The 126,627-nt window shown below is 56.5% G+C and overlaps 2 protein-coding genes across 9 annotated transcripts; one reads left to right on the top strand and one right to left on the bottom strand.

Moving 5' to 3' along the window:
• Positions 1–27,669: 27,669 nt before the first annotated feature.
• PKNOX1 (PBX/knotted 1 homeobox 1) lies at positions 27,670–86,877 on the top strand. 5 transcript variants are annotated; one of them, XM_078452727.2, is made up of 12 exons: positions 27,672–27,798; positions 51,768–51,835; positions 53,458–53,565; positions 56,706–56,833; positions 59,579–59,750; positions 61,516–61,686; positions 65,920–66,016; positions 66,963–67,060; positions 73,666–73,794; positions 77,526–77,602; positions 80,285–80,457; positions 82,672–86,877. In XM_078452727.2, exons 3-12 carry the CDS (start codon positions 53,515–53,517, stop codon positions 82,881–82,883), a joined length of 1,308 nt encoding a protein of 435 aa, XP_078308853.1. In that variant the 5' UTR covers positions 27,672–27,798; positions 51,768–51,835; positions 53,458–53,514; the 3' UTR covers positions 82,884–86,877. The 5 variants fall into 5 exon arrangements, with proteins under 5 accessions (XP_078308852.1, XP_078308853.1, XP_078308849.1 ...); XM_078452723.2 differs by having other exon boundaries at positions 65,917–66,016; XM_078452725.2 differs by lacking the exon at positions 27,672–27,798 and adding an exon at positions 28,308–28,645 and having other exon boundaries at positions 65,917–66,016.
• Positions 86,878–96,865: 9,988 nt separating this feature from the next.
• Positions 96,866–122,996, bottom strand: CBS (cystathionine beta-synthase). Of its 4 annotated transcripts, XM_078452720.2 has the most exons (18): positions 119,140–119,401; positions 117,488–117,626; positions 114,540–114,756; positions 111,909–112,015; positions 110,828–110,962; positions 110,399–110,478; positions 110,182–110,316; positions 109,578–109,647; positions 108,283–108,374; positions 107,391–107,516; positions 106,679–106,763; positions 105,450–105,555; positions 103,834–103,911; positions 103,536–103,670; positions 102,860–102,968; positions 98,970–99,054; positions 98,532–98,573; positions 96,866–97,242 (listed from the first exon to the last, which is right to left on the bottom strand). In XM_078452720.2, the coding sequence occupies exons 2-18, from the start codon at positions 117,555–117,557 to the stop codon at positions 97,085–97,087; spliced, it is 1,830 nt and encodes a 609-aa protein (XP_078308846.1). In that variant the 5' UTR covers positions 117,558–117,626; positions 119,140–119,401; the 3' UTR covers positions 96,866–97,084. The 4 variants fall into 4 exon arrangements, with proteins under 4 accessions (XP_078308846.1, XP_078308848.1, XP_078308847.1 ...); XM_078452722.2 differs by lacking the exons at positions 117,488–117,626; positions 119,140–119,401 and adding an exon at positions 122,973–122,996; XM_078452721.2 differs by lacking the exon at positions 117,488–117,626.
• Positions 122,997–126,627: the final 3,631 nt, after the last annotated feature.

The following is a 126,627-nucleotide window of genomic DNA, read 5'->3' as shown; positions in this document are numbered from 1 at the left end:
GTATGTGCTTTGAGTTTTAACAGTCGGAGTCCTCCCACCCATCTCAACTGGCATCTGAGACCCAAGAAAGTGCCCATCGGCTCAGGACTCGCACCCAGTGCCTTCTGGGAGCATCTCGTACCTTGCACGTAGGAAGCAATGGAAGGTTTATAAAATGAGTTCACCAGCACCACAGAACTTCCTTTGCCCTAGGGGATGAAGTGTGACATATAAACAGTACAAAGCCATTTCTTCCATTAAAGCAGCATTAACACACTCCCTGCGAAGGGCCAGATAGGAAATACTTCAGGGTTTGCCACATGCAGCGTTGAACAGTCTTTTTCTGTCTTTTACATCCCTTTAAAAAATGTTAAACCTGGGGGTCTCTGGGTGGCTCAGTCAGTTAAGCGTGTGACTTCGGCTCAGGTCACAATCCCGTGGTTTGTGGGTTTGAGCCCCACGTCGGGCTCTGTGCTGACAGCTTAGAGCCGAGAGCCTGCTTTGGAGTCTAGGTCTCCCTCTCTCTACCCCTCCCCCACTCATGCTCTGTCTCTCAAAAATAAATAGACATTAAGAAAAAATGTTTAACCTATTCTTGGCTGTGGGCCTTATGCAATGGCAGAGAGCAGGGTTTCCTGAGGGGCCCCAGATTGAAGGGGTTGCCATGGGTCATTTAATAAAAAGGCTGATGGAGCGCCTGGGTGGCTCAGTCAGTTAAGCGTCCGACTTCGGCTCAGGTCATGATCTCACGGTCCGTGGGTTCGAGCCCCGCGTCGGGCTTTGTGCTGACCGCTCAGAGCCTGGAGCCTGTTTCAGATTCTGTGTCTCCCTCTCTTCTCTGACCCTCCCCCGTTCATGCTCTGTCTCTATCTCAAAAATAAATAAACGTTAAAAAAAAAATTGAAAAAAAAAAATAAAAAGGCTGACTAGGGGCACCTGGGTGGCTCAGTGAGTTGAGTGTCCAACTCTTTGATTTTGGCTCGGATCATGATCCATGGTCATGGGATCGAGCCCTGTGTCCAGATCTGCCCTGAGTGTGGAATTTGCTGAAGATTCCCTCTCTCTCTGTCTCTGTCCCTCTCCCTGCTGCTCGCACACTCTCTGTCTCTCAAATAACAAAAGTAACAAGGGCTGTTTCAGGTGCTCACCACCCTTGGTTCTACCTCCTCCCGCCCTCGTCTCCTACCTTTATTCCAGCAAGGAGTTGGAACAAAGACTAAGGTATAAAAGTTAACAGTTAAAATGGTGCTCCTTTCAGAGCAATGTCACTCTCGCGGGCCTATAATCAACACGGGTCTAGATGCCCACCATATGCCAGGCCTGCCTCTGGGCCGTGGGGTCAGAGACAGTAGGGACGGACGAGCTCTCCCAAGTTTCCAGCCTTGGGAACGAGGCACGTGGAAGGCCTGGCAAGGTGATGTGCCGAGTCTGGTAGCAGAGGGGCTGTTTGGGGCTGGGTGTTGACCAGAGAGAGCTCCGTGGGGCAAGATGTTTAACCCAGAGATCGCCAGGTGACCAGCAAGTCCCCAGGTGCACAGGGCAATGGTGGGGAGACCCTCGGCTTGGTCTTCGAGGTGTCAGGGTGGGTGGGTCCACGCAAAGGCCCGGACAAGGACCTTGCTGGAGGTCACGGTTTGAGAGGGGACGCGTAACGAGGATGGGGGCTGAATCCTGAAGCTTGGGCTCTGTGTTAGGCAGCTCGGCCACCATAACAAAACACCACAGCTGGGGGGGCTTAAACAACAGAAGTGTCCCATCTCTCGGTTCCGGAGGCGGACGTCCAAGATCAAGGTACTGGCTGATGCAGCGGGTAAGGTTCTTCCTGGCTTGCCGATGGCCACCTTCTCGCTGTGTCCTCACACTGCAGAGAGGGGGCGAGCGAGTTCTCTGGAGTCTCTTAATAGGACCCTAACCCCAGCTTGAGGGTTCCTCCCCCGCTCATGCTCTGTCTCTCTGTCAAAAATAAACATTAAAAAAAAAATGAAGAAGTTTTAAAGTTTATTTAGAGAGAGAGCATGAGTAGGAGAAGAGCAGAGAGAGGGAGAGCAAGAATCTGAAGAAGGTTCCACGCTGTGAGCTTAGAGCCCAATTTGGGGCTTGATCTCACAAACCTGTGAGATCACGACCTCAGCCAAAATCAGGAGTCCCACACTTAACCATCTGAGGCATCTAGGCACCCCTTAATGAACGCTTCTAAACTTAAAAAGTAAATTTTATTGGACATGCATTTCTAAGTTTTTTTAATGCTTATTTCTGAGAGACAGAGTGTGAGCAGGGAAAGGGCACACAGAGAGAGGGAGACACAGAATGCAAAGTAGGCTCCAGGCTCTGAGTTGTCAGCACAGAGCCCGACGCGGGGCTCGAACTCACAAACCGAGAGATCATGACCTGAGCTGAAGTCGGACACTTTGAGCCACCCAGGGGCCCCTGGACATGAATTTCTTAGTGAAGTGTAGTGAAACTATTTTTTTTTTTTTTTCAGTTCCTAAATCCGTGAATGAATATTATTTAAGTCTAGGAGGGGTTCAATGAAAATTAACAGAAAAAAAAAAAGGAAAGAAAGTATAAACCAATTTTTGAGGACGGATTCAGGTTTCGTGGGGCCTGAAGCTATGAAATTTGGCAAGCTCTTTTAATAAAAATAATGTAGACTTAATTCAAAATCAAGGGGCACCTGGGTGGCTCAGTTAAAGCGTTTGACTTTGGCTCAGGTTGTGATCTCACCGTCCATGAGTTTGAGCCCTGTGTCAGGCTCTGTGCTGACAGCTCAGAGCCTGGAGCCTGCTTCGGGTTCTGTGTCCCCCTCTTTCTGCCCCTCCCCCCCCCTCAAAAATAAACATTAAAAAAACTTTTTTTTAAAGAATTCAAAATCAAACGTGAAAGTGGATATTATAGAGAATGAAAAAAATTGCTTACAAATTTTAAAAGTTGGTGGGTACTATAAACCTCACAAAATCCAGAAAGATAACATGTTTTAATTAACCACTTGACACGCCTCTATGTGTCAGGCAGCTAATAAAAAAATAACCTTGGGCTGCTACTTTTGACTGCTTCTTCTCATGACAATTTCATAGCACTATTTTGCTGGCTATGAAGATAATGCCATCTTTCCTCCTGCGCGGTTGGTTGAAATTTGGTTTTTTGGTGGTTTGGATGCATAGACGTGTGACCACACACAGATGTCTCTGCTGTTTGTAGTGAATGCTGATGAACTTTATTTCACATGCTCCTATCAAAAAGGGGAAAGTAAGGCCCGTGTTTAGCTGCTTCTGCTACGCGAGGAGGACGCTCTCGACAGAATTCCATCTGTCCCGTTACGGATGGAAACTGAATCCTCTGATGGGAGTTTTCCTGATTGAAAGGATTTTCTAGGGCACCGGGTGGCTCAGTCGGTTAAGCGTCCGACTCCGGTCTCAGCACAGGTCACGATCTCCCAGCTCGTGGGATCGAGCCGCGCATCGGGACCTGCGCTGACAGCAGAGAATCCCAAGTGGATTCTCATTCTCTCTCTCTCTCTCTCTCTCTCTCTCTCTCTCTCTCTCTGCCTCTCCCCAGCTCGCTCTCTCTGTCGCTGTCTCAAAATAAATAAAGAAAGGATTAAAGAAAGAAAGGATTTCCCCCCGAGTAGCTTCTGTTCCACGCACTTCAAAACCCGCCCTCACCCGCAGCTACTCAGTGCCAAACCCCTCCGGACCTGGCCCCGTCACGTGTTTGTGGCCACACCGCACGTTCACAGCTAGGCCACGCGTCCCTGGCCACGTGACATCAGCACAGCAATGTCCGCAATCTCATGGTGTCCGTACCACGGGATCCCCTCTGTCGCCACCTGCACATCAGAGTGCCTGGCGATTCCGCTCGGTGGAAAGCAGGAGTGTGCCCGGAAGCCGGTCCACACCAGACGGCACCGACCAGGGAAGTCACTGTGAACCCCCAACTACATCCCACCAAACCGAAACTAAGCGTACCCCTGGGGCGGGTCCCGACCTGCTCCCAGCCACTCCAGCACCTGTGAGAGACGAGCTGGGGTGGAAAGAGGCTGTGGTCTGAAGCTATTGTATTCAAATGTCTCACTTTTGCAAATTTGACACCTTGTGACCACAAGTGGGGATCCCTAGCTGGATCCCCACCTGGCCCTGGGTCCCCAGGGAGGGGCCTGAAGCTTGTCCCTGTGGCCCCATCGGAGCTCCCCCCCACTGGGCAGGAGTTAAGTGTCCCCACTTAGTGATTGGCCTTCGCGGTGGCCAAGTGCATCGACACACTAAAAGGCACCGCACTCCCCATGACGTTGATCTAAGTCTAACCGGGACCTGCAGGCAGGAGCGAGCGACACCACTGACAAGTGACAGCAGGCAAGATCGCCCACCCAAAAAGCGAGTGTGGGTTGGTGGCATCCAGTCCTCGGTTGGCAAAAATCGCTGCCCGTGTTTTCCCCCCAAGTCCGGAGAACCCACAAAACGGTCAGTCGTCTCCAGCATGTTTCTTTACTTGAGGATGTTCCCTCGACCCGTCAGAAGTCAGCGTGGACTTCAGCCCGTCTCTCCGAAACCCCAGAGAACGTGCAGCTGACACCCGGCCGGCGCGTGCGCTCGTCACATGCTTCCTCGTGGTGAAACTTGCAGAAGAGGCCGGCGTTCCCAGCCCACTTGCTGCACATGTCGAGTACTGGTCGAGTTCTGTGATAGCCGCACAGCACCGCGAGGGCACCGCGGCCTCGGGGGTTCTTCCTTGTCTGCTCTGCTGTCTGAGGACCCCCTCCTTCTCCCTAACGCGAGGTGCCAGAGCCCCAGCCGCCTCTGACCGCTCCTCTCACTGCCCCGGCCCCAGATGCGCGGCACCCCGACGCAGGGGTGTAACACCACATCCTATTCTTAACAGAAATGCGTACCTAAGACCAGGGAGGACAGAGCTCCCCCCGCGGGGTCACGGTGCCTTCATGACAGACGCTTCCTCCAACATCGTGAGCTGCCTCTTTGCATGGTGCCCTGGAAATTCGTGCGTCTCTGGGCCAACACAGCCAGGTAGGCTTCCGGATGGGTGAGAAGTCAAGGCCGCCTCCCACGGCGGGAGTAGGCTGCTGGGGAGAGAGCGGCGGGCCCTCGGGAACATCACTGGGCAGGAGGGGCACAGACTCGTCCCCTGCGAACCACCTGTGCTGTGTGCCTCGTGCAGCCTCTCAAATCGCTTACACGGGATTTGGCACTTACAAATCAAGTATTCACTGAAGTCAGGCCGGGAACGAAACCGGAATGTTGGCAATGGACCGCCGTCCTTGGCCACTGTGGGTGGAATGGGCAGCCCAGAACTGGGCTCTTGGGCTCCACAAAGAAGCCGCTCTTCCTACCCAAAGAGGTTGAAATGTCTCTTCTGTTGTCCCCACCCGCTAGATCCCCAGTCCAGCGGGGACGTAGCCGATGGGACAAATTGGGGACAGAACATAACCAGGGACAGCCATGCCAGTCTTACGTCTAAAACAGGCAACCAGCGGGGACTCCTGGGTGGCTCAGTCGGCTAAGCGTCCGACTCCTGATCTCAGCTCAGGTCTTGATCTTGGGGTCTTGAGTTTGAGCCCCGATTGGGCTCTGTGCTGGACCTGGAGCTTACTTAAAAAAAAAAAAAAAAAAAAAGTTTAAAACAGGCAACCAGCGGATTGCAAATGCATCGAAGGGGCAAGCTTCTCTGCACTGTCCTCGGCAGTCGAGGCCTGACGGCACCTGGATCCCCTTGGCAAGGGCACCAAGTGGCTGAGGGCCATGCTCTGTCCCGGGACACCAGCCCTGCCCCCCAGGAGCAGGACCAATCCCTCCACGCTGGCACCCGCTAGCCTTTCTTTCTTTCTTCTAAGCACTGGTTTTGAAATCTTACGAAATCTAAACTAATCGGGGCCCAAGTTACAAGTATATCTTGATGTTTTTAGTTCATCAGAAGCCTTGCCAAGCCTTTTATTTTTAAGTGTGGGGCTTAAAATATATCCTCCTCAGCTCTGAGCCAGCCAGGGGAAGCCAAAATAAAACACCATCTTCTTTGGAACATATGGCAAGTCACTGCCGCCGGAATGAGGGAGAAAGCAGAAAAGAAAAGGATGTTCTGGTATAGAATAAAAATGTAGGTTTAATGCATGGAAGTAGGCAAAGCTTTGTACCACCAAAAGCTGTTTTCCGAGGGAGACAATGTTAACTACAGAGTTTATGAGAAAAAGAAATGGGGGAAAAGGTATTCCTGAAAACTGACCCAGACACAGGGGTGAGGGGGGTGGAGACCCGCACACCGGAAGGGCCCGCGAGCAGGTCCCATGGCTGAGGGATCTCTCCGCGAGATCCCCCCACCGCCCCACACACAATGAGCCCCTGCCTGCCCTGAGTGGTACTTAAAGGGGCTCCTTTTCTTTCCCGCGGCTTCCGGTTTCCACCCTCCGTCCTTTCACTGTGCTGCTGGGTCCTCTAAAGCATCCTGATGATATCACCAGACACACAGTCCCAAACCAAGGTCACCTACACTCAGGGGGCAGTTTACGGGGCTCCTGGCGGTTCAACTATCTTCAAGGCTTATTTTTCAGCATCTTTCGATGTTCTCTGGGGTTTTTTTATTTTTTATTTTTTTAATTTTTCAGCCTCCTGGTTATCTAACCTAAAACCATAATTCTCTTTCTATGCTCGTAGCATTCTGGGGGGTCTCCATGTCTCCCTTCTCTGTTCAGTGACTGCCGTATTTATTCTTATTATTGTTCTTGGAGTGTTGACAATGCAGAGTGGGAAATTTTATGTCGTGTTACTGGAGAGCAACGTTCTAGATATTTGAATTTATTATTGGAGCTAGAGTGTCGTTAGAAAACAACGTGCGTGCCAGAGGAGACCGCTGATAGGGCAGTCGTGGAGGTATCGGGTTAATATATAATGCATAAGTCTCTGTAATGGATAGTTTTTATTATTCATAAAATTTTCAAATGACTCACAGATGTGCGGCCCGCAGCTGTCCCTTTCTCACTAATGGCCTCGGGCTCTGACTCACAGAGGAATTTTGTGCCAAAGGATTCTGGCAGCGACTACAGTCCTTGTGATATTCCCAGGGAGGGAATCATTCACTGTCAGCAGGGGCGACGATGACAAACCAAGAAAACGCCGAGCGGGGAGTTGCTGGTTAAGAAAGGACACTGGACCCCGGCCCGTGAGCTGCTTTCAAAAACCAACTATTGACTTCAAGATTCTTCCCATCGACTTAACTTTGGTCTGTTTCCATTTACAAAGTCCCGCTCTTCCCCCCCCCCCCCCCCCCACACCGGGGCAAATCAAAGTGGCCCCTGGATGCAGACTGGAGAACCGCCAGCAGTGTGGACAGCTGATTCCCTCGGGGTGGTGCCCGCGGCACCCTCACCTGCCGATGCAGAGAGTGTGGGCCTGGCCACACCGCCCTCACGGTGCTCCCTGGGTGCCCAGGGCTCCAGAGCCCAGCTGCTCAAGCGTGATGCTGTAGGAAGCACCCAAAGGTGCACGTGGAAATGCTGATTCCTGGGCCCGGGGAGCGCACTGCCAGCACGAAACATACAAGGGAGCAGGCTGATGTTCTGCGGCCGCTGCCACAAGGAGGGGGCCCGGTGCAGGAACGGAGAGTCTGGGCAGGGTGGTCTCACTAGTTACAGGCGTGGGACTCGTGGGTCTGAGGTCCAGGACCCACGCAGTGCGCGGGGTGGAAATGTGTCCGTGTCCAGCTGTAACTGGTTTGGGGGGCGGGGCTAATCTCAGCCAACCACTGATGAGACACAGGACAGGAAATAGCAGAGTCTGTGTATAAACGGGCATCTTCGTGGGTCACGTGGGAGGGAGGGAAAGGCCCGACAGAGAGTCTTACCTGAGGCAGAGGCAGGGGAAGTGGGGGTTCTCAAGGTCGCGGCTTTCTGGGGGATCAGCTGAAGCTCACTGTCGTCAGCATCGATAATCTGCGTTTCGGGGGGCACCTGGGTGGCTCAGTCGGTTAAGCGTCAGACTCGATCTCAGCCTAGGTCTCGATACCTGGGTGCTGAGTTCAAGCCCCACGCTGGTCTCTGCGCGGAGCATGAAGCCTCCTTGGGGGAAAAAAAAAAATGTGCATTGTGACAAATGCCCAGACTTTGGGAAGGTCTGGGATCTGGGATCTTTGAGAAACTCTGCTCTGGGGTGTTGGAGGGACGCAGGCACCATGCTACCCCACACCTTTGCGTGTCGTGTGGTGACCGAGCTGCTGAGATGTGGCCAGCCGCCCAAGCCCTCTGCAGCATTTGCTATTATGTGTGTTCATGGATGCTGATTTTCCACGTCTCAAACTTCAGAGGCCTGAGGCCCATACGTTCCCCACGACGAATGAGGGGCACCCATCGCATGGAGAGTCTGTCCAAGGATGGCCCGGCCTGCCCAGCCGAGGGTCTGGCCCCTGCCTTCTCTCCTCCGTGGCCTTCGCCAACCTGTCCTCTCACCTGGCCTGTCGTCTGACCAGAACCGCCCCGGGCCTCTCTGTGACAGCCCTGAGTGCTGGGCAGGTGGCCGCTGCTCCCGAAGGGCCCCAGCCGCCTCTCCCCCCTCTCCCGTGGCGGCTTTCTGCCACCCCCTCCCCATTCCCTGTGCTGGCTGGGCCCGCGGGACACAGAGGGGACTCGAGCTGAGGGATCTGAAGACACTTCATCCAGGCGCTGGCTCCGAGCTGCGGGCACAAGTTGCCGCGGAGTTCGACCCTAGCACCCTAACGTGGGGTTGTCGAGAGCTGGGAGCCCATGGAGAGAGGGCAGAGGGAGGGAGCGGTTCCCAGAAGCGGAGGAGGCAGGTGAATACTGCAAGTGTGGCAGTGAAGCAGGAGACCCCCCCCCCCCCCCCCACACACACACACCGGGACCCAGCCTGAGCCCTGCCCCACTCTCCTCCTCCTCCTCTCTCATTGGCCAACCCACTGGGAGGCCAGAGGAGGCGTGCAGGTGGCCCCCAGGGCACAGAGCAGGAGGGAGAAGGGGGAACAGAGGGCCAGTGCCTTCCCCCTTCAAACCGCTGGAGAGCTGCGAAGAGTCCGGAAGGGAGCCTCTTCCAGGGCGTAGTGGGCGTCTGCAGGGACACCGAGTGTCTTCGCGTCTCGGCTTCCATGTTTTTATTTATCTGCATCTGTATTTGATCTTCTAACAATGTGTGTGTTATTCGAGAATAAAATCTAACACAGCTGTTTGAAAACAGAAAGCAGTAGCACAGGGAGAAAGGCTATCACAGGTGGCCCATCCCCAATCCACCCTGCAGCCCTGGCCGGGCCCCTCAGGCTCTGAGGTCAGGGGCTCAGGCTCTGAGGTCAGGGGCCGGGTGCGGGCCTGGTCGCTGACCAGCCCGAGGTGCACACTCGGGGTGATCGCACTGGGACAGGCGGTACGAGTCTGCCACCAGCTCCCAGGGCTAGTGCTGACCCCGCAGGCCCCACAAGACTGCCCTCACTCCAGCTGCCAGCAGCACTTTGGGGGTTCCAGGCCACTCGTGCTTGTTTTTTATATTTTTATTTTTTTAACATTTATTTATTTTTGGGAGACAGAGAGAGACAGAGCATGAGCGGGGGAGGGGCAGAGAGAGCCGGAGACACAGAATCCGAAACAGGCTCCAGGCTCTGAGCTGTCAGCAGAGAGCCCGACACGGGGCTCGAACCCACAAACAGCAAGATCACGACCTGAGCCAAAGTTGACTGCTTAACCGACTGAGCCACCCAGGCGCCCATAGGCCACTCCTGCTTCTGACCAACTGTTTGCAAACTCGGGAACTCCTACCACCTGCTCTGGTTCAATCATGTGCTGGGACGACTCACAGAGCTCAGGAAAGCACTAGAATAATGGTTCCAGGTTTCCCATAAAGGGTACAGATCATGATCTGCCTCAAGAGGCCTCAAGGTGAAGTCCGGGCGGGACTTGCACCGTTGGGTGCGCTGTCTTCTCAGCACATCCCTGTGTCCCCAGCCAGGAGGCTCACCTGAGCGTCTGGGTCTGGAGTTCCTGTGACGGGCTGTGACACAGGCACGCCGAGCCCCTGCACAGGAGCTCCGTCTCCAGCCCCCTCTCCTCCCTGGAGATCCAAAGTTCAGCCTGATATCACTTGACCCAAAGTCCCAACCCTCTAACCCATGTTGGTCTTTGTGGCACGAAGGGCGCCCGTCCTGAAGCTGCGTAGGGGCCATCAGCCACCCCACTGGCCTACACCTGGATGCGGTCTGACGGTTGAGAGGCCCTCTCCCAGGAACCAGCCACAAAAACCTGCCAAATTCTTCAGGCTTCCCAGTGGCACAACAGGGGACCCACGGAGCCACCTGGAAGCCGCTCTCCTGTGGCGGAAACCAGAGGGTGCCGAAGCGTCTGGCAAGGCTCCCCTGATGGCCCCAGGTGCCCAGGAGAGAAGCCAGACATCTAAGATGTCCTCGCGGGAGATGGCGTTGGCCGTGAACTCTCCTGGCGGGCACGTCGGCCTCGCCAACGCAACAGCACGAGACACATGCAATATGTTCCGAGCTGCGAGTGACCAAGAGGTCACACGTTTATTCCTTATGACTCCATATGTCCGGGTTTTCAAATGGCTCTCTGACTAAATGTATGAACTTGGGGGGATTTAGCTTGTCGTTAATTCTTTACAGGGGCTCTGATAGTTTCAGGAAGTAAACTCTTCCAACGTATTTAAATATTTATGGACTGAGATAAATCCGTCTGTGTTCTTAATCTGCTCAAACATCTTTGCCACAGCTGACACCGTGTAGTAGAAGGCATGCTTCATATGTAACCAAGCACATCACTGTGAGGCACAGCCCGCTTCTGTTCTGAGGAACGCGGTGTCGGGATGCAGGGAGACCTGCTTCTGTTGTTAGTTTGTTTGTTTAATTAAAAAAAACTTCTGTGTTAACGTGTATTTGTTTTTGAGAGAGACAGAGACAGAGTGCAAGCTGGGGAGGGGCAGAGAGAGGGAGACACCGAATCCGAAGCAGCTCCGCGGGGCTCGAACCCTGAACCGCGAGATCATGACCCGAGCCGAAGTCAGACGCTTAACCGACTGAGCGGCCCAGGTGCCCCTGTTAAATATTTTGAATACACAATCTGATATGCTGACTTTTTTTTTTTCCAATATATGAAATTTATTGTCAAATTGGTTTCCATACAACACCCAGTGCTCATCCCAAAAGGTGCCCTCCTCAATACCCATCACCCACCTTCCCCTCCCTCCCGCCCCCCTGACTTTTTTTTTTTTTTTTAATGTTTAATGTTTATTTATTTTGAGGGAGAGAGTGGAGGAGGGGCAGAGAGAGAGGGAGACACCGAATCCGAAGCAGGCTCCATCCAGGCTCCGAACTGTCAGCACAGAGCCCGACGCGGGGCTCGAACCCACAAACCGCGAGATCGTGACCTGAGCCGAATCTAGAGTCAGACGCGGAACCCACTGAGCCCCCCAGGCACCCCGAGACCTACTTCTGGTGCCTGTCTTCCCCGTAGACTCGGCGTAAGGCTTCCGGTGAGATCCTTAAGTTCATGGTGCCCCTGCTTCGCCATAAAATGGGATTGATGACACTTTCTCCTGCACCAGTGGCACAGCATATCTGGGATTTGTTTTAAGCTACTCAAGGGGGAAAAGAGAACGAGACGGAGAGGAAGTGAGATGTGGGAAACGTTAATGATTTGACAGCTGAACGATGGGCACACAGAGGTTTGTTACACTTTTCTCCCCGCTTTTGTGCATGTGAAAATCTCCAAAATAATAAGTCAGAGAAGCCCACAACAATAACACCTGCCCCTGTCTGCCACGCAGGAATGCCTTAACGTTCAGCACTGTCCTCGGAGTACCTTTGCGTCTCGGAGAAGGATGCCACATAAACACGTTGAGTTATTACTCTGTGGCCCTCAAATTATCGTATCACCCCTGGAGGTATCGTTGACAGGGAGCCAGAAAATAGATTGGGGCCCATGGGAAGACCGGCTATGAAACACAAAGATAAAACTTTCAAAGTGTCGGAGGCTGCACGGCGGATTTCATGTGAGTATGACAAACCGAAAGCCCATCTGGGCAGATCGGTGATGTAGGAAATAAATTCGCAATATATCAAAAATATGTTGCCCAGTAGCTGACAATTTATTTCCGGAGCTCCATATGTGTCACATTTCCAGGCTCATAAATGATAAATAATAAAATTTTATTTATAAATCACCGGTTCCCAGAGGCAGACGCACACACCGAATGGAGAGAAGCTGGTCAATTTCCAGCAACGCGACTCCCGTCGCCAGGTGGTGGTTTACCCAGTTTGGGGAATTAGCGGGCCGATGAGAAAGGCCGTGGCCCCCGTAACGCGAGGTGGAGATTGGGAGGAGAGCATCTGAGGTGCGGGGTGGCAGACAGAGCCACGAAAAGCGGGCTGCTGAGGTTTGCACGTTAGTACACATGAACACACGTGTCCCTCCATGGAAGGAGCAGACTTGCAAAGACATTGCTGTTGGCCTCTGGCAACCCCCTGAGCTTTCTAGAATAGTGTAGAGAGAGTTATCTGGCGTGAAACCCCCTGGAAGGAAGAGAGGGCTTCCTCAAAGACCTGCGGGGGGGGGGGGGGGGGGGAGGAGGGGGGGCAGCACACATGTGCTCAGCAGGGGTCTAGAACTGCTTCCAGAAAGGACAGCCACCAAGAAAGGCCATATGGGTCTTGCTAATACTAGCTGGCAAATGTATGCACAACTATTCTGCAGCTCAAGACCTCAACTTAAAAAAAACTTTTAGTTAAAAAGATGTCTTAAGTTTATTTATTTTGAGAAAGAGAGCGTGTGGGGGAGGGGCAGAGAGGGAGAAAGAATCCCGAGCAGGGTCCACACGGTCAGCACGGAGACTGAGATCATGACCTGAGCTGAAACCAAGAGTCGGACGCTTAACCAACGTGAGCCACCCAGGCTCCCCCTTAATTTTTTTTTTTTTTTTTAACGTTTATTTATTTTTGAGAGACAGAGTGTGAGCGGGGGAGGGGCAGAGAGAGAGAAAAAGACACAGAACGTGAAGCAGGCTCCAGGCTCCAAGCTGTCAGCACGGGGCTCGAACTCATGAGCCGCGAGATCATGACCTGAGCCAAAGTCAGACGCTCAACCGACTGAGCCACCCAGGCGCCCCTCCATCCCGTTGTTAAACAACTTTCCAAAGACCCGTATTAGGCACATTCCGTTTTCCAGAAACAAGTCTGTTCTCTAATCTCTCCGTGCATCGCGGCTAGGATTTGCGCAGAACCCAAGTACATTTGTTTGCAGACCTGTAATGTCGTGGAGGCCACGAAAGAAGAGTGTGTGTCTCGTGTGACCGGTGGCAAGCAAGACAGACACACAGCCGCCACGGAAGGCATGCTGTTGACCGGCGCACGAGGTCCGGCCCAGGCTTTGTTCTCTTTTTCCCCTCATTGAGAAGATGTTGCAGAAACAGCAGCTCTGCTCCCTGATGTCTCGAGAGATGGTAATCATTTTGGCAAGATTAGGAAAACAGCCAGGAAGGAGGGGCAAGAAGAAAAAGAAACATTTTTTGGCATGACGTGTCTTTTTTGCTAACTCTGTGCCGCCCCGAGCACAGGAGGGCGGAGGGCCAGCTCCACCCCCCGGACACCCATCTGTAGCCGCCCCCACCCAGACGAGCGAGAGCAGAGCTGGGTCCCTGCAGGGGCCAGTGGGCCAGCTGGTGGGCAGGGAGGCTGGAGACGGCTGCAGCCACCCCCTCTGCCCCGCACTCCCCTCCAGACAGGAGCGTCTAAGTCCTGGGGACTTCCACAAGCGGGAGGGCAACCTTCCCGCTGTGGGCAGACAGGAAGCAGGAGGTAGGATTTGAAGACCTATTTCCTTTCTTTCTTTCTTTCTTTCTTTCTTTCTTTCTTTCTTTTTCTTTCTTTCCTTCAAGATTTTATTTGTAAGTAATCTCTACACCCTATGTGGGGCTTGAACTCACGACCCTGAGATCGAGTCACATGCTCTACTGACTCAGGCCAGCCAGGGGCCCCTGAAGGCACATTTTCTGAAGCTGAGTCTCAACCACATAATCCCTCCAGGAAGAACCGGGGGTGAATGGCTAACAGGCCTTCCAGGCCCATCTCCCAGCAGCTTTGGTGGCCATGGGGCAATAAATAAATGCAGGGAGGCTGCTCTCCCGATGGCCTCAAGGTGCCATTGTTAAGACCTAAATAGAAATGAAAAGGGGCACTGTTAGTTAGGGCTTTCCAGAGAAACAGAGCTGATAAGACGGAGATTTTAGATGATAGAGAGATAGATAGATAGATAGATAGATAGATAGATAGATAGATAGACAGACAGATAGAGTAGACAGGTTTTAAGCAGTTGGCTCATGGCATCGCAAGGGCTGGCAAGTCTGAAACTCGCAGGGCAGGCCAGCAGGCTAGAAACTCTGGTAAGAGTTGGTGCAGCTTGAGTCCGAGACCAATGTCCGTCTGCTGGTACAATTCCTTCCTCCTGGGGGACCTGTCTTTGCTCTCAAGACCTTCACCTGATGAGATGAGGCCCACCCACACCTTGCAGGGTAATCTACTCCACTCAAAGTCTACTGACTTAAATGTTAATCCCATCTAAAAGATACCTTCACAGCCACCTCCGGACTGGTGTTGGGCCACACCTCCGGACACCACGGCCCAGCCGAGCTGACATATAAAACCGACCATCCCGGGTGCCAAAGCTCAGGACTCAGCATCCTGCCTGGGTTTAGAGCCCACGCCCACAGCCAGCTGCACACACTGGGGACGTTTCACGGTTCCTGCTCGTTGTGCTTCCTTCAACCTGTCGGAGCACGCTAGCAGCCTCCCTGAAGGTGGGGGCACACCATCTGGCCCCCGCACGGTCTCCTGTGTGTCTGTGACCCCAGCCTGCTTCTGTTCTGTTCTGTAGTGTGGCCTCATCCCCTGCTGGCCCGCTTTTGCCTGCTGCTGGTGATTACGTTTTGACGGATCATGGACCTGGTCGAGAAATTCTCTTTCTCCCCACTTCTCTCTTTCCAAACATACAGTAGAATATTATTCAGCCTTAAAGGGGAAGGAAGTTCTGAGCTGTGCCACAACCCGGATGAACCCGGAGGACACCACATCGACTGAAATAAGCCGGTCACACCAGCACAAAGGCTGTGATTCCTCTCGTGGGAGGAGCCTGGAAGGTGTCAGAGACAGCAAGGAGAGCTGTGGGCACCAGGGGCCCGGGGCCCGGGGGCTACTGCTCAGGGGTCACCGGGCCCCTGCTTCCCCAGACGGAAGCACCTTGCGGACAGCGGTGGGACCGGAGCTCGGCAGTGAGCGCCCGAGGTCACCGCTCACTTACAAGTAGTCAAAACGGCAAACTTTCTGTTACGCGTGTTTTATCACAAGCGTGTTACGCAGTTCCCCCAAACGTGGGGATTTTTAGTCATGTTTCTCTTACCGGTACGTTAGTTCCATTGCAGGGCGAGGACACGCTTCGCAGGACTTCAGATCCTCTTGAATCCCTCGAGACCTGAGCGCACGCGCCGGCCTCGTCTGTCCTCACGTCGATCGCGTTTCGACTGTTCACTGATTCCATCAAGAAATGCTCTCTTGGAAGAACCGGCTTCTATCAGATTATAGACTCGAAATCGAACAGCCCCGAGATGCCACCTGCCTTTCCCCCGTCACATGCGCCTCGTCAGCGCGGAGCATCCAGGCATGGCACCAAAACCCACTGCTGGTCACCGCGCTCTGTACCCGGGCCCACTCGCTGTCAAAACAGGACAGGTGTCCTTGATGGGGCAGAACGTATTGATTAATTTTATTAAGTCTTGACCACTGAATAAGCAGCTTTTAATATCCGTGTGAGAGGGGCGCCTGGGTGGCTCGGTTAACCGTCAGACTTCAGCTCAGGTCACGATCTCGCAGTCCGTGAGTTCGAGCCCCGCGTTGGGCTCTGTGCTGACCGCTCAGAGCCTGGAGCCCGTTTCAGATTCTGTGTCTCCCTCTTTCTGACCCTCCCCCGTTCATGCTCTGTCTCTCTCTGTCTCAAAAATAAATAAACGTTAAAAAAAAATTATTTAATATCCATGTGAGGAAGGGGGGGTGCCCTCCAAGTCCCTTTGGAGGCAGGGTCCCCCGCCCCAATGCAGTGATCACCTGGGGGAAAACTTTGATGGTTTGAGCTGACTTCCCCGCTGTGATCACCTGTGATCCCGTCCCAGTCCTTGGGGACTTTTCCGTGAGGCGGGTGGGGACGTTCACAGCTGTGGGTTTCTTACGCTGCCTTATGAGGTGTATCAACACTTGTATGTGTATGTCAGCGGATGAATACTTTTCAGATGACCCAGTGGCCGCGTGACAAGATCACGTGTGGGCAACACATCCATTGGAAGCGCCAGAGAGAGCAATGGATTTCAGGCCAATGGCACAAAACGTTCGTCGATGTGGCATCAGGCTCCCCTTGGTCACAGACCTCTCAGAAATGTCTACTTGTGGTTTTAGTGGAGTATCCGTATAAATACTCCTCCCATGTCCAACTTCAGGCCCCTGCCTCCGAGGCCAAAGTTTCTTGGCTGGGGTCAACTGAAACAATGTATCACGACTGACTGAGCACAGAAACAGACATGACAGTCCAGCCCACTTCTCTTAAGCTACACACGAAGGGGATTTGCAAAAGTGTGAAACAATTTCACTCTTCTGACTAATTTTGAGAATTATTTTTCATAAAATACACTTTGTGTGATCGTAGAATAATATGCAATAGGTTTCTTTTTTTTTTTAACGTTTATTTATTTTGGGGACACAAAGAGCATGAGTTGGGGAGCAGCAGAGAGACAGAATGTGAAGCAGGCTCCAGGCTCCCAGCTGTCAGCACGGAGCCCCACGCGGGGCTCGAACCCATAAACCACCAGATCATGGCCTGAGCCGAAATCAGACGCTTAACCAACTGAGCCACCCAGGGCCCCTGGAATAGGTTTCTTAATGCAAATTTTATGACGTTCTTTTTAATTTATTTTTTATTTTAGTTTCTGTTTTCGAGAGAAAGAGTGTGAGTGGGAGAGCGGGGCAGAGGAAGAGAGAATCTCAAGCAGGCTCCACCCGCAGCGCTGAGCTGAATGTGGGGCTCGATCCCACAACTCTGGGATCATGACCTGAGCTGAAATCAAGAGTCAGATGCTCAACTGACTGAGCCACCCAGGCACCCCTCTTAATGCAATTTTATTTTATTCTATTTATTTAGTTAGTTAATTTCTTTTGAGAGAGAAAGTGTGCACGCGAGTGAGTCAGGGAGCGGCAGAGAGAGAGAGAGAGAGAGAGAGAGAGGGGGAATCCCAAGCAGGCTCCACACTGTCAGTGCAGAGCCCAGTCGAGGCTCAGATGCATGAACTGTGAGATCACAACCTGAGCCAAAACCCAGAGCCGGATGCTTGACTGACTGAGCCACCCAGGTGTCCCTGCAATTTTAAATAAATAAACAACCTTTTAAAAGCAAATTTTTGGTTTTACTCTCTAATACCATAGGCTTTCACGAACTGAAAACCAGCTGGGAAGCGAGACAGGGCAGACTGGCACAGGGCGGGACTCGTTCCAACTGCTCTGGGGAAACGCAAGTCTAAATTTCCCAATTCCTCATATTTAGGACATTTCTTACATTATAAACTTAACCTCCTGGCGTGCCTGGGTGGCTCAGTCGGCTGGGCACCAGACTCTTGGTTTCGGTTCAGGTCATGATCTCACCGTTTGTGAGATCCAGCCCTGCGTCGGGCTCTGTGCTGACAGCACGGAGCCTGCTTGGGATTCTTTCTCTCTCCCTCTCTCTCTGCCCCTCCCCTGCTCTCGAGTGCATGCACTCTCTCTCTGTTTCAAAATAAAACAAATAAAACTTAAAATTAAAAGCAAATTTTTTTTGTACACCCGTGTTCGTGGCAACATTATGCACAATAGTCAGGGGTGAAGATAACCCGAGTGTCCATGGAATAAGGAAAATATAGAATATCCAGACGATGGAATACGATTCAGCCGAAGAAAGGAAGGAAATCCATACTGAAAACTATAGGGCAGGGATGAGAGAAATTGTAGAAGCCACAAAGATATAGAAAGACACACTGTGCTCGTGGATTGGAAGTTAGTATTGTTAAAGTGTCCACACTACCCAAAGCAATCTACACATTCGTGCCCCATCAGGTGCAAGCCCCTCCATATCCCAATAATATTTTTCATGGAAGAGAACAATCTTTTTTGTTGAACAAATTATTTTATTTTATGTTTTTAATTTTTATCCATTTTTTTTTGAGAGACAGAGACAGAGCACAAGCAGGGGAGAGGGGGAGAGAGAGAGAGAGAGAGAGGGAGGGAGACACAAAATCGAAGCAGGCTCCAGGCTCTGAGCTGTCAGCACAGAGCCCGACCTGGGACTTGAACCCACGAACCGTGAGATCATGACCTGAGCCAAAGTCGTACCCTTAGCCGACTGAGCCACCCAGGCGCCTGGAGAACAAACAATCTTAAAATGTGTATGGAACCACGATGCTCTTGAATAGCCAAAGAAATCTTGAGAAAGAGCAAACTGAAAGATATTATCCTGTCTGATTTCAAACTATATTGCAATGTTATACTCATCACAATAGTATGGCATAGCATAAAAACAGACACACAGATCAGTAGAACAGAACAGAGAACCTAGAAGTAAGATCGTGCACATAAGATCAATTAATGTATGGCAAAGGAGGCAAGAACACACACTGGGGAAAAGACAGTGTCTTCAATAAATGGTGCTGGGAAAGCTGGATGACCACATGCAAGAAAGAAAGAAAGAAAGAAAGAAAGAAAGAAAGAAAGAAAGAGGAAGGAAGGAAGAGAAAGAAAGAAAAAGGAAGGAAGGAAGGAAGGAAGGGAAAGAAAAAGGAAGGAAGGAAGGAAGGAAGAGAAAGAAAAAGGAAGGAAGGAAGGAAGAGAAAGAAGAAGGAAGGAAGGAAGGAAGAGAAAGAAAGAAGGAAGGAAGGAAGGAAGGAAGGAAGGAAGGAAGGAAGGAAAAAAGGAAAAAGAAAGAAAAGGACACGAAACCAGACCACTATCTTAACCCTGCACAAAAATTCACTAAAAATGAACTAAAGACTTGAATACAATCCCTGAAACCATGAAACTCCTAGAAGAAAACATAGGTGGTGAACTGCTTGCCATCAGTCTTGGCAATAAATATTTGGATCTCACACCAAAAGCAAAAGCAAGGATAAACGGGTCGGGCGATATCAAACTACAAAAGCTTCTGCACAGCAAAGGAAACCATTAACGAAATAAGAAGACAACCCACTGAATGGGAGAAAATATTTGCAAGTCATATATCGGATAAGGGGTTAACACCCCAAAATACAGAAAGAACTCATAAAACACAATAACAAACAAACAAAAACCCACACAATCTAGTTAAAAAATGGACAGATGATCTGAACAGACATTTTTCTAAAGAAGACATACAAACACATGAAAAGTTGCTCGACATCATTAATAATCAGCGAAATGCAGGGGTGCCTGGGTGGCTCAGCCGCTTAAGCGTCCAACTTTGGCTCAGGTCGTGATCTCGCGGTCTGTGAGTTCGAGCCCCGCGTCGGGCTGTGCTGACAGCTCGGAGCCTGGAGCCTCCTTCGGATTCTGGGTCTCCCTCTCTCTCTGCCCCTTCCCTGCTCATGCTCTGTCTCTCTCTGTCTAAAAAATAAACATTAAAAGAAAAAAATAGTAAGAAAAAAATTTTTTTAAAGAAGGCTGTCCTGTCCCGTGCTAGAACTCGGAGGAAACTTGAGTGAAGAAACCAGAGGCCTTCGAGAAATGTCTACGTTGGATCACACTTCGTAACAAACAACAAAGAGAAGCTCCTTTCTGCTTTTTGGTTCCATTTTGCAGGCCCCACGAAGGCTTTTGTGTTATTTGTTTTGTGATTTCAACGAGAAGCAGATTTTTGCAAAAATGACATCAGACGATGCCCCTTGACTATGAACCTAATTTAGAAAGCGGCCCTGGGGTGTCTGGGTGGCTCAGTCTGTTAAGTGTCCGACTACAGCTCAGGTCATGATCTCACAGGGTTCAAGGCCCGCCTCGGGCTCTTTGCTGTGCTGACGGCTCGGAGCCTGGAGCCTGCTTCGGATTCTGGGTCTCCCTCTCTCTCTGCCCCTCCCCTGCTCTCACTCTGTCTGTTTCTCAAAAACGAATAAACATAAAAAAAAGAAAAGGAAAGAAAAAGCGGCCCAAGCGTAGGGGGCATTGAAGCCTTCTCAGGGAGCCACTGGTTGCAAGAAAGCATCAGGGTCGCTCTGGATGAGCAGGCCAGCTCTAGTCTGGCTCCGAGGAGAAAAGCCCAGCCCTCCCGGGAGTGGGCTCCAGGCCGTCAGCTTTCTGAGGTTTGGGCAGCCGCCGCGACGTGACCCCGAGGCCACCAGGAAGGTACAACTGTTGTGAAATAGGAGACACGGGAGGAGCGTCTGGACGTGGACGGGGTGGCTGCGGGGCAGGTGGCAGGGACAAACACAGGCTCTTCACTGGCTGGGGCCCGGGGCGGCGTGCGGGAGCGCTGGCTGGCACCACGGGCGAGCAGGCCTTGCCAGACGTGAGCCCTGGAGGCCAGGGCCCAGCACCGCTCCTCTCTGGAGCGCGTCCTCCGCAGACATTTTCCCGGGGAGCAGAATGGAAGTTCCTGACCTGACACCTTGATCTTGGGCGGCTGGCCTGCAGAACGACCAGAGGACGCATTTCTGTTGTTTCAGCGGCCGTGTTTGTGGCACTCAGTCACGGCTGCCCTCCCAAGGCCCTGTGCCAGGCATAGGGAGACTTGGAATAAGCAGGAAGGATCCCTGCGTGTCTCCGGTGGGAGGTTGCATCCTGTGGAGCTCAGCCTCTGGCTTATCTGCTTCTAGCTTTTCTTTTCCTCTTAATAATTTTTTAAGTTTATTTACTTATTAAGAGAGAGAGTGTGTGAACGGGGCAGGGGCAGAGAGAGGACAGACAACCTGACGCAGGGTCTGTGCTGACAGCACAGAGCCCGATGTGGGGCTCGAACTCACAAACTGAAAGATCATGACCTGAGCTGAAGGCAGATGCTTAACCGACTGAGCCACCCAGATGCGCCCCCCCCCTCTTTCTAGCGTTTAGTTTTTTATTTGGTTTTTAAAAATATATTCATGTATTTTGAGAGAGACAGAGGGAGTGAGCAGGGGAGGGGCAGAGAGAGGGGGGAGAGAATCCCAAGCGGGCTCCGTGCTGTGGGCAGAGCCCACGTGGGGCTTGAAGTCACGAAACCGTGGCATCATGACCCGAGCTGAAATCAAGTGTCAGATGCTTAACCGACTGAGCCACCCAGACGTCCCCTTGTCCTAGCTTTTCGTTGCCTTTGTGCTGTTCTGCAGTCCCAGTTGCAGAGGGTAGACGATGATGGACACGGCTTTTGCCCGTGGACACGAAAGCGATGGAGTGGTGGGGGCGACCCTCACCCCGTGCTCCCCTCCCGAGGCAGTTCTGCGCAATTTGCAGGTCCGCTCCGATATTCCTGACCCATCAACGTGTCCGTCCTTCATGCCTTCCTGTGAGCTGGTTGTCCTGTCTCACCAGTTCCCTCGTCCAGTAAAGCGTTTGGCAGATGCCGATGGTGTGTGTGCGTGAGACTCACGATTCCTTCTTGGGCCAACGTCACTTTTTTTTTATTTTTTAAAACACCGATCGGCCCCAAATCTGGCTGTGGCTGCCACTTCCCTGGGACGTTTTGCTGGGATGCTTGAGGGGGACGTGTTGGTGGTGAGGACAGTGACGCCTAATCTTTTAGGACCTCATCGTTGGAATTGTTCTCTTGAAAAAAACCAAAGCTTAGGAACGATCGTCTGTGGGTCCCCCCCCCCCCCGCCACCGCATCCTGGCCTGAGCTCTTCACGGGCTCCTCTCAGCTTGGCACCCCACTTTCCGGAGGCAGCCTTGACTCCTCCTCTGTGTAATCCTCTGAGAGGCACTGCTGTCCCCACTGAAGACGGAGGTAAGTGATCTCGGGGAATGAAACAGCCTCCTTGGGATCCACGTGGTAAGTGGCAAAGCCAGGCTATCCACCGTGGACTTGGGGCTGTGAGCCCTGGGCTCTTTTGAGCAGCCTCTCACACGCCCCAGGGATCCTCTCCTCTGTTCATCTCTCGGTGTGATCTCCTCCCCCTGAGCGTGGGCAGGGCCTGCCACTTGCTTCGAACCAATAACCTACAGCACAGGTGATGGGATGTCACCTCTGGGATCACTGTCTCCAAGAATGCAAATTCTGTCTTCCTAGCAGACTCTATTCCTTGCTGGCTTTGATGACCCAAGCTGCCAGGTCCTGAGTTCCTTCATGAAGACGTCCAAGTGGCAAGAAACCAAAGGCGACCTCCAGCCAAAAGCCAGCAAGGAGCCGAGACCCTCAGTCCATCTGCCCACCAGGAACTGAATCCCGACAACAACCATGTGAACCAGGAAACGGATCCGTCCCCAGTCGAGCCGTCAAATGAGACCCCAGTCCTAGTGGGCCCAGTCAAGTCATGTCTGGATTCCTGACCCGCAGAGACTGTGAGATGATAAATGTGTGCTGTTTGTAGCCACTGAGTTTTGTGACGATCTGTTACAAAGCAACAGATTTCCAATACATCTTGTCCCAGAAACATTCCTTCAAGCATTCCGTCAATATCGATTTGCCAAGCACCAGTCTAGGTGCTCAGCACGCATCGGTGACCAAAACAGAGTAAAATTCTTGCTCTTCTGAAGTATACTTTCTAGAGTTTGTATATACGTGGGGGGTGGAGTGTGTGTTGAACCGTAGACACAGTGAATGAGTTGCATAGTTAATACAGTTACACGGTACGTTGCATGTAGCTACACAAGTGTGCTGGAGAAGGAAGCCGGGCGGGGTGGGTAGGGAGTGAGCTGGGCGTTTGCACTTTTAAACTTCTCACGAGAAAGGGATTTTGAGAAATGCTTCAGGGAGGTGAGGGAGAAAGCCAAGCAGATATCTTTGGAAAGAGCTTAGGGAGGAGGCAACAGCCCAAATGCCCGGACGCTGAATCAGGCCGGGGAGTGAGAGGAACAGCTGGGGTGAAGGGGAGGGTGAAGGGAGCTGAGGTCAGAGGTGCAGGGAGAGAGGACTGTGTCGACCCCCGTGGGCTCCTGTAAGGACTCGCTTTTACTCTGGATCTGATGGAGCTCTTGGAGGGGTGGAGCGGAGCAGTGATGTGATCTGACTTATTTACTTTGAGAGAGAGAGAGAGAGAGAGAGAGAGAGAGAGAGAGAGAATCCCAAGCAGGCTCCAAACCGTCAGCACAGAGCCCGACGCGGGGTTATTTCCCACGTACTGTGAGATCACGACCTGAGCCAAAACCAAGAGGCGGACGCTTAACTGACTGGGCCCCCCAGGGGCCCGCCCCTGATTTATAAAGGCTCGTCCCCATGGCCGCATCCCATCATCGCTGGTGACCTCCCGCCCCTGCCCGCCCATGCGAACCCGGGCAGCTCAGACAGCTCACACTGGCCGCCTTAATATGCCAAGAGACTTGCCCGTGTTTCTGAGTGGCTTTGGAGCTCATGTGTCCTACCGGTGTCTCCAGATCCCCGCCCTTCCGGAAGGACAGCTCAAGCCCTGCCCCTCCCTTCCCCCCCCCAGCCTGAACCTCAAACCCTTCCCCACGCGACGCAGCGGGTACCTCTGTGCCCTCGTAGCGTTGCCGTTTGCTTTGCACACCGGACCACGGGTTCTGCCCGGCAGGGCCGAGTCTTGCCTCTCTCCTACGTGTCCCCACCGACCCTGGACACCGCTTCGGCAGGCTGGCCGGCACCTTGGCACGGTTCTTTCTGCCTCTCCGTGTGGCTTTTCTCAAAGCACTGCTCCACCCCCCTGACCACCCCCACCTACCGCGTCCTGCTCCCCACTGCCTCCCGGTATGAGGGCACCTGCTGTCACCTGCAGGTTTCGCTCTTTCTTTGAGAGCAGGGAGAGGGAGGTGACAAGGGAGAGGGAGGGAATCTCAAGCAGTCTCCACATCCAGCGGTGAGCTCGAAGCGGGGCTCGATCTCGAGGCTGCGAGGTCATGATCTGAGCTAAAATCGAGTCGGACGCTCTACCGACTGAGCCACCCAGGCGCCCCAGTCACGTGACTACTTCCACGAGCAATTTCTCGTGGAAGGTGGCTTTTCATTTCACACGCTTAAACATGGTCCTTGGTAATAGTAACAAATGTTAGTATTTGTTACTAATATCTGTTACTGTTACTGAATAATAGTAACAAACCTGTAGAAAAAAAATGGAGGGGCACCTGGGTGGCTCAGTTCCTGAAGATTCCAACTCTTCATGTTTGCTCAGGTCATGATCTCAAGGTCTGTGAGTTCGAGCCCTGCGTCGGGCTCTGTGCTGACAGCTTGGAGCCTGGAGCCTCCTTCGGATTCTGTGTCTCCCTCTCTCTCTCTACCCCTCCCCTACTCACACTGTCTCTCTCTCTCTCTCAAAGATAAATAAAAAACGTTAAGAAAAAAAAAAAAGAAAAAAGTCGAGGGGCTCCCGGGTGGCTCAGTCGGTTAAGCATTCAACTCTTGTTTTTGGCTCAGGTCATGATCTCGTGGTTTCTCGAGTTTGAGCCCCACATTGGGCTCTGTGCTGACAACGTGGAACCTGCTTGAGATTCTCCCTCTCTCTCTGCCCCTCTCCTGCTCGCACTCTCTGTCTTTCTCAAAAATAAATAATAAATTAAAAACTTAAAAAGAAAAAAAAAAATGGAATAGCCGGAATGGCCGCTTACCTTCGAATGTTCGTTTGGAAACCACCTGGCCCTCAACGTTAGGGTGGAAGCCGTGGGTGGAGGCGAAGGGAAGGAAGCCAGTTTTGTCCCCCAGAGCCCCAGGCCTGATTTTATTCTGCCTGAAGAGTCCTCTCCCACTCCCAAATGTGTGAGCCACAAGGCCACAGAAACTGGAGGTGATCTCTGATGGCGCTCCCGGCTCTTGCCGTATTTTCCCTGGAGATAGCGCGGTGAGAGGAGGAAAGGCCAGCAGATCAAGGGGGTACAGGTGAAGAGGCCGGGGCACAGAGGCCAGAGGGTGGGTGGGCCTGGCCTGGGCCTCGTGGACGTTGTGACTGGTATGGGCTCTCACGTGACCCCACACACCCAGCTCCTCCCTCCAGGTCCCGGGACCCCTGCTGAGCTCGTCCGCCAAGGCCGGCCCCTCCCTGGCCCCGGGCGCCCACCAGTTGCGCCCGGCTCCGCTGGATCAAGGTGACTCTCACCTTCACCAACCAGGGGAAGCACGTCTCTCCAAGTTCCCCCCGCCCTACGTGACTTGGAGGATCTGACAGCAAACGGATTTATAGACATTATGTAACACTGTATCCTTTCCGTGTAGGTTCTTCAGAAAGCGAACTTGGCATTTTAGATCTTATTCAAATATTTGTGGAAACATTAGACAAGTGTTTTGAAAATGGGAGCTGGATTTCATTTTCCACGTAGACGAGGCTCACAGTATTCTTTTTATTATTTATTTTGAGAGACAGAAAGCGCGCATGGGAGGGGCGGAGGTGGAGGGAGGGAGAATCCCAGGCAGGCCTGGTGCCATCACCGTGTGGAGCCCAATGTGGGCCTCAGACCCAAGAACCGGGAGATCATGACCTGGGCTGAAATGAAGAGTCGGCCGCTTAACCCACGTGCCCCAAGCCACCCAGGTGCCCCAAGGTCCACAGTATCGTTGCAGAAATGGTGGCTGGGGGAATGGGATTGGAGACCAATGTCCGGGACTTAGAGGGGAGCCCACAGCACTCTGGCCAGTGGGCGCTCCAGCCCGTGCTGTATCAGCCGCACAGAACAGGAGTCTTCCCGAGACCCCAAGAAATACTAACATTGGTGACATCAGGATAAAAGTGTCAAACCTGCCTAAATCTTTTTTTTTTTTTTGAGAGAGAGAGACAGAGGCATGAGTGGGGGAGGGGCAGAGAGAGAGAAAGACAGAATCGGAAGAGGCTCCAGGCTGAGTGGGCAGCACAACTCTGAACCAGGCACCCCAAACTTGCCTGCTTTTAAATTAAAAATTAAAAAGGTCACTCCCAGGTAAAATCGGGGGTGGGGGGAGTCATCTAACTTTACCGTGCTCTTGGATTGAAGCCAAGGTACTGTATCGAAGTTGTGTCAGATCAGTAGGGGAGTTCAATGTCGTTTTTCTTGCTCAGGGACTTTGAAGAAATTGGGTAGCTCCAGTGTGGTATTTCTCTTTCTTAGGCCCACCTGAGGCCTCTAGGTATTGGCTACAGCATTTCCAACAGTGTTTGAGGCGTTTCCTTACATTACATACAATCCAAAATGTTGCTGTTTTGTAGGGACCACGAGCGCAGCCTTCCATAATTCCTTCTTTGTCACGATTGTTATTTAAAGAACCAAATGTGCATTGCATGAAAACATTACGACCTTTCCTTCTTAGTTAAAATAAACTCCAGGGTAACTAAAAACAAAACCACGAGGAGAACACAAAGTTTCGGACCAGGACCGGGACCGGGACCGGGACCGGGACGAGGGGGAGGGGGAAGGGAGAGGCCAGGGCTAGTCTGGCGGCTGGTGGGACCGGCACAGTCGCACAGGCCTGCGCCCAGCCGGGCCCACGTGGTGTGAAGTTCTTCCTGCCCCTGTCCTCAAGTCCTCGGTGACTGCTGGGCGAGGGACCCTGCGTTTCCGCTCTGCTTTGGGCCCCGCACACTGCCTAGCTGGTCCGGGGTCCCCTCGCTGGCCGCCCTCCGGCGCGGGCCCGGCCACAACCCTCTCTCTCTAAAACGCGGTCCCACCGAGCCACACGGCATTTGGCCCGGGGCCGCGCGCCGTTAGCGGTGCCCGGGCCCAGGCGCCCTCCAGCCACACTTTCGCAGCCCGGGGCTGGCGTGCTCCCCGGGCAGCGCGGGCGCCGGTGCGCGGCCCTGCTCCGAGCCGGGTCTGGGTGGGCACCGCGCTCCCCGCTCGCCGGGACTGTTTCCGCAACAATGAACCCCCCGGCCTGCACGCGGGCAGGCGCTGCCCTTCCGCCCGCGGGGTCTGCGGGCGCCCCGCACCCGACCCCGAAAGCCCACCCCCAACACACACAACTTTCGTGTCCCCCTAAGGGAGGCCACTTCACCCGCACTCCGGCCTGCGCGGGTCGCCCGGGGCGGGCTGGGGGGGGGGGGGGGGGACAGGTGGACCCAAGGCGGAGCGCGGGAGCAGAAGGGGGCCCCGTCCCCGGGGCAGCGCCCGCGACCGCGTCCACCCGGGCACCGCACACAAAGGGGCGCGCGCAGGGTGCCCGGCGGCGGGGGCCCACCTGCCGCGGGTCGAGCCCAGAGCGGCCCGCGCCTCCTCCCGCGATGGTTCGGCCCGCCCTCCCCGCGGCCCTGCGGCGGATGGTTCCGCCCACCCCAGGCCGCTCCACACACCTCGCCCCGCCCGACGGCCGGCGGAGGGGGCGTGGCGTGCGCGCGCGCGCGCCGGGCCACGCCCCTCGATGCATAGTCATGAGGCGGCGCTCTGGGCCCGCGCGGCGGGGCGGGCCGCTCCTCGCTCGCCGGCGCGCCCTGCTGGGGGGCGGGGCCCGGCGCGGGCGCGAGGCGGGGGCGGGGCCGGCCGCCGCCCGCCCCCGCCTCGCTCCCCGCCCCCGGTGCGCGGGCCCCGCCCCGCGCCGCCGCCGCGCAGGGGCGGGGCGGGGCCCGGGTGCGGCAGGCCCCGCCCCCTCCCTGAATATTGATGCGGCGCGCGTCGGCGTCGCCCTCCTCCCATTGAGCGAGGCTGTGTCGCGTGGCCCAGCGTCGGCGTGACGGTTGGACGCGGGCGCGGCACTGCGGGTCCCGATTGCTGCAGCCGCTTGTCAGTGTGATGAAGATTGGCACCCAGGTAAGCTGTCACTCAACCGCTCCGCCGCCGCCGCCGCTCCGCCGCCCCGTCCCTATCAATCACGCCGGCCCGCAGGCGCCGCGGCCGCCGCCCCGCCGCCGCCGCCCGGGTCTCCGCGGGCCGCCGCCGCCCGGGAGGGCCGCGCCGGACCCGCCGCCCGGGGCAGGGGGCGGGGAGGGGGCGCGGGTGGGGGAGGGGAGCCGAGGCCGCGGGGAGGGGCGCTGTCCGCCGGGCCGGCGCGGGGGCGCGCCCCGCTTGTTTTTCGGTGTGGGTTGAGGGACGCGGAAATTTCTGGAAGGCGCCGCCGGTGCCGCGCGGGGCCCGCTGCGAGGCGCGCGCTCCTAACCGTCCCTCTCGGAGCGCGGCGCGCGCCCCTGCGCGGGCGGGGACGCGGGGGCGCGCGGGGGCGGGGCCGGCGGCGGCGGGGGGGGGCGCGGGGGCGCGCGCGGGGCGTGGGGGTGGGGGGGAGGGCGGCCGGGGGGCGCGCTCGCGGGGCCGGGATGGGGGCGCGCGCCCCGCGCTCGGTGCCGCGGCCACCGGGGGTGCTGGGCGGGGCTGGCGGCGGGGGCAGGCGGGGTTGGCGGTGGGGGCGCCCTCAGGGAGCGGCGCCGGGGTGCGAGGGGCGGGGGCGCCGAGCCCCCTGGAGCCCCCTGGAGGCGGACGTCGGGGGCAGCCGGGGCGGGCGCCCTCCTGCCCCAGGGCAGGGTGCTCCAGATGTGTGGCTGGTAGTGGTCGGACGGGGGGGGGGAAGTGGATGCCTGGAGGTGCGGGGCACGGTGAGGCCGCTCGCTGGCGCTCACATTCCTTCAGCCAGAGATCGTGAGTCACTCGAGAGGAATTAGGAAAAGTTGAGTCTGCCTTATTTCATCGCCGTGGCTGTTGGAGTGCCCCGTTCTGTCGGTGGTCCCCAGACCCCACCAGTGCGGCCCGCGTGCGCGCTGTCGCGTCTGGAGCCGGTTCCGCGTGGCTGGGGGGCGGGGGGGGGGGGACCTGTGCACCAGCACACGTGCGTCTGTGGCTTGGATCGCAGACTCGAAAGCACCGGGATGTGGTCGGCGTGGATAAGGGGAAAGTAGTTACTTGCGCTGTAAGAGTTCGCTTTCTGTAACAGCTACTGGGTTGTGTTCTGTTTTTTTCCCCTTAGGAAGGGAGTACGTTCCACTTCGGGGTGAATAAAATCCCGAGTTTTAGTTGGGCGTGAGTTTATGATTTTTTTCTGGCGTATTCTGAAAAAGGAAATATTTAATACATTTATGTAACACATCCTCTTTGGCAAATTATATAATGCTTTGTGTGGTACATTCTAAATATTCTCAGGGAGAATTGAAGCGAAAGGGAACCGTTTGCCAGTGCAGTGATCCGTGATGCACTCAAAGGTAGTTGTGGGCATATTATTTGGAGGGTGGCCGCCGGCCTCACATCTGCCTTTCATGTCTTTAGTTTATTGAGGTGGAGAGCGATCTGGGGATCATCTAGAATATTTGATTGAGTCGCTCAACCGGGCGCATTCTTAGGCCGAAGTAGGATGCTTCCCGCGTCAGAGATTTAAAAGTGGAAATTGGAATTGATGAGATGTGTGGGTGAAAACGGATTTGAAAGATTAACATTCAGCGTTTAAGATTTCAGTGTCAGCGGGGTGCTTAAAGATAGGAATACAGACACATTTTGTTGGATCTTGACCACTGGTTTCCACACATTTGCATTTGTGTGTAGCACATTGTAACTTTCCCCGAAAGTAACAACGTAAGAACTCTGCATTTGAATAGTAACATTGTAGCTGTGACTTTCACTTTTGTTGCAAATTGTTGAAGCATTTGAAACTGTTGAGAAGAAACCCTGAAGCCACTGGAGGGGGGTGGGGGGGGGGGAGAATGTGTCCTGGGGCCTTTTCTGGGCTTCACCCGGGCTCCTCCTAGAGAAAAGAGGACCCAGAACGGAGCCCATATATCATATTGAAATAGTTACCAAGGTATTGAAACAAATTGATGCTTGACTTGCCGATGTGCCCTTCGTTGCCTCACTTGGTACCAGGTGGGGCCCTGGCGTTAGTGACTTTCGGAGCAGTCTGGCATTTCTGTAGCAATTCTGGTGCTTTGGGAGCATATCTGTAGTTTCTGTTGGTGGAAAAGACACAGGTGGTGCTAAACCCCCGGGATTTCTTGTCTCTCTTCATAATTGAGTGGGGGCTAAATTTCAGCCAGAGGGTACTGCAAACGAAGATGTGATGCATTTTCTCACTCAGGTTCACAGACCAAGGTCAGAACCGGTGCACTAGAAGTCAGTTTACCCTAGACCCACCCATAGTAGGACTACGCACGTGTCCTTGTTTTCCTTCCCGAAGTGGCTGCACTGTTGGCAAAGGGGGTGAGGAAGTAAGGGTGCGGGAAGGGGACGCCAGGCTTAGCCGTCTGGGGGCGGGGGGCATCCCACGGGCCGGGAGCTGCAGCGGCCACGTGGGGAGTGCCGCCTACACGGGTTGGGAGGGCTCGCAACTGTGATAAGTTACCGTTTTGTCTCGGACGGTGGAAGCACCGTGTAGGGAGAGTTCAGCCTGGAAATTGTTAGAATCAACGCCGAAGGGCCCGGGAAGCCTGGTCGTTTGCTGGAAAGGCCTGGCTGCAAAGCCGGGAACGTGAGGCCGCCCCTGCCATAGTAACAGCCGCCCCTTGTGGCGTGTCAGCCCCACCGCTGTTTCTGGAAAGTTCGTGCACAGAAGGCTGTGTGGTGTCACAGCAAACGTGCTGTCTGACAAGGTAGTTGGAAACCAGTGGCTCCAAAGCTCGGTGGTTCTGTGGGAGGCGGGGGCAGGCGTTGAGGGGACACAACAGCTTCTTCGTTCTGTGCTGGATTCTGTAGGGAGAAGGTTCTACGGTGTTTTCAAAAATCTTGAAAGCAGCTGAGCTCCCAGGTTGCACGCCTGAGAGCCTGGGAGTAAAATTTCGCACTCATCTTAGGGTCGCGAGTCTTCCCTTTAAATGATAGGACCCAGCCGTCCGCCAGGTCAGCCGCCACGGCCTGCCCTGCCTTCTCTGCCTGCACGGTCAGCTGCTCAGCACGGGGCGCTGGTGCGTCTGGGGGGAGGGTGTGATTCCCCGTCAGCCGGCAGGCATGTGCCCTCTGTGCCCTCTGTGGCCGAATGAGCACCCCTGTGCAGGTGAGAGGCCGCAGGGCACGCTCGCTGCAGGTGCTGTAACTGTTTGCCAGCTGTGACTGACCCAGAATGAGTAGCTGTTTTGGTCGGGTCCCCAGGTGGCAGGGACCGGGCTGCCCCCAAGCCCGGGGGGCTTAGGGGGTTACACAGGAATAAGGAAAAGAGGAACCTGGCGGGACCCCAGGAAGCTCTAGTGCCGGGCTTTGGGGCTCACAGAAGTACAGCTTGAACTCTGGGCGCGAGTCTGGGCCTTTCTCGGTTCAGCTAGACTGTCGCTCCCCACTGTCTGCCGGCCCTGCACACTGTTGATTGCAAGTTCTCTCCCCACAGCCTACCCGCCTCGTGCTCTTCCTGTTCCCCAGGGTACACGGGGAGAGTGACTGAGCTCTTTCCCTCCGCCACCTTCCAGGCGCTGCCCCACGGGCTGGGTGCTGCCCCTCACCACCCCGTCCTTGGGAGGGCTGGGCTCTTGCCTTCCCACAACTGCAGTGGGGCCGGGTCCCTCTAAAGGGACCATGAACTGGTAGGTACTGTGATGCAGATTCCACTCAGAACAGTCTGGCCAGACTTTTGCAAAAATAATTGCCTTAATGAGAGCTTGGTAAGTTCTCAATATACCTTGTTTTATGTTGTCTGAGATAGTTGATCAAGGTTTTTTTTTTTTTTTTTTTTTTGCATTAAAAAATTTACAAATTTAGCTTTGCATGTTTAAATTTTTTTAAAAATATTTATTTTTGAGAAAAAGGGAGAGACAGAGTGCAAGTGGGGGAGGGGCGGAGAGAGAGGGAGACCCAGAATCTGAAGCAGGTTCCAGGCTCTGAGCTGTCAGCACAGAGCCCCATGTGGGGCTTGAACCCACAAACCCGGGAGATCATGACCTGAGCCGAAGTCGGACGCTTAGCAGACTGATCCCCCTGCCCAGGCACCCAGCTTTGTGTTCTTCTAAAGTGTGTGTTTATGGATACCTCCCCCCAACCCCCCAGGATGTACTTCGGCAGAATTTCTTGCAGCACAAGCACAGACACTTCTGTGACACTGCGGGACTGTTGACCCTCGGGGCCGGGCACTTCTGTATCGTGGAGGCTGTCCTGTGCACGGTAGGCTGTCAGCAGCATTCCTGGTCTCTACACACTGGATGCCACTGGGACCCCCACTCCCAGCTGTGACAACCAAAAATGTCTGCAGATACTGCCAATGTCACAGAAGTCACAAATATGGACAAAAGTCACCCCTGGGTGAGAACTGATCTAAAACGGCATTCCCCAAAATGTATATTGTGGAACTTGAGCTTTAAAGTTTATTTACTTTGATAGAGAGCAGGGGAGGGGCACAGAGAGAGGGAGAGAGAGAGAATCCCAAGCAGGCTCCAGGCTGCCGGCATAGAACCCGACTTGGGGCTCGGACTCATGACCCGTGAGATCATGACCTGATTTAAAATCCCGGGTGGGACGCTTAACCCACTGAGCCACCCAGGAGCCCCCAGTTCTCGTTTTTTTTTTTTTTTTTTTTTTTCTCCGTGTATTGCTTTATGGCTGTGGCCGGTGTTGCGGAGCCTTTGAGCATTTAGGTTTTGATATTTCCTCTGTGTTTCTTCCATCATCCTCTGGCCTACTAAGCTCAGTGCTAGCCAGATGGCAGGGCACTGAGTAGGAGGGGTAACGCCCCTGGGTCCCTTTCTGCGGTGCTCTGTCCTGGAGCATACGGTGCCCCGGGAAAAGGCTTGTCCATGTGAAAGGGTCCTGGCCTTGAACAGCTGGGGTTCTTACTTTTCATAAAACATTAACTCTTTAAAAAAAATTTTTTTTAACATTCGTTTTTGAGAGAGCGAGCGGGGGAGGGGCAGAGAGCGAGGGAGACACAGAATCCGAAGCGGGCTCCGGGCTCCGGGCTCCGAGCTGTCAGTGCAGCGCCGACGCGGGGTGCGGGGCTCGAACTCACGGAGTGTGAGATCATGACCTGAGCTCAAGTTGGACACTTAACCGACTGAGCCACCCAGGCGCCCCTGATTTTATTTGAATGTTAAAGAGGTATCTCCCCAAAACTTGTGTGAAAAATAAAGTGATCTCTTGACAGATGTTTTCTTCAGAATGAGTTATTGACTGAATACCTCCCGGGGGTGGGGGTGGGGGGGATGTGAGCCAGTGTGGAAGACCGTGGACGTGGACAGGTGGCCGAGCCGCGGTCCCTGAAGACCCCCCCTCCCCCCCCCCCCCCACACAAAATTAAGATGCCTTGAATTGGAGCGACATACAGTTAGTTTCCTGAAAGAGATCTGGGAAAAGATCTGACAGTTGTCTCGGATTCCTTGAGAGCTTTCTGAGCTTTCTGAATAAATAGGTTTGGTTTGAAAGGGGATCCTCAGTGACACGTTTCTGGAAAATAGTAGTAAGCAGAAAAACGAGCAAAAGGGACTCGTAGTTTGCGAGTGTCTCTGGCTTTGTGACCGTCGCTCCCGGAGACAACAAGGCTAAGGTCCCCCTAGAACGTCTGGTCTCTGTCGGTGGACTCGATCGTGTTCCTCGTGGTCGTTAGTTGCAGCGGGCGCACCTGTCCGGCCGGGAGAGTGGACCCTGTAGGACGCGTGGGAGCCGGGGTGGGGGGACGGGGTGGCGGTGGCAGCTCCTGCCACAGGCCTGTTTGCGGATTAACCGGAAAACGCAGAACACTTGATGTCCCCCCAGGCCGCGCTCGCCGCTTTTAGACGGGTCACAAAGAGGACGGCTCGATCTCTGAAGCGTCACATGTGTCTCTTCGGACAGCTGGGCCTTAGGCCAGGGCTGGCAAACGACAGGCCGCTGGCCAAGTCCCCCCGCGGGCCGCCCGCTCTGCATTTTGAGGGTCACACGAGAAGAAAGGAGACTGTGTGATAGAGAAGGTGGGTCGCCCGCAAAGCCGAGGGAGCACCACGTGGCCCCCGCGGAACACGTTTGCTGACCTCCCTCAGTTCACGGCCGGCCCGCGTGGAGGCCGGTCTGGGTGCAGGCGATCGGGTTGCATAACCGTCGGGGAAAGACGAGCGAGGAAAGGGAGGGGGCGGGCTAGCTCCCCGCGGGGGACTGGGCCCTGCTGGGGCCGGTCTGCGACGTCACCCTGTGAAAACCCGGCCTGTGTAAATAGCTCCCCGGCCAGAATTAGAATCGCGGAGGCCTCCACGTGACCACGCGCTGGGAGCTAAATCTAGAAGCCTGCTTTCAGGACGAGTTCCTGTCGCTTCTGGGCTCCCTTGTTTTTCTCTCCTTGGCATCTGAGCCCTGGGGAACCTCGCGTCGCTGATGAAGTCAGAGACGGTATCGGATTCTCTCTCCTGCCGGCCGCCGCCGCCGCCTGGCCCAGGAGCGCTTGTTCCGAGACCCCTGATGCCCCTGGGGAGCAAGGAAGGCTCCCTGGTGGGGCCGGGCTCCGGAGCACCAGGCGAGGGGGCCGAGGGCAGGGGGCCGGGGCCTGGACCCGGGCGCCCTCCCTTCGGGCTGTAGGGGCTCCTGTTTTCCTCCTAGAATCTCCGCCTGCTTTTTTGTCTCCACATCTCTTTCAGGGTTTCTTCTTTCGTAAAAGGAATAAGAAAAGGGACTGAATGATCCTCACCTCTTTTAAGACGGTTGTTTTTCTCCTGGACCCTTTGACCCTCTGGATACCCTGAGGTCAGCCTGCCTGAGGGTACACCTGCCCTGTTGTTATTTCGAGTTTGGGTTTCTGTTTCAGTTGTCGCCTCAGCCCAGGACGTCCTCACGTTCCCTGTAACTGTTTTGAACTTTAAAAATCTCTCTCGTTGTGTCTGTTATTTTCCCTGTTTTAAAAAGTTACTTTTTTTTTTAAAAGATTTTTTTAATGTTTATTTTTGAGAGAGAGGCAGAGTGCGAGCAAGGGAGGGGCAGAGAGAGGGAGGCACAGAATCCGAAGCGGGCTCCAGGCTCTGAGCTGTGGGCACAGAGCCCGACGTGGGGCTCGAACCCACGAACTGTGAGATCATGACCTGAGCCGGAGTCAGACGCTCAGCCGACTGAGCCCCCCAGGCGCCCCTAAAAAATTATTCTATGTGAGCTGTTCTCCAAGTGGATAATTCAGTTCATAGAATTTGCATGGAGTGCAATGCACATAGCGGAACGTTCCCGGTATCTCTGTCTTCCAAGCTTAAGAGAATGTTTTCCTAATGTGATTTTTTTCCGTGTAGGGAATAATACCAAAAGCGATGATTACGGTACAAATAAAACATTTAAATATTTTCCCTTTGTGTATTCTCGGCAGGGTGTCATTAAAATGATCTGAAATCTGTCCAGACTAGTCAGGACAATCAGGTGTTGAAAAGTAGGTATTGAACTGTGCTCTGCGATGTGTGATGTGGTTCCTCATTAAACGGGGGCATCGTGGTACTAATGAGTGTGCAGAGTACTAACTGTCAGTGTAAACGTGGTGTAATACAGCTTATGTGGCGTTAACTGGGAATGAAGCATTTACAGCCAAGAGGAACACACCCACCATAAAGTTTAACCGTTAAATGCCCTGGAATTCCTCTTAAGGGGCTAAACACTGTAAGCTGATCCTGGGTGCGTTTGCCTTCCCAGACTGTCGTGTGTGCGCAACCAGCCCTGAGCCTCGAAGGACAAAGAGTCACAGTCCCTGCCGGTCCCGAGGGCAGATTCCGGTGTGGGCGTCCGGGGAGCGGGCGCTCCCATCCTTGGTGGAATGAGGGCTGTTGGAGAAGCGGGGCCTGTGGGTTAGTGCCGATCGGAGGAAGGGGTGGGGAAGCAGAGGCCTGAGGTAGGGGTGTAATTCCCAAAGCGCCAGAGGGAGAGCTTCGCTCAACGGAGAGGAAAGAGGGGCGCCTGGCCGGCTCAGTTGCTGGAACGTGTGGTTTTTGATCTCAGGGTGGTGAGTTGGAGCCCCACGTCGGGTGTACTTAAAGACAGGAGCGTGGGAAAAAGAAGATGACGACAAGGAAGCTTACTTGGTGAAGAAACAACGGACACGAGCTGGCGTGAGGAAGTCTGGACGTGTCCGTAACTGCGGTTCATGTCAGTGGGTTTAGACCTCCCACGTGATGATGACTCCAGATTTAGGAGAAAAGTGGAGATCCAGCTACATGCTGCATATAAGTGAAGGCTCCTGGGGGGCTCAGTCGATTAAGCGTCTGACTTCGGCTCCGGTCGTGATCTCACCATCCGTGAGTTCGAGCCCCGCGTCGGGCTCTGTGCTGACGTCTCGGGGCCTGGAGCCTGCTTCCGATTCTGGGTCTCCCTCTCTCTGTGCCCCTCCCCCGCTCATGCTCTGTCTCTCTCTGTCAAAAATAAATAAACATAAAACAAAAATTTTTAAATAGTTTTTAGGATGACCATATATAGTATGCCTTGTTCTTATTAAGGTAAATTTTTTTTAATAAAAGAGATAGGGGCATCTGGGTGGCTTAGTCGGTTAAGCATGTGACTTTGGCTCAGGTCATGATCTCATGGTCTGTGAGTTCAAGCCCCGCGTTGGACTCTGTGCTGACGGCTCGGAGCCTGGAGCCTGCTTCCAATTCTGTGTCTCCCCCTCTCTGCCTCTCCCCTGCTCTGTCTCTCTCAAAAATAAACATTAAAAAAATACTGTATGTAAGTGATACACCGAGAACACAAGAAGGTAGGAAACAGGGATGGGAATGTATATGAGTCCTAACAGAAAGAAAGCAGGTTTAGTAACTTTGAACCAGACATAGTTAGGCTCAAGTTACAGAGCTCTGAGCACATCTTGTCACTCAAAGGCACGGTTAATGATCGCACACTTAATGTGACAGTGAGACAGAGTCCTACTCTCCAAAACCGGAGAAGCGGACCATTCTACGTGTACAGGGGAAGGCTGGCTGTAAAGGGACTGCAAGTTGCCAGCCAAGGACCCAGGAAGAAGAAAGGGTGTGGAGGGGGCTCTTAACCTGGTCCCGGTGACGTTTGGGGCCAGATCATTCTTTGCCACCTGTGCACTGTAGGGTATTTCACAGAAGCCCTGGCCTGCACTCACTAGACGCCAGTGGCCACCCATCCCCCTCCTTGTGATAGCCAGAGTTCTGGACTTTGCCAAGTGTCCCTGGGGACCCAAAGCATCCCCAGTTGAGAGCCGCTGCTATAAAGGATACAAATGATGTGGTCACCGGATGTGTACAGGAATTTGCGCCCAACAAACGTAAAATATAGATTCTCCTTTTTTCTTTTCCTTTTTATTTTAGAGACAGAGTGTGCGAGTGGTAGAGGGGGAGAGACAGTCTTTAAAAACAAAATGTTGGGGCGCCTGGGTGGCTCAGTCGGTTAAGTGTCCGACTTCAGCTCAGGTCATGATCTCGCGGTTCATGAGTTGGAGCCCCGCATCAGGCTCCGTGCTGACAGCTCAGAGCCTGGAGCCCGCTTCAGATTCTGTGTCTCCCTTTCTCTGCCCCTCCCCTGCTCATGCTCTGTATCTCTCTGTCTCAAAAATAAATAAAAATTAAAAAAAAAAAAAATGTTGAGGGGAGCCTGGGTGGCTCAGTTGGTTAAACAACGAACGGACTTTGGCTCAGGTCGTGATCTCGTGGTTTGTGAGTTCGAGCCCCACGTCGGGCTGTCTGCTGTCAGCACAGAGCCCACTTTGGATCCTCTGTCCCTCTCTCTCTCTGCCCCCTCCTCCGCTCTTTCTCAAAAATAAATAAAAGTTTAAAAAATAAAGTTTATTTTTGAGGGTGAGAGAGCCAGAGGGCATGAGCAGGGATAGAGCGGAGACAGACGGAGAGAGAATCCCAAGCAGGCTCCGCACCAGCAGCACAGAGCCCGACACGGGGCTCCAACCCACGAACCGTGAGATCGTGACCTGAGCCGAAATAAAGAGTCAGACAACTAACTGAGCCACCCAGGCGCCCCGAGAGAGAATCTTAGGCAGGCTCCACACCCAACACGGGGCTCAGTCCCACGACCCCGGAGTCGTGACCTGAGCCGAAACCAAGAGGCAGACGCTCGACCCACGGAGCCACCCAGGTGCCACAAAACACAGATTTTCTTCCTTTATGTGGAACATTTAACAAAACTGGCTACATACAGGCCACAAAGAAAAATCCCAAGTGTTCAAAAAGTAAATCCTGGGGGCGCCTGGGTGGCTCAGTCGGTTAAGTGACCGACTTCAGCTCAGGTCATGATCTCACGGTTCGTGGGTTCGAGCCCCGCGTCGGGCTCGATGCTGAACGCTTGCTTGGAGCCTGCTTCGGATTCTGTGTCTCCTTCTCTCTCTGCCCCTCCCCCGCTTGTGCTCTGTCTCACTTCGTCTCTCAAAAATAAATAAATGTGAAAAAAAAAATTAAAAAAAAAAAAAAAAAGTAAATCCTGTAGGCCAGATTCTCAGACCATAATGCAACCTAGTTAGAGCTTAAGAGTGAAAGGGTAGCTAAGAACGTCTCCCTGAGAATGTTAAGACCCCCCTCATTGTATCCCTTGGGTTAAAGAGGAGATCAGAAACTCCTTTCAGACTCTCTGTAAGGGAATGGCAGAGGGCTACATGCCAAAATCCTAGGATCAGGAAAAACAGTTCTCGGGAGAAAGAAAATGTATGACCTAAATGTGTTAGAGAACAAGAGAAGTAAACGAATGCAGCTTTCAACTCAAGAAACCAGGAGAATAAGATAAGTCAAAGACAATAGAGGCAAATCTATTTTTGCGTTTTGCAAATCTGATTAAAAAGAAATGAGAGCACAGTACTTCCAAAAGGGATATAACGGCACGTATGAAGATCTCTAAATAAGAATACGCCGCGTACAATTTGATGGCAATAAGTTTGAAGAACTGTGGGTGGCTTATGAAGAAGGTATAAGAGACCAGAATGGACCTTGGAGGTAGAAAACCTGTACAGACCAGCAACTTTAGATGAAGTTGAGAAAGTAGCCAATGATGTATCTGTTTAAAAGGCACTAGGAACCACCGTGTGAGTTAGATCAAAGTTTGTGTTTAAATTGTAGCAACCATTAGTGAAACAAAAATTTGTATGTTATTATGTCACATGGTGAAGGTTTTCAGGGCAAATAAAAGATACACAAATATGAAATTAAAGCTGTTAGGTAAATACCCTGTAATCCCAAATTTGAATTGTAGATATCAGTGTTAACTTGTTTTGAAAAAAAAATTTTTTAAGATTGTCTTCTTTTTTTTTTTTTTAAATGTTTATTTTTGAGAGAGAGGGAGGGAGAGTGTGTGCACATATGTGCAAGCAGGGGAGAGGCAGAGAGAGAGCGAGTTGAGAGAAGCTGAAGCAGGCTCCAGGCTCCGAGCTGTCAGTGTGGAGCCTGACGCGGGGCTCGAACCCACGAACCGTGAGATCATGAGCTGAGCCAAAATCGGATGCTTAAACAACTGAGCCCCCCAGGCACCCCTGAAAAATTTTTAATGGGAAAACATCTCCTGTGTCTCCTGCAGAGGCCTGGACACAGTGAGCACCCAGGAGCAGTGAGCACCCATAGCACCTGGATTGTGGTCTCTACGTATCATTTCTCACCGAAAGGAATCAGAGCCCCTCGAACGAACGGCAAAGTCAGAGTCCGGTGCCGAAAATGGACAAGATGAGCCTGGAGTAGCTTGTTTTACCTGAAAGCAAAGAGCTGTCGAGAATTCGTAGGGTGTGTTAAGGGCTCTAGGAGGTTACTAAAGGGGCTTGCATTGGCCAAAGATGGGGTCATTTGTAACATGAAAACATAGATACGTTTATGTAAAATTGTACTCACTCCACCTGTTCAAACCACCGAGATTGTAATGTGCTGCAAACAGCCTCACTGGTCACCGGTGGAAACCACCGGGGAAGCAGCACATCATTCTGAAAATCGGCAACCAGAGGGAAAGAAGCAAGCCTTAAGGAAGCCCATCACCGGGGTTGCGGGGAGGAGAATGGGCTTTGGCGTGGGGCTTGGGAAGAGTGGCCCTGGGAGAAAGATCTGGAGGAGTGGCTGGAGGTCAGGAAATGGAGACTTGAGGGGGGTCCTTCGCCCCCTCTTCCGTGAGGTGATCGTTCCTGTCAACTCGGTGAATACACGCTAGATGATTCTTCTCCAAAGTGAAATTCTGGAGAATGATCTTCATGGCTGCAGCTGGAGTCTGTGACACCCCACAGTTTAACCCTCACGTGCTCGTGAGTAGTACCCAGAATCCTTCACGTGCTATCCACGTGCATTTGCTGCTTTGTGTATTTCTTCCATGTGTTGATGAAACACGAGGTAGGAGTTCTGTCCTCTGTAGTCATTGGCGTTGTGGTATTTTGGGGCTGGCGGACTCTCACGCCTGCACTGTGGGAGACGTGGCTTCTGCACCTGAGCCCTCCTCTCCTTTGGACTCTGGTTCGTGTTCACGGAGCAGCTACATGGGTGTGCAGCATCCCGCGTGACATCCTTGCTTGTCACTGAAAGACACCCCTGTTTGCCCACGGACCGCCGCCTTCATCCGCTCTCGGCGTTTCCCATTTTGACTGACACCATAATTCATAGATTGAATTCACGGCATTAATGAATTAACATCCACATTGTTGCATCCAAGTTGTAAGATTGCCCGCTCCTGTACCGATTTCCCTGCGGGTTCTACATCTGTGTTAGACGCAGGGTCACTGTGTTCTCAGAGATAACATGTCAACGACACAGCGGGGCTTCAGAGCCACAGAGACCGACCTCAGGGAAGTAGGCAACCTCTGAGGACCCTGCTACGAATGATCTGCGAGAGCGTTCTGGTTAACGACTAGCGTGAAGCCGATCGCCCTGTCGGTGGGGGCAAAACAACCATTTGGTTACGCCCGCGGCTGCGTGGGTCGGGAATCTGGAAAGGGTCCAGCGGAAACGGCCTGTCTCCGTCCCACAGCGTTGGGGTCCTCAGCTAGGATGACCCAGGCCGGTGGCGGCATGATGGCTGAGGGCTGGAGTCTTGGGGAGTTTCCTCAAAGCATTTCTACTGCCTTCTCGGGGTTCCAAGTGAGTCACTAAGGTCAGCCCAGATTCAAGAGCAGGGGACAGAACCCCACACTCATCGGGAGGAATCAGCGAATTTGGGGATGTGTTTTAAAAGGGCCTCACGTAGGGGCACCTGGGTGGCTGGGTCGGTGAAGCGTCAGACTTCGGCTCAGGTCACGATCTCACGGCTCATGGGTTTGAGCCCCGTGTCGGGCTCTGTGCTGACAGTTAGGAGGCTGGAGCCTGCTTTGGATTCTGCGTCTCCCTCTCTGTCTACCCCTCCCCTGCCTGCACTCTCTGTAAAAAATAAATAAACATTAAAAAAAAAAAAAGTGCCTCACATAGGTCTAGGGGCTCCAGTGGCTCAGTCGGTTAAGTGTCCAACTTTGGCTCTCGTGGTCACCATCTCTCGGTCCGTGGGTTCAAGCCCCGCGTCGGGCTCTGTGCCGACAGCTCCGAGCCTGGAGCCTGCTTCCGATTCTGTGTCTCCCTCTCTCTCTGCCCCTCCCCCGCTCACATTCTGTCTCTCCCTCAAAGATAAACAAACATTAAAAAATAAAACAGTGCCTCACGTAGGCCGCAACGCAGAGCAGACTCTAGATGACATTTCTCCTCTCGGTTTCCCTTGTCGGCCTTGCACAAAATGAGTGGCGAGCGTCTGAGAACGAGTTCTCCGCGCGTGTGTGCGCTGGCACGGGCTGCACGAGTAGGACCGTCGCGCGGAGCCCCGTTCTTGCAGAGCCGTGTGCAGAGTTGCTCTTTCGGTGCTTCTGCGGCGACCGGCTCGGTCGTCAAGGGGCCACGTGCCGGGGCCGGACGGGAGAGCGTGCCGCTGGCGTGCGCCCTGTGCGTGTGCACGGGCGCCTGGACGGTGGCCCCTTTCACCAGCGCCTTGCAGGACTTGAGCGAGTTGCGGGATGTTTGTAAAAGCGTCAAAGCCGCAAAGCTCTGTGCCTTTTGGGGGGTGCTTTTCCTTCGGGCCCTGGCAAGTCTAGTGTCTTACTTCTTCTGTTCCGCTGGCCTGCGTGTTTGCCCGTTCTGCTGTTGCTGTGGCCGAGTGGGGTATTCCGACGTCGGTGTTTCTTAGACCTTTTAAGGGTAGTACGGCTACTCGCGGACTTTCATTCTGCACGCGTGTGAGAACAGGTCCCTTGAGTTTCTGAAAGGCACCGCGGATCTTGGCTGGGATACTGACGTGTTCCGAGAACAGTGAGCAGACTCTCCGCGAGCTGCTGGAAGCAAAGCCGCTGGCCAAGTGGGCGGCTGCAAGGTTGGCCTGCGCACTCCGGGCGTGCTTCCTTCCCGTCCAGCGGCCCGCCGGGAGGCACAAGGACGATGAGGTACTTTGGGCAGCGAGAGGAAAACGTGAGCTACTTAGGAGTCAGTCTCCCCAAGAGTCCAGAAGACCTCCACAGAGACCGTCAAACATCGTAAGAGAGGTGCTCCTGGGTGGGGTGACCCGGTGCTTGAGAGACGTCTCTTCTCCCCACGTTGACCCGTAGATACCCGCTTGACACAGTTATCAGGTGGTTTCTTGACAGCCAGGACCTTCCACCCCCAGCACTCAGAGCAGAGCCTGGCACCGAGAAGAGCTCCGGGAAATATTTGCGGATGGAAGGAAGGGCACGGTCAGGTGCACAGCAAACGTGTGCCCTGCCTTCCCGTCGGACGGGTTGCTGGGAGCCCTTTCCAGGCTGCTCTGGGATGTAACCATCCTGTCGATGATCGATGACGGGTGACTGTAGTTGATGTCACCATCCCTTGGGGAGGACATGAAGGTTCTGTTTCCATTTTTGTTTTTAATTTTATTTTTAACTTTTTAAAATTTACATCCAAGTTAGTCAGCATCTAGTGCAACAATGATTTCAGGAGTAGATTCCAGTGATTCACCCCCTGCGTAGAACACCCGGTGCTCATCCCAACAAGTGTCCTCCTTAATGTCCCTTGCCCATTTAGCCCATCTCCCCACCCACAGCCCCTCCAGCCACCCTCAGTTTGTTCTCTATTTCAGTCTCTTCTGTTTTGTCCCCCTCCCTGTTTTTATATTATTTTTGTTTCCCTTCCTTTATGTTCACCTGTTTTGTCCCTTAAAGTCCTCATATGAGTGAAGTCATATGATATTTGTCTTTCTCTGACTAATTTCGCTTAGCATAATACCCTCCAGTTCCATCCACGTAGTTGCAAACGGCAAGATTTCGTTCTTTTTGATTGCTGAGTAATACTCCATTGTGTGTATATACCACATCTTCTTTATCCATTCATCCATCGATCGATGGACATCTGGGCTCTTTCCATATTCTGGCTATTGTCGATAGTGCTGCTATAAACATGGGGGTGTATGTGTCCCTTCGAAACAGCACACCTGTATCCCGGGGATAAATGCCTAGTAGTGCAATTGCTGGGTCGTAGGGTAGTTCTAGTTTTAGTTTTTAGAGGAACCTCTGTACTGCACCCAGAGTGGCTGCACCAGCTTGCATTCCCAGTGTTTCCATTTTTTATTAAGGTGGCTTAAAAACATTGTCAGCATCTAGCATTTGTTGCTGTAAGTTTTGAATGCCCTTTGAAATGAGGCTTTTCAGCATAGAAAAGATTATTTGAGGTTAATTTTTTTAAGTTTTTATTTATTTATTTTGAAAGCGAAAAAGCATGAGCAGGGGAGGGGCAGAGAGAGAGGAGAATCCCAAGCAGGCTCTGCACTGTCAGCACAGAGGCTCGAACTCACGAACCACGGGATCATGACCTGAGCCAAAGTTGGATGCTTAACCTGACTGAGCCTTTAACTTCCCTTATACATTCTGAGCCATAGTTTTCATTCTTTTTTTTTTTTTTAAGCTTATTTATTTGAGAGAGAGAAAGAAAGCAGGGGAGGGGCAGAGGGAGGGAGGGAGGGAGAGAGAGAGAGAGAGAGAGAGATTCTTAAGCAGTCTCCACACCCAATGCGGAGCCCAACGCAAGGCTCAGTCCCACAGACCCTGAGATCATGATCGGAGCTGAAGTCGAGGTGCTCAACCGACTGAGCCTCCCAGGCGCCCCTATGGTGTTAAGTGTACTGGATTTAATTGTCATTTTAGGCACGGGGAACATCTGGCCAAACAAGTAAAACTTTCTCAGGTAGGTCTAATAATTTAAAGTTACCTACGTGGTGAAGGTCAAGTTCTTTCCAAACCTGGCTGTCCGGAAGTGAGCTTTGTGGGGTGAGGAACTTGGCTCTGCTCCCTGCTGTATTCCCAGTGGCTACGAGAGTGCCCAGCAATCCCTGTGCTTGCGTAGATCAAGAATGTTCTCGGGGCGCCCGGGTGGCTCAGGTCATGATCTCGCAGGTCGTGAGTTCGAGCCCCACGTCGGGCTCTGTGATGACAGCTCGGAGCCTGGGGCCTGCTTGGGATTCTGTGTCTCCCTCTCTCTCTGCCCCTCCCCTGTTCAGTCTCTCCTTCAAAAATAAATAAATGTTAAAAAATATTAAAGAATGTTGATAATCTCTATAAATGTCTCTTTTATACCTTTTCAGTAAAGTAAAAAAAAAAAAAATCGTGTCTAAAATTAGAAGCTTAATTATACATTTATATTGGAGTCCCGGCTAATATGTAACATTAATTTGCCAAATTTTTTTAAATACTACAAACACCCTAAAGGTCAAATACATAGTTTATTCTGAGACTTAACATAAAAGTATTCGAATCTAAATCTTCCACAGGCCTCACAGCCACCTCCCTGGCAGTAACTGAGTCTCCCAGCCTGGCAGGTGCTCCCCTGTGGGACCCACATCGGCGGGGGGGAAAGGGGGGGTTTGTGGCTTGGATGCCAGGGGACAGGCTACGGCCCTGTTAGGGCCTGCCCTCTGCCCCCGACCTCCTGCCTTCGCTTCTGGCCTCTGCAGACCTCCCAGCCCGCAGGACCCTTCCCAGACCCATCCACAGAGGACTTCAACACTCGGTGGGATTCAACGAATCTGTTTATACCTGTTCTTTTCTGAAAGACTAAACCCCTGCATCCCGTCAGCCTGGATGGGAATGTTTGCAAACACGAAAATGCCTGCCTGTGGATTTGGGCCACGTTGAGTGTTGTGCAGCATTTACACTGCGTTGAGAAGAGTGTACCGTGTTCTGTGGCCAACTGTGCACGTGGTCAGGTTTCTCTGCACACCAGTCACACGGCTCGGGAGGCTCAGGACCCCTTTGGGCCCCGGGTTTCATCCATCTTTGCCAACATAGTGTAGCACTCTTGTTTTAAATTTAAATCGCTAGATGAAAAAGGATTATTCGTTGAGAGATTGTATCTCTTTCGTGACTAGTGAGTTGTAATATTTCTGTACGTGAGAATCAGAAGGCTGTGTTTTCCTCATTTGTCTTAGTCCGGCCAGATCTCTTGAGCGGGCACCAAAGTGACAGCTTCAGTACGTGACGTGCCCTTTTTTTATGGGATGAAATTTCCAGAAATAAACCAGGCAAAGCTATTCCAACGGCTCAGCGCCACGATATCATACGTACGTTGGGCTGGCCATTCTTCAACTTGGAATTTGGAGCTCTGTGCGTTAAGAAGTTAAGGCAGTGTTGAGTGTGAACCTGATAGGAACTTCCCTTTCTGTGTAATGGAGGGGAGAAATAGGGATTCGTTAATTGTTTCTAAATCTCCGGCTAGCCTTGGTTTCTACAAAATGCCTAGCAAAACCAGCTTTTGGTAAAAAGGAGCCTTGCTGACTGTCCGTCCTGGGGTTGGATGCTGTAGTTATTTCGCGGGTAATGACAGCTTTCACTTGGGCACTCAGACTCCGTCCTGGGCCTGGCGCGGCCTGGCCGGCCGCAGAGCCGGCTTGCAGCCAGCAGACTGCCCCCTCCTGAACCACCGAGGCCTGAACTCTGCTGGGGCTGTTGGCCTGCCCGCGTGCAGGTGCCAGTCGGCCCCGCTGCCCGGGGGTGGTGGGGCATTTTGCTGGGGAGTGGAATTTGGAAGGGGGCTCCGAAAGTTATGAGCAACACGTTGGCACGAGGCTCCCGCCCCGTGTCCGAGGCCGCTTTCAACCTCTTGGGCAAATGGTGCCACCTGCTGGCACCTTCCTGCGACCCTGTGGTGTCCTGTCCCGTGGGTGACCTGTGGGTGACCTTGCTACTCTGCCCCGCCCCTGGTTTCACCCAGCAGTGTGTCAGTCGGAGAGAGTGACCCTTTGTGAACAACTCCTTGCGTAGGGGCGCCTGGGGGGCTCAGTCGGTGAAGCGTCCCATCATGATCTCGGCCCAGGTCGGGATCTCACGATTTGTGGGTTCGGGGCCTGCATCAGGCTCCTCGAGCACAGTACGCAGCCTGCTTGGGATTCTCTCTCCCCCTCTCTCTCTGCCCCCTCCCTCGCTGCCCCCTCCCCCGCTTGTTCATGCTCTCTCTCCTTCTCTCTTTCTCTCAAAATGAAGAAATTAAAAAAAGTTCCTTGCATAGTATTCTATTGTAGAGCACATATTTTCAAAGCTTGTGGCACAAATTCCCAATTTTCCCTTTAGACTGGCTGTGCTACTTACATCAGACATTGTAGTCTTAACAAGGTCTGATAGAAGGACTGTAAGTCTAGATGGTTTTGAAATAGAATTCTGACTTTCCCCCAGTATTTGTTATGGACGTTTTTTCATTTTTTTTAACCGACTAGGCTCCAGACCCAGCGCAGAGCCCAACACGGGGCTCGAACTCGATGACCCTGAGATTAAGAGCTGAGCTGAGCTCAAGACTCCCGACGCTTAACCGACTGAGCCGCCCCGGTGCCCCTGTTTTGAAACCAAAGGGCTGAACGAGTGGCAGGGGGGTCCCTCGCCACCTGGATTCATCAGTTGTTGACTCCGGCCACAGCGTGTTTGGCCGCATGGGAGCGCCTGGTGACCATTCAAAGGTGCGCGTCTCGTGACCACACCCCTAAACATCGCAGCCCTTGCTGACAGGTGCTTCCTGGGAAGGAGCAGCACTGCCACGTGGGCAGCAGCCCTGTCTCCAGGGTCGGCTCCTGTCCGCTCCGTGTGGCCCCCCAGAGCCCCTCCGTTGCCTCTCACGGCTTTCGTCATGTGTTCATTTGGCTGTCGCTCTTTCGGTCTCTTTGAGCCCGGAACAGTCCCTCATCCTTTTTATGAGCCTACAAGTGTTAAACTGAAAGACAAAATTTTTTTTAATGTTTATTTATTTTTGAGACAGAGACACAGCATGAGTGGGGGAGGGGCAGAGAGAGGGAGACACAGAATCGGAAGCAGGCTCTAGGCTCCGAGCTGTCAGCACAGAGCCCAACGCGGGGCCCAAACCCACAAACTGTGAGATCATGACCTGAGTTGAAGTTGGACGCTTAACTCACTGAGCCACCCGGGCGCCCCTACAAGTGTTAAACTTAAAAACTTCTTAGTTTGAATCTCAGTCTTGCAGAGACGTTGCAAAAACTGTACCGACTTGCCACGTACCTTCCCCAGTGTTCCCATTTTACCAAACGTATGCCCGGTCTCTCATCTCTCTCTCACTGTGTGTGCGTGCACATATGTCCATATACACATACACACGTATGTGTGTGCATACATTTGAGAGAGTAAGTTGTAGATGTGATGCCCCCCAGTGTTTCCGTATGCGTCCCAAAGCGAGGATACTGTCTTCATTAACCACAGCACAGTTATCAAAATCAGGAAAGTGACTGGTAAAATACTCTTACCTTCTCTGACTTTGTGTAAACTTTGCCGGTTGTCTCACGAATGAGCTACTGTCTCGCTACCGGCAAAAAGGAAAGAGCATCTGGGGGGCCCAGGCCCCCGTTGAGGACCAAACACACCTGTCGCTTCACTTACTGGAGAAGTCTATCGGCCTCTTGCACCTTCCCGCTTTGGAAGCTTACGGGCCAGTCACTTCGTAGATTGCCCCTCAGTTTCGGACGGTGAGCGCAGCCTCGGGATCGGGCAGGACTCCCCCCAAGTCTTCGGCGTCCTTCTCGGGAGGGCTGTGATGTTCCTTTGTCTCCTTACTGATTATCGGAATGTTCACCGTTTGGTTACGTGTTGCCTGCCGGGTGTCTTCACTGGGAAGCTACTGTTTTCCCGTGTAATCAGTAGTACGTTAGGGCAGGTGTGCTGACATCAGGTGCGTCTCCTCTTCGGGGCCTCGTGCGGGCCTCCCCGAGGAGTCCCGCCCGAGGCTCCGGTTACTGTGCCTGTCGCCAGCCCGACGGCATTGCGTCCGCCCCTACCTACTGGACGGACCGCGCCATAATTCAGAGCTGTGCCTTCCCCCACTTTGTCCTTCGTTTCTGTGCGCGTATCACCACGGACGGCTTTGGGCAGCGTCGACGTTCTCAGAGTGCTTGTTCTTGCAGCGCATGAGCACGGAAGGTCTTCCTGCTTCTTTGAGTCACCTCCGATTTCCTGCGAAAGCTTCCTCTAGTTTTCAGAGTCAGGCCTTTCGCCTCTTTGCTTAGGTTGATTCCTGAGTACCTCATTGGACTCACCGATTGTTGTTTTTCTCTCGAGTACTGTCATACCCGTTGCCTGTTGTCCCACGTTTGGCCCGTGAGAGCTTCTGCAAGCTGCTTTGACTCCTTCTGGCGTGTCCCCGTAATTTTTGAGCACAGGCTCCGGGTCACCTTGTGCCTTCCCTGCCCCAGCCCTGGGATCACGTCAGCCACTGCTCTCCGGAGCCCCGATTCTTCGTTCTGGGGAGTGACATTTATCACCCAGGGTCTGGGTGGTACTGGGTGTCGCTGCTTCTCCACCCTCTCGGGAGACAGGGCTGAAGCAGGTGCACACGTGTGTGTGTGTGTGTGTGTGTGTGTGTGTGTTGAACGCACAGGAACTCACACCGACAGCTCCACTTCCGTTCCAGCAGGGCGGGGTCCCCCCGAGCCGTTCCCTGTCTGTGTTTGGGGCCCCTTCTCTGTCACCGACCGTCCTGTGCTTGTTCCCCGTGTATTCGTGTGTCTTCCCAGTCTCACGAAGCATCTGCCTGTTTATCAAACCCAAGGAAGTGTACCTTTTAAGTCAGGAAGTCAGTGGGGTGTTGCAGGAAGAGGCTCGTCCATCCGCTGTGTCGTGGGTCCGTGCCCGAGGGGGGGCGGCCTCCTCCTGGCCCAGTGAGGGAGGGCGCTTCCAGAGCTGAGGGCAGGGCGCCGCCGGCCTGTGCGGGGAGCGCCGCGGGTGGAAGCAGGGCCGCCCCGCGTCCTCGCCGCCGCCCAACGTCCCGTCTGTTCCAGAGGAGCGGGCCGGCGCAGGGACGCAGGGCCTCGGATCGGTGCCACTTCCTGTGCCCGAGTCCCCGCGGGCGGCGCACCGAGGGCCACGTGTTCACCTGCACGCGCGGCGGGGCTCGCCCAGGGGAGGACCCTCCGACGGAGCTGGGAGCCCACGCGGGGCCCCGCACCCTCTTTTGGGAGTACGGTGTACCTGCATAAGAGTCAGGGGCCGTTCTGACGCCGTCCCGTGGACGCGTAGGTGCAGGCCTCCCGACACGGCTGGCCCCGGACCGTGATGGAGGGCTGCGCGCTTTCGGCCAAGCTCGGCGCCGGACCGCGTCCTGGCGGACGTGCCTCGGTGACGTTTGACGGAGGCCGCTCCCAGCTCAGCCTCGCGGCCGGCCCGGCCTGGGGGGCGACGCGTCCGCGGAGGGGAGGGTGGTGTCGCTTTCAGGTTAGCTATTCTTTAGACGGACGTTTGCGGACCACTCCTTCTCCGCCGTGAATAGCGTCAGACGTCCAGATGGCTGGGGGGGGGGGGCGGGGGCTGCCTCCCTCCCCACTGTGGCTGCGCAGCTCCGAGAAGACGGGCCCCCGGGGACCCGGGCCGGGCCCGTGCTGGCCCCGACACCCGCCGGCCGAGTCTCCTGGTCTCGGTCGGCTCGTCGGTGAGGCGACGCCTGCGCCCCCTCGCCGCGTGCGTGTGGGGTTGCGTGAAACCACAGGCGTGGGGGAGGCCCCGACACGGACGCGTGTTTCCGCACGGCCTCACCCGATGTCTCCGCGGCCGGGAGGGTGAAGCCGTGTGACCGGGGGGTTACTCGCAACGTCTGTCCCGTCCTGCAGGTGTTCCCTAGGGAGGGTGGCTCTGGCGTCGACTGTCTGGCGGGAAGTGCGCTGAGGACGTGGACCCCCCCCCAGAGCTGTTCTTTGAGCCCCCGTCGGAGCAGCGCCGCGAGCTGCTCTCGTTCCGGCGGCCACGGAAGTAACGGTGATGGGAGAAAGGGCTCAAAAGCACAGCGAGGACACGTGGGTGTCGGGGCCCGCGGAGCTGGGGTGACTCGCGTGTCCAACGCGCGCCCTGTCAACGGTGAGCGCTTCGGGGCGGGGCCAGACGCCGTGCCGGTCGTGGGGGACGCGGCAGGACGGGGCCCTCGCCGGCCCTTACCGTGTAGCGGGAGAAACCCCGAGGCGCCGAGCCCGGGGTGGACGGCGGGCCCCCGGAGAGCTGCGCACGGCAGGCGAGGGCGAGGCACTGGCAGGGCCGCCTGGGGACGGTGACGTGGTGACGGGGCACGTGCGGGTGCCGGCCAGGCCCCCAGGAGGCCGGAGCGCGGGGGGAGCACCGTGCGACCTGAGGACGAGGCGGGTGCTCCCTGACATGGACACAGCTCCGAGTAGGGGACGGCTGGCCAGGGACTTGCCCTGCAGGGGGGTTTTCACCAGGACTGCGTTTCTGAAAGGTGGACTCTGGAGGGGAGGAGGGGGAAGGCCCGAGGTTCACCCAAGCCCTGCCGGTGATCAAGGTTGGGGCCGGCGGCCTGGGGTGGAGGGGGAACCCAGGAGGAGGGCCAGCCTTTGGTCAAGGCACAGACGGTTGGGAGGCGCTCAGTGACAGGTGTGCCCGCGTCTCAGGATCGGGGGTGCCAGGGGCACAGAGGGCAACTTCAGCGGCGGCTCCACAGGAGTTCCTAGTCTAGCCGTGGGCTTGCCACATCCCGCCCTTCTCTCCTGCCCTCCCCGGCCCACGGCACACCCCTGCAGGTCCTGGTGGCCGTGCTCAGGTGCTCAGCCACCTCGTTGACATGGCCGACGCCCCTTATCCCACCCGCCTCCTCCACCGCGTCAGCGACACCACTTGGTTCTGCTCTTGTCCCGCTGGCCGCGGCTCCCATTCTGGGCTGGTGCCCCACATTCCCACCCCGTCCCCCCTGGGTGGACTCAGCCAATCTGGGGGCTCTCCAGACTGTCTCAATGTCCTGCCGAAACAAAGTCCCACCACCCGGGTAGATGAAAGCCACGGAAACGGATTTTCTTGCAGCTCCGAAATCAACCTGCAATCTGAAGGCTCCAGGGGAGGGTCCCTCCTGCCTCTTTCAGCTCCTGGTGGCCCCAGGCGTTCTTGACTTGTGGCCGTGTCCCTCCAGTGTCACCCTGTCTTCACATGGCGTCCCCTCTGTAGGCCCTGGGTCTTGCTCTCCCCACTCCCACCCTTAAAGGACACCAGTCACTGGATTTAGGGCTCCCCTAAATCCGGGATGATCTCATCTCAAGATCCTTCACATAATTCCACACATAAGGACCCTATTTCGTAGAGAAGGTCCCATTCGCAGGGCCCAGGGGCTGGGATTTGGCCATCTCCTGGAGGACGCTGTTCAGCCCCTACATGCACCAGCCATGCTTGATGGTCACTAAGTCTGCATTTCTTTTTTTTTTTCTTTTTTTTAATGTTTATTTCTGAGAGAGAGAGAGAGACAGAGCATGAGCGGGGGAAGGGCAGAGAGAGAGGGAGACACAGAATCGGAAACAGGCTCCAGGCTCCGAGCCGTCAGCACGGAGCCCGACGCGGGGCTCGAACTCACAGACCGTGAGATCATGACCTGAGCCGAAGTCGGAGGCTGAACCGACTAAGCCCCCCGGGCGCCCCACCAAGTCTGCGTTTCTGGCACAGACTCCTGTATTGAGAACCTGTAGGAGCAGCGTCTCAAACCTAAAACGTCCCGACTCTTGCTCTCTCCTCCCAGGCCACAGAACCTGCTCTGATCCAACTGCTGAGTCCGGGACATGTGGCTCTGCTCGGCCAGTTGCTCAGGTGGGCATCCCCACGGCCCCCAGCCTGTCTGTGGCTGCACACCTGTCCTTGTGCCCCTGTGTCGTCACCCTGCTGCTCAGACCTTCCCGTGGGTCCCTGTCCCCCTGACGCGGGGGACTGTGACCCACGAGGGTGTGTGGGACCTGGTCCTGTGCCTCCCGCTCCCTTGCCTTCCCCTTCTCCTTTGTCACGCTGCCCAGCCACGCTAGCTGTCCTCCAGACACACCACCCGGCTCCTTCCCGTCCCCCTGCCTCTGGGTGTCTCCCACGGGCACTTGCAGCGGTCCTGCCCCAAGTATTCCGTGTCCCTGCCTGGTCGCCCTCACCGTGTCGCCTCCTGACACCCGTGTGCACGGTGACTGCTTTGTGCCTTCCCCCTTCTCCCCCACGACCTGTGTGCACGGTGACTGCTTTGTGTGCCCATCCCCCCCGGCTCCCCTACCCGAACCTGTGTGCACGGTGACCAGTTTGTGCCCGTCTGCCCCGGACCCACGCTCCGCCAGTGCACAGGACAGGGCTTGAGACAGGAGCCTTTGCTGAAGGAAGGAGGGTAACCTCGTTTGCCCCTTGGCTTTTCATGAGGTCACGTCGTGAGCCCCCCACCTCATGCCGGCTCCTTGGGCAGGGGGGAGGCCCTGTTACTCGGGCTCCTCGGGGTAGCACGGCCCCCCAGGAGAGCCTCCCCCGGGGCGGGCCGTGGGCTGGACACCCTGCTCCTTCTGGCTGGGCCTTGGGACGCGCTTCTCACTCTGCCCCTGGCTTGCTGGTCTTCGACTGGATTTTTTCCAGTGAGCACAGTCTCCCAGAGCGTCGCTTCCCCCGGTGACCTTCAATGGCCGAGCCAGGGCAGAGCAAGTGGAATGACTGCCCTTGACCTTGTGACCTTGTCCGCACGGCCTGGGCTGTCGGAGCCTCTCTGGCCGCCCTAGGACGTTACCGGTTCCCATGCCACAGTGCAGGTGCTCCTAGCCCCCCACCCCCACCCCCGCCGCTGTAGCGAGTCACTTTGCGTTGTCCTCAAGTAAATGAACCGTCTTTCCACCTGTGTATCACACCTGTGTGAGGGGAGTGCCCTCCACCGCTCCCGTCTGAGGTCCGGTCTCCGGACCCCTGGTCGCTGGGCTCTGTGTCCGGGGCGCGTGGCCAGAAGGGCGCCCCGTCACCCGGCTGGGAGAGCTGGCCCTGCATCCTGCCCCCTGCTGCACGTGTGCTCTCTGACATTCCCTGTATTTGTGGCCACCGCCCCCCCCCCCCCCCCACACACCCCTGCGGCCTTGGCTGCCCCAGGAAAGCCGAGCCTCACCGACTCGCTGTGGTGCCCCAGGCCCCACAGCGCTGTCCTGCGGGTGTAGACGGTTACTAGATGCTTGTTGGCTGAGTGGATGAATGAACCCAGGTGGCTAAAACCTGAAAGCCAGTCCGGGCCCGGGGCAAGTACAAACACGTGACCGCTAAGTGAGTGGGGTGGTGCTGAGGGGGGTCGGCTCACGGCAACGCCAGGGTGGGGTTTCCCTCTCCGTGCGCAAGTACGTGTTTTTGAGAAGTACCCGGGTGCCGTGGAAGGGGGGGCCCAGAGTGCTCTGCAGTTACTAACTGACGCTTTTCTGCTTTTGTTTCCCCAGACGCCATTTGCTTTTGACTCAAGATGATTTGATGTTTTCCTATAAAGCCCATTAACCATGATGGCTACACAGACACTAAGCATAGACAGCTACCAAGACGGGCAACAAGTGAGCGCTGGGGCTTTATTCTGCTTTCTCAGTTAGTTACAGTTCGGTTCCATCGAGCTGCAGGTCCAATGTCAAGTGCGCCCTGCGCTTCGTACGTGTTGCTGCCCGGAGAGGCCAGCCGTGGAACCGTTCGCGTTGCTTCCCCCGGGGACACCAGGCCGCCAGTGCTTTTGAGTCCCCAAGTCACGGTTTCGCGGGGACGTGCCCTGTTAGCGTCTGTGTTAGCGAGGCTCGCTGCCTTCAAAGAAAAGCGGGGTGCCGTTGCCAAAAGCCGGGCCCCAGGTTGCTGAGCTCAGCGGGAGGCGTGCTTTGGGCGGCAGAGGGCACCGTCCCCATGGACGGCGCGGCACGGATGCCGTGCCGTCTGCTCACGTCGCACGGCTGTGCCTGGACGGCTGTCTCTGACACCGTGTGGGTGGTGTCCTGACCGCCCTCCCACTGTCCGTGGCCTTGGCTTGCCTTCGCAGCTGCAGCTGCGGGAAGGCCGGGTTTTGTGTTGTGTGCCCCGAAGCGCTCGGGAGGAGGGGGTGGGGGCCTCTGCTGATGGTGGGGGTGGGGGCCACCCCCGTCTCCCTCGAGCCCTGGAGCTGCCTTTGCCCCTGCTTCCTGCGCTCAGGAGGCGGTGCGGGGATGCCCAGAGGCTCTCTTTTCTCCCTACTTGAAGATCCTAGTTAGTGGGCCTGACCAACTGATCAGGCTCGGTGGCCTCCCCCAGATGAGGTCACAGCCCCGCCTCAGTGAGGCTCCAGGTGGGCGCCCAGGACCCGAGGCGGCCTCCCTCATGTCTCTCCTGGGTGGCCGGTCTCGTGCCCTTCCTGGCTTGGTTCCTGTGGCACAGACTTGGTTTTTGTGGGCTTTTGAAAAATGTCTCAGGGTCTGAGCTTCTTACAGGAATTGAGTTGGAGGGTCCCTTTCAGCCTGCTCTCTGCATCCGGAAGCCCCGCGATGTTTCCAAGTGATTTTGTTTCTAAAACACCAAGCTGAGGTTGTCCCTTACTCTCCCTGTGCTGAACCCTGCCCGGGGCGGGGGGGAGGGGGGGGACCCCGCATCACCCTCGCACTCACCTCTGCCCCTCTTTCCTGTGCATCCCTCCCCTGTGGCCCTGGGCCTGGCCCTGGCTCTTCCTCAAGCAGCAGGGGGGCCAGTGCCTTCCTGTCTGGCAGATCTTTGCGCAAATCCTTCCTGGGAAGACTCCCCTGCCCGCCCGGCACCCCCCCCCCCCCCAAGCCTGCTCCCACCAAAGCCTTCTCCTTTGTGGCACTGATCACCTGCTGGCAGATCCTGTTCCGAGTCCCCTCCCCCCGCAGGGCAGGCGGGTGTCCTGGTGCCCTGATGGGGTCATTTCCTGTTCAGTGCCAGGCACAGGGAGGGACAGAGCCTCGCTTTTAACAGCCAAGCTCTTTCCCACGACACGCAAAACTCGTGAACGTTATGTTACGCGTTGACTGTCCCACGGTGTGGCTCTGCCTCCCCTCCACACTTGGACAGCGAGCTTTCCCTTCCTTCACGACCGTTAAAGAAAGAAACAAACAAACCCAAAGACCTGAAATACATCTTTTGATGCTTGTTTATAATACTGTCGGATTTCCCTCCAGAAAGGTTGTGTTCGACTGGGCTTGTTAGTTGCTTTAGCGCTTCGTTTTTTCAAGAGAGAAACAATTTCCCAGGCGTGCTGCGCCATCTGAAGGCAATGGGACACGGGTCTCCCTGCACATCTGGGCTGACAGACTAGACCCTGCACCGCAGGACAGGGGCTCCCTCGCCAGGCGGGCGGGCGACTACCCCCAGCTGTCAGGGGGGTCGCATGGCAGGGAGCAGGCTCTCTCCCTGCCTGGGGACGAGCCCCTTCCCCGAGTGCCCCCACCAGCTGCTTCCCCGGGGCGCAGAGTCATGGCAGCTGGCGGCAGGGCAGGTGGGTTCCGGTCCTGAAGCAGCTGAGGGCACTGGTAATCTGCTCCTGGATAATTACAAGTTTGCTGCAGCAATTTAGTTTTTTTTTTTAAGTTTTTTTAAATATTTATTTTGAGAGCAAGTGAGTGCATGGTGCGGGGTGGCGGGGGTGGGGAGACGGGGTGGGGGGGAGACGGGGTTGGGGGGGAGACGGGGGAGGAGCAGAGAGGGAGAGAGACGGAGAGAATCCTAAGCAGGCTCCGTGCTGTCAGCACAGAGTCAGGCTTGGGACTCCATCTAACAACTGAGATCATGACCTGAGCCGAAAGCAAGAGTCGGATGCTTAACTGACCGAGCCCCCCAGAGCCCCCCAGCAAGTTGGAATTTTTTTTCTGTAAACTGAATTCTTTATGTTTACAGATTTAAAGACTTTTCACCTAAGTTACAAACCAAAATAGCTAGTTTAAAGCAATTTACATTTATTTATTTACTTTTGAGAGACAGAAAGAGACAGTGCAAGTGGGTTAGGGGCAGAGAGAGAAGGAGACACAGAATCCCAAGCAGGCTCCAGGCTCCGAGCCGTCAGCACAGAGCCCGACGCGCGGCTCGAACTCACGAACCGTGGGATCACGACCTGAGCCAAAGTTGGAGGCTCAAACAGTTGAGCCACCCAGGCGCCCCTTAGTTTAAAGCAATTTAAATGATAATACCTAGACGCTATTTCTTTAAACACCGCCAGTCTTTACTTTCTAAATACAGTGACTTTTTTTTCAAAACGTTTATAGATGACGTATTCCTGAAATTTAAGAATAGATAAGGGGAGAGTTTCAGCCCTGCCATGACTACGTTTGTTTTCGTGACAAGATAGGAAGACTTTGGACTGTTTGTTTCTACCTCTCAAGCTGTGACGTTGCTCAGTGTGAGGGTTTAGGGCAGGAAGAGACACACACAGTAAGGTGACGTAATCCCCTCGGCGCTCTGGAGGTGGCATATCTTTTGAAAATCGCACACAGTTCACAGATATCAGCCATCAGTTTTCAAGATGATTTGGAAACTCAACCGTTGTTTTAGCCATTTGCAAAACGTATCAGACTCAAAGGAGTTTTGTTGGTGGTAATTTTGATGGATTCTGGCCAGCCATCCAACTGTCTCCCACTTTACCAGTCCCCTTGTTTCTGCTTGAGAAGAGAATACTTAGTAGCAGTTTACTTTGTGTTTAGTAACAAAAACTCTCCTCCTCCTTTCACAGATGCAAGTAGTAACAGAGTTAAAAACGGAGCAAGATCCCAACTGCTCTGAACCGGATGTGGAAGGAGTGAGCCCTCCCCCGGCGGGCTCCCAGACACCAATGGACGCAGACAAGCAGGCCATTTATAGGTAGCGATGAGATGTGATGCGCGTGGGTTTTAGTAGGGGTAAGAGGAGCAGAGAAACTTGTTAAATGGAATATGCTAGGCAGAGCATTAGGTATGGTGTGATAACCACTAGGGTGAGCAGTTTCTCGAATTAAGATGTTATTCCTACTACCTTAAAAAAAAAAGTTTTGGAATCTAAATCTATATTTTAGTCAACCCTGCAAGAAGAAATCTTCGAGCCCAGACAATTCTACTGGGGAATCCTACCAAAAATAAAGAAGAAAAAAACAGCAAGTCTACACAGTCTCTTCCAGAAAAAGGAAGAGGGGAGGCTTTCCAACTCAGCTTATGAATTGAGCATCACTGTGATACTAAAGCCAAAGACAATACAGAAAGGAAAAGTACACACCAGTGTGCCTCACGAACTTACACGTAAAAATAGTTAATCCAGTATTAACAAATCAAATTCAGTGACATATAAAAAGAATAACCTGCAGTGACCAAGTAGAGTTTATCCCAGGAACTCAAGACTGATTCACTAGTCAAAGTTCAACCAGTGAGACCCACAACATGCTCGTATCGGTTGACACAGAAAAGTCAACAGCTAATTATGGTTAAAAGCTGTCAGCAAAGTGGTAATAGAGGGAAACTTTCCTAACCTGATGAAGGGCAACCTCCAAAAATCTATAGTTCTCATTATGTTTAGTGGCCAAAGACTGTTTTCTGTAAGATTGGGAATAAGGCAGAGATGTTCACTTGGCCTCCCCCTGTTCAGTACTGTAATGGAAGTCATAGCCAGTGCAGTAAGGCGAGAAAAAGGAAGAAAAGGCATCCAGCTTAGAAAGGAAGAGATAAAACTGGCTTTGTGCACCAACCACACGATCGTCTACATCAAAAATCCCAAAGACTCCACCAAAAAATTCCCAGAACCGAGTTTAATAAGGTCCCAGGTTACAAGGGCAACACACAGAAACAGATCCTATTTCTATACCGGTAATATACAATTGGAAACGGAAATTAGAAAGACAATACCATTTACAAGAGCACCAAAACAGGTGTAAATCTAACAAAACACAGACACTTGATGCTGAAAGCTGTAAATGCTGACGCAAGCAATCGGAGAGAACCTAGGTGGTGGGGCATACCATGTTCATGGATTGCAAGAGTCAGCACAGCACAGACGTCGTTTCCCCTGAAATCCATCTGCAGGTTTAGCACAATTGCGATTAAGGTCTCAGCGGGATATTTTTGTACATATAGATAAGCCAGTTCTAAATTTGACATGGCAGGTGAAGGAACTAGACCAGCTAAGACAGTGTTGAAGAGGAAGACTACAGTCGGGCTTCAAGGCTGACTCGGGTGTTAGGGTAATGACGATGTCGTGATGCTGGTGAAGGGCTAGGATCAGCGTCACGGATAGTCCAGAAGTAGGTGTGCAAAAACATGATTTATGTGACCTTTGCAAAGGTGCCAACACAGTTTGGTGGAGTGGAGGTAGCCTCTCCAACAAGCGGTGTTGGAACAGTCAGACGTTCACCTGCTGGAAGAAGACCCTCGACCTCATCTCACGTTTTATACAGAAGTTGACTCAAGATGGAGCATAGATCTCAGGGTAAAACTTGCAACTGTAGAACTGGTCTCTCCACACAGTGGAGTATCATGCAGCCATAAAAAGGAATGACGTACCGATACGCGGTACAGCACTGATGGTCTTTGAAAACGGTGTCACTAAGTGTAGGAGGCTAGAGGCCAAAGGGCACGTATCCTGTGATTCCTTTTATCTATCTATCTATCTATCTATCTATCTATCTGTTTATTTAATTTTTTATTTTTTAAAGTTTACATCCAAATTAGCTAGCATATAGTGCAGCAATGATTTCAGGAGTAGATTCCTTAAGCCCCTTCCCCATCTAGCCCATCTCCCCCTCCCACAACCCCTCCATCAACCCTCGGTTTGTTCTCCATGTTTATGAGTCTCTTCTGTTTTGTCCCCCTCCCTGTTTTTGTATTATTTTTGCTTCCCTTCCCTTATGTTCATCTGTTTTGTCTCTTAAAGGTCCTCATAGGAGTGAAGTCATATGATTTTTGTCTTTCTCTGACTAATTTCGCTTAGGATAATACCCTCCAGTTCCATCCACATAGTTGCAAATGACAAGATTTCATTCTTTTTTGATTGCCGAGTAATACTCCATTGTGTATATATACCACATCTTCTTTATCCGTTCATCCCTCGATGGACATTTGGGCTCTTTCCATCCTTTGGCTATTGTCAATAGTGCTGCTATACATGGGGGTGCCTGTGTCCCTTCGAAACAGCACACCTGTATCCCGTGGATAAATGCCTAGTAGTGCAATTGCTGGGTCGTAGGGTAGTTCTGTTTTTAGTTTTTTGAGGAACCTCCACACTGTTTTCCAGAGTGGCTGCACCAGCTTGCTTTCCCATCCATGATTCTTTTTATACGAAATGTCCAGAACTGGAAAATCCGTAGAGACAGACAGTAGATTAGCAGCGGCTTGGGACTGGGGTTTGGGGGAAAACAGAGAGTGGCTGCTAATGGCAATAGGGTTTCTTGGGGGACGATGAGAATGTTGTAAAATTGCCTTGGTGAGTATAGTAAACACCACTGAATTGTCCACTTTAGAGTGGATGTTGTTTCGTACAGGAACTGTCTCTCAGCCACGCTGTTATATAAGCCAGTGCATACGTACATACTAAAATATTCTCCTGAAAATGTGGAACATACGTTTAAAACTTTTCTCCCCCCAGGCATCCACTATTTCCACTACTAGCTTTGTTGTTCGAAAAGTGCGAACAATCTACCCAGGGCTCAGAAGGCACGACCTCTGCCAGTTTTGATGTAGATATTGAAAATTTTGTAAGAAAGCAAGAGAAAGAAGGAAAACCCTTCTTTTGCGAAGACCCGGAAACCGACAATTTAGTAAGTAAAAGAAACGTTTTATTCTTACGTCTTCTTGCTTCCCAGTTTCAAATCTGACCAATAAATGTTAAGCTTCCAATTAGAACTTTAGAACGTAGTTCTGCTAAAGGGGAGCATCACACAGTTGGAGAAATCGCTTCCTGTATGTGTGACCTCAGTGTCCCCACGTCGTCCAGCTTCTCCAGTGACCTTATGTAAGAACCCAAGGACAGGACCTGAGCCTGCATCGCAAGGGGCCGGGGATCCACTTCTCTCCTCAACGTTTGTAACGTCCTCCGGAGTCGGCGTGCTCCCGCGCCGGGCTGCTCGGGCAGCATGTCTGGGCCCCGCTTCAGTTCTTGGCCTCTCCCTGGTCACGGACACACGACCTTCTTCTCCGAGACAGACGGACCTCATGCTCAGTCTTGAGGCTGGTATTTGCGGCGGGAGGCAGGGCTGTACGTGCGCTCGGGGAGGCCCGTGAACGGAGCGAGGCAGGCTTACCAAAGGGCTCCCGGGCTCCCCGCTGCTTCCCTCGGCCTTTCTGCTCGAAGCCAGTTGGTCTCACCTTGGCGCCCTCCTTCCAGCTCCGGCCCCGAGGTTCAGGGTTGTGTGTGCTTTCTCAAGGGAGCGGACACTTTGTTGGAGTGAACGTCAGTGCCGGACCCGAAGGGAGCGGGGCCTGTCTGTGCTGGTGGAGAACCGTTAGCCTGTGGCCGGGGGCCTGCTCCTTCGCCGGGTTTCCTTAGAGCACGCTGACTCCCAGCCCCGAGCCCTAGTCAGGGCCCTTAGCAGCAGAAAAGCATCTTTAGAAAACTTTTCCCGGAATAAATTGCCCGGATCTTTGTTGCTCTTTAAGGTTCTCATTATACATTCAGCCCTCACTGCCTAGTGGATTTTGTAATGAGTTGTCCGACCTTGAGTAAGTCTCCTCATCTTTGAAATGGGACTAGCAGCACCCGCCCTCTTGGGGCGAGACTCAGAAGCTCTCTCCGCCTCTGAATCTCTGTCATACAGCCATCAGTGCGTGGGCCGCGGGTACAGCCAGAGTGGCCCCGGGCTCTCCTGACCGGTGTTCGAGCACAGGGCCTGGCAGAGTTTGGTTCGTGGTCACTCTCGGTCCACAAATACATGTGAATTGCTGCCACCCAGGTCACAGGGGGAGGGGCTGGGCTCCGGGTTGTGGATTCACGGCAAGTGGTGGTTTCTATCCGAGACCGCTATCTACCGCTGTGGGGCAGGTGACTCCAGAACTTAGTGCCTTGACATAGTCACTGTAAAACTTTTGGGAAAATCGTAAAAGCCCGCATCTGGCACTGGGCGGGGAGTTCTCGGGCTCGACACCGAAAGCACAATCCGTAAAGGGCAGAGTCGGTTAACTGGAGTTTTGTCCAAATGGAGAGCCGCCTATGCGGTGGGCACGGACTCCTCCCCATTTGCAGACGAAGAAGCGGGAGGTAAGCACCTCGCTGGTTGTGATGCGGGTCGGCCGTGGGGCCGGGCCGAGGCCCTGCTGTCTCCCGCTGCAGCGACTCCCCGAGGGCGGCCCTGGGACCACCTGGGTCCCCACACACCGGATGCAGCCGAAGTACAAAAGGTCAGCGGCGCTGGGGTGACTTACTGTTTGGCCTGATTTCTGACGTCACTCCCCTTGTGTCCCCGGCGGTGCAGACGGTCGTGGTGACGCGGCTCGGGCCAGTCAGGGAGCGGTCCCGTGCTGGTGGCACCAACGGGCCGCTGTGCTCCTGCCTGCTTGTCTGAGAGCCTTCGTTGTCTCTGCTTCTAGATGGTGAAAGCAATCCAGGTTTTGCGCATTCATCTTCTTGAGCTGGAAAAGGTTAACGAGCTCTGCAAAGACTTCTGCAGTCGCTACATTGCTTGTCTAAAGACGAAAATGAACAGTGAGACCCTCCTGAGCGGGGAGCCTGGAAGCCCGTACTCCCCCGTCCAGTCCCAGGTATTTACCTACGTTTGGGCCCCGCTCTGCTCCTCGGTTACCGTCCTGTCCGCAAGGGGACGGCTGCTCGTCGCCGTCAGTCCGGAGACCGACAGCCCTTTCAGAACGTCTGGGCCGTCTACGGCCGTCCTGCCCAGAGAGGCTTCTAGATCTCTGAGCCTGGCCTGGGCTGGCAGTGAATTCCCTCAAGCCCGAAAGACGGTCCCTCCGGGCATCACGCGGCCACTGAAGTGAGGCCTCGGTCTGTGTACCGTGCCCCGGATCCCATCCTTCTGGGGGATAGAGTACCGTTCACTTCTTTCCTTCTTTTTTAAAATATGTTTTTTGTTCATTATTTCTTAAAAGTGTGGTAAGGTACACGTGTCATAAATGTACCATGTTAACCATTTAAAAATTTGTTTTAACGTTTTAATTTATTTTTGAGACAGAGACAGAGTATGAGTGGGGGAGGGGCAGAGAGAGAGAGGGAGACGCAGAATCCCAAGCAGGCTCCAGGCTCCAGGCTCCGAGCTGTCAGCACAGAGCCCGACGCGGGGCTCGAACTCGTGAACCGCGAGCTCACGACCTGAGCCGAAGTCGGCCCTCAACCGGCTGAGCCCCCCAGGTGCCCCTCATCTTAACCGTTTTTACGTGCACAGGTCCGTGGCTGAAGCACGTCCACACTGTCGTGGCACCGTCCCCGCCCTCCGTCTCCAGAACTTCCCACGTTCTCAAACTGAGAGCCTGTCCCTGTTAACTACTAAGTCCCCCTTCTCCCCTCCGCAGTCCCTGGCTCCCACCTTTCTACTTTCTGTGTCTATGAATCTGATTCGTCTGGGTACCTGATGTAAGGGGAATCCTACAGTAGTTGTCTTCTGTGTTTGGCGTATTTTGCGGAGCGGAGCGTAGTGGCCTCAAGGTCCACCCACAGGAAGCACTGGTGCCCTTGGGCCGTTCTGGCGGCAGGCGGTGGTCCGTGTGCTTGAAACCTGCACTTCCCTGATGGCTGACGGCGCCGACATCTTTCCGTGGGCTTAGTTGCCATCTGGAGATCCTCTCTGGTAGAACGTCTGCTCGTGTCTTCTGCCCGTTTTCTAGATTTTTTTTAACTGTTATTTTGAGAGTATTCTAGATACGAGTCTCTTATTGGCTGCGTGGTTTGTAAATATTTTCTCCCAAGTCCGTGGCTGATCTTTTCATCCTCTTCGCAGGGTCTTTTGCAGAACAAACATTTTAAATTTTGATCAAGTCCCACATATCAGCTCTTCCTTTGATGAGCTGTGCTTTTGGTGGTAAGTCTGAGAACTCTGCCGAGCCCTGGAGCCCCAAGATTTTCTCCAGTCCTTTTTCTGCAAGTTGTGTGTTTCACATTTGGGTCCACGACCCACCTTGAGTTAACTCTTGTACGAAGCGTGAGGGTTTAGGTGGAGGCTGCTTCTGGAAGTTCCTCCATTGAGTTGCTTTTGTGACACTGTCACAATGTCCGTCTGTTTGTGTCTGTTTCTGTCCCCTCTGTTGTCACGCTGCTGGATGTATTCCCACCGTGTAGCCGTGGTTCCTGGAGCTATTTAGTAAGTCTCAGATCTGGGTAGACTGTATCGTCCCACTTTATTCTTCTTTCTCAAAATGGTTTCAGTTATTCTAGTTCCTCTCCGTGTAAATTTTGAAGTGATCTTGTCTGTATCTACAAAACAACGTTACTGAGATTTTGACAGGAATGGCAATAAGCCCGTGTATCGTTTCGGGGCGAATCGACATCTTTCCTGTGTTGGCTCTTCTGGTCCGCAGACATGATACGTCTCTCCGTTTATTTACTCTTCTGTGATTTTTTCATCAGCGTTTTGTAAGTTTGCCTTATAAGTCCTACACGTGTGTTTTTAGAATTACACCTGAGCATTTTTTTGAGCAGTCATAGATGGCATTCTAGCTTCGACTTCAGTGTCCCGGCCAGTGTTTAGAAACACAGTTGATTTTTGTGTGTCTGACTCGTATCCTGCGACCTTGCGGAACTCACTTGTTAGTTCTAGGAGGTCCTTCTCAGAGATTCCTTAGGATTTCCTCCTCGTTAAGTTGAATCATCTGCAGATAGGAATAGTCCGTTCCTTCCTTCTTGATCTGTATGCTTTTTATTTCCTTGTCTTACCTTGCTGCATTGTCTAGAACATCCAGTGCTATCTTGAATACAGTTGGTGGGAGTGGACGTCCTGCCCTGTTCCCAGTCTTAGGGGGAAAGCATTCTGCCTTCCAATGTTTGGTGGTTTTTTTTAATTTTTTTTTTTTTTTAACATTTATTCATTTTTGAGAGACAGAGTGCGGGTGAGGGAGGGGCAGAGAGAGAGGGAGACACAGACTCTGAAGCAGGCTCCAGGCTCTGGCTCTGAGCTGTCAGCACAGAGCCTGATGTGGGCCTTGAACCCACGAACCATGAGATCATGACCTGAGCTGAAGTCGGACACTCAACCGACTGAGCCACTCAGGTGCCCCCGCCTTTCACTGTTAATTATAATTTTACTGGAAGGTTTTTTCTTGATGCTTTTCATCAAGTTGAGGAACTTCCCCTCTATTCCTGTTGTTTTTTTTTTCCGGAGAGTTTTTTTTTTTATTATGTTGAATTTTTTCAAATGCTTTCCCTGCATGAATTGATGTGATCATGTGATTTTCCTCCTTTCTTCTGTTAACATGGAGGTAGATCACGTTACTTGATTTTTCGAATATCGAACAAGCCTCACATTCCTGGACTAAATACCACTTGGTCGCAGCACATTAATTCTTTTTATATAGGTTCCCGAATTCTGTTTGCTGTATGTTGTGAGACGTTTGCGTGTCCATACTGATTGTGGTTTCTTTTTTGTTACAGTCTTTGCCAAGGTTTCGTATCAGAATAATACGACTTTACAAAATGAGATGAAGAGTATTCCCTCGTTTTCTGTTCTCTGGAAGTGATTATGTAGAATTGGTGTGAATTCTTCGTTACGTGTTTGATAGAATTCTCCAGTGACGGTACTTGGACCTGGAGGTTTCTTTTTTGAGTTTTCGAGCTACAAATTCCGCGTCCGTAACAGTTACCGGGCTGTTGGGATGGTGTGTTTCGTGTTGGCTTCTGTCTAGACGTCACATGTGTGTGTGCCCAGTTGTCGCCAGAGCCCCTCCTGCCGTCGGCGTCTGCAGGGCCTGTGGCGCCCCCCCCCCCCCCCCCCGGTCCCCTTCCTGGTGCTGGCAACTTGTCACCTCTCTTTTTTCCTGTCTTAGCGGGTTTGTCAGTATTTTGATCTTTTCAGGGAACCGGCTCTTTTTTCCATTGGTGGTTCTCTGTTGTTTTTCTATTTTCAGTTTCATCGATTTCTGCTTTGATCTTTATTACTCCCTTCTTTCTGCTTGCTTTGGTTTCATTTTGTCCCTCTTCTTCTAGGATGAATTAATTTTTATTCTAACCAAGTTCATGTGGCAGATGCTGTGTGTCCCTACCAAAGCTCGGACACGCACTCGGATCGGTGCGGCAGCCTGCAGAGTAATCGTCTTCGGGTTTTCGCACCGATGCCATCTAATTGCTCAAATACCTGCGTGCCGGTGGCGTGCCAGACCCTGTGCCTAGACGCCCGGCACAGAGCCCCCTTCCCGGCCACCTGCCCCAGCCGTCACAGCCCATTTGTACCTGACTTGGGATGGCTGGGATCTCGATGTGGTCTTACGCTCTTTCTGTGCAACCGGCTGCAGGCCAGGCCCAGACCTAGCACTCTACGGACCTGAACACCCGAGGCGGGGGGGGGGAGCCGATGTGCTCCGTGCTCTGGTGAGGGGACAGAGCTGGCCGCGGCCGCAGGTGACTCTCTGGCACCACGTGGAGCCTCCTGAGCCTGTGGCGTCATCTGTAGGGGGACTCTGGTTCTTGGAAAGCTCTAGAGTGAGCCAACGGAGTGGGAAGGCTGTGCGATGACCTTAGGTCCTCCCGGCCTTCCTCGTCACGCCTCCAGGGCTTCGAGGCGAGTCTAATATGATGAGACGAAAGATGACCGTTTGGGAGCCAGGTCGAAGCTGGAATCTCGGTGCTGACGGTCGTATTTAATAGCGGGTCAGTCTGGGGTCTCTTGGTTTGCAGATAAGGAAGGCACGCCTTCCGGAAGGCTTGTCCTCTGCGTCTCTGTCCCGAGCACCTGGCCTTCTCTGGTGGTGGCACCATGCCACTTGGTTTAAAGTTTTAAACGTGGCTTTTGTGTTTCCGCTCACTGCTCACCGTGTGTTTTTGACTCACAGCAGATTCAGAGTGCCATCTCAGGCACCCTCAGCCCCCAAGGAATCGTGGTGCCCGCATCCGCGCTGCAGCAAGGGAACGTCACCATGGCAACAGTGGCAGGTATGCTGACGGAGAAAAGGACACTCGTTCCTTGAGCTTTTGTGCAAAAGTCCTTTATATGAGAGCGGAGAAGCCCGTCAGTGCAATTGCTGATTAACTCCAGTTCCTGAGACAGGGGTGGCAAAACTAGACCCCTTAGAATTGAAGGCCCGTCTCTTGTTTTCATTCTCAGTAACAGATACTTTACGCAACTTGTGCGTCCCTACCAAAAACTTCGGGGAAGAAGGGTTTTATATGGGAGTTGAAAATATATAGCAAAAACTGGGTTGTGATTTGCAGATAACGTAGTTTTTAATTGCACTCTTGGCAGCATCTGGGAAACCTTAAGTCGTGCCCTTAATGTTTGACAAACAAACAAAACTCCCTCTCAGCCTTGGTGTTACTTGCACGGCAGAAATCATCGCGGGGAGGGGACAGTCTGCAGGTCCCTGGCGCATCTCCAGCATCGCAGATACAAAGCCATCGTGAGGACGGAGTCGGGGCGCGCAGGGCGGGGAAAAACCCTCGCAGGATAGTGCGAAGGGAAGCTTCCAAAGGAGGATGGAAGCACGTTCGAGCAACAAAATACTGTGATGAAAACTCCTTCGCCCCCTTGGCCAAGTCCTTTCACATGTGCTGGTTGTGGGGGAAATGGAGCAAAAGAAAGGGAATTGCAGCATCCGCCCCGGCTGACAGCGGCTGACAGCGCCGTGGCGATGGGACGCCTCGCTGCCCCTTGCCCGGTGCCCTGCCCCCCGCCCCCCTCCCGGGGCGCGGCTCATCCGGGACGGTCGTTTTAATAGTTTATGGTGACAAGTCCGCCAGCGGGGTATTGATCGTTCGACATGGCTTAAAAACCTCGTCACACCAGAGATTTGTTTTCCTTTCGTGATGTACGTTGAGTGTATTGAGAATGTGGTTTTATATCACTGAGACTCAAGAGCGTTTTGATCTCTTCCTTCCTGAGGTGGCACGGTGTATCAGCCTGTCACGGTTGTCACTCCTCAAGGCCAGGTGGTGACACAAGCCCTGTCGCCCGGCACCATCAGGATCCAGAACTCCCAGGTGCGTGTGCCATTCCGGGGGGAGGGCTTGGGGGCAAGCGGGGCCGTGCGGGCACGGGAGAGCCAGGCGTGGGTGTTCCTCTGCCTGAAGACCTGCCGGTCCCCAGTTCAGCTCAGTGTCAGCCCCGTTTCTTGTTTTACTCCCCGTTTCCCTTACCGTAAGAAAGTTGCAGAGTCCAGAAAGTCCGAAGAAGCGGCAGAAAGGTCCTCCATCACCCCTTCCGCGAAGCAACCCCGTTGTCCAGTTTAGCATCGGGTGGTGTAGTTGTCTCTGGATCCGGAGACTTGAGGCAGTGTAGACGCACTCTTCCCGCCCCCGTGGAGGTCCACAGCGGACCCAGCAGGCAGGTCTTTCAGACCCTGCGGAGGCCTTCCTGCTGAGCACCTGATGGGCCAGAGCACCGCTTCAGGCTCGCCCTCCGGTGGCCGGTGGCCGGTGGGGTGGCCGGTGGGGTGGCCGGGGTGCGTGCTTCACATCCGCCCACCCACCGGAGGGGAGAGCTGAGCCGGGGCTGCCCCTCCCCCGCTCCAAGGCGCCCAGTGAGGCACCGCCCCCCACTTGGCCCCCCGCCTCCTGGGGAACACCAGCTTCGAGAGCACAGGAGGCCGCCTCAGGGGCAGAAGCAGCAGGTGGAAATGCTGTTCTGTGCTGTGACCTTGCAGTCGACCTACGCCCTCCGTGCCTTTGTGGTAGGGGAGGCTGAACTTGGTGGACTGCCCGCCCCCTTTAAGTTGTGGAGACACACACACACACACACACACACACACACACACACACACGCGCACACACACACACGTACAGTCTTGTCATTTACACGCAGCTCGGTTTAAATCCGAAAGACCACGTTTCTGTTAGCAGCTCACACTAAGAACGTAGATTCGTTGTTTCCTGGAAGCACGGATGTTTCCTGCAGCCTCACTGACAACTGGCAGCCCAGCCTTGGAGACGTTCGTGTTTCCCTTAATCCGGTAGCAGATGCGAGAGGGCCTGGGCGGCGGGGGCTGGCCCGGCCCATCCGGGACTTGCCGCCTCTCACTTCACGGGCAGAGCTGGGCTGGGCTGGGCTTGGGGGCCTTGTCATCTGGGCCCGCGAGGGGTAGAGGAGGAGCTAGACCCCAGCAGCATTGTCCCTGGGCTCCCCATCCAGCCCGCTGTCCCTGGAGCTCCCCATGTGCCACAGCCGTGAACCCGGGCGGCGCCTGGTCGGCAGAGCGCGTCCCAGTGCCAGTGTGAACCGCTCTCAGAGAAAGACACCTTAGAGTCCGCTGCCTTCCTTCTGGAGTAGAGGTTTATTTGTCCTGATGCTTAAGAAGGAAGTTGCTGCTTAACTGAATTTTCTTAGACACACAGAGGACTAGTTTAACTAGCAAATGTGTGTTTCAGCGCAACCCCTTCTCACACAGACTCTCGCCTGTGACGCCCCCAGCCCCATGAGGCGGGCTGGCGAACGCAGCCCCCTTTCTTCCTGCCTGTGAGCTGTTTCTGTTCCGGTCCTCGTGGCCCTGCAGCCCACCGTGCGCCTGTCCCCTCCCCGTCCCCCTCCTCCATGTATGGCTTCTAGGTCAGCAGGGCTGGGAGGCCAGAGACACGGGCTGCCCGGGTTTCTGACAGAAGAGTGACCAGATTGACCGAGGGCTTGGGTGCAGGTGCTTTGGATGAGGTGGTGCATACGATTTTCTTTTTGTAGCTATTTGGGCTGCTCTGGGCTCTTTTCTTTCTTTTTCCTTTTTTGGGGGTGGGGCTGGTTCTTTCTGGGCTGCAGATAATCAGGGTGACAACTTACCGATGACGGGGTCTGTTCTTGTGTCGGAAACTGTCACGGTTCGTTCGGTCACTGTCACGGCTCACGTGGTTGCTCTGGCCAGTATGACCCCCAGGTGAATCTCAGCGGCAGTGCGGTGGCCGTCACGGCTGAGCCCTCGTAACGCTCGCCCCCGTGCTGCCCCCTACGCCCCGTCCTGCCCAGTGTCTGTCTGGGTCTCGGGTGCACACACGGGGGATTTTAACACGGCCACACTCGCCCAGGAGAGAGTCCGCCACCATGGGCCGCATTCTGACTTAGTGCCCGTCAGGAGGTGGGATTTGCCCTCTTCGTAGGGCGTCTCTATGGAAAGGTGTCTATACTTCTAAAAGTGGTTTTTTTTTTTTTTAATTTTTTAACATTTGTTTTTGAGAGACAGAGAGAGACAGAGTATGAGCAGGGGAGGGGCAGAGAGAGAGGGAGACACAGAATCCGAAGCAGGTCCAGACTCCGAGCTGTCAGCACAGAGCCCGACGCAGGGCTCGAACTCACAGACCGCGAGATCACGACCTGAGCCGAACTCCGACACCCAGCCGACTGAGCCACCCAGGCGCCCCTAACATTTTTAAAATTTATTTTTGAGAGACACATAGAGAGAGTGAACAGGGGAGGGGCAGAGAGAGAGGGAGACACAGAATCCGAAGCAGGCTCCAGGCTCCGAGCTGTCAGCACAGAGCCCGACGTGGGGCTCGAACTCACGGACTGAGAGATCATGACCTGAGCCGAAGTCTGACACCCAGCCGACTGAGCCACCCAGGCGCCCCTAAAAACATTTTTTTGAGAAAAGAGAAGTAACCAGGGGATTTCATTGATCTCCTCTCCTTTCCTGGGAGAGTCTATTTGTACGATCGTTATTTGTATATTTTAGGGTTTTGCTATTGGTTGGCCTGTGACAAGGTTTTTTGCCTCCATTCTACTCTCTAACTCACTTTGCTTTGATATAAAAATCAAGTTGATATCGAGCTGCGTGCCCAGCTCAGCGTCAAGGGTGCTGAGAGGCTTGGAGCAAACCGCCGCCTTTCCCGCCCACTGTTCCCACCTCTCGTGTCAGACACCTGCTTCCTGATCTTACAGTCGTTCCTTCTGCTGTCTTCCTCCCCGTTTCTAAACACTAAGTCACCCCTTCCACACCTGCTTTGGGCTCGCTGTCGTGGCAGGAGCCCCTGCTCGCTCTGGCTTTCCCCCATCTTCCCTGTGTGTTTGGCCTTGTGGCCACACCCCTGCTCGGTGTTAATGTTACCCTGACTGTGTAAATATGGGTCTGTGCCGAGCTGAGTGTGTAACTGTGATCACAACACTTTTCTGGGTCACGTGTTTGCTTCTGCCCGAGCGAACCGCTGCATTGCTGAGTCCCCTGGCCGAGTGCTCGTGGGGCCGTGGCTGACACCCTCGTGCTGATCCCCCTACGCCCTGCCTTCCAGAAGGCACATCGGAGCTGTGTGCCCCCAGAAGCTCTCCGTCTCCTGCTCGCAGGGGCTCGTCTCTGGGCCAGGCACAGGACATGTTCTTGAACTTTCCTTTGACATCACCTTCAGGAGTCCCCTCTCTTGCAGCGTATACCCTCTGCTTTCTTAGCTTTATTCCCCACTTTGAAAACGTCCAGAGGAAATATGCTGGGAGGTACATTTTGTTGAGACTTTGCAAACCTGAGAATGACTTTATTTCGGTCTCGTGATGCAATCTGTGTCCAAGTGCAGTTCCGAGATGCAGGTGACTGTCACCGGGGCTGGAGGCCACGGCGTCTCTGTGCCCTCGTGGCCACATCGCCTGGGGAGGAGGCCAGCGTCTTCTGTCTCCCGTCGGATGCTTCTCTCCTCCGTGCTGCTGCAGCGCCTTCCCGAAACCTCGTGTCCTTGAGTCGGGGACGTGTGCTCGGAGTCTCCCGAGACGGCCCTGCCCCCTCCCCGGCACGCACAGTCTCTTTCTAGAGCCTTTGCTAACTGAGCATCGGACCCTCCGAACAGAGTCTCTGGACTTCTGTGTGTTTGTGCTCCCATTGTCTCGTTCTCAGAGACTGACTTTTCTCTCCGCGCCCCCTCCCCCCACCGCCTTCCGCCCGTCCTCGAAGTTCAAAGTGTTCAGCAGAGCAGGGATTTTCCAGACCCTTCCTCGGCCTCTGTGCTCTGCGTTGAAGCTCCCGTTTTTGGCCCAAGGGTGGCTGCAGTTGTCTTTAGCTTCTGTGTTCTCGCTCTTCCTCTGCGCCTCAACGTTCGTTCACGCTGGTGTCTGCTTTTTGTGATGGAGACTTTCACTTATGTTTTAAATTATTATCAGTATTATTTTATGTTTAATTTACATCCAAGTTAGTTAGCATGTGGTGCGCCAGTGATTTCAGGAGGAGATTCCCTAATGCGCCCTCCCCCATTTAGCCCATCGCCCCTCCCACAGCCCCTCCAGCAGCCCTCTGTTTGTCCTCTGTATTTAAGAGTCTCTTCTGTTTTGTCCCCCTTCCTATTTTTATGTTATTCTGGCTTCCCTTCGGTTCACCTGTTTTGTCTCTTAAAGTCCTCATACGGGTGAGGTCATATGATGTCTGTCTTTCTCTGCCCGAATAATTTCGTCAGCACAGCCCTGTCCAGTTCCATGAGATGGAGGATTTCGGATATTTGGGGACAGTTGCCTGTCCCCGGAACCTGAGCCGCTGGGAAGCCACTGGGTGCGCGTGGGGCGTGGGCCGCGGCAAGCGGGCCTCTCCGTTGGCCGGCCTCGGAGCGTCTTCTTCACTCGGGAAGAAGACTCCAGAGAAGGACTCTCAGATTTCTCGCTCGGGGCACAGGCCTGGCGGCAGGGGCGGGGACGGGCTGGGGTCTCCCGTGTCGCGTGGAGGCTTTCCTTGCCCCTCACTCCCACCGTCCAGCTGCGCTCAACACGTCCTCCGTCTCCTGCGGGCCGGGGGACAGATGGGTCATCTGCGGAGAATGACGGGGAGGGTCCGGGGCTCTCTCTGCTTCCTGAGCAAACTTCCGGCCGGTTTCCTAGGCTTTTCACCCCCCTCCCGTCCAGTCCCTGGCCTTGCTGGAGCCCCGCAGGGCCGGCGGCTGGTCTGTTCCGAGGCCCTCGGTCTGCTTCCTCACGCAGCCTCGCCGGCCCTCTCAGACCCCGTTGACGCCATCCGTGGGGTGTGGTCACACGGCCAGCCGTCACTGGGCCTATTTTTGAGCCCACGGTTGCTTCAGCCCTGCACAAGAAAAGTGACACTGAGCCCATGTCAAGCTTCATGAGGGACATGACACGTTAATTGAGACAAATAAGGCGACAAGCTGAAGTGTGGCCCCTGGTGCTTGGGAACTCCTGCTGGAAGGTCACTTCCCACTCTTCCCTGTGCCCGCGTAGGAGCACGGAGAGGGCGCTCGACACCACCCGCTTTCAGCCTCCGACTAGGAAACCTGTTTCCGAAAACTCTTATGCCCTGGATAACAGTCTTTAGTTTTAAGATATTTTAGGTACAGTCAGTGTCTTAACATCTCTTTTAAGTCATAAATTCTGTTTAGATGATATTGTTGAGGCTTTTAAAGAATGTATCCAAAGTGATATAAATCCAGAGGAAGCACAGATAATACGGTGACCTCTCCAAAGTAAAGTTCCAGATCCTTTCATTTTTTTCAAAAATTTTTAATGTTTATATTTGAGAGAGAGAGAGAGAGAGCACGAGCAGAGCAGGAGCAGAGAGAGAGAGGGAGACATAGAATGCAAAGCAGGCTCCCGGCTCTGAGCTGTCAGCACAGAGCCCGACGCGGGGCTTGAACTCATGAACAGTGAGATCATGATTTGAGCCGAAGTTGGACGCTTAACCGACTGAGCCACCCAGGCGCCCTGAGTTCCAAATCCTTTAAACTGTGTCTGTGGGGGTGCCCGGGTGCCCCAGTCAGGTAAGCATCTAACTTCGGCTCAGGTCATGGTGAATCAACTGTGTCTATGAATGCATCACATTGAAGTTGATGTTCGTTTTCTTGTGGAGTCCGTTTCATACATAAGTTCTAAATTCAAGTGTAACAGTAGAGAGGTCTCTGCTGTGTGTGTGAGGCCCTGGTGAGTGGTGATCGCTTTCGTCCCCTGCCCGTGTCGTGAGCACTGATGACACCATCCCCACGGGCGTGCTGGGCATCAGGTGCGGCGCCTGGGACCTGCCGGGGCCTGAGGCCTGTCCTTACAGACATCAGATCTCTCTTTTGTTTGTGTGCAGGACATTCGCGGTGCCCTGCCCGTCCTTCCTTTTGAAAGGCAACGGACAGAGCGTGTTCCCTGCTCTCCGCGGGGGGTGGGGGCATCTGTCGTGGCTGCGGAGGCGTCTGGGCCGCCGGCGGTCCCTCGTCCCTCGCTCTCTGATGCTTCTGTCTGCTCCTGTGTGTGCCTTTGCCCCCTGCTCGGCCGACGGGCCGTCTCCGGCCCTCAAGCCTTCCTGCCCGTTCTCGTTGATTGCCTGACAGCTCTCTCGGCTGGGCGAGCGGGGTTCTGTCACGTCCCTTACCAGAGGACGCAAGGCGAAAACGGGCAGTGGATGAGAGGGCCGTGGGGTTGGCATGTCGACAGGGGAGCGACCCCGGGGACCTGTCGGTGCCCGTGTCACCTGCCTCGCCAGATGAGGGGCCACTGACAGCGAGACAGCCGTGCCCGTGGCCGCAATGCCCCGGGATCCTCCTCCCGCCCCGAATAGCCTGCACCCGCCCCAGTGCACGTGCCCCTGCTAGCGACAAGTCGTTTACCCGTAGATCTTTGGCTATGGTCTCCATCCGAAGTCCTGAGCCGCTTGGACGTGTCATGATTTTCTGTGCTTTCTAACATTTTCTTTTCAATTGTTTAAAAGCTCCAGTTACAGTTAAACCAAGACCTCAGCATCTTGCATCAAGATGACGGCTCATCCAAGAATAAAAGGGGCGTTTTGCCGAAGCATGCCACCAACGTGATGAGGTCTTGGCTCTTCCAGCACATAGGGGTAAGAACGCAAGTGACCGCACCGCTAGCCGCGCCCCGAGCTGCTCGCTTTCTGGCGCGCTCCCCGGGAAAGATGTGCGGGTCTGTGCGAGCAGGCCCGGCGTGAAGTATCGGTCTTTTGTCGACCGTCCAGACGTCGGGGTGGAGTGCGGGACGGAAGGAGGGTTACCAAAACCCGGAGGTCACCCCCTGAAGTGACTTAAACAGGAGGGCACCCCCGGTGAAAAGGGAATCCCTTCAGCTCACGTCAGTCCCGTGCGTGCGTGAGAGCCAGCTCCCCGTGAGTGATGACGGGGTGAGGTGGGGTGAGGTCAGTTAGGGAGGCGGGCAGGCAGAGGCTGGGTCGGGGCAAAACCCGGGCAGGCGGCGCGATGTCGCACGTATTGGACTTGGAAGGAAGAGGTGGGAAGGTCGAAGATCGCGATGTGGACGGGGGGGGGGGGGGGGGGGGGGGGCACGTGACACAGAGTGGGGCCCACAGACAGCACCCGCCCATCCACGTTGTGTGCGCGTGCCTGTTTCCTCCCCCGGGTCATGGCCGCGTCGTCTCCGCAAGGTGGCCCCTCCCGGGAAGCACGTACTCGCTGCTCCGTTCAGCGGGGGACACCCTCAGCCCGCGTGCCCCTGAGCCTGCGGGAGGCGTGTGGCCCGGAGCAGCTTCCAGGAGTGAGCGCCCAGCCTGCTGGCCGGGACCAGGAGCGACCAGGTTGGCTTTCGGGGGAGCGTGTGGCGAGACCGAGGTGGGAAAGTGGACACCACGTGCTGCGTTACAGCCACGTCCGGCGGAAGGAGGGGCCTTTGTGTAGTGAGGAGGGACGGGAGGTCGGGAGGTCCAGCAGGGAGCTGCCCGGAAGCCTCGGGAACCAGCTTCGCGGCCGGGTGCCTTCATCCCGGCTTGTTTTCTCTGGTGCACGCGCCCCCTGCCCCCGCGGCCCCGGCCTCCACGCGACCACACGGAGCGCCCGCGCCCCCGGTCGCCGTGGCCGTGGGCTGGCTCTGCCCCTCTCCGTCGCTGCCATGGGCGCCTGCTCGTGCCTTTGGTTGCCCGGCCTCTTCCTCCCTGCCCCGCGCTCCCCGTCCGCATCCCAGCGCGCCGTGCTTGTCGGCGAGGTGCCTGTCGGACCCAGGGCTCCTCGCGCCCTTTCCCTGCATCCACCGTTCGGGAAGCCCGCTGCCTGGGCCCGCGGCCTGCGTTTGTTCCCGGGACCGGTCTCCGTCCTCGCCCCGGCTGTGAGCCACGAGGCCAGCGTCCATCTCGGTCATCCCGCGTCTTCTGGGGTTTGGCCCTTGCCGCGGCCGGGTGGCACCCCCTTTTCTCTGACTGGCGTCAGGCTCCCTACCCGGGAGGTGACGGTCCAAAGTAGCAGCCGGCTCGAGGCTTTGAACCGGCATGTGATGTCGCTGAGCAGTCGGGGCGGGGAGGGGGGCAGGACCCCTCTCCCTTTCCTGGAGGGAAGGCCCTGAGGGAGCCGGGCCCCCGCTTCCCTCCTGCTCTGCTGTCCTGTTCTCCGCTAGCCACCCCCGCCTGCAGGACACGGCAACACGTGTCAGAGAGGACAGTGCCGTCTCTGAGCGGCGTGGCCGCACCTGGAAACGTGTCCCGAAAGGTTTCGCGTCAAGAGGAGAGGCTTTCTGGATGACGGGCACGGCGATGTTGGGTATCCGGACGCGAAGACTGGGCGTGGGGTTTAGGACACGCCCGTCTGCCGGACCGTCACACAGCTGGTCGAGTCGGCAGCGAGGGCTGGGGCGCCAGGAAGGCTCGGGCAGGTGGCAGGGACTGAGGGTGGGACGTACCCACGTCCGAGCCCACTGTGATCTCACGGCCGATGCGTGGTCGTCGCGCCGCAGACGGGTGGTAGGATCGGTGTTTTTCTTTTAAGTTTCCTTTAACGTGATGATCTGTGAAACAGTGAACCCTGTGATGAGGTTGAAGTGAAATGTTCCTCTGTTTCCCCCCATGCAGCATTTGCTGTCCTCTTGCCCTCATGTCTCGGAAGTCGCGTCCTCCCCGGTGGTAGGATAGCGTCTTCTGCTGTGTGATGGCTTTCCTTGTCTTTTCTTTTGTTTTTGGTGAAAAAGCACTTAGGTTTCCTGCCCCCTCTGACTTCATCAGCTTCCATTTATTATTGTTTTAAGTTTGTTTATTTTGAGAGAGAGAGAGAGAGAGAATGAGGGAAAGGCAGAGAGAGAGAGAGAGAGAGAGAGAGAGAGAGAGAGTCCCAAGCAGGCTCTGCTCTTTCAGCTCAGAGCCCAGTGCGGGACCCGAACCCACGAACCCTGAGATCATGACCCGAGCCGAAATCAAGAGTCGGGCCTTTAACTCACCGAACGCCCCAGGCGCCCCGCAAGTACGGTGTTTGCATTTGCACGGCCTCCACCTCCGGCCGTGTGCTGGGGGCCGACCGATCGAACCGCCGTCGTCTGAGGGAGCGGGCGCGCTGTGGGGGTGAGCGTGGCGCCCCGCCGGCGTGACGCCCGCCCACCGAGTGATACTCACGGGAGCCTCTGCCCCCCGTGTGCCCTCCGGGGCCCCGGGGCGTCCACAAGGGACGTGGGTGCGCGTAGGTCTGACAGTAAACGTCTTCCCGGTTTCTGCGTGCGGACGGTAACCAGTCTTGGAGAAACCGTTTGTGCCGTAGGTGGGAATTACCTTCCTTTGGGACCTCTGTGACTTTTGGTAGGTACTTCTGGTTTAATGCTGTTTTTTTTAAGTGAAAGGTACTGATCACAAGGGAAGGAGTGACGTAGCAGACCCGCGCATCCCCAGCGGTGGCTCGGTCCGCTGACCGCACACGCCGACCTAGCGGGGCGGCTCCCGAAAAGCCGTCCGCGCGGCCCCTTGTCGGTGTCTCCTCACGACACCTGTGACAGAAACGTGTCACCCCGCGGGACGGGCCTGGAACAGCCTGCCCTGCCCCTTCCCCGCGCCCTCCCGTTTACCCGGCCGTCGGATGGGGAGCGCGTGTGCCCTCCTGCCTCAGTTTCCTCATCTGTAGAATGGGGATGACCGCCGTGTCTCAGAAGTGACCGAGGAAAGCGGCTCCCTGTAGGACGTGCAGCCTGATGTCCGTGCCGCCTGGCCGGGTCACAGCTCAAGCCTGTGTCCGCGCGTGTGCTCCTAACGTACCCTCGGCGGGGCGGTCCCTAAATTAGCGGCCGTATCACGTGGTTGGGACAGTGACCCCCGCGGTGGCCGCAGCTCCTGGCGGTGGGGGCGCCACTCGTGCCGTCTGTGAGCCTCCGGCTGTCGCAGCCCGCCTTTGTCTGTGCCCCAACCGCCGCGTTGGCGCTGAGCGGCTCCGGGAGACGCTGCATTCTGTGCGGGACGTTTCTAAGACAAGTTTGTGAGGCTGAAGGCGTTTTAGCAGAACACTGTCGCTGCTCACCAGTCGTTTCGTTAACGTTTATTTATTTTCAGAGAGAGAGAGACAGAGAGAGAGAGAGAGCACGCACGCAGGGGGAGGGGCAGAGAGGGAGGGACAGGGAGAGAATTGCAAGCGGGCTCCACACCGTCAGCCTGACTCGGGGCTCAGGCTCACAAACCGTGAGATCACGACCTGAGCCAAACTCGGGGGGAGTTGGACGCTGAACCCACTGACCCGCCCGCCCAGGCGCCCCACTACTTAGCGGTCTTACTAAGGACTGTTCGCGCGTTTCTCGTCTACCCAGAGAAGCCGGACTTCCTGTGTAAACACCGAGGTTCACGGTAACTTTTCTTCTTGTTCGTAGCACCCCTACCCGACAGAAGATGAGAAAAAACAGATCGCTGCTCAGACAAATTTGACACTACTCCAAGTTAACAACTGGTAAGATGCGCCCGCTCCCCGGGGTCGTGCCAGTCGGCGCGATAGAACGCTTGAAAGTACGGACGCTAATAAATAGCGGAATTTGGCTGAAGGTTCCTGAGTTCTCGTGACCGGCAGCGCTGTCGTCAGGACTGGGATCGGTGGCGGGAGGCTTGGGAAGAGATCAGCGCACGCTCTCAGCTTTCGGGGATCAGTGGCCCTCGCGGTGGACCCTCTGCCCACACGCTGCTTGTGCAGTTAGACTCGCGTGTCCCCGCCGTGTTTCTCGCCCCGAGCCCCGACGCTCGGTGCCGATGGCCTGTTTTCGTGGGTAACCTTCTCCGGGTGGTGACGGCCGCCACGAGGCATCCTGACCTCGGGGGCACCCCCCGTGGCTCTCCCACCTTTGGGAGCCTTGTGCCACTTCGTTCAGCTCTGAGTGGGGGTCCAGGTGGTGGTCCCACCCGCAGCGGGGTCCTGTGGGGACCTCGGGGCCCTACGAGGGACACGCCTGGGACAGGTCGACTTCGTTGATGACACGTCCTCCTGTTCTAACCCCGGTGTCGCGTACTGTCGTGGACGCCTGAGCCCTGACCGCGTGTCCCGGAAATCAGGGCTGCTCCCGTCAGCAATGGCGCTGGGCTCCAGGGGCGCACTTCCGTTCTGTGCGCCTGTCGCTTGTGTCCTTTGTGTTCACGCGCGCACGTGTGGACGCGAGTCCAGCTTACAGAACGGGCCCGTGTAGAAGAGAAGAGAGCACACGTGCTATCAGTCGGAAATACCGTTAGAGCTTACACCTGAAGGTCAGGTGGGCTCCGGGGTACGTGACGGGGTCTCCCGGCATACGCAGTCATCTGTGCGGGACGTGTGCTCAGGTACCGCACCAAACATCTCCGGTATCCTGCCGTGGGCCATTGTTGCGGTTTTGGGAGCCGGTGGTAGACCATAGTCCTCGAACTGTCTCCTGTGGAATCTTGAAATGCCGTTAGCAGAAACGGAGGTTTCACACGTGTTGTCGCTGTGACGTTCGTGACGGCCTAGGACACGCTCCGTTTCCTCCTGTCCCCTCGTGTGACACGTCCTGTCTCGGTTCGGTCCTACCAGTGGTCGATCCGTTGGGGGTGAATGTTAGAGACACTTGTTTGCACATTGTGATGCTTTTGCCGCTGCCCGGCCTTCCCACTTTTCTTCAGGGTTGACTTCCTTGAGCTCTGTTAGCAGAATTGTCTTGTCTAGAAGGTTTGACCTCAACTTTTTTTTTTTTTTTTTTTTAAATTTTGGTTAATGTTTGTTTTTGAGAGAGAAACAGAGCACGAGCAGGGGAGGGGCAGAGAGAGAGAGACAGACAGACAGAATCCGAAGCAGGCTTCAGGCTCTGAGCCGTCAGCACAGAGCCCGACGCGGGGCTCGAACCCACGAACCGTGAGATCATGGCCTGAGCCGACGTCGGACGCTTAACCAACAGAGCCACCCAGGAGCTCCTGCTTGTTTCTGTTTTTAGAGTGTATCTTCCTGCAATTGTAGATGGTTTTGAACGCGAGGGTTATAGATTTTTTTTATTTAAAAAAAATTTTTTTTTTTAACGTTTTTATTCATTTTTGAGACAGAGAGAGACAGAGCATGAATGGGGGAGGGTCAGAGAGAGGGAGACACAGAATCTGAAGCAGGCTCCGGGCTCTGAGCTGTCAGCACAGGGGCCCGATGCGGGGCTCGAACTCACGGACCGCGAGATCGTGACCTGAGCCGAAGTCGGCGCTCAACCGACTGAGCCACCCAGGCGCCCCGAGGGTTATATTTTTTAAACTGTATTTGAGTAATCTCTGCCCCCAACGTGGGGTTCGAATTCACGACCTGAGATCATGAGCGGGCCAGCCAGGCACCCAGGACCGTTAGGATTTTAACGCTAAGTGACCTTGTCACTGGTCCGGGCCCAGCTCTGCTCTGTGTCGGGGACACCGAGAGCAGCGTGTGGTGGCACAGCACCGGGACAGAAGTAGAGCCCGCGTGTCCGCTGGTGCTTGTCTTTCTCTTGCTGTCAGGGTCCCGCTGCGGGGGTTAGCGGGCTGGGCTGCGGCGAGAGGTGAGCCCCTGTCGCTGTCCTCCTGGAGGAGGCCCGGCCAGTGCAGCTGTGGCCCGGTCGGAGCGTGCGGTCCGAGCTCGCCAGCGGCCGTGGGCGTCCCGCAGGCTGCGGTCACAGCAGGTGGGGGGGGCGCGGGGAGACAGAGCCCCCTCCCGGGTGCCGGCAGGGGTGCAGGCTTTCCGTCCACACGCTTACGAGCCGCCTGCCCTGCCGACCTCAGGCTCCCGCAGCAGTGGTTGTGCACGTGTGGGGTCAGGGGTCGGGTCCCCGCGGGGGTGGTGAGTCGCTTCTGAGCTGCCTCGTGGTGGGGGCGGTTAGTGACCTAGGAACTTAGTTCCTCTGGGACTGGCCCGTCGTGAGCGGCGTGCAGGGTCGCAGGTCTGGCCCCGGAGCCGTGCTTGGAGGTGACCACGAGGTCAGGGCGGGACAGGACCCCCGGGTGTGCAGTGTGGCCGCTCCCCGGCCCCCTCCCCGGGGACACCGGCGCCCCACCTGCCATCCACGTGCGCTGGGCCGGGGGAGAGGTGCGCGGGCCACCTGAGGTCCAGGCTGGCTCTGACGCCTCCCCTGTAGGGACGTTTGCTGTCCCAGTGACCGCTTCTGGTGTCGCCCTCCGCACCCAGGTTCATCAACGCCAGAAGACGGATTCTTCAGCCCATGTTGGATTCCAGTTGCTCAGAAACCCCAAAAACTAAGAAGAAGACAGCTCAGAACAGACCGGTCCAGAGGTTTTGGCCCGACTCCATCGCCTCGGGAGCTGCACAGCCGCCGCCCAGCGAGCTGGCCATGTCGGAAGGTGGGCCTCGCGGGGGCTGGGGGGGCGGTGGGGACAGGGATGGGGAGGGGGGCCGTGGGGGGGGGGCCCAGAGGCTGGGGGAGGGCCTGGCTGCTTGGGGGCAGCAGGGGTGTGGGCAGGGACGGCCTTGACTGCGGTGGCAGCCGTGAGCCTTGGGTCGCGGCGGCTGCCGTGTTTCGCGCGTGACGCGGGAGGGAGGCATCGCGTACGGAGCGCGGTGCGTCTGGGAGGCCCGGTGTCCTGTGCGTTCTGTCCTTTTGCCCCTTTTCGTGTTTCTTTTCCCTGGGAGCTCGGAGCTCAGGATGGAGCTCTGCCAGCCCCACCACCTGGCATCTCACCCCTTTTCCCCGTGAGCCCCCGTGGCTGGTCCCCTCTGACGGTGTCCCTCTCCCTCATCACAGGCCCCCGTCCCCGCATGCTCCATAAGCACCTTTCCGTGGGCACGCCTTGCCCAGGTGTGGACTGTCTGGGTGTGTGTGGTTCTCGGTGTGTAGGTGGTGTTCCCAGCCCGTCCCCACTGTCTCGTTCTTCCTGTTTTTCTCAGCAGTTTGCCGTTCCCGAGGAAAGTTCGCGGCCGTTACGTCTTCAAACACTTTCTGACAGCCCCCCCCCCCGCCCCGCCCCCTCCGGGCCCCCAGGTCCCCGTCTGTCCTGCTGTTCTTTCTAGGGTTTGGGATTCCGTCTCTCGTTTCCGTTTTGATAGTTTCCACGTCTGTGTTGGGGCTTCGCTAACCTTTTCTCCCGTGGTTAAGCTGCCACCGGTCCCACCACGGGCGTGTCTCAGGGTAGACATCCTAGTGCGCGTTTCCGGAAGTTCGGGACAGTCTTTGGCGGCGCTCGTGGCTCTCCTTCGTAGCATACAGTCACAACAACCGCTTTGATGGCCTCCTCTGCTGGTTCTAACATCTGTCAGCCCCAGGCTGGTTTCCGGTGACCCGGTTTTCTGCTCACTGTGGGTGGTTTTCCTGCCTGGTGATCCTGGACTGGATGGCGGGCCTTGTGAATGCCACCTTGCTGGGGGCGGGTGCTTTTGCACGGGGGCAAGGCTCTCGAGCTCTGTTCCAGCCCTGAAGGGACCCTCTCGTGCCCTGCTCGGTGGTCGGCCCTCGTTTGGTGACCAGCGGTACTCAGCCCTGGGCAGACCCCCCGCAACCAAGGCCGGACCTCGGGTGGCACCCCACCCCCACGCCCCTCCACCCGCCCGGCCTGGGCATCGTCTTCTGATCTTTCCAGCTGGTTCTTCCCCGGGGCTTGATTGTCTTCTGCCGGCCGTGCGGACCTCCCTCCACCGAACGGACGAGCCGGGCTGTCCACAGATGTGCCGGCCTCGCGGTTGGGACGGGCCCCTCGCAGCGGGCTGTGCATCGCGCTTCGTTCTGTTTCTTGAGGGCCGGCGTGTGCATTTGAAGCTTCATCGTTTGGGTTTTGATATGCGGTGGCCTTAGGTTTAAGTAATTTATATTTTCAGTTCTTGTTTTGTCTTTTAATCCAAATTACTTAGGATTAGTATTAGAGTTCGCTCCCTCCTTCCGGCCTTGGAAAAGGCAGTGCCTGTGTATTGGGGGAGAAGTTCAAGCAAGACTTGCCAGTGACCAGTAAGTTTCTGCCCCGTCTTGGCTTCTGATCTTCTCCAGAAAGCGTCCTTATCACCAGTCTCCCGTATATGCTCCCAGCGCATCTGTGACATGACGTGACGTACTGTGCGGGGGGCAAGGACGGATGAGTGAATCTCTTTAAAAGCGTTTCCCACATTCTACCGCCCGACACTGTCTCCCGCTGCCGTCGTCACTTGTCGCTGCTCCTGGAGACCTTCAGGGACGAGCGTGTGAGCCCCCTGGGCTGCTGGGGACCAGCGTGTCCCAGGGTCCTCCTTGTTCCCCTTGTCACACGGTCTCCCCGACTGCGACCCTGGCCCCTTGCCTTTGTCTCCTTGCTCCTCGTCTTGTCCCTTGTCCTGCGTCCTGGTCTCCTGTTCCCTTGCGGCTCCTGCTTCTGCCCTGCACACCCGCGTCCGTATAGCCCCTTACGGACCGCCTGCAGACCAGGAACTTGCGCCGCGTATTAGCGGAGGAGGGTGTGACGTCTCCTAACCCCTGGCGATCGTCCCAGAGACTCGCGTGGGGGCCCCGACACGAGGTCAGAGGAGCGAACGGCACCCGGCTGGGTCACGAAGCGTCTCCCTGGGCGGGCGCTAATCTGAACGTTCTGCCGCAGGAGCCGTCGTGACGATCACCACGCCCGTGAGCATGAACGTGGACAGCCTGCAGTCTCTGTCCTCGGACGGCGCCACCCTGGCGGTACAGCAGGTCATGATGGCGGAGCAGAGCGAGGACGAGTCTGTGGACAGCACGGGGGACAGCGGGGCCGCGCTCGCCCCCACCCACATCAGCGGGCTGGTCCTGGAGAACAGTGACTCCCTGCAGTAGGGCCGGCACAGCCCAGAACCGCGGGGCGGGCCTGACTTTTTACAGTTTGCACAGCAAACATTTTACACACTTTTATTTCTGACATGTTTTATACGTAGATGGAGAAGAATGCACTTTTGTATTTCATAGTGAGCTTCGAGAGCGCCCTCGCGGGCGCGGCGACTTTCCGGTGTGCGTGTGTGTGCGTGTGTGCGTGCGCGGGTTTTTAAGGAGATTCTTTAAAGGTTTAACGCTAAAAATGTGATGAATGACAGACACCCCCGTGAGCCCCTAATTAGTTAAGGAATAGTGCTGCCATTTTCTAGAAAATTATGCAGTTTTAATTTCGTTCTGTGGTCGAAGCAGGTCCCGGTGGGCTGATTGATTTGTGTCGCCCACGGATTGGAGAGAAGCTTCTGCACCTTAAAACTGCCAGTGCGAGGTAGACGCCCACGGCAACAAAGTGCGTGTGGCCCGTGGTGAGCGTGCTCTGGTGGACATACGCCGAGGTCCCCACGGACTTGGTGAGCCTGTTTCATTTGCTATATATGAAAAGAAACTCCTATTTTTACCTTGCTGGAATTATTGGATAAAAAGCTATTTTTATAAATTCGCTATGAATTGGATTATGACTATATTGAGGATAAAATTTCTAGAGAAGAAACACACGTGCTTACTATTTCAATTTGGAATGTTCTGAACTGACCAAATTTAGTGAACCTGCCCAAAGGTAGCTAGCATTCCACGGTTCTCCACCGTCCCGGGGGAGTGATTGACATGTAGCACCGTAGAAGAAACAAGTGTCTAATGAAATTTTGACGCCTCCAGACTTCAGTGTATGTGTAAAAGCTCAGATTGCCTTTCACACTTGATCTGAACCTGTATCTAAAGGTGTTTGCTAAATAGGACTTAGGTGAGTTAAGTGAGGTGGTAACCAGTAGTCCGAAGCTGTGACCACACACGTCAGTCTAATTTAAACTCGACTACAGTTAAATGGTTACTGCGCCAGTTAGCTGTGTATTGTTTTAGAAGTTTTTAGTCAGCCCTATGTTATGCATAGAATGTTTATTATAAACTAATATAAGATGTCCTCTGTGCCACCAGCCCAGAGTGAGACCCAGTAACCAGCACCCGCGCTGTTACGCAATTAACACGTCCCCAAAGCGACACAGCTCCCCGGGCGGGCTCTCCGGCCTCAGCTCACACGCGTCTGCCGTCGGTCCCGGGGTCAGTATTTTCTCCCTGTACGTCGTCGCTTTGGGATTCCCGGGCCCCCACCCCCACCCCCAACCCCGACTTGATCACATGAGGTTTGGAGTAATTTTAGGACTTCCGTTTCCCGGCGACAAGGCAGACCAAAAGAGTAGACTGGGTTTTGTTGCCTTTGTTTTCATTTATTTGCAAGTGGGGCTTTTGCTCAGAAGACAAGCCACCTTGTCTCATCAAGCCTTTGTGTCGTCTTAAAGGGGACGCCCAGTGTTCGTGTTTCTAAAAGGTGGTTTGGTGTTTGGGAAGGTCGCCAGTTCTGGAGATTCAACAGCTGTCATTAGTTACGGACCAAGGTTACATTGCAGGATATCTGGAGCTGGGGCAGATTTTTTCTGGAACTGATCCCCACCCCCCCCCCAAAATTGGTTAATTACAGTTAATCACAGAAGACTTATTTCCTAGGTAACTTAGGAGGTGGTAAGAAATACATAGAATTTTCTTTGAAAAATACTTCAGGAGCTTTAAAAGAAAAAGCGGAGTAAACTCTTTTGCAGTGAGAACAACACTTTTAAGCAACAGTTGCGTTCCTTATTTATAAACAATTTGTAACATTTTCAGTAAGCCTACACAAGTTTCGTAGATCATTTTAACTTGACCTAAATCGAACTTGGTTGGACTTCTTGAAACCAGGAGCTGTGGACACCAGCCAGCCACCTTCCTCCCCCCCCAGTCCCTCTAGTTGCCCGCTCTTTGGGTGCATGTGGACTCACAGGCAGGTCACTGCTCCCCCCCCCCCCCCCCCCCCCCCCCCCCCCGCCGCCCCAGGGGTCACGTTCACTGAGCTGCGGGAGCCTGTTAGTCGAGGGCTGCACAGACTGCCCGTCCGGAGACAGACGGGGGCCGTGCGGGGTCCCGCTGCCCTCGCTGGCCCGAGATCGGCCTTCCGTGCCCGGTGACGCACCGCGCTCCCTGCGGCTGAAGCCGGTTTCCTCAGGCTCGAAGTTCTTACCGGGTTCGGAGGACTAGGATAAGCCGTCCAGAGACAGGGCGCTCGTGGACAGGCCCGAGCTTCCCCCCCACTCTCCCCGCAAATAACCGAGGTGCTCGGAGACGACCTTGGCGTGGCAAGCCGTTTCGGTTCATAAAACCGCTGCCCGGCGTGTCTGTCGTCGGTTTGCATTTTATAAACCCCCATCTTCCAGCCCTCGGACCTTCAAGAGAACCTTTGAAAATGGGACTCCCTCGAGCGTTCATTTTCACGGAGCAGATTCGATCCTGACTTCCCGCCAGAAGGACGCTCCGGATGTGTCCCCAGACCCAGAGTAAGAATGTCGTTACCCGTCCCGCGGCTTCGCCGTCCCCAGACGAGCCGCCGCCGCCGCCGCCGCCGGACCCGGCTTGCCGTTTTCTGGCTGCAGGTAGTGACGTCCGTTTCAGTCTCTGTCCGGGACGCACGGTGGGGCGGCAGGTGGTACCAGAGCGCACCTGCGGGTCGCGGCGGCCTTTTCTGTGCGGCCCTTACCTGTGTGAGCCGGCTCGGGGCCCTTGCCTTTTAGACAAACTCGACCCTACCTGGACGGTGGGCAAGGCCCACCTCCGGCGGTTAGGGACGGAAATAACCCAGCAATCTGCCTTTGTTTTAGTTGTGTTCGGTCTACGAACTGACAATCTTTAAAATGTGAATACTGTAACAATATGTTTTCTTGGATTGTTGTCTCGAAAGGGGATTTTTGTGAAGCAATTGATTTATCAAAGCAGAAAAATTAAAAATAGAAACATGCTTCGTGGATGTGTTATTTTGTAAAGCTGGGGTCACCGTGAGCTGTTTTTCCATTTTAAGGAAAACATTCAAACTGTTGACAGGTTTTGCTGGTGACGCGGGGCTCGTAGCGACCCCTGCACGTTGTTGGAAAAGGAGGATTGCACTGGAGCACTCAGGGCCATTTGCGTTTTCTGGAATCTTCTTCAACTGCTCACTTCCATTAGTTGTTGGCGTTCCGGGAAAGAATTGGAAAGCTTTTGTTTGTTTTTTGCTGTGGTCTATCATAAATGTAATTATTTTGACGGTAATGGGAAAATGCTTCGTCGGTGACGTAGCGCGTGTTGTGGAATGACCCACGGCCGCTCCTGGACACGTCGAAGCGCCACATTAAAGCCTTTTCAGCGAGGTTTCTTCTTCGTAGGCCAGTGTGTTTGAACTCCCCCCACACTGTTTCTGCTTAGAGGCTAAGGTCAGCAGACTCAAGTATTTTTAAAAAGTGCATCTCATCGCAAGCCTTGCGGGTGACTCGACGAGCCGGCTCTGAAGTCTGTCGTTTTAGGAAACGTTCTGAGCAATTTGATGGCAAGTCGAGCCCCTGTGTGCTCTCTCCGGCTCCACTAGGTCAGAGGTGAGAGGCGGACATGAATTGTTAACCAGGTGAGACCTTGGCCCCGTCCTTGACGCCTTGAGGGGTTCAAGGGCTTTGTTGGTAAAAGGAAGAGATTGGTTTATAAGGTTTATTCTAGCTCAAAAATTAACATTTATTTTCCTCCGAGGTTTTATTTAAATCCAAGTTAGTTAACATACTCTGCAGTCTTGGCTTCAGGAAGAGAACCCAGTGGTTCTTCACTTCCATACGAAACCCGGTGCTCATGCCAACAGGTGCCTCCTTAACGCCCGTCACCCATCTAGCCCCTCTGCCCACCCACCTCCCCTCCTGTCGAAAATGTTGTAACTAATAAAATCCTATCCGTCTGTCTGGAGAGATGAGTAAGTGAGTGATGACGTGGCGAATCCTGAAAATAAGAGACCTGTTTGGATCAATGTTTGCATTCGGTTATTCTCTGCAGAGGTCATTACGTTCTGCGCATGGTGTTTGGCCCGAGTGCTGTGCTCTAGACGTTCTGAGAAGCAGTTCTCAGCGGCAATTACTTTTGCCCTTTTACAACAGGCCCTGCCGTCCTCACTAAGGCCTAGGATCTCCGAACCGTTTTTACGCTCGAGTTTGCAAAGCTGCAGAGCAGAGCCGTCGAGGCACGTGGGACCGGGAGACAGAGGACCCCAGGCAGGCGGTGGGCCCGGGGCTGCCTTCCGGGGCGCCCACCGGCCTGGTCCCGCCCCCTGTCCCCAGGCCCAGGCCCAGCCGCCCAAGGAGGCGGCCCGCCTGCTCTCAGCTAAGGCCTGCCTGGGGTGGCGCGCTGGACCGACCGGTATTTTCCACACAGACGGCATTTAGGAGGCAGGATCTTGCACAGGTGGTTCCGTGTCCCGCATTGTCATTTAAATGAACCCAGGACGTCAGCCTGCAAAAGCCGGTGGTGACTTTAATATGAACGAGGAATTCTTAAGTTGCAGTGTGGTTGAAAAGGCACGTGTTAAAGATGTCGATGGCTTTAGTTGCTTAGACGTTTTTAGAGAATGGCGTGTAGAAAGAAATCAGGTAGGTTTTAAAATATTTTGCTTTACGTCACCTCAGTTTCCTCTGATACTAACACGGCGGTCATGTCAGAAAGAAGCGGTGAGGCCTGTAACCGTTTACGCTCGCTGCCAGTGTAGACCCGAGCTCTCGAGACCAGAGTTCTGTTAGACACGGCTGGAGCTGGAGGCAGAGCAGCCACGGAAGGAGTGTTTCTAGAAGGAGAAGTTGAGCGTGTGGAGGACGATGGGCTGGGCCCCCAGGAGGTCGCTGATCAGGGCAGGTGGAGAGAAGTGGGGGGAGGGCCGACGCCAGCGGTCCGGGGGCCGCGGGGGGACGGCGCTGGGTCGGTGGGACATGATGAGGGGCGTCTTTCTCACCTCGTGGGAAGCCTTTTAAGACCCCAGACACGTAAATGGCCCAGTGGGTTTGGCCGGATCCAGAGGAAGCGTTTGTGTCAGGGAAGGACGCTGTGCACTGAGCAGGTGGGAATCTGAGAGAAGCGTTTTTCTTTTCTAACATCGACAACCAACGGGGAGTCCGCGTTTACGTTTGAGGGGAGAGTCCTGCAAGTCAAAACGAAGAGGCCTGGCAACCCAGAGCAGGGCAGGGGACGTCGTGGGCAGGTCCCCGAAGGGCCAGTGTGAACACTGCCCAGCCCGCCGGTGGCTCACCATAGTCAGGGATCTAGGGCTTGAAGCTGCTCCGTCTCGGAAATGGGGGCCTGTGGCCTGGGGGTAGGACCCTCCTCACCGGGACCGCCGTCGCGGGGTCCTCCCGGTGTGCGCCGTCCCACAGGCCCGGCCGGGGGGCCGCGACAGGGTCCCCTGAGGGCCTCTGCGGAGACATCCTGGGCCCCCGGGCCGGGGAGAGGTGAGGGGTGGTGGGTGCAGGGCTGTAGGCTGATGAGCCAGGTGCGCGTGGCAAGCAGGTGTTCTCGGGTCTGGCTTCGTTGACGAGGGGGTCGGGCCTCCTGACTCGGACGGAAGGCCGCGTGGCGGTGGAGGGGCAGGGGGACCAGGGCGGGTCGTCCTCGGGGCCCGGGAATGGGCCTCCCCCTCTGTCGGGTCGTCCGTGCAGGGCAGGGGGAGTCCAGTTCCGCGGCAGCCTTTCACCCCCACGTCCCTCCAGCCGGCGAGGCCCTGCCCCTGCCCCCGGCACCAGCCCGGGCGAGGCCAGAGGTGGAGGTCCGGGTCCTCCGGGTTCAGCCTCTGCTGCGGGCACGTCCCGGGGCGCAGGGCCCCCCCTTCTCAGCCCTGCCCGCTCGCGCCTCTGCGGCAGGTTGCCTTCCGTCGGGGAACGGTCTTGGGAGGCAGGGGGCCTCGGGCCAGAAGTAGGGCCTTCAGGGGGCGCGGTGGCTCCTCCCCTCGTGGATTAGGGCCTTTGCTCCCTGTGAGGGAAGGGTCGGGCTGGCTGGCGGGTGGGGGTCTCCCCGGGCCCCGCCCTGCCCCCCAGCACCCCTGTGAGCGAACACGGCCTCCCGGGGGGGAGGGGGGGCGGGCCCCTAACGTCCGGGTTTCGTCTTTCCCCTCCCGGTGCTCTGCTGAAGGGGGGCCGCCCCGAAGGGGTTTGTCCCTCTTTGGATCCAGTCACCGGGTAGCCCCACAGCCGCAGCCCCGAGCGCGAGGAGACGTAGGATGCAGTGGGTTACCCGCCGCCCGTGCTGTCAGGCCGACGTTCTCGGGGCCTCTCCGCCTGGAGTGGGAGCAGGGTGGCAACAGGACGGACAGTGAGGTTGGAAGACAGGTCGGGGGTGGGGGGGGGGGAGGCAGAGGCAGGCCTGTCAGGACACGCACGTCCCAAGCCGGGGACGCGGGGCCTTGTCCGAACCCCGTGTGTGTGGTCCGTCGCCAGCTCTCGGGAGGCCCAGCAGTTAACGCCGGGATCGGGAAGGGGAAAACGCGGCTTGCAAACCATCGTTACTTGGGATCGGAGAGGTTGTTTCCCGGTTCGCTGCCCGTCGAGTGGACGTCCTGTAACCGTTTGGATCCTGAATCTTCGCCCGGGAGTGTTCGTTTTCTGCAGTGTTGGGGCCTGGTGGCTGCTTACAGTTTTCCCCAGTGGCCTCGGCGGTATTTCCAGCCCCGCGTGCTCTCCCGGGCCGTTGGCCGTTGAGTGAGACCCTTCTGAGCCTGGGCCAGGTTTTGTTCCCGCCGTGACGTCAGAACTGGGTCACCCAGAGTTGTCTGACCGCGGCCTCCGCGGTTTCCAGCAGCCCTCCCGTCCCTGTGCCCCCCGGCCCTCCCGTCTTGTCAGTGGCCTTGGACGGTCTCTCAGGGTCGTCACACGTGGTTCATCTGCCTTTGCCTTTGCTTAAAGGTGTAAGCTTTTAGTGGAGTAAATACCTGTTTAGAAATGCAACTTTTGGGTCGCCTCGGTGGCTCAGTTAGGTGTCCGACTTCGGCTCTGGTCAGGATCTCACTGATGGTGGGTTCGAGCCCCGCGTCGGGCTCTGTGCTGACAGCTCGGAGCCTGGAGCCGGTTTCGGATGCTGTGTCTCCCTCTCTCTCTGCCCCTCCCCCACTCATGCTGTCTCTTTCTCAAAAATGAATAAATGTTAAAAAAAAATTTTTTTAATGCAACTTTTGATTTTATTCACTAAATTAGAAATACCTGGCACGTATTTGTTACTGTACGTTAAATTCTCACTTAATTTTAAATTTAAAAAATCTAGACGGCTCAAACGATCCTGAGGCCATCAGCTTGCAAACACACTGCCCGCCGAGCTCGCCCACCAGGCAGCACGCAGGATACCTGCTCACCGGTGAGCGTGTGCCCTGGTGGAGCGCCCACGAGCACCCTGCCCGGGTAGCCGGGGGACACGCCGTGCAGCCAGAGCGGGCCTCCCGCTGTAAGGCCAGGTTTCGGGGACCCCAGCGGGCGCCAGGGTGGGTGGTGCCCTGATGGGGCATCGTCTGCTGGCGTCTGCCTCACCCTGCCCGGTCAGCGGGCCAGGCCTCCCTCCTCTCCCCGCTCTCCCAGTGGTTCCGGTAAAGGGTTAAGAGGGATCGGCAGGCCACCCTGGCCGCGCCCGCTGGCTTGTAAAGCTCCTCTGTTCTCCTGACCCCGTGGCCTCTGCTGTAAGAGCCAGGAGCCCGGACACCGTCTCCGGGACCTTGGAAGCCGGGGACTCACCCAATGCAGAGCATTAGCGCACACGTGTCTGTGGGTGGGACTTGTCACGCGTGACCTCCAGACCAGCGAGCTGACCCGAATAACCAAAGCCGGCCTCTGGTGAGGGTGCTGCTCTGGGGAGGCGGTCTGTCCGTGACCAGGCAAAAGTGCTCCTGCATCAGACAGGCACCAAGCCCAAAATGAGGGGCAGCTCCTTGGCTCGGCTCTGGAACGTTCTCCCCTGCTCATCCTGGTCCCTTGGGCCTGTCGTGACTTTGTCGGCACATTTCTGCCCCGGGGCCTTTGCACTGGCTGTGCCTGAAGCCTAAATAGGATTCTTCCCTGCCATCCGCTGCTAGGCAGCCTCATACAACTTTCTGGTCTCAAATGTCCCCTTTCGGTGGGCATCAGCTCAGCCTGCTTCTCCGCTCTCTGCAACCCTTTTCCTGCTTTTTCTTTTCTGTCATTGTAGTAAAATACACATAACATAAATACACCATCTTAACTAAATTTTTAAGCGTACCGTTCTGTGGCGTTAGGTATGTTCACATTGTTGTGCAACCCATCCCCACCGTCCATCTCTAGAACTTTCCGTTTTCCCCAAACTGAAACTCGGTCCCCATTAAATACGCCCGCTCGCCATCCGTCTCCCTTGGCCCCTGATGGCCCCCGTTCTACTTTTCGTGTTTATGGGTCTGACCCTTCTAGGTGCCTCTGTGAGTGTGACTTCCGTGACTGGTTTACTTCATGGAGCACAATGTCCTCAAGGTTCGTCCCCATATCGTGTGTCAGAAGGTCCTTCCCTCTTAAGGTTGGGTGATATTCCGCCACGTGGATAAACCGCACTCGTTTCACCCTCCAATTTCTCGGCAGCAGGAGTCGGCCCTTGATCCCACCCACCAGGGGGTCCGGTGTGGAGGCCTTTGTGATTCCTGGGCCTGGAGCCGTGTCTGGCGTGAAGGGGTGCTTGGTAACGTCTGCTGGGCGCAGAACGAGCTGTTAGTGTCTCTGTGCTGTCAGGCTGCCCCCTCCCCCCCCCCCCCCCAAGGCTGCTCCGACGTCCCCCTGCCGGGAGTGGCAGAGGCCCATGCCCGGGACAGGGGGAGACACCTGCCCACTTAGGGGTCAGCGGTGGCCAGCACCCCCCACCGTGGGCCTTTTCTCCCCCTGATGGTCACTAATCCAGTAGATCAGGAAGAAGCTTGCTTTTGGCCTGTGTCCCTGAGAACATGAGAAGGCAAGCTGTCAGGCCAGCCTCCCGAGGAGTGAAGTGTCACTGATGGTATCTTAAGCCAAGGCGACAAAACCCAGGAAGAGGCTACTTCCAGCACCTGCCGGGCCATCGTGGAGGACAGCCGGCCCCTCCTCCCACAGGCTGGGCTCCGGGAATCCAGCGTGCACCCAGCTGTGACAGAAGGGCCGAGAATACGGCCACCCCCAGGCGGCCATGGGGGAAACGTCCCCTCTCCGGGCTTCTTGCTGGAAGAGACGCAGTCGTGGCTCATTCAGCAAGAAGGAAACTGCCAGGAAGGCCAGACTCCGGCGGTGCCGAAGCCGGAGGACCCGGCTCAGGCTGGCCGCCAGTCCACAGCTGGTCGCACCAGGAAGGGGGCGGAAGGCGCTCGGCCGCCCCCACCCGTGGACGTGGCTGCGCTGCCCCCACGCACCGGCCCAGGTCCTGCAGGGGCTCCGGGTGGTGCGTCCGATGCCGAGCTCGCCAGGTGCCCACACGTAGCGGCAAAGCGGCTACAGGAGAGCGATCGGTGCTCCCTGGTCTGCAGCTCGGAAGGCGGCCTCTGTCTCCCACCGGGAGAGACACCAGAGACCAGGCGAACCACGCCTGCTGGGCACGGCCCGGAGTGACCGTGGGAGGAAGGGGCCTGCCGGCCGTGCGGGGCGGATCCCGGGTTAGGACCCGAGGAGCTCCATCGGCTCGCTCGCCGGGACACTAGTGTCCGAGGCACATCTGTCACTTCGGGGGTTCCAGCAGAAAGTGAGCCCTCGGTGGGGGGGGGGGGGGTCAGCATTCACGTTTGATTTTTCTTTCTCCTTAGGACTAGCCGCCCCCACTGCCATTTTAAGCTGGGCCCGCGGCCGACTACAGACCCCATACGCCAGCTTCCCTGCAGCCAGGCGTGGCCGTGCCCGAGTCTGGTCCAGTCGGCACGGCAGCCGCCTGTGCTGACCCCTGCCGGCCGTGCCCGGCGCGAGGGGCTTCCTGCCACAGCCCCGCTGAGCGTGGCCCCTCCCTGCTCAGGCCCAGGGTTGCAGGTAGGAGCCTTCCTCTTAGAGACAAGGTGTGGACGACAAGGGAACTGTGTCCAGCGGCACCCGGGCTGCTCTGTGCCAGAGGCTGTGGGGATGGGGGCGGGGGGGGAAGCATGCCAGCCAACCGGAGGCTTGTTGTGGAAGGCCCGCTGCTCCACGGGGGACGGCCCCAGAGGAGCAGCATCTGAAGGTGACAGCGGGGACGGCCAGGGACATGCTGGCGGGAGCTCCTGAGCCCACGCCTGCTGCTTACACCACGGCCCTGCCCAGCTGGGAAGCTCATGAAGTTACCCCAAAACCACTGCCTGCGGCCACGGGCACTGCCCACCGGGTCTGCTCCTGGGGCTGGGAAGGAGGGAGGGAGCAGGCCCCTTGGGGCCACAGTCTTTTGCCACCAAGTAGGCAGCAGGGGTAGGCGGGCTCCTGACAAGGTGGAGGGGCCCCCAGGGACGTTTATTCCCACCAGCCTTCCGGTGCAGACCCCAAGTCAGGCCCGGGCTGGGGCGGACGGCGGAGGGGAGGCTCTGGGCTCCACGCCGAGCATCGGCATACGGTCCACTCCGTGGTGTAGGGGACCAGGCTATGAAAGGGTCGTGTTAAAAACCGTTCAATACCAGCACTGTTGGGGGAAAAGTAAACCGGCCCGTCTGGGAATCTTGTGATCCTTCAGAACGGGCCACCAGACAGGGCTGTCTTCTCCTCCCGCTCCTTGGCCCACAGAGGCCTAATACGGCCACTGTTGAGTTTCAGAAATACGAGCAAGATATTTTCCCTGTGGTCCAGAAACTGGATTTACCAGCTTTGTGTAAAAAGATTATTTTTTTTAACCAGTTATGCACAGATACGAGTCAAACAGTTCTAGGTGATGACTTAGAACGAAAAGAGCGGGTCCCAGAGCCTTCCTGGCCACCCAGAGGTTCGGTGCCTCCAGCGGCCGCTCGTGGGATCTGCCCGCAGATTTCCAAAGCCTTCATGGTGCTGCTCATTTAACTGGTGACATCGGAAGGTGAAGCTTACGTGCCCTGCCCCCAGTACAACTGTCCTTTCTATGTAGTTTGTAACTTCTGGATAGATTGATGTTCAGGCTTTCATGACCTCAATTAAGCTGCCTTCCCTCCTAGCTTAGTTGCATCCTGCACTGTGATTGAATTTCTTCCACGGCCGACCCGTGGACACAGGTTTAAACTGCGCAGAGCCACTCACGCGTGGATGTTTCTCCACAGTCTCGTACCGTAAATACCGTAAATGTATCTTCTCCTCCTGCTGTTCTAGCGTCTTCCCTCTAGCTTCGTCTGCTGTGAGAATACAGTATTTACGGTATTTGCGTGCCCAGCAGAATACACATAAGAATACAGCGTATTTAACGTATCACCAGCCAGTGATGCAGGAGGAAGGCAGCAACTGGGCGGGAGGAGGCTGCCCACAGTTAAGTTTCTGAGGAACAAAAGTGACAGAATTTCTACTTCAGGGGGAGAAGGGCTGGCATCCCTGACCTCTGTGCTGCTCAAGGGTCAGCTGTCCAGCCTTCATTCACACAGTCTTTTTGTGGTGTTTGCTAGGTACTAATGTAACCCCGCTTTCTACCTACCAGGCCTGTGACTCGAGTGTGTATAGGCCTGTGACGTCCCCTCCCCCTCTGAGCATCGCCGGGAGCCCTCTGTCCTGCTGCATCCCATGGCTGCCCAGCCCTTTGCCAGGGACCTGCCTTCCCACCGTTCTGGGGGTGCCCTTCAGGATCCTGTCGGGCAGAGCACATCTTCCAGTGCTTTCTGGGGCCAGGAGGCCAGTTTGCTGTTACAGGAGAGCGTGGCCTGCCTGCCTTCCTGTTCCAGATGTTTTCAGGCTCTGCCCCCTCGCCTCCCAGCCTCCACCTGCTAGCGATCAAGTCAGACGCTTTTCTCATTCCCGAGGCTCTGGGTAAGCTGGGTTTCCCCACCCACCTCCGGAAGCTGCTTTTGGATCCTGTCCTTGGTGATCTAGCATTGCACAGTGATGTCCCGTATGGGTCTTTCCCTGTCCCCTGTGGGTGGATCCTCTCAACCTTTTGTTCTGGGACAGCTTTGTGAATTGTTTCACTGGCGATTTCCTTCCCTGTTCCCTGGAACTATTTCTAGTCAAATACTGGAATCCAAGAAGCTCAACGAATTCCAAGCACAAGAACCATGAAGAAAACTATATCAAGATATATCATGATTTCCAAAATACTGAAAAAGAACAAAGCTGGAGGGCTCCACAGTTAGTTCCTGATTTCAAAACTTACTATAAAGCCATAATCATCAAAATAGTGTGGTACTGGCATAAGGAGAGATATAGAGACCAGTAACACGGAGTCCAGAAATGAATACTTATATCTACGGACAACTGATCTTCAACAAGAGCGCAAGACCATTCAATGGGAGACCATGTCTCTTCAACAAACGGGGTATCCACATTTAAAAACAGGACGCCGGATCCCTACCTCACACCATGTATGAAAACTCCAAATGGATCATTGAACATCATTTACCAGGATAACAGCTAAAACCAATAGAAGTCTCAGGAGAAAAGATAGGGGTAAAACTTCATGATCTTGGATTTGGTAATGGGGGTCTTATGTGCCACCAAAGGTACAACAAAAGAAAAAAAAAAAGATAAACTTCATCAAAACTTAAAATATGCACTAAAAGTCATTAGCAAGAAAGGGAAAAGATACTCCACAGAATGGGAAAAAAATCACGTATCTGATAAGGATCTAGAAAATATGAAGAACTCCTACAACTGGACAACAGAAGACAACCCAATTTAAAAATGGGCGAAGAACTCGGATCAGCGTTTCTCCAGACAAGACACACAAATGACCAAAAAGCACATAAAAAGATGCTCAACATCACTGTCACCAGGGAAATGCAAATCAAAACCACTTCCTACCACCACGGTCATGAAGCAAAACAGAACCCCCCCCCCCCCCCCCCCCCCCCCCCCAGAGAACAACAGTGTGGACAAGGACCTGGAGAAACCGGAGTCTCTGTGCACAGCTGGTGGGAATGTGAAATGGCACAACCACTGTGGAACAGTTTAGGGGCTCCTCAAAAAATGAAACAGAATGACCACGTGACCCAGCAAGTTCACTCGTGTGCATATAACCCAAGAATTAAAAACGGGCCTTGAAACAAAATACTTGGACACACATGTTCATGGCAGCACAATTCCTAACAGCTAAGAAGTGGAAACAACCCAAACGTCCATCAGCTGTGGAAAGGACACACAAAACGTGATCCGTGCACACGACGGGGTGTTGTCTGGTCATAAATAGGGATGACGTACTGACAGCTGCTGCAGCGTGGGTGAACTTCAGATGCTGAGTGAAGCCACAGACGGACGAGAGGCCAGACTGTAGGATTCTGTTTATATGGCGCATCCCAAGAGACAAACCCAGGGGGTGGATGTGGGGGGGAGTGGGGGGTGCGAAGTGCATGGGACTTGGCTACCCGAGGCGGTGGCTGCACGACACTGAGAACATACACTTTTTAAGGTTTTTTTTTTAATGTTATTTTTGAGAGAGCACAAGCAGGGGAGGGGCAGAGAGAGAGAGAGGGAGACACAGAATCCGAAGCAGGCTCCAGGCTCTGAGCTGTCAGCACACAGCCCGATGCGGGGCTCGAACCCACAAACCGCGAGATCATGACCTGAGCCGAAGTGGGACACTCAACCGACTGAGCCACCCAGGCGCCCCAAAAACTTACACTTTTAAATCGTTCATTTAAGGTTATGCAAATTTCACCTCAATTAAGAAACCCCGAACACTGAAGTCCCCAGGAGACACCACCTCCGTGTGAGGGCTCCAAACAGGCCCATCCTTCCCTAGCCGCCTTTCTGCTGCTCCCCATCGTAGGTTCTTCTCCAGAAGAGCACTTTCCTCCACTTTTATCCACCCTGCTCTGGTCATTTGCCACGAGGGCTCACCCGCCTGGCTGGATCCTGTTTGATAAGATTTTCTTGCTGAGCCGTTTTAGAAGAAAGGTAAAGAAACACACATCTACTCCAATAGACCGTGAACGGATTCACCGAGGCGGCCAGGTGTTAATCAAAGGGAAGCTAGCGTCCACACTGGCCCCGGGCTAAGCATCCTACACCCGCTGCCCGCTCCTGACAACAACGCCCAGCGTCAGGCAGTTAAAAATCACGCGTGTGGGTTCCGTGTTTACAAAAGGTAGAGCACGGACCCTGGCGAGGCGAGGCGAGGCGCGGGCGCGGTCAGAGCTGTACCGTGGCCCCGGCAGGTCTGGGCTCCGAGGGGCTTCCTGACTTGGTCTTCCGGTCGCGCTCCCGAGCGGCCACGAAGTTCAGCAAGTCGATGGCAGTGACGACCCCGAACACCGTCTGCCTCTTACTGGACTTGCCGTTGCTGTGGTCTGCGGAGGAACAAGACAGCAGGTGTAAAGGGGTCTCCGCGTGGAGCCCGTTAGAGGCGGCCACACCCCGGAGGCCCACGCGGGCCCAACGCCATGTACGGTCTTCTGACACGAGGCGCCTGGGCGAAGCTGGCTTCTCCGCCCCGCGTCTGCCCGGCTGGACGCCCCAGGTCTCACTAAGCAAGCAATCCGAGCGTCCCCCTGGGCGCCCGATGCTTGAGTTTGGCAAGAAGTTCCAACGTCTCGTCTCCCACACCTGTGAACTACACCCCCGGCCTCTCTTCAAACCCCTGCCTTTCTCTCAGGCCTAAATGAACACCAGCCCCTTCCCACCACGCTGTGCAAAGCGCAGAGAGGGTTTTTGAGACGGTTAATTTTATGTGTCCGCTTGACGAAGTCACGGGGTGCCCAGATATTTAGTCAGACATCACTCTGGGTGTCTTTGGGTGAGACGTGATATTTGAGCACAGGGAGGAGAGAGAGGATCCTCCCTAATGTGGTGGGCCTCACCTAATCAGCCAAAGGCCCGAAAAGAACAAAAAGGCTGACTCTCTGAGTGAGAGAACATCGTTCCTGTCTTTGGACTCAGACTGAAACACTGGCTCTTGGGTCCTGAGCCTGCCCCCTCACCCTGCAGGGGACCCACCGGCCTGGTCACCCGGTTGGTCAGCCAACTCCTTATACCACAGCTCTTTCCCCACGTCCACATATCCTGGTGACGCTTTCCCCCCGAGAACCGTGACGGACGCACACAGGGCCAGGCCCCCCTTTTCCCAGCACCACACCTATGGCTGGCTGTCCCTCGTGCCTTTGAGGGCAGAGGTCCCTGCGAGGGGGGGGGGGGGGGGGCAGGGACCCAGCTGGCGTGCTTGGAGAACCTCGGGAGAGGAAGAGGCACCGGGACGGACAGACGGCCGCACACCTCCGCAGGCGACGGCGGCCTCTAGCGGCCTCTCCAGTCTGCCCTGCAGACCCTCCAGGAGAAACCCATCCAGAGCCCGGCGTGCAGGCTTTCTGGAAAAAGGGCCATGGGGTCTCCACTACGACCGCTCGCCTCTGCCAACACCGCAGGAGGCAGCCGGGGGAAATGCTGCCAGGCGGACTCTGAACTTGGGACTCTGGCCTTTTTTTGGTAGAAGTTCAAACGTGAGTCAACAGCCTAGGAGGAAGAACCCTCCCACTCGAGCCTGGGGCCTGGACGCCCTCCTCCGCCCTCGGCGGCTCCGACTGTGACCACAGAGCCATTTCCGGCGGGGGGGGGGGGGGGTTGTGGGGGGGGGCGTACATACCTGAGGGCCCCCCCACCACGCCCGTCAAGGCCAGGTCCCGCACTGTGGAGCCAAGGACGGGACGGGCATTAGACTCGGGGCAGACCGGGCCCCAAGACCAGCCCCAGCCGGGAGGGTGGGCACTCTGGGCCCCTCCCGATCCTCCTCGCTTCTCCAGCCCTCGTCCCCGCCCAGGACCGGACGCATCCCCCGGCCTGTGTGGACCCGCCAAAGAGGCCCGGAAGGGGCTTTGTGCGTGGCAGTTCAAAAGCCCTGTGGCCTCTCTGGCAGGGCCCACGGAGGGCTCCCGCCGAGATCCACAGTCACAGGCTGGTGGGGGCTGGAGGTCAGCACCCCCAACCCGCACCCCCCCCAACCTCCCGACACCCTCTGAGGGACGAGGGCCTCATTGCCCCACGGAGCTCCCGGCCCAGCCCGGCCCACAGCAGGCCCACTCACACTGGATCTGCTCGTGGACCACCAGGGCGAAGTGGTCCATTTCCAGGATGTGCGACAGCTTGCCCAGCGGGTCCGTCAGCCGGATCTGGAAGAAAAAGTGCGGTCGGTCAGCGCTCCCAGGACAGTCCCGCCAGGCCTCAAGCTGGCGGAGCCTGAGGGCCACTGCCTGCCAGGCCTGACGGTGAAAGGAGCAAAGCAAAGGCTGGGCATCGCTCCAGAACATTCTCCTCTAGTCTTCTGCCGATTCAGAAACCGAATGCAAGACGCAGAGGGCGACACAGTGCACATAAGACGCTCAGATGAACCATGAGTCCTTGGAGAGACACAGGACAGAGCCATTTAGAAAGGCTTCCCACAGTCTGACCCCAACTCTGACATTCTGGAAGAGGCAAAACTAATGAGAAGCTCAGGGAGGGGTGCCGGGGTGGCTGAGTCCGTTAAGCCTCCAACTTTGGCTTTCGGCTCAGGGCATGATCTCGCGGTGCATGAGTTCGAGCCCCGCGTCGGGATCTGTGCTGACAGCTCAGAGCCTGGAGCCTGCTTCGGATTCTGTGCCCCCCTCTCTCTCTGCCCCTCGCCCGCTCACACTATGTCTCTCTCAAAGGTAGACGTTAAAAAAAAAAAAAAAAAACTCAGGGAGATACGGGGGGGGGGGGGGGGTTTACACAGTATTGGTCTGTGGGATACTGGAACAGATACATTTGCCACAACCCCCGGGCGCGTGGAACGCACAGACAGACCCCTATGAAAACTAGCACTTATCGGGCACCTGCCCCAACAAACACCAGTGCAAGATGTGGTAACGATGGCGAGCTGTGTGGAGAAGGCAGACGTGGGTGCTTGCCCCACACCGCCCGCTCAAGACAAACTGTGAGAACAGTAAAAACAGGGGCCACCTTCTGAGGATCGAAACCCGTGCCTCACGAGAAGTGTGCTCCCACCAGGTGGGAAAGGGAGCGTGGGGGACACAAAATGGACGGAAGACCCAGGAGGGAAAATCAGGATGGGGGCGCTGGAGGAGCGGTCATGATCGGAGACCCTGGCCCTTGTGCGGGAGCGAGGCTGGCCCCCGGTGGCCCCCCGGCCACCAGGCCTGTCGCCCCGCTCGGTCCGTGGCTCGCCGCCCGCCGACCCGGCGCCCAGGTGTTCCCTCGCCCCCAACATCGCCAACGCCCGGCTCGGACCTCCGCCGAGACCAGAGATGGGCTTCGGGCACACCCCCAACGCCCTCTTGGCTGACCGCCTGGAACCCGGAAGTCACGGTGACCACACGTCCAGAGGGAAGAGGTCTGCTGTCAGCAAGAGGCCTGAAGGGCTCCTGTCTTTGTATCCACGTTCTTTGAGAAATCAGCGGATGATGCTGTTCAATGAGTTCAGCCTCCCCGGCCCTCGGGGGGCTGCTACCCTCATGCGTAGCACTCCCCAAGAGCAGACCCCATCCCCGCACCGGGAACGCAGGTTTGCGAGAAACGCAGGTGATGCCTCTACAAGTTGAACTCACCCGAGGCCATACTTCCATTTGAAAGATTTTCCTAGTTTTAAATGACCCGCAGAGAGAGGTGAACACGGTGAGGTGAGGCATTCGGAGAATGGAGGGAGCCTAGCCCCCGGCCCCCTCCGGCATCTACACGGGCTGGGGCTCTACCGCGGGACCTCCTTCCCACCTGCTCACACCGCAAGGTTCTCAGGTTAGTTATGGATGGGGCATCAGCAGCCCAGCCGCAGGGGTCACCTGGTGTAAGCCACGGCACTCGGCCATCTCTTTACGCTCCCGGGAAAGTCTGACCCAGAGAGCCCTCTGTCCCCCACGGCCTCCACTGCCATCAGCTCCCCGGGAGGGGTCACAGGGGCTGGCTGACCCTCTCTGGGGACACAGTGAGGGGAGTGTTCATCAGACGCGAGCTGGACAAGCCCTGGTCAGCCACACCGGAACCTAGCCCGGCGCCCTTCCTATTTGGACTCTGGTACTGGGGGCGGTTCCGTGGGAAAAGACCAGCGCTCACGGCTCAGGAGACCAGGGGAAGAGCCTCTGGGGGTGGGCCCGGGGGGGTCCAGCACGTCCACACCGGGCGCCAGTGCACGCTGAAGCGTTCACAGCAGCGCCGGTCCACGGAAGCCAGCTTCCGCCAAACGCTTTCCGTAGGCCACGCGCTGGATGTGGTCAAAAGGCCACGGGGGGTCACGAAGAATCAGGTGGTAAGGGAGCCACAGCGCACCCAGGTGGCCAGGCCCCCACGGGGCAGCAGGAAGGGCCAGCACCCGGCAGGGCGGCTGTGCCCAGATGTCGGGTCCCACCCGGGCTGTCTACTGCGGCCCCTGCGTTCTCAAGACAGGATCTGGAACGCGGAGGCTTGGAGCCCCTGCTGAAGGAAGACACCTGCCTCCACCCACACCCGCCCCTGGGAGCGCAGGGCAGAGGGGAGCAGGTGCACGGCGGCCCCCCACGCGGTTGGCTCCTCCAGCCCCGCCCGGCAGCTCAGCGGCGAGAACTGAAGTCCCTGCGCTGAGACCCAGAGGGGTCCCCGCCGAGGGCCTGGCTGCGCTCTGGGGGCGGAGGCGTGGCTGAAGGTGTGGCCTCTCAGGGAGGGAACAAGATACAGACTCGGGCGCCAGGCGGCGGCCACCGGCTCTGCCCGCTTGAAGACAGACCCACGGAGCGGAGCCCCCACCGGAGAGAAGGCTCCCCCGACCAGGCCAGCTCGTGGAAGGCCCCAGCGCGGGCCAGCGGCACTCGGGGCGGGAAGGGACCAGCGTGCACGACCCCGGGGGATGGGTCTCACCACACTACGCTGTGGGAAAGGCACACGAGTGGCACACGCTGTGTGCACGGGTCTGCAGAGCACATACCGCCTGCAGCGACGAGAGGGGCGTCGGCGGGGGCGGGGGGGGGCGGGGGAAGCCTTCCGGGTAAGGGATACGTGCGCTCATGACCATGGGGACAGCTTCACGGGTGCGTATTCATGTCAGAACCATCGAATGGGCCAGGTTGGACACGACCCCGTGTGGCAATTACGCCTCAGTAGAGGGAACAGCGGGAAGGGCGACCACGCTCGGCCCGGCTGGCCAGCCCCTCTCACGTGACACCGGGCTCAGTGACACCTCACGGAGCTTCCGCACAAGAAACACGCTCGTGCACTCGGTGCTCCCGGGTGTGACGGGGCCTGGGGCACAGAGGGTGAACGCATCGCGCGGGGGCAGTGGGGGCACCAGCTGCGGGAAGTGTCGAGGTTGGAGGAAGGACAGGGGACGAGGAGGAGGGGGTGACAGTCCAGGCCGGGCAGCGGCTCCCAGAGGGCCTAGCGGAAGGGGCCCTGCAGGGCCTGTGAGACAGGTGATGGCCGAAAGTGGAAGGAACACAGATTCCGGGGCCATGTCAGCTGCGTGGTGGGAAATTCCTCCCTGGCTCTAGACTCAGCCCCTCAAATACAACACGGCCAGCGGCCGCCTTCCCTCACCAAGTGCAGGACAAGCTGGTGGGGAGTCGGCGCCAGGGACCAGGGAGAGGGGACGCCCGACCGCACCACCTTGGGGCCTCTGCCCGGCCCATCGAGGGGCCGTGATCATGTAAGGACGCCCACGGGCCCCAACCAGCCCCGGCAACTCCCCAGAATGTTCTCGGCCTGCCGGACATTCTTAACGAACGTGCACAGAGAAGGCACAGGCCCAGCGTTGCAAAATGACCGTGCTGGCGGGCGCCCGGCTTGGCTGAGACGGCCTCGGGATGCTGACCCCCAGGTGAGCCCCCACCAGTGAGGGCCGCCTGCAGAGCAGGGGCAAACCCTTGGGTTTATGGGCTTGGGCGCAGCAGGGGCCCCGGCACCCTCTCACGGGGAGCACTGAGCCCCGCCTTCGAGGGCAGGCCTGGGTCTCGAGTGAAACAGAGCTCATACCTGTTTGAACTGCTTATAGAGGACTTTTCGAACTTGGTCTGACGGCTGAACCTTCCCAGCGAGCAGGGACGACAGCATGTTCCCCAGGGTCACCATCCCCAGGATCGCCCTGGGAAACAGGGGTCAGGGGTCAGTGCGGGCACCTCTCTTCCCTCCCAAGGACAGAACACGCCCACAGCCACCCTCTGCTCAGGCTGTGCTCCGTGGCCAGACGTGGAATCTCTCTCTGAGAATTCAACCAGGAAGTGCGGTGCCTACACGTGGGTATGGCAGTGACCGATGCCCGGCCCTGGGGGTGCCTGTCCAGTGCAGGGACACCACAAACCAGTGAGTCTCGGGCACCTCCATTCTGACCAGCATCGCGGGGAAACAGCTGGCAGCGTCCCAGGTGGTGGGCTCGGTTCTAGAATTGGGACGGTCTCGGGAGACTGCTGGCTGGCCACGGCCTTCCAATGCTGGCCACGAGCCACGGCACGGCCGGTCCTCTCCCGCCGCCCCCCACGCACGTGCCCAGAGTGCAGGGACGCCGCAGGAGGGGCCCTTGGGCCGTAAGAGCTAGCGTGGCGGGTGCGCATGGACAAGTCGTCCGACGGGCCAACCGCTGCCCCGCCCTGTCCGGGAGCTTGGGGCCCTGCGGCTCCGGGCAGAGCCCCGGGTTGGGGTGGCTGACACTGACCCTGATTCGTCGACCACGGGCACCTGGTCGAAGCCCTTCTCGCGGAGGATCTCGATGGTGTGCTCGCAGGTGACCGTGGGCAGCACCGTCAGCGGGGCCGACAGGCTCAGCTCCTGAACTCGCAGGTGCCACCACCTGGGGGGAGGGCGCCGGGCCGGCCGCGAACCGGGAGGCGGGAGGGGAAGACAAGTACACTCAGTACGAGGCTCAGCGCAGAGGGATGACGGCCGGCTGGGTGCGGGACGGAGCACAGGGGCCTGGACTTGGGAGCACGGTCTCCGCTCAGAGACACCCTTACCACGGCTTTGTCACGGTGAAGTCCTCCTCCTTCAGGAAGCCCTTCTGCATCATCCATCTGTCACTCAGGAACTTGGACCTACGGGCATCAAGAAACCGCTGGGGCCCGGTCGGTCCTGAGCGAGCCCAGCACCACTCGCGGGACACCGTGGCTCCAGCCGAGACCCCGAGCGGCCGGCGGGGACTGCAGGGTGAGGCCGGGGAGCCGGGCCTTGGGAGACCCCAGCAGGGAGCGCCGTGGGGGCACCTGGTCGACCCGCGAGCCTGGCCTGCATCGGCGGGGGTGCAGAGCACAGCGTCTGTCCCGGAGCCCAAGCCGGCAAGCCCGCTCCTGGCTCCGGGGCGGCCTCCCGGCCGAGGAACACAGGGCGCGCCTCGCCCCCAGGGGCTGAGGACACTGGCCCCGGCTCGGGGCTGCCTGCCTGGGACCCGGCCCAACCTGCCACCCGGTGACCAAGACACGCGGGAGGACGCGCTCGGTCCTTCGCATGACCGGTTCCGTCTACCGCTCACAGCTACCCCATCTCTCTGCCCCCCAACACCCGCCCCGTCTCCCTCCCGTTCACCCCACCTCCCGCGTACCCCCACCCTGTCCCCCGCCCCCCACCGGCCCTGTCTTTCCCCCCTCCCCCATCCCATCTCTCTCCCCACCACACCACCCTCTCTACCCCCTGCGGACCTGCCCTCTCACCTGCACCCCTGCTCCGTGTCTCCCTCACCCACCCGCCGCGTCTCCCACGGACCCGCCCTGCTTCTCACACCCTCCAGCGTGCACACGCTCACATGCCCACACAGCAGGCCCGTCGAGCTCACGGGGAGACGGGCAGCCCAGCTCAGGGCAACTTGGCGGTGGGAACCCTTGTGAACCCCCGCGCCCCTGGGAAGCCAACTCGGGGCACCCCCAGCACCCGGGCTATGGAGGGAATCGTGAGGGTTTGGCGGGCGGGGGCCAGGGGGGTCCTCCGCTCCCCGTCCCCCAGAAGCCTGCTGCGGAGCAACCTGGCGCACAGGCAGAGCCGGAGGCCCAGGGGCCACCGGCTGGACCTATGGCCCTCGGAGCTGGGCCACAACACACACGAACGCCCAGTGCCATCAGGCCGGAAGGGGCCGTGGGGCCACCGGCCAGACACTTCCCAGCAGGTCCTGAAGGGCTGTCTGAGCCCAGCCAGGGATCTCCTCAGTCAGAGGGTGGAGGCTGCAAGGGGGCGAGTGGGGGAGGGCAGCTCACAGGAGACGCGTGGGAGGGGCGACAGGGGCGGGAGGGGCGACAGGCGCGGGAGGGGCTGAAGTGGGCAAGGAACCCCCTCCAGGGGGCGCTCTGCCAGACGCACCGGCCGCCCTGAAGGTGCGCGGACTCATAAGCGTGTCTAGAGGACCCCAAGACAGGCTGAGACACAATGGGGAGCCCGACGGGGGGCCCGGGGGCCAGGCAGGTGCAGGCAGAGCTCACAGGGGTCCCGCAGACCCCCACCCTCCCGCCTCCTTGCTGTCTGATCTCCGGGGAGGCCGGGCAGCGAGAGCCCCCGGGGCGTGTGGGGCTCAGAAGGACAGAGAGACGCGGGCGGGGGACTCGGAAGGACAGAGACAGAGCCGCGGGCGGGGGAGGGCACGTCTTACATGTAGTTGCGCACCGAGTCCGGCAGAATCACCACGCAGCGCTGGCCCTCCTGCAGCTCCTGGGCGGCCTTCACGGCCACCGACATGGCGCTGCCGGCACTGCCACCTGCGGGGCGGGGGGGGGCGTGAGCACCTGCGTGTGAGCCTGGGGGGAGCCTGGGGAGCCACCCGCAGGGCCTGGCTCTGGGGGAGGACCCCGCTTCTCACTGCACCCGCACCACTCTGGCAGCACGGAGCTCCATGTCCGCCCAGGCTTGGTCGCTAAACCCTCCCCGAGGAAGCACAGACACCCCACAGCGAGCCGCGTGTCCTCTCGGCCCGTCAGTCCCTGGGGGCCTAAATCCAGCGCTTCCCTCGGGGGCCTTGGGGCTCCGAGCGGAGACAGCCAGTGGGGAGCGTGGTCCCATCTCCTTCTGACCCTGGAGGCCCGTGTCACACATGCCCCCCAGCCTCTCCAGGGCATTCCCGGCACCCTGTGCCAGCCCCAGACCCCAGGTGAGGGCTGGGCTTGACTGAAAACAAGCGTCCACAGGGCGCCTGGGTGGCTCAGTCGGTTAAGCGTGTCTGACTTTGGCTCAGGTCACCATCTCGAGGTCCGTGAGTTCGAGCCCCATGTCGGGCTGTGTGCTGACAGTTCGGGGCCTGGAGCCTGCTTGGGATTCTGTGTTTCCCTCTCTCTCTGCCCCTCCCCTGCTCATGCTCTGTCTAGCCCTCAAAAATAAAAATGAACATTAAAGAAGAAAACAAAAAAAAAACCAAGAGCCCTAAAAGCTTTGGCGTCACCCCCAAACCACTGACGGCATCGCCGGGACGCCTCTCAAGGTGGGGCCGGCAGGAGGCAGACGCCCACTCGTACCCGGACCCCACTGCCCACTTCGCCGGGAGCGCAGAGATGGCGGCTGTTTTCTTCTTCTGTTGAGCTACTGGGGGGTTGCTACGTCCCCAGGCCCCTCACAGCTCACACTCCTTCCCCTCTCGGATCTGCGGGCCACGCCTGTCCTCAGCGAGACAAAGCCTAAGGACCCCAGGGGCCCAGGAACACAGACCCGGAGCTCCAGCCATGTTCCGGAAGGGCACCTCTGCTGTGAGCATGACGGCCCTGCCGAGGGACAGACGGATGGACGGCACCTGACAGGCGCGGCCCGCGGCTTCAGAACGAGGGTGTCTTTTACACGTGGCCTGGAGGGGGGCAGGGGGCAAGTGCACCCCAGAGCCCGCCCGGCACTCACCGCACAGCAGCCCCTCCTGTGCAATCAGCATCCGGGCGAAGGCAAAGGCCTCCTCATCGTTGCTCTTGAACCACTTGTCCACCACCTGCAGACAGGACCCACACGGAAAGCTCTGGAGGGGCCCGGGCCCTTCCGTGGTGGGGGTGTGGCCACAGCCCACGCCTGCAGCCTCACAGGTGCGCCAGAGGCCATGACCCTCATCGGAACGTGGCCCGGCCCCACATCCGCGACTGGAGTCTCAGGGCTAAAACCCTAGAACTTTCTACCTCTCCTGGTCCAACACATTCTGCCCCTGGCATCGAAACTGTCCGCCAGCCCCCGCCGCACAGCTCTGTCCCCACAGGTCCACCCTAGACAACCCCCCCCACCCCGCCGACAGAATTACCCTCTAGGGTCCCGAAAGAGAGCCCTGTCCGGCTGGGGTCCTTATCGTTCACTTTGCTTCCCTGCCCTCACCACCCGCGCCCTCTCCCTCTGCCGGGGCCGGGCCCGTGCCCGTGCCCACGGCCGTCTCAGCGTCTCCGCCCACCAGGGCCCTGGCACACACTCGATACGGTGCCAAATGTCACCTGCCCTTGACGGCGAGGCCACGCTTCGCCCGCCTGCTCACGCAGCCCCCACTATTCCGCGGCCCCTCCGTTGGAAAACAGGCCAAGAGCGTTCGTACCCAGAGGGCTGGAACCGTGCCTGGGAGTGCCCTGGCCCTGCCTACCGTCCGGTCCAGCACCGTGGGGATGAAGTCGTAGCCGATCCCTTCCACCTCGTAGACCGTCTGCTCCGACTGGTTCAGCTCCTCGGGCTCTGCGAGGATGGAACCCTCGGGATCCACCCCGATGATCTAGAGGGGGCGGCATGAGGACCCAAGTTGGGCAACAGTCTCATCTGGCCGTGCCTGGCTTTTTATGGGGGTGGCCAATCCCACCCCTAGCAAGCACCCGGTGAAGACCTGCCCTGGGGTGTGGCCATGTCCCCAGGCCTCGGGCCCCAAGTGCTGGGGACATTACAAGGTACACATTCACCCGGGGTACTCCGAGGGGACGGCATGTGGCCGGGGGGGACAAGGTAGCTTCCCAGGGGAGAACCAGGTGAGCAGGGCGCCCCAGGAAAGCCCTGACTGCCCCTGTGGGGGCAGCCAGAGCCTTTGGGGATGGATGGCAGAGAAATGGCCGGAAGGAGAAAAGTGCTCAGGACCCCCAGTTGGAAGTTTCTACAAGCCCCTCCCCGGGTCCACGCTTAACTCCAAATCTAGATGTTCCCCCCCGCCAAGCACAGCACATGTGGGACGTGACCCTAAGAGCTTAGAGCTTCTGGAACGATCCTTGGAGGCCATCCAAGTCGACTGTCCCAACCCCCAGAGCATCGGGGCACCTAGGTCATGGGTCACTCCCAAGAAGAAGCAGACACACAAGGTACAAGGACAAGCTGTAAGCAGAAATGTCAGGACGGGGAACTTGCAGCTCTAAAGCAGAGGCCACCCTGGGGACCCAGGGCCCAGAAGCTCGATGGTCCCGCCTCCGACCGCAGATGGGGCCGCAGGTGAGAGAGGCGTGCACGTCCGGGCCCACCCGCCTCCGACACCCGTCTGCAGCCCCTGGCTCACTCACTTTGCACCCTGGGCATTTCTCCTTCAGCTTCCTGGCGACGCCCGTGATGGTGCCACCCGTGCCCGCCGAAGCCACCAGCATGTCCAACTTCCCTGATGGGAGAAGCTGTGTCAGGGGGCCACCCTCCGGCCACAGCTCAGCCGGCTCGCCACACTCGGCAGTAAGTAAAGACGCAACCAAAATGCACACTGGTTCTCAAGAAGTTCAGAGAGAAGCTGTTGTCACATTTCGACAGCCTCTCGTGACAGTTCTAGAGCTTTAAAGAAGCATCCGCAGCCACAGCGAGCCAGTGGGCTCTGCTTAGTCTTTGCTGGATGACACGTGGCCACCGCAGCCCCCATCTGGTGCGAAGCCGTGAAGGGCGTCTGGACGCACTGCCAGGACCCGCCGCGCGGTGGCTGCCGCGGGGACGGGGCCCGGGGAGGCCCTTCGCCGTGCCCGTCTTACACTGTCAGGCTTCAGGTAGGACTAAGTGAACTGAATTATAAAGCAAATAAATAAATCCCTCAGGCTCGGCCCGAAAGCCACTGGGCTCTCCGCCTGCCGCGTGGCCGGCCCAGGCATCCTGCAGACAAGTCGGTGCGGAGACCCGTGCCGAGGCAGAGGGCTGTTTTTGCCAAAGGAGAGAATTCTCACACGTAAAACCCGGGTGAGCACACCCTTGGACCCTTGCCGCCTGGCTCCTAGGCCTGGAACGAGGTCGCGTGTGGGCCGGTGCCAGCACCAGGTTCCAAGCGGCGAGGCCCATCGCCCGGCAACTTCTCCCTGAAACCTCTTCGGGAAACACCCCCTCCCCCCCACGGGCTTGGCTCTCAACGTGTGCAAAGGCTCCAGGGACGCTCATGTCCGCACGGGAAGTAAACCGACCCCCGGCACCACCATCCGGCTCGGGAGACGAGAAAACCCAAGTGTTGGATCCGGCGCTCGGACCGGGGCCTGATGCCGAGGGCTTTCGACGGCATGGAGCCCAGGGAGGGCTCCAGCACCAACCAGCCTGCCACGCTCTCGCTCCCCGCACGCGGGAGCTCCCACGGGTCTGGAAGGACCTACTGCCGGGCGCACGAGCAGAGCCGCGCAATACGTTTGGTGTTCCGGGCGACGCATAGGCAAAGTCCGAAAAGGGACACCCCTCTGGGGACATGCGCTGGAAAGCACTTCGCGGAGAGGGGACACTTGGGCTGGGTTCTGAAGGACGGACAGGAGTTTACCGAGGAGAGGTAAGTGACCCGTACGCTCCCGGGCAAGCAGGGATAGATGCCGTGAAGGCGGACAGAGGGGCGGGCCCGAAGACTCACCGTCACACTGCTGCAGGATCTCCTCGGCGGTGGCGTCGTAGTGAGCGAGGGGGTTGCTGGCGTTGCGGTACTGTGTGGAGAGACGGCGGAGGGGCCGAGTGGGCTCAGGAACGCCGAACGGGCAACAGCCCCGGGGCGTCAGGCCGACAGCTCGGGGCGAGCCGGAGCGGATCCCGGCGGATCGAGCCGGCGGCCAGCGGCACGGGTGGTTTTAGGAAGCTCGACCAGCGCAAGCCGTCGACTCGAGCCCTCCAGGAGGTGCGGTTTCTGAACTCACCCAGAGGGGAGACGGGTGAGGCCGAGAGCCCCGGGGAAAAGGTTTTCGTGCGTTTTACACCCGTACAACAGCTTCCGGGTGCACCGCCAAAGCCGTTGCGGCCCAGGCGCTGAGCGCAGCCGTCCAGAGCCGGCCCGGGAGGCGGGGGGGGCCAAAGGCTCGGCGGACCTGGCCGCCACCTGCCGGAGCGCCGGGCAGGCCGGGAGAGGCCGGCGACCGCGCGCCAGCCGCCTCTGCAGCCCCCGACCCCGACGGACGCCCCCCGGGGCGCCCCCGATGTGGGTCCACACCCCCGAGCGCACGCTCGCCCCCAGACCCCGGCCTCACCTGGTCCAGGATGTGAGAGTTGGGGATCTCGTTCCGTAGCCTCCAGGCCACCCCCACGTGGGACTCCGGGGAGTCAAACCTGGCCGTGGTGGGCGTCCTCACAATCTCGGCCCCCAGGGCCCGCAACACATCCACCTATGGAGGAGCACGGAGGCCCGCGTCTACCCCCGGGCCCGGTGCACGGGGCCGGGCCCCTCGGGACCACCCCTGCCCCCACCTTCTCCGTGCTCATCTTCTCCGGCATCACGATGACGCAGCGGTAACCCTTCACGGCGGCAGCCAGGGCCAGCCCGATCCCTGGGGACAGTGCACGGGGTGAGAGGGGGCCACGGCGCCCCACAGACCCCGCTCTGGGTGCCCACAGCCGGGAAGGCCCAGGGACAGGGCACTCAGATACCAAAAAGGCCCGAGGTCACCCCCTTCTGTCTCGAATGAGGGAGTCGGGGCAGAGGACGCCCGAGGTAGAAACGCAAAGGGGATGTGCCCCCTGAGAAGCGACGCAGGCGGGAAAACGTGGAACCCGGCGCCCCCGGCTTCCCCTGGGCACCGCCCTCCAAATGCACGCATTACGTGCTGCCCAAGCGAGTCGAGGGAGGAGGCCGGCCGGACAGGCCAGGGGACCCGCCCGGCCCGGCCCGGGACCCACCTGTGTTCCCGGACGTCGGCTCAATGATGGTGTCCCCGGGCTTCAGGGTCCCGGCCCGCTCGGCGTCCTCAATCATGCGCAGGCTGATACGGTCCTTCACGCTCCCGCCGGCGTTGAAGAACTCACACTTGGCCACTGGGAGCCAAGGACGAATCAGGACAGGAGGAGGCTCCCCCCACCGCCCCCTGGCTGATCCCCACGACCTCCTATTATGCGACGCGCCCAGCACGTGGGGACCGTAAACCACCCCCCTCCGTTCTCGCCCCCACCTGCGCCCGGAGCAGCGTGCTCGCCCATCGGGAAACTCCCCCCTGCCCAGCCACCCGCCGTCCAGCCCGAGTGGCAACCCCGAGCGAAGGAGAGAAGTGAGGAGCCCCCCGCTGGGTGGGTGGGCCAGGAAAAGCCCCCCTTGGGGCAGCACGGGCCGAGAGCGGCTAGCCGGACACGCAGCAGGGGGCCGGTGTGAGGCAGGGCGGCCCGCCCCGTCCAACTGGGGCCTGCCCAGCGCTCCACGCCTGCCTCCCATCAGCCTGCTCACCGGGAGAGGCCCTCGCCCAGCGACACGGGGCTCTGCGTGCGGGTGGCCCCCCTGCTCACCGAGGACAAGGCCGGACGTGGCTCCCTCGATTCCCACCGCCTCATAACGGACGGTCTATCCCCACAGAACCAGCTGAACACAGAGACACAGCTTCCTGCCCAGCCCACGGCCGAGACCCCGCATCACAAAGACGGACCCCGTTGTGACGTCTCCTCCTCCTCAGGTCTGGGGAGGGTCAAGCTCCTTCCTGGTTGGGTCCTGCCTTCCACGTTGGCCCAGAACACGCTCCCCGGGTCTCCACACTCTGTCTCCTCATTCGGGCCCTGACCAGAGCGGCCAGCTGTGCCCCGCCACCCCGGCACGTCCCCCTACCGTGCCTTCTTTCTGCTATTACCCGATTGGGTCCCGGACATTCATTAGCCGGCTCACTGCCTGGCCCCTCTTGCCCCCCAGAGGGCCCCAGGGGTCTATGCCCACAACCCTAGGCCCACCGAGCTGCTGCTGGGGCAGGCGCGGGACAGAGGGAGGCGGCCAGGTACTCACAGAGCTCGCACTTGAGGCCAAATTTCTTTCCGATCTTATTGATTCTCACCATGGGGGTGTCCCCGATCTTCTTCAGGATGTCTGGCAAGATTTGGGGGGATTTGGTCCTGAAACAGGGAAGTCCACGATCACTCAGACTTGGCACACCAGCACGCTGTTTTACATAAACCAAGAAACAAATCCAAGAACTGGCTTGGGTGAGGGATCCGAGGGGAATTTACACAAACCTACACGCAGGGTAAAAGGCCACAGGCACATTCCTGCTCACGTGTGCACACGTGACATGTGAGGACACCGGTGGGTGAGCCGATGGCAGAAACCCCGTCTGTGGTGTAGCTAACGGTGAGCCCCATCAAGGTTGTTTCCTGGGCAACAGGGGCCGGGGTCAGAGGGCAGCTTGGGGAAGGGACACGAGACCCCTCTGTATTATTTCTGCAACTTTTTATGTTAAATTATTTCCAAGTACAGGGGCGCCTGGGTGGCTCAGTCAGTTAAGCGTCCGACTTGGGCTCAGGTCATGATCTCACGGTTCGTGGGTTCGAGCCCCACGTCGGGCTCTGTGCTGACAGCTCGGAGCCTGGAGCCTGCTTTGGATTCTGTGTCTCCCTCTCTCTCTGCCCTACCCTGCTTGCTCTCTCTCTCTCTCAAAAACAAGTGAATGTTAAAAAAAAATTACTTCCAAGTACGGAAGCTGGAGTAGACAACATGACTTCAACAACAGCTCCTGCCTGGTGCATCCGTTCAGAAAGTCTTTTCTGTGGACCTTCACTTCCTTCCATCTCTCGGCACCCGACCCCTGGGATTCCTTGTCCTTCTTTTTTCCTTGATGAAAAAAGGAAAAAAGCTTTTCCTTGATGAAAAAAGCTCCTCCAGAGCTGAGCCCCCTCAGGCTGCCTGGCTGTCCACCAGGGATGGACAGTGGCCACAAGGGGTGCACCGGCCACCGGGCATCACTCAGAAAATGTCAGGCGCGGGTGACTGAAGCACCCTACTCGAAACAAAACAAAGACCTTGGGGAGTCACCGGTGCCCCTGGGGTCAAGGTCACCATGAACTCCCAGGTGGACGTCCAGGCTCAGTGTGGGATTCCTTATCGCCGACCGGCTGTCTCCCTTCGCATTCTAGCGACTGGCTTCCTCTCCCCGTTCTCCCACCTGGTGACAGGTGACAGTCGGGTGTGGACAGCCCGATGGTGTGTCAGCCACGACACAGGCGGTTCCCTCCTCACCCTCAGGGCCCGATGCCAACTGCATACCTTCTTCCTGTCCGTGCCAAGTACGTGCTCATCAAACACCCGCCCGGGGATGTGCAGCACAGACCTGGGTTTAGCTTCCTACGCCCTCGGATTTCTAATTTACATTCCGTGGCTCCCGAACTTTAGCGAGCCCTCTGCTCCAGGAACCCGGCAAGACCAGATTCCTGGCCTCAGGCCCAGCGCACCCAGCTCCCCAGGGGGGCCGGAGGCTGCGGTCCACCCTGGGGGCCCAAACAGGCCTCCGCTGGAACAAGCTGGAATCCAGCCTCCAACAGCAGCCTTCCAAGGAGCGGAAGGGACGCCCCCAGCCAGGCCGGGGGCAGCTCACAGCAGGCAGGGCGAAGGGAGAGCTTGGCGGGGGGCAAAAGCCCCAGAGAAGCTTGTCTGAGGTGATCAGGGTGGGAGCTGGGGAAAGAATTTACCAGGGTGGGGGGTGGGGGGGAGGGGCGGGGGGTGGGGAGCAACCCCACAGCATCTTACAGTAAACCTCACCCCCTCCCCGCCGCTCCCACCCTGGCCCTCCTTCTAAGCCCTCCCACATCCGAACCATTTCAAATCCCCTTTCCCAGCTCTCCCTGCGCTGGCCCAGGGCACCTATCCGGATGCTGGGCCGAGGCACCCTGTCCTCGTCTCATCACACCTGTGCCATCGGCACCAGGCTCCCTGAACACCACGAGGCCGCCTCGGTCTTGCGTCCTCCCGGCAGGTGAGCCCCAACACCCGCACGACTGTGTGCCTCGACCGAACCAGTTGTGGAGGGGACGGCGACCCCTTAAGGGTTTTCAGGCGGTCACGAGGCCAGCAGGGGAGCGGCAGGGGTGACGCTGCTTTACAACCCGGTTCAAATGGCATCCTTTCTGCCCAGGCCTCCCGCGTGACAGGCTCAGGGGCCCGCAGGAACCTGGTCCCTCGTGGCTGCCCCAGCCTCACACAGGCCTTTCGCCCGCTGCTCGGCTGGGTTTTGGCAGCGAGGGCCCGTCGCCTCCTGAGCTCTCGGTGCTCAGACACATTTAATGCTTGGGGATTCTGGATTTGTAAGTTTTTCATTTCTACCAGCCCCAGTGAGGCCTGCACCTCCCTACCGCCCCTGAGTTCTGATTTTAAATCCCATAATCAGGGGTGTCTGGGTGGCTCAGCCGGTTAAGCGTCCGACTCTTGATTGCGGCTCAGGTCATGATCTCGTGGTTTGTGGGATCGAGCCCCGCATCGGACTCCAGGCTGACAGCAAGAAGCCTGCTTGGGATTCTCTCCGTCCCTCTCTCTCTCTGCCCCTTTCTCCCTCTCCCCAGCTTGTGCACATGCTCTCTCTCCTAAAATAATAATAATAATAATAATAATAATAATAATAATAATAATAAATCATAAACCGGCACTCACAAGACAGTGTGGTGATGAGGGGAGTCAGTGGCCGGCCTGCCCAGCTGCCAGGAACACTTGCTTGGGGCATCGGGACGGATCCACAGGCGCTCCTTGGCTTCCTTGTCCCCCGGAGGTCCCTTCTCCAGGCTCCCTTTCCCTAGGTGTGCCCCTGAGAGGTGGGGGCACCCTGCGGACCCCGTTTCTGCTTGGGGTGTCTCGGAAGGCATGCTGGGATCTGGCAAAGGGAGGGGGAGAGACTTGGTTCAGGCCATTTCTAAACACCTGCCGAGGACTCTGCTTTGCTGCTGGGGACCTGGGCAATCCTGCTCACAGGGTCCCTCTGCAGGGGCAGGGCAGGGGGCGGAGCGTCCACACATTCAAACAGCACAAGGACAAGCACAAAAATGTCGGGGCCAGCTGCTGTGGCCACGGTGTGGCGGTTCCTCGAAAGGTTAAACAGAACCACCACGGGAGCCAGCATGGCGCTCCTAGGCATATATCCAAAGAGCTGGAGACATCTGTGCACCACGTTCACAGCCACACGACTCACAAGAGGCAAAACGTGGAAACACACCAGACATCTGTCACAGATGCAGGATACACAAAACGTGGCACAGCCATACGACGGAATATTACTTGGCCATAAAAAAGTAATAAAGTTTTCAAATTTTCTCAATACGTGAGCATGTACAAAAAAAAAAAGTTCCCACGTAGAGGTGATGGGTATGTTGTTTACCTGACAGTGGGGAATCTTTGCACAACGTAGACGTGAAATGAAAACAGCAAGTTGTAAAAAGGGCTTCTGTTGTGAGTATCACACATAAGGACAACTCCATTAAAAACAAAAACAAAAACGGGGCCCCTGGGTGGCTCAGTCGGTTAAGCGTCCAACTTGGGCTCAGGTCATGATCTCGTGGTTCGTGGGTTCGAGCCCCGCGTCGGGCTCTGTGCTGGCAGCTCGGATTCTGTGTCTCCCTCTCTCTCTGCCCCTCCCCTGCTCATGCTCTGTCTCTATTTCTCAATAATAAACGTTAAAAATTTTTTTTTATATAAAAATTTTTTCTGACAAATACAACACAGTATGGTAAATGGATTTTCTCTCCCTTACGATTTTCCTAACACACTTTTCTCCAGCTTATTGTGAAAGTACAGCATAAATGCATGCTGTATACAAAACAAGTGTTCACTGACCATTTACATTATCAGTAAGGCTTCCGGGCAATAGTGAGCTATTCAATTTGGGGGGAGTCAAAAGTGACATATGGATTTTTGACTGCGTGGGGTCGGCACCCCTAACCCCCACACTGCTCGAGGGTCGACTATATATATGGCTTTTGTTACCTCAAAGTTGTTTTGAAAAGACTACGTTTATACGATGGATATCAGAAATGGAGAGAATGATGTATTTACCCTAAAAAAAAAAAGGAATGATGTTTTGATACACGCTACGAGGTGAGGGGGCCTCGGACACATTGCGCTTTGTGAACAAACCACACGAAGGGAAAACCCTGTACGGCTGCACCTGCGGGAAAGAGGAGCCTACGATCTGCAGATTCACAGAGGAAACTCACCAGGTAGGACAGAGGTTATGAGGCGTCGCTGGTGAACGGGGAGGAGTTTTGGTTTGACCTGATGAACGTTTTGCATACAGATCCTGGTGATGGTTGCACAACCTGTGAATGTACTTAATGCTACGGAATTGTGCCCTTGTGAGTGTGTAGAACCATAAAGAGGACGTCACAAAAACTTTCTCATGAATTTAAGCACCTCGGTGGCTCAGTGGGTTACGTATCCGACTTGGGCTCAGGTCATGATCACGCAGTTTGTGAGTTCGAGCCTCTGTGCTGACAATGTGGAGCCTGCTTGGGATTCTCTCTCTCTCTCTCTCTCTCTCTCTCTCTCTGCCCCTCCCCTGCTTGTGCTCACTCTCACTCTCAAAATAAATGAACTTAAAAATTAAACAGTTTAAAAAAATAAATAAAAATCACACATAACCTTAAAACAGATAAGACAAGTTGACGGAAGGAAGGACAGACGGACGGACGGATGGGGACCAGCTCAATCAGAGGCGAGGCCTCACTGGGCTGGACGCCTGCCTCGCCCCTTTGGGGTGACAACCAACAGGCTCCACCCTCATCTTCGGGAAGACTGGGACTGAACTCAGCCTGTCTTCTGCCCCCTTCTCCCACCTCCACAGCGACCAGGACGACAGAGCCCGGCTCCAACACGGCCACCCCTCCACAGACTGACGACCGACAAGTGCCCACAAGAGACGGTACAACTCCACAAACGAGGCATACCCTCCAAGGAATCCCGGAAGAGCTCAAGGGGGTTAGGGGAAACTGAGGGAACCTGAGTTCAGCAGGGACTTCAGCTAACAGCTGCGTTCACGAACGGTAACAAAGACCTACTAATGCAACAGGCTTGGCTACTCAGGGAAAGTGTTAGGAAGCAGGCATATGGAACTCGTCTTCCCAATTTTTCCTAAAACTAAAACAGTTCTAAAAAAAAAAGGGGGGGGGTGCTCTGGGGCACCTGGGTGGCTCAGTCAGTTGAGCGTCTGACTGATTTCGGTCTAGGTCATAATCCCAGGGTGGTGGGATTGAGCCCACAGAGATCGGGCTCTGTGCTGAGCCTGCTTAAGATTCTCTCTCTGTCCCTCTCCCTGCCTGCACTCTCAAGAGAAGAAAGAACAAAAGAAAAAAATCTCTGGAATCCTGCGGGTCTGGGAAGTCCCTCCCGGAAGGTCACGGTAGGGGAGGTGATGTGGCTCAGGATGGCCCACAGCCCCTCTGGGAAGCAGGCGGACCCCAGATCGCAGCCACACGCCTCCTGTGCTCCCCAAGACCTTCGTGAGGCAGTTTTGCTGTGAAAAGGTGAGTGGCCGAGCAGACTGGGCTGAAGGTGTAAAGGGCTCCTCACATGGAGGTTGTAAATCCAGAGTTTCGGGGCGTTCCCTTGCTGACCTTCTCCTCCAGGGCACGCAGAACCAGGCTGGTTATCAGCAAAGGCAGAGGCAGCCCCAGCTGGGTCCATTTCCCCCAGTGCAGGTGGCCCGATGCAGCCCAGTGCCCAGCGGCTGGCCACATTCGCCCAGGCCGGAGCCTGCGAACAGGGAGTTAGAAACCTGGGGACACTCTGCAAGTCACGTCCTTTGGAAATTCACCAGGCCGGTGGGGCTGGCCCCTTTCCAGAGAAGCCAGCCTCCCAGCTGTCCTGCCCAACGGCCTTAGAGCGGTGGTTCTTTCAAGCCTTGGGATCACCGGCTTCTTTCGGAAGCTTCAAGTCTTCCCTGAGGCCACTCGAGGATGCCCCCCTCCCCTTCTCTAACTTTAGGACCCCCGCCCTTAAGGAGACCAGCACCTTTTCCCGCTCAGGCGGTAATTCTTCCACCGTGCAAGAACCGCCCCCCCTGCCCGGGTCACAGACCCTCCCCCCCATCGGAGGGAGGCAGCCCCGCAGCGCTCTGGCCGGGCAGGCACGCCGCCCGCCGCAGGACCGGCCAGAATCGCTAACCGTTCGCGGAAGCGGCCTCTAAGGACGCGGGCAGCCCCGCGCCTCCTTCTCTGCGACTTGCCTAGCCTGGCATAGCCTCCGGCGAGGTAAGGAGCCGCTGGGTACAAAGATCGAAGCCGACCGAGTCTCCGCGGACCCCAAAAGCCCTGGGCCAGGCGCTCGCTTGGCAACCGGTCCGAACCCGCGGGTTCCCACTCGCGAGACGCAGCTCGCGCCCCGCGGGCCAAGCACGCGCGTCCCGGGGAGGCGGGCTCACCTGGCGCCGCCCTGCCGGTTCCCGCTCCACCTGAAACCCCGTCTTAAAGCGCAAGACCCTCCTGGGGTCACGACGCCCCCAAGGGCATCGTGCACCCTGCAGACACACGCACCAGCTGGCCCCAGTGTGGGGGGCGGGGATGGTCAGGCTCAAGGGTGCGAATGGTAGTAAACTCCTGTTTTAAAAGTGTGAGTTTTCAGCTGGCCTATCGAGATTCTACAGTAGATTTGGAGGCCGGCCGGGAGGCGCAGTTCGGGACAAACACCCCCAAGTAATCCTGGCGAAGCTGAAACTTTTGCGTTCCCGCCCCTCCACCGCCCTCCCCGCCCCCCCCCCTCCCCAGCTCAACCATCCGCCTCCCCTAGGGTCCGGGGAAGTGGGGGTCGCCGGGCATCCGAGTATGTGCCCAGGGCACGACCTCCGTGTGCTCTGCGCCCCTCCCCCCACGGGCACCCACCTCACGTGCCGTCCGCGCAACTACATGAATATTTACTCCCACCTCATATAGTTGACGGAAAAGAGCAGTTTGCGAAACAGCCGTTTCCCCTCCAAAATACATCGAAAAATCAACGATCGCACCCCGGCTCCCGCCCCCCCGCCCCCTCCGCTCCACAGCCGCGGGGGGTGCGGGGGGAGGCCCGGGGCCACGTGGGCGCTGAATCCCCGGCCTCAAAACCTGGACGCGCGGGGGGCGCGGGACGCCGGCCCTGCTCCGCCGCGCGCAGGTGCAGATGATGCAAGTCCGGCGGAGGGGTGGGTGCGACCCGGGGCCCGCCGGAGGCGGTCGACCACAGCCCGACCCCGCCGCCCAGGGGTGGGGCGGTTCCCGGCCCGGCGGGCGCTCACCTGGACGGAGACGCGGGAAAGAGCGGCGGGCTGCGCGCGTGCGGGCGCCGCGACCTGCGACCCCGACAGCTGCTACTCGGAGCCGCAACCCCGGAGCTGCGGGGCCTGCGGGACCCGGCTGCCGACAGTGCGCGCAGGCGATTGGCCGAGAGGCGGGGGCGGGGGGCCGGCGCCCGGCCAATCCCGAGTGCCGCCCGCCGCCGCGCTTGTCCCCGCCCCCATCCCACCCGTCCCCACCCCCGTGCTCGCTGCCCTGGCGCGGGCTGGGGACGCCCTCCTCCCGCGCTGCCCCTCCCCCACTCCACTCTCCACCCTCCACCCTCCACCCTCCACCCTCCACCCTCCACCCTCCACCCCCGCGCTAGCTGTCTTGGCTTGGGCTGGGGACTCCGGACCTCCCGCGCTGCCCCTCCCCCACCCTCCACCCTCCACCCCCCACCCTCCACCCCCCACCCCCGCGCTAGCTGCCCGGCGCGCGCGGGCTGGGGACCCCGGACCTGCCGCGCTGCCCCTCCCTCATCCCACCCAACTCCACCCCCCACCCCGCCCCCCACCCCCACCCCGCGCTAGCTGTCCCGGCGTGGCGTGCGCGGGCTGGGGACCCCGCACCTCCCGTGCTGCCCGCCCTCCATCATCCCCACCCCCACCTCCACTCACCGCCCAACTCCTCGCTCACTGCCTGGCTTCAGGTCAGGGCCTCCACCCTCTCCCCCCCCCCCCCCCCGCCCCCGCCCGCACCCCGCACTCCCCCACCCCCACTCCCCACCCAACTCCGTCCAACTCCCCGGCCTCAGGTCTGGGTTCCCGTGTCCCCCAACTCCTGGCCCCCACTGCCCTACCGCGGGCCTGGGACCAGCTCCCACTCCCCTTTGATGCATCCGCTGGCCCTCTGCCCTCCTCTCCCCCTGCGCCCCAAGGACCCCCCACCAGGATCGCGGACTCCAGGGGTGCGGACGCTCTGTGCTTGATGTCCCGATTCTGTTTTACTTGGTTAACTGCTAGCCCTGCGGGAGTGTAGTGAATATTTGTTGATGACTTGTACAGTGTGCCCGCTGGAGCGGGGAAGGGCTTGTAGGACCGTGAGGATGACCCTCCACAAACGTCCCACCTGCCAACCTTCCCCCACCCCCACGCCAGCCCTGGTCCCCACTGCCTCAGGTCAGGGGACCCAGCATGCACCCAGTACCCTGGCTCTGGGTTCCCCACGACGGGGTTTCCCGGGATTTACTTCCTGTCCCCCATTGTGCAGGTGCCCCCTAGACACAGTGCTCACCTTCCCACACCCCCTCTGCGGAGCCTGGCCACAGCTCCCACAAGACTGGGAAAGAACCAGAGCTCGCCTGAGACCTGACACTCAGCCAGAAGTCACAAAAGCCGCTTAGAAACACAGGTGTTGCACAGGCCACTCCCCCCACTCCCCAAATCCAGGAGCTGGAGGCTGCTGGCCAGCAGGGCACCCTGGGGCCACCGGGAGGGCCACAGTCATCAGTATTTCAAACTTGCGTGCTCCTGGCTTTTAAAGAGCCTAGAGGACCCTGGGGCAGACCCTTGTGCTTCTCCCCGCCTGTAGTGACTGTGACTGACAGGTCACAACCGTGTTACCAGGTGTGGACAGATGTGGAACCATCAGTGGCTCTGCCCAGCACCTTGCGGGTTCGCTTCATCCAGCAATGATTTGGCCATCCCCGGCCACAGGCGGGCCTTTGTGCCAGGCTCTGGAAAAAACGGAAACTCCAATAGGGCCTCTGTCCCTGGAGCGTTTCTGTTCTAGGGGAGGGGGCTCAACGAGACATCATTTTGTGATAGGATTTCCACTAGTGAGAACAAATATGAAGACAGATAAAGACGGGAACAGGAGCTAGCATTAGGTCAGGGGGTCGAGTCTCTCTGGACAGGTGACATTTGACCTGAGGAGCCACATCTTATTCTCAAGGAGGAATGTTCTGGGCTGAAAACCACCACTGCAAATGCCTGGGGCAGGAACAAGTCAGGGGTGAGAAAAACTGGAGGAAAGGGCAGTGGCCAGAGCAAGGGACAGGAGTGGCCAGAGGGTGGAAGGGGAGGCGGAGTCCCAGGGCTTGCAGGCCGGCCAGGATGGAACTTCCTGCTGGAACTTCCTGCCTCGTGCTGCAGGGCCCTCGGAAGGTTTCAAACTAGGGAGTTTTTGATCATGCTCTGAATTATTTTATCTTGGCATAATTTCTGACTGTCATAAAAGTGCCAAGAAGAATTCCCAGATACTCGCCCAGATTTCCAAACATTAAACTTTTACTAATGCCTGCAATCTGTAACTATGATCTTATTTGGAAATAGGCTCTCTGAGTATATAACCAACTTAAGAGGTCGTACTGGATAAGGAGAAGGGGCCGTGCTAAATCCAATATGACCCGTGTCCTTGTAAGAAGAGAGAAATTTGGGCACATTCACAGACAGAAGGCTCTGTGAAGACAGAGGCAGAGATTAAAGTCATTCTGGCACAAGATGAGGGACCGCGCAGCTCCCAGGAGCTGAAGGCCGCAGGAAGGACCCTCCCCCAGAGCCTGCAGAGAGAGCGTGGGCTTTCGGGCACCTTGATTTCAGACTTCTAGCCTCCAGGAGTGAGAGACAAGAAATTTGTGTTGTTTTAAGCCATCTGAGTTTGTGGTAATTTGCTATGAGGTCCAAGTACTAAAAATTTTGGGGGGTGGGCGCCTGGGTGGCTCAGTCGGTTGAGCGTCCGACTTCAGCTCAGGTCATGATCTTGCATTTCGTGGGTTCGAGCCCTGCGACGGGCTCTGTGCTGACAGATTGGAGCCTGGAGCCTGCTTTGGATTCTATGTCTCCCTCTCTCTGCCCCTTCCCTGCTCATTCTCTCTCTTTCTCTCTCTCAAAGAATAAATATTAAAAAGTTAATTAAAATTTTTTTTTAATTTTGACATAATTTTAGACTGTCAGAAAAGTGGCAAGAATATTCCCAGACGCCCTTCATTCAGATTTTCAAAATTTTAACTTTTTTAAAAAAAATTTATTTTTAAATAATCTCTATACCCAACATGGGGCTTGAACTCACGACCCCAAGATTAAGCGTCGGAAGAGTCTGACTTGATTTTGGCTCGGGTCATGATCTCATGGTTCGTGAGGTGGAGCCCTACATCGGGCTCTGCGCTGACGGCAGGGGGTCTGCTTGGGATTCTCTCTCTTCCTCTCTCTCTGCCCCTCCCCCGCCAATAAATAAACTTAAAAAAAAAAAAAAAAAGAGTTGCCCACTCTACCAACTGAGCCAGTCGGGTGCCCCCAAATATTAAACTTTTATTGTATTTTCTTCATACTTATGTCTCTGTCCCTGTCTGTCTATAATATGAATCTAAGTCTGTACCACTTATCCACCATCTAACTGTCTGGTTTTTCTGAATGGTTAAGATTAAGCTGCAGACAGTTTCCCGTTACCCCTGGCGACTTCAGTGTCTATTTCTGAAAAACAAAGAACTGTTTTCCATAACCATAGGACAACTGCCAAAATCAAGACGTGAAGCTAAAACTGCTTTAAAAAAATTGTCTTTTTAGAATGTTGAGTGTTTTTTTTTTTAATGTTTATTTTTGAGAGAGAGAGAGTGAAGGCAGGGGAGGGGCGGGGTGGGGGGGACAGAGGATCAGAAGCAGGCTCTGTGCTGATAGCAGTAAGCCCGAGGTGGGGCCTGAACTCACGAACCACAAGATCATGACCTGAGCCGAAGTTGGATGCTCAACCGACGACTGAACCACCCAGGCACCCCTAAAAAAATTAAGTCTTTAAAAAACAACCAAACCAACCAACCAAACAAAAACCACAAAACAAAAACCAAAAAAAAACTTACCATTGATACAAATCCATGACCTAATCAGCAGACCTCACTCAGTTTGCCTGTCACAGCAAAATCCCGGACCTCGCCGCACCCAGTGGCCGTGCCCTAGAGCCATTTGTTGGACTGAGACGTGGGTGTCTTTGAAGTGTGCAGGCCAGACGTTTTATAGAACGTCCCTGGTTCGTGAGACGTTGTTTCCTCAGGATTGGCCCCAGTGGGGGTTGGGGGGGGGGGTGCCTCCTGCTGGAAGGCGCTGGAGTGACAAGAGCGAGTGATGTGAGTGACATGACTGACGGAGTGGGTGCCTGCGTGTCCCATCTGGCCACGTGCACTTCGCCTTCTCCACTGTAAACGAATGGTTTTTCCCCTTCACAACTAGTAAGAATCCCTGCGGAGATAATTTGGAAACACCCGGTAAACTTCTCAAACTCGCACTCTCTGATTTAAGCTTCCCTGCATAGTCTGCCTGAATCGGTTTCTATGAAAATGGTTGCCAAGGGGCAGTTCTAACCCCTGACTCTTCCTGCGTCTGTCGTGTGGCATTCCACTACGGCATATCATGTGCCTGTTCATGCATTTGTTCCAGTTTGGATTCACGGACCCTTTTTTTTTTTTTTTTTAAGCGTCCATTCTACCACTGCAAGTGCACAGCCAATCGTTTTTAGTACCCAAGCACTAATATTTGGCGTTCAGAGCCATACAGCCGCCCCCACAATTCAGTTTTCGCATTTGTGTCACTCCAGAGAGACCCTGTGCCCCTCCCTGGCTGCTGCTCCCCTGGCACCCGCCTGGCAGCCCCAGGTTGAGCCACCGACTGGGTGGCTACTGTGGTGGGAAATGGTGGTGGGCTCAGGAAGCCTCGCCTTGTCACACAGGCTACTCGTCTTTCACTATCATTGCTTTGATGCTGAAATGGCCCCAGATCAGGAATCAAGCTGGACCCTGTGTCTTTTCGTTTCCCCGTTGTGCCTTTCATCGCCTCTATTTTCTGTCCCACGAGGCGTTTCGGGCCCATGATGAGTCTTCGCCCCAGCCCTGGGATCGGACATTTCTCCAGGGGCTCCTTTTGCAGGCTGAACAGTACCCTCCCCAAATTCTTCTGCTGAGGTCCCAACCCCCGTACCTAAGAACGTAACTGTGTTTGCAGGTAGTCTTTAACAAGGTGACGAAGCAAAAATGAGGCCATTAGGGGGACTAACCTTTGGCCAGGCTCCTCTGGGCCTCCTCTCCACTAGCCCCCCGCCCCCTGGCTTGGGCCTGCCTAGCCAGGTTTTAGCAGGAATCTGCTAAGTCAGTTTATAGACAGACACCTCCCCTCCCCGCAGGTAATCACTCTCAGCACTTGATCCGGTGCCTCGGCCACCCCCACCCCGACCCCCGCGTGCAAGTCCTTGGTCTGCCTCCAGCAAGAATCTCCCCAGCCCTGATGCCCCAGCACTGACACCCCCTGTTCCCTGGCTGTCAGCCCCCAGCCGTCCTTGTATTTGCAACCGGGCCCAACTCTCTCCCTACTGCAATATGCCCACTGCAAGAGTCTGGAAGGAACAGTCCTCCTTACCAGGGCGTCTGGCTGGCTCAGTCGGTAGAGTGACTCTTGATCTTGGGGTCTGGCGAGTGGGAGTTCAAGCCCCATGTTCGGCATAGAGATTACTGAATATTAAAAACAAGAAACCTTTCTTCCCATTTGATCCAGTGTCAGAAGAATCGTTTCCTTTAAGAAGGGGGCCCTGGCTCAAACCACACGCATTTACGTCTCACAGTTCTGGAGGCCGGAGGCCCAAGATAAGGCCCAGGCCTGGTGGGAGCTCTTTTCCTGCCTCCTACACATGGTGGCGGGTGGGTAGGGAACACGCTGTTTCGTGTCTCTTCTTCTGAGGGCACGCGTCCCGTCACCTCCTAATACCCTCGCAGTGGGGCTCAGGTCTTCAACATACACGGTTTTTGGGGGACAGGGGTGGGGGGGGGAGACACGAACATTCAGTCTATGGCAGGCCTGAACCCAATCTGACTGGTGTCCTTCTAAGAAGTGGGAGAGACAAAGGGCTGAGCTCACACAGGGAGAAGGCGGCGTCTACACGCCCAGGAGACAGGCTCCGGAGGAACCAGCCCTGCCCACACCCTTGACCTCACACTTCCAGAATGGGAGAGAATAGGTGTCCACGGAGGGGGAGTTTGCCGCGGAAGCTCCCGGGTCCCGCAGGGCCACAAGACATCAGAAGGGTTCGCAGCTCAGGAAGAGGCAGGTGACGGCCCGCCAGGGAAGGTGTGAGCACTTCCGGGAGTTCAGGACAGAAGGGGCGGGGACTTCCAGGCACCTGCCGGGCGGCGGGGAGAAAACGTCCCGCCAGGATGACAAAGCAAAGGGCAGCGGCAGAAGCGGCGTCTCCCTCTCCCCACCCCCGGTTCCAGGTCTCAGAGCCAAATTTGAGTTTGTTTATGGTGTGCATCTCCACAATGTGGATAATACCCTGCACTTCTTTGCCTTGAGTCATGAACTTCAGATGATACCCGTTTTATTTCATTTTTGACAGTACTTTCTTTTTTCAAATTTTGTAATCATTTTGTAATTCAGCGCTGATTGTACAAGACGGTCCAAAAGGCTTAAATTTACAGCTCGATTTGGTCATGTGAACTGCCTTCGACACGCGTGCGCTAACATGTGCACCGGGGCTGACATGGATTTTGGAAGAGCTCACACAGAAGCAGCTGCTTTTTCAACAAACTTGGCCAGGGGCGCCTGGGTGGCTCAGTCGGTTGAGCGTCCGACTTCGGCTCAGGTCATGATCTCACACTCCGTGAGTTCGAGCCCCACGTCAGGCTCTGTGCTGACAGCTTGGAGCTTGGAGCTGGCTTCAGATTCTGTGTCTCCCTCTCTTTCTCTGCCTCTCCCCTGCTCATGCTCTGTCTCAAAAATAAGTAAAAATATTTTAAAAAATTAAAAAAAATAAACTTGGCCAGTTTCACATGTCTTGGGCAGTCCGCCTCCGCCATAGCCGCGTGAGGTTAGGGTACGGTATCTAAACGATTAAAATAAATGCTATGTATTGTTCCAGTAACTTTTTATTTGTAAGTTTTATTGATACAATTCAAATACTGTGTCATCACCCATTGAAAACGTACGGTTTGGTGACTTTTGGTACATTCACAGAGCTGCTGTCACCGGTCAATCCTAGATCATTCATATCACCACAGGCAGAAGCCCTTATTGGCCACTTGTGCATCTTCCTTGGAGAAATGTCTATTGGCATCCTTTGCCCTTTTTTTTTAATTAAAAAATTTTTTTAAACGTTTATTTATTATTAGAGCATGAGTAGAGGAGGGACAGAGAGAGGGGAGACACAGAATCCGAAGCAGGCTCCAGGCTCTGAGCTGCCAGCACAGAGCCCGACGCGGGGCTCGAACTTATGAACCATGAGATCCCAACCTGAGCTGAAGTCGGACACTTAACCGACTGAGCCACCCAGCGCCCCATCCTTTGCCCCCTTTTAAATTGGGTTGTCTTTTGTTGTTAAGAGTTCTTTACATATTCCGGGGCCCTTGTCGGGGTTTGCAAATATTTCCTCCCATTAAGTGGGGTGTCTTTTCACTTTCTTGATAGTGTGTTTTGATGCACAAAAGTGCATCGATTCATCTGTTTTGATAAACTGCAATTTATACACACGTGTTT

This window comes from Panthera onca, chromosome C2 (genome assembly GCF_046562875.1).
Source record: "Panthera onca isolate mPanOnc1 chromosome C2, mPanOnc1 haplotype 2, whole genome shotgun sequence".
In the NCBI taxonomy this organism is placed as follows: Eukaryota; Metazoa; Chordata; class Mammalia; order Carnivora; family Felidae; genus Panthera; species Panthera onca.
This window is presented reverse-complemented; position numbering and strand designations above follow the sequence as displayed.

Bases quoted from the DNA above. Each gene is read 5' to 3' on its own strand.
- PKNOX1 (XM_078452726.2), top strand. From the start codon at position 53,515: ATGATGGCTACACAGACACTAAGCATAGACAGCTACCAAGACGGGCAA. The intron at 53,566-56,705 runs GTGAGCGCTGGG...CTCCTTTCACAG, and splicing joins GCTACCAAGACGGGCAACAA to ATGCAAGTAGTAACAGAGTT. The intron at 77,603-80,284 runs GTAAGATGCGCC...CTCCGCACCCAG, and splicing joins CTACTCCAAGTTAACAACTG to GTTCATCAACGCCAGAAGAC.
- CBS (XM_078452720.2), bottom strand. From the start codon at position 117,557: ATGGACCCAGCTGGGGCTGCCTCTGCCTTTGCTGATAACCAGCCTGGT. The intron at 107,517-108,282 runs GTGAGTGAGCCA...CGCCCCCTCTAG, and splicing joins AGAAATGCCCAGGGTGCAAA to ATCATCGGGGTGGATCCCGA. The intron at 103,912-105,449 runs GTAAGACGTGCC...TGATGCCCGTAG, and splicing joins GACTCGGTGCGCAACTACAT to GTCCAAGTTCCTGAGTGACA.